Source organism: Mytilus galloprovincialis, chromosome 4, assembly GCF_965363235.1.
Source record: "Mytilus galloprovincialis chromosome 4, xbMytGall1.hap1.1, whole genome shotgun sequence".
In the NCBI taxonomy this organism is placed as follows: domain Eukaryota; kingdom Metazoa; phylum Mollusca; class Bivalvia; order Mytilida; family Mytilidae; genus Mytilus; species Mytilus galloprovincialis.
This window is the reverse complement of record NC_134841.1, coordinates 45227262-45361080: the sequence shown is the minus strand read 5'-3', so window position 1 is coordinate 45361080 and position 133819 is coordinate 45227262. Positions and strand designations below refer to the sequence as shown.

Here is a 133819-nt window from a genome sequence, read left to right as displayed (position 1 = left end):
CAGTACACAAAAATTGGCATCTATGGAAAAAAATGAATCCACAGTATGTAAGAGGGTTGGAATGTTGAAAATATGAGCCACATGGATCTCACTTAAAACAAAACTCAACTCAGATATTTCAATAAAGAAGCAGTTCCAAACTCCACTCGTGATTCCACCAGGTACAGATGGATCAACTGACCAGGATGAATCGGATACAAAGGGTTTCATCCAGGAATATCTGAATCTGCATAAAACCAAATATGGTAGACTGGGTCCTTGTGAAGTATTGTGGTGCATACACAATAATCTATATTTCTTCCCAAACCACCAAATCTCTTTACACCTAAAATGTAATATTTCATAGTGATCCTGATTTTTTTTTTTCAATTGTATGTTTGGAATAAACACCAAACAAAGTATAATTTCTATATTTTATTTTATCACATTAATAAATTACATACATTTAAAAGCAGTACACACAAAAGCTCAAGTGCCAAAAATGGAAACCGGTATCAAGTGAAATACTACACAACTCTGTATCAAAATAAGAAGATGTGGTATGATTGTGAATGAGACAGCTAAAAACAAAAGTTAAAATTAAGTAGATGTAAGCAATTATAGGTAACTGTACAGCCTTCGACAATGAGAAACACCCCTACCTTCTGTAGAGCCCTTATTACTCAGCTGTATCTCAGTCCGCTGAAGTATTGCAGTTCTGCCAACTTTTCATGAAGCAAATGCATGAGATTTGGTCAAAATTGAAAAGATCAAAGGAAAATGCCGCCAAAAAAGCATGAACATGCGTGAGACTTTGCAGCCCTAGTATTATAGATTGTATTTCCTAAAACGCTCAATGACCAACAAGGATAAGGAACAGCCATGTTGAACTAATTGAGATTTTTGAATAAATGAAATGTTTTAATGTTAGATTAATGTAGGTTATATCTGTAGTTACAGAGAAAAGGAATAAAGATTCACTTATTGGATATAGAATTCGTATTCTTTGTACAGGGTCTGCCTATAGTATCCCTTGAACTTTTTGAAGATTTGGTGAAATAATTTCAGAGAAGATTGATTTTTTACAAATTAGAATCGAGATCGACCTCTTGCAGCCATGTTTATTTAAAATATTGGGATGAACAAAATGCTTTCTTGTGAAAATCGTTCCATACATTGTTAGTGGCAAGTTTGGTATAGAACATCCATGTTTCAAAGAAAGATAAAATTATAATTTCCCATGGGTTTCAATGCAAACATATACTGCATCTTTAACCCATTTTAGGTGTTTGATTAACTCTCCAGACACCACTGTCCTATACATGTCTGTTTTTAAAAACCTTAATTTGACCTTGACCTTCAGTGTGTGACCTACAAGTCAGTAGAATTCTTCCTTCCATTGTGTTTGACAGTGAAATTTGAAACATATATACAAGCCTTTGAAGCATTTAATTTAGCATCTGGAACCACTTTTCAGCATACATTTCAATATACTGGTTTTAGTAATAGTTACCCTGACCTTCGACCTCATAATCAGAGTGATCTGTGACCATGAATGTACAAGTCAAAATAACTGTTCAGGTATTGCTTTTCAGAACAGGCAGTGAAACTAACCAGAAGATCACAACCAGGTTGTGTTTTCTGCCAATGAACATTTTATTAAGATAGGCCAAATAATAATTTTGTATTGAAAGAAAAAAATGCTAATGCAGACAAATGACTCTTACAAAAACATCACAGCATTATTGCTTGCACTGCAAAGTTAATTGTTACTACACATTAAGCTGATTCCTAAACCCTATATAAAATCATCTTGATTGTGATACATGTATTGCATATGGTTAGGTTCATACAATGCTAATGTAGAAATTCTTTAAAACTTCAGAACCAATTTAAATTTTGCAGCTGAATGTAAACAAACTATAGAGCCATATAGATGAAGAGAGATTAAAACCAATGAAACACAAGTCAATGAGGTCACCAAAAAAAATCTGACTTTGTATCAAATTGCAACAGTTGAATAACCTCATGAATAACATTTAGACATTATCTTAGATCAACATTTCAAAAAATCATTGCTTATAGACTATATCCCATAGAAACTTGTTATGTGACGTTTTATTACATGTATTTTACTGAATATAACATGTCTTAATTCAAACGGATGTCTGACTCTCAAATTTCTCATGAAAATAGAAGATTTACTATAAGAAAATAATATGAAAGCTTAGTTTGGACATGCAATAAAAAAAAACTCTAACTTTTGGAATGACTCTTCACAAAAATATGTATAGAAACCCTTGGACCCACATTCATAACTTGGGATACAATTTACAAACTAGATACCCTAAGGAACATTCAGTTAAAGTTTGGAAGTATTTGGCCCAGTAGTTTCAGAGGAGAAGATTTTTGTAAAAGATTACTAAGATTTACGAAAAATGGTTAAAAATTGACTATAAAGGGCAATAACTCCTAAAGGGGTCAACTGACCATTTCCGTCATGTTGACTTATTTGTAAATCTTACTTTGTTGAACATTATTCCTGTTTACAGTTTATCTCTATCTATAATAATATTCAAGATAATAACCAAAAACAGCAAAATTTCCTTAAAATTACCAATTCAGGGGCAGCAACCCAACAACAGGTTGTCTGATTCATCTGAAAATTTCAGGGCAGATAGATCTTGACCTGATAAACAATATTACCCCATGTCAGATTTGCTCTAAATGCTTTGGTTTTTGAGTTATAAGCCAAAAACTGCATTTGACCCCTATGTTCTATTTTTAGCAATGGCGACCATGTTTGTTGATAGATCATAACTTGGGATACAATTTACAAACTAGATACCCTAAGGAACATTCAATTAAAGTTTGGAAGTATTTGGCCCAGTAGTTTCAGAGGAGAAGATTTTTGTAAAAGATTACTAAGATTTACGAAAAATGGTTAAAAATGGACTATAAAGGGCAATAACTCCTAAAGGGGTCAACTGACCATTTCCGTCATGTTGACTTATTTGTAAATCTTACTTTGCTGAACATTATTCCTGTTTACAGTTTATCTCTATCTATAATAATATTCAAGATAATAACCAAAAACAGCAAAATTTCCTTAAAATTACCAATTCAGGGGCAGCAACCCAACAACGGGTTGTCTGATTCATCTGAAAATTTCAGGGCAGATAGATCTTGACCTGATAAACAATATTCATGTCAGATTTGCTCTAAATGCTTTGGTTTTTGAGTTATAAGACAAAAACTGCATTTGACCCCTATGTTCTATTTTTAGCAATGGCGACCATGTTTGTTGATAGATCAAAACTTCGGATACAATTTATAAATTAGATACCCTAAGGAACATTCAGTTAAAGTTTGAAAGTATTTGGCCCAGTAGTTTCAGAGGAGAAGATTCTTGAAATAGTTTACGACGACAGATGACGACAGACGACGACGGACGCCAAGTGATGGCATAAGCTCACTTGTCCCTTCGGGACAGGTGAGCTAAAAAGATGTGGTATGAGCGCCAATGAGACCACTCTTCATCCAAGAGCATCACAATTTGTAAAAGTAAACCATTATAGGTAAAAATACTGCCTTCAACATGAAGCCTTGGTTTTTGTTTTATTGCACTTCAATTGTTATTATAAATAAAAATAAATACAACTTCATGTATGCTAACATTTGTTTTAATTTAAAATTTGAAAACTTGATCACTACTGAAATCCATTTTTAATAAATGCTTGACATAAAAATAACACTTGTAAATGGCCTTCATTTGAACATTTCATTGAAGTCTGGTTAATGCAATTCAATGGTTCTCAAGAAAATTTTTAAGTCCAGCACATCAAGCACATCAAGCACATCAGAAATTAGAATAGGCCAAGGTGTTCATATTTGCTAAATAATCAACACCAAAGTCACAGCTCTTGGAGAGGATTGACTGATTGGTGTTAAATGCCACTTTCCTGAAATTGTAGTTAGTTTTTTGGTGATGGGAGACAAAGAGAACTACAGACCTTCAGTAGTAAAACTGACAATCCTAGACAGTTAAAATTGTATCAAGCCCACCTACCACATGCAGGATTCAAACTAACAACCTCTTGGAGAGTACATTGTAGGGCACATGTATGTCAAGATTGCTTTCATTCTGTTTGGGGGAGATCAATAAGTAAAATGTTAACAGACAGATGATAAGTCAAAGATAGCAGAAAAAAGCCTGATGAGCTAAAAACTAAACAGGTTTTTCCTTCTTGACTATTAAGACTTGCTTATTAAAAACGAAATCACCATACTGGCCAACGAATGCTTAACAAATGTATGAAATATGAAGTAAATATTACTGGTATTGACAAATGTTTAAATGAATGTTTCAATAAAATACTGTGGATTCATTTATTTGGTGGATACTAATTTTTGCAGAGTGAATACAGCTGGCATTTTTATTGATATTTATTTCATGGTTTTGTCAAATATTGCATATAAATCAAGAAAATCGGTAATCCATTGAATGTTTAAATATCTTCAAAATCTTCAAAAATTGGTATCCCACGAATAATAGTGAATCCACAGTACTGACAAATATCGGGTTGTGGGCCAAATATTTAAATGCATTGCATCCTAAGAAAAGCCACAGGGCTTACAAAACACTAAAGATAAAATTAAATGTCAGCGTAAAGCATCCTTATAATTATCAATTAACTATGCATCTAAGACAAGATAAAATTTATTTTTAAGTAGCAGCCAAAGCTGTTTTAATGTTAGCTACAGCTGTCTGTAGATTTTCTGATGGTATCACAAGTACAGTTCTTAAAGCCTCCATCTGATCTTCAGCATCCCACTTCCCATCCACCACTGTATCCCGCTCTGATGCAACAGAGTAAGTGAAGGAAAATTCACACTCCTGTAAAACATAATAAAACTTATTACAAGAAAAGCTTGTAAACAAAATACTAAGAAATATGTTGTATACAATTGTCTAACTGAATGGAAATTTAATAATGTATACAAAAATTATCTATTCTTAAAAAACTGTTAATTTATTTTGGATAATTTAAGAATTGACATAGGTTCAACTTCAAGGTTTGGGTGCCCAATAACATATGTAATCTGCCCCATTGTGTATGTACCTGTTACAAGTCAGGAATCTGTTATTTAGTGGATGTTGTTTATTGCTGTATAGGATAATTGGTTTCTGTTGATTAGTTTTTTTCACAAGTCAGTTCTTTGTTATTCTCGATTTGTGCTGCATTTTGTTATTTCAGAGCCTTTTATGGCTTGCTCTGTGGTAGTTTTGCTCACTGTTAAATGCTGTATGGCGACATATAGTTTCTACCTTTTACGACATTTGCTGGATTTGTATATCATGTATATGATCTTAAAAGCTTGTTTCTAAATCCAAACATTTTTTATTGCTTGCAAGTTGTATACAAGGCTTTGAAAATTATTTTTAGCCAGCTGACATTTTATATATTATCCCGATTTTAATCCCTTAAGACTAAATAAACAAAAGGCAATTACGGTAATAAGTTGGCCATCCTAATAATTGAAAAAAAACCCAATATTTTAAATAAACTTTCTTTAAAACAAATTGAAGTTCTGGCATAAACTGTTAAATTGAAAGTGCATCATTTGAAGTGAGCAATATCAGCATACTCATTACTGCCTTAAGACTCTTTATTTGTGCAAAATAAAGTTGTCAAAAACTTGTTGTTTTTAAAAAGCATATTTCCTAATACCAGTTGTTATCTTGACAATGTTAAAATATGGATTAGACGTATACATAAACTCAGTGTACGTTTGCAAAGCATGAGTGAGTGTAAGTAGCTCTTTCTACGTTATTTCTTTTAGAACATATTCAAAATAAAGGTGAGATAAAGGTATCAATGACAATTTAAGCACTTTGAAGAAATTAGGATGCAAAATTAAATTTCTAACCTGCAAAATAGTTTACCTGTCATCTGAGAAGTAAATTTCAGCTGTTCCTCAACTAATTACCCTTTATTAAAATGAGAAGGTGGGGGTTGTTTTGATTGTACTTAATGATCATGTCACTTTTATGACCAGAAATGTGTGGCTGTTTAAAAAGACAAACGATTCGGTCAGAAAGAATGCAAATTATGTTAAAATGACTGTTTCTGAAGAAAGCCTTGAATACTTAATAGAAGATGACAGTTTCTTTCATGGAAGGCATGGTTGTATACAGTGTTGTTGAATCATAGAGCTTTTTTTTTTAGATGTAACATGAATTGGCTTAGTTATAGTTTACATTAAAGGTAAATAGGTTTTTGTTTTCCTGTATTTAAATTATATATGGTATGTTTGGGCATGGAACAACGCACCGTCTTCATGATCTATTTATGATGTTGCTTTGTGAATTTTTTTGATGAAGTTCATCCACTAACATTACAGTGAGGAAGCCACAACCAATATTCCGACATATACTGATATTCTTTGTCCTGATAACACAATGATTTTCTATACATTATAAGAAAATATCTCTTCCTGCAAGTTCCTGGCATAAAAATAAGTATACATGTTCTCAAATGCCAATCATGTAAGATAGTCAATGTTTACCTTGGATATTAACTCCTCCTCAGCATTTGTATAAAACAGTTGATCTGAACCCTTTGGTCTGCAACACTTTGATATTAATATGTAGTGTCCAAATTCATATTTCATTTTCTTTCTTGTACATTTCTCCATTTCTTTGCTAAAATAAAATTATTTTGTTATTAATCTAAATGTTCAACCAATTAGATATGTTTTATAGGAATGTATGGGGGCTTTGGCAAAACTATGAAATTAAATATTGACGAAAATACAAATTTTCTTTAATTCAGGAAAATATCCACAGTGCATAATAAATGTATCATGTAATTACTCTTGCCTGCATACTGCATAGATAGATATACCTGGTACAATACCATATAAATTACAGCCTATTGCATGAAATGTGTAGGGAAAGGCAAAATCCTTATTTAGCTTGCTTGTTAGCTGAACCGTGAAGTCATTATTAGTTAAGGTATACTACCCTCCTTTCGAAGTAGTCTAGTCTTACAGACAGATAATGGTTCAGCTAACAAGCAAGCTAACCAAGGATTCTATCTTTCCCTACACAGTGAATGCAATCAGATGCAATAGATGTAATAAGAGTCATGTACTAAAGATAAACAGGACAGACAAGTTATGGATGCTGCAAATGTTTTAACTTGCACATCTATACTTTTAAACGAGAAGACCTCATTTTGTGTGTCGCTTCTCTTCCTTCCACGATAAATTAATCATCATGCCTCTGTGTTCTATAGGTAACATGCATAGTCGCATTTGTCATCCATTCTTATGATTATTTAGATTGAGTTATTTTTGGAGAAAAACGACAAACAAGAGGCTGTCACAACGACAGCAAACCGGATTTATTAATATTTATTTGTGTCCTGGCAATATCACAAGAACCATTACTGATGAATGGTGAAAGTGAAAATCGTCAATATCAAATTTGACCTCCATTTTGTCATCTTAAAATCAACATCTTAAAATTTGAAAAGCTTAGATTGAATGGTTTATGAGTAAATGCAACAACGTGAATGGAAACGCTATTTCACAATCTTTCAAGAACCATAACTCCTGAACGGTAAAAGTCAAAATCGTCATTATTGAACTTGACCTCTAAATTGCCATCAGTAACAACATATAAAAATTTCAAAAGCTTCGGTTGAATGATTCATGAGAAAATGCACGGACACGACTGGAAACACCATTTTTCAATCTTTCAAGAACCATAACTCCTGAACGGTAAAAGTCAAAATCGTCATTATTGAACTTGACCTCCATTTTGTCATCAGTAACAACATATTAAAATTTGGGAAGCTTAGGTTGAACAGTTCATGCGTAAATGCACGGACACAACTGGAAACTCCATTTTTCAATCTTTCAAGAACCATAACTCCTGAACGGTAAAAGTCAAAATCGCCATTATTGATCTTGACCTCCATTTTGTCATCAGTAACAACATATTAAAATTTGGGAAGCTTAGGTAGAACAGTTCATGCGTAAATGCACGGACACCACTGGAAACTCCATTTTTCAATCTTTCAAGAACCATAACTCCTGAACGGTAAAAGTCAAAATCGCCATTATTGAACTTGACCTTCATTTAGTTGTCAGTAACAACATATTAAAATTTTAAAAGCTTTGGTTGAACGGTTCATGAGTTAATGCACGGACAACATTTAATTGCCGCCCGCCCGCCCGCCTGCCGTACATCCCCAAATCAATAACCGACATTTTTGTCACAAAAATCCGGTTAAAAAAGGAGTCTGGATATTGATTCCGTCATCACACTGACTTTTAGTCATAGATAAGACTTCCGGTTTGAAACATACACAAGTACAACCAATCGTATGATAGATAACAAAACTGAAAAAATAAATAAGCCAATCAGAGCGTACTCCATATCATGGTGTTTAGATCGCAAAAACCACAACTATTATACTTCCTTAGAGTGGACAATTATTTTTTCGTGTTTATCTACATGAAAACTACGATAATACAACTTTAATATATAAAGACTCTCTGTATTCTATCTACTGTTTTCTTTGAAATGTTTACTATTTAAGGGGTCATACCAGTTGCATATATTATATTAAAATAAGTAAAACATGTGGAACAAGAATGTGTCCATAGTACATGGATGCCACATCGGCACTATATTTACTAAGTTTCGAGTTGATTGGACTCCAACTTCATCAAAACCTATGTCGACCAAAACTTTAACGTGAAGCGGGACAGACGGACAAACGAGAAAGTGCAAGGATGCACAGACGAGAAAACGGACGGATGCACAGACTAGAAATCATTATGCCCATAAATGGGATATAAAAATTTATTGTTGAAAGTGAAAGTAATGATTTGGCAAAAATGAAAGTAGGGTAGAGATTAGAGGGAGGCAGGACCTTTTTCGGGACGTCTGGATCGGGTGTTTTTAAGCTCAGGATTTTGAGATTGATCCTTACAGGATCCAGGAATATATTTTTCGATTTCGGGATTTCCGCATATGAATTTCTTTAAATTCTGCAATTTGTGATTTCATGTTTTTAAGCCTGGGATCTCAGGATCAGGAGCCCTCCGACCACCCCATTAAATAAGCCTTAGTCGGTCTTAGTCATTTAAACAAGATTCATATCCTACCATTGGCATGTTAATAAGGCTCTCAAAAGAAAAAAAGCACTGATGGATTGTCCATGAGGCATATTTTAAAATTTTAATTTTAATTTGACTAAAATTACCAAAAGATGCATTGTAGCAAAGGAGAAGAATAATTGTGGTCTGAGGCCAGAAACACGAAAATAATTGAATTTAACAGAAAGGAAATAAACATCTGACTTTGGAAAACGGGAGAGGGCTTTTGATACCTTTTATGAAATTCTCCATACATAATATCTTTTACAAAAAATCATTCTACAACAGTTCACAAGCTGTATATGCCCGTGATTTCGCGGGTGTGTTCTAGTATATATATATATATTATTAATCGTATTATTTTAGCAATTTGTGATTCGTTAAGACTTGGTCACATGTTCATTTGTATTTACTCAGGCTGCACGCTAATTCTGCTATATTTAGCGTTTCGTAGGTCAGAAACAGCATATTGCACAGAGCATACAGCATGTTACTAAAAATACATTTAAAAAAACCCAATTATCGTCACATGTTCTTCTCGGCCAATCAAAACGACTTCCTGTCTAGACTGTTGCAGTAGTTGCAGACGATCATGGCGGAACAGATGGCTGAAGGTAGATTCGCGTCCCTGGGACAAGACGATAGGGATAATATAATGGAAAATATAGAAACAAAAAACACAAAAAGGCAGAACACCACAGCAGTTAAACTATTCAGGGAATATTTGACAGAGAAAAGTAAGCCGATAGAATTCGAACAGTACACTATAGAGCAAATGGACGATTCATTGGCATCGTTTTATTTGGAAATGAGAAACAAAGAGGGTAAACATTATAAAAAGACAACAATGCAAGCCTATAGACAAGGTCTAAACAGACACTTACAGAAATGTAGGGACATAGACATTTGCAATGAAGATATATTCAAAAAGTCCTGTAAATCCTTCAAGGGTATGACAAAGGAACTCAAGCGCCTTGGGCTAGCTGCTATAGAACATCACCCTTCCATAGAAGAGAGTGATATTGAGAAGATGTACTCATATTTTTGTAAAAATCTGGAGGATGCACAGCTTTTGCAGTATAAGGTAATTTTTATACCACATACATGTAAAATTATAAAATTGAGAATGGAAATGGGAATGTGTCAAAGAGACAACAACCCGACCAAATAAAAAACAACAGCAGAAGGTCACCAACAGGTCTTCAATGTATGACACATTTTTTTAATTCCATGCATAAAGCCTTATCAGTGTAAAAATAAACATATTGTGAATTTTAAAGGATGACTTCGCTACAAAGGAGGTTGTATAAAAAAAAAATCATACTATATATAGGTGTTCCATGCGTATATATGGACCTATTCATGTACATTTGTACATGCTTAATATTGCGCATGCATATTAATATTATAGACGAAAATTTTCACAATCATCTATAACAATCTATAATAAGAACAGCACGTCAATGTGACAATTAGATGTATAACAAAATTAAATACAAATATTATTCAATGTCAATAAAATATTTATCTTCTGTTCATAGTGAAAATGGCTAATTATTTGCATATAATATTGAAAATTGTGTTTGTTTTTAGTATCTATCTAATTGTGTGCATACTGTCCACTTCAATTAAAATTTCTTCTGTTTTAGGTATTTGTTGACATCATGCTGCACTTTGGTCGTAGAGGGAGGGAAAACCTGTCAAGTCTTACAAGAAAGCATTTTGCAGTTAAGCGTGGTGCAGATGACAAATTGTATGTCTACAAAGTAATTGATGAGCAAACAAAAAACCACCAGTCAGACAGTGAATTATCCTCAGATGGACGAATGTATAAAATTGCAGGTAACTGTTATCTATATATACATGTACATATTGACCTACAAAGTAACTACCCTTTAATTTTTTTTTTGCATTGATTTAATATATACTTATAAGAAGTTATGTTATGCATATTAAAGATGCAATCTACATAAAACTATTGCATTTTTAAAAATAAAAATAAAAACAAATGGACTGACCTACCTTTTTTATTAAGTTATCAGAACCACACTATTTATTGACCTGATTAAAACTCATACAAATATAAATCATTCATTTCATAATTAATAACCATTAGTGAGTAAAAAAATATCAACCAATATAGCTACATATCCCATATTTTTTTTTTATCAAGTATTTTGAACCACAGTGGCAGACATTTTTATAATATTATTTTGCCATTTTTTCATATTACAATCAAACATTAATAGGAAAATGTGATATTTATAGTTGGTAAATACGTTGTACAATGTATATGTCAAATATCAATGAATATATGCATGGGATAATATACGAAAAACAAAATAGAAATTATTGTATAAACTCTATGATCATATAAAGAAAAAAACTTATTTGACTGCAGAAGACTTTTATCTGGAGTATTTTTATTTAGAAATGTTTAACATGCTTTTTTTCAGATGGTGAAAGATGTCCAGTGAAGTCTTTTGTGAAGTATATCAGGAGGTTGAATCCTAAATGTGTAAAATTATTTCAACAAGCAAGATCATACCCTAAAGAAGGAGTGTATTATGACAATATACCTCTAGGTCATAATAGACTTGGCCAATTCATGAATGAAATTAGCAAAATGGCAAATCTTTCTCACATATATACCAATCATTCCTGCCGAGCAACAACTGTTCATCTTCTTGACGAAGCGGATATTCCAAGCAGACATATAATGACAGTTACGGCACACAAGTCAGAAACATCTCTAAAAACTTACTCTGGAAAAACTTGTGAAAAAAAGAAACGGCATATGTCGGAAATTTTAAGCTCAAAAACATGTGGAAAGAAATCATTTATATCTAATATAGATTTTCTTTGCTTGTCTCAAAGTACAATTACAGTTGAAGCCAATGAAGGGGTGGAAAATATTCCTGTTGAATTGAGTGATGCAAATTTTGATTTAGAGCTTTTATCAAACTCACAGAATGAAACTGTAATGAATGACATTTTGCCTAATAACCAATTGGATGAAATTCTTACAGAAATTGGTAATGGTCCCTCAAATACAAATATAATGAAACCCGAGACATTGAAGACAAATCAAAATTTTTTAAACCTACCACAACCAGATATGAAAATGCCATTTCTTAATAACTGTAACAATGTAACTGTTAATATAAATTACAATGTTCACCCATATGTGAACAACCCTGCAAAGGTATAGCTTCATATACAAAATGTTTTTGTTGTAAATTTCTTGTTACTTTATCTGTTAATTGTTATATATTGTTTCAATTAAACAAGCAAACATCTATATGTTGATTGTTGTGATTCTGTTATAACGTATGAACATTTGAAAATTTTACAGTAATAATGGTTTTGAAGACATGCAAAACAATATAATGTTCATGCAATAGTTCTTGATTAATAATATAACAATTGTAGCCTTTGTTTGAGGTCGATACGAGGTTATATCGACCAAGAGAAGCATATCGACCTTGGACTTCGTCCTCAGTCGATATGCTTCTCTTGGGTCGATATAACCTCGTATCGACCTCATACAAAGGCTATAATTGTATAATATATATGTCAATGTATACTTACAACAAGGATTCATACATGGGGACAGATATCTGTGGTGGTATGTTGATATATCTCTCGGATATCAGATATCCTACTTGTTGATCTGCATCAGTCAATATCTGTGATAACCTCTCTTTTTGTTGTTGTGAACATGCTTGACATTTCTCCATTAACATTGACCTAAACTGTTTAACACACTCGACATTCTGTAATGTAATTTGTATGAAAGGGTTTAACAATTGAAAATGTAACTGTTTCATACATTGTAGATGGTCAATTGCTGGAAGTTAAGTGACAAATATTTCATGCATACCATATTCTGGTTAAAAACAAATTTAACAATAAATGTTAATCATTTCGGCAGGTTCTTTAAAATAGAATAACCTGAAGGAAGGCCAAGAAATTTGGACTGCCTTTGGAAAAAGATAAAATGTACCTGGATTCAAAGAAACTAGTCCCACTTGAAAACATATTAATACATTACTTGAAAATTAAAATCCACTTTTATATCATTTTCTTTTGGCAAGATAAGTTACTGTTAAGTCTAGTTTTGTATATTCACAGATTTTTAATGATGTACTAATTTCATAATGTACAAATGCCATCTGACCTGTTTTTCAGTGATGTTGATTACTGTAATCAAACCAAGAACCGGGTCACCTTCTCCCATGTCATCATCTTCTTCGTCACTGTCTGGAATATCTATTTGCTAAAGGGGAGATAACAACTGATTTTACAACGATCAATATTCTTACAACGGAACAGATCAAATTAACATTTATCAATAGCTATTTTAAAGATTATCACTAAATTGTTTAACTAGAAACAGCTTTCTTTTCATACTGAAATTATCTAACAAATGATGTTTAAAAAGGAAAACAAATTTTGGTCATTTTTATTGAACTTTTTCTTAAATATTTCAAATGAATAAGGATTTAAAAGTAAGATAGATTTTCACGGTCACCATATTAATGGAGTTTTAACTATACATTAACATGATTAAATTGTGAATCCTGCATCTATATGAAAAGACAACAGTCTGTTCTCATTATGAAAGAATATCTCAATTATTGTCAGATTTGAAATAACATCGTGCATTAATGGTAGAATGTGTGACTTTTGCTTCACATCCAATGTTATATATATGTCATGTATGTTCAGAACGAATTTAATTTAGACCTTATTAAGGTGGTACCCAACACTTTAACTAAAATTAATTTGGCTCGTTTAATTTTCTTAAAATTTTGACAAAGTATTTACTTTGACCCTTTTACAAAAATATAAAAATTTCAAAAAAATTGAACCAACCGTTTTTATCAGAAAAAATACACTGGTTATATAGCAGTTTGACAAACTCTTATTTTGATCATGGAGAAGCTTAATATTCCCTTATGAACACAACGTCATTAAAATGTTCTGCTGATTTTACAGTTATCTCCCTGTAGTGTTAGGTACCACCTTAATATAACAACTAACCTTTATAACACTTCCTATATAGTTCTGTGATATGATTGTGTTGGCCATCTCAGATAAATCTATCTTGGCTTTTAAAAACAGCTGTAATGAAAAGAAAAGTAAACTCTCATTGTATATAGATATTAATTTATAATGGTAGCCTAGGTAGGTACCATAAATACATGTAGGTAATACTTATATTTTTCATTTTTTAAACTGAAAAAATATAATGACATGAAGAGACTCTTTGAACCTTTTTTTGCAGATATTTTATAGTAAGGGGCAAAAAACTTTACCTTTTAAAAGGGTTGATAAAGAGTTAACCATGCACAACTGATTAAGAATAAAGCACATCTATGTTTCATTCAAAATTTGTTTCAGTCAAGACTCAGTAAAGACCAGTATGTGTAATTGTTTGGATGACTTACCTGCTGTAGCAATGCTCTAGCTCCATGAAAATCACTGTCTTCAATTGTTCTAGCTTCAAATTCTACTTGAATTTCCTGCAAGATTAAAGTTGTTAATATACATTCTAATACAAAATCAAAGTGCTTGTAAGCACAGAAGAGTAAAGATTGCTTCAATTTATCAGTGGGATATAAAATTAAATATCAATGAATTGGTTGTAGTTGATCTAGACAAAAAGAAGATATTTAACTCGAAATTTTAAAGACGACCTAATTTATGACATCATTTATATTTTTAAAACAGATATTAGATTCCTGTACCTTGCAAAAGTTATGTAAATTTCTTGAAAAGTGTAACATCATTTTGTGCCTTGACTATCTCAGCATATATAACATGGAAAAATTTCTGGAAATGTTCATGGATAGGATGTATAGAATGTTATGATCAATGCACTATATTTCGTGTATCAAAAAGGTAGTGATAAGCCTTGGAAGATTTAGATATCAAGTCATCCAAAACGGATTTGTTTACCTAAAAAAACATGTAGGGCTAGACATACATGATATATAGAACTATATTAGTGTATAAAGTTGACACTGTTTACCCAGGATTTTTATGAAAAAGGAGAACTTTCTCAATTCACAATATTGAAATAAGCCAAAACATTTTTGAACAATTGGCATCTTTATTCATAAATGCCATTTCAAGTAAATAATATAAATAAAAAATAACCAGATGCTCCGCAGGGCGCAGCTTTATATGACCGCAGAGGTCAAACACAGCATAGGTTTCTGACACAGAATGAATGTGGCCAAATGAACTTAAAATTATTTTTTTTACCAATTATGGTCCAATATCCAAAATTTAAATATGGTCACAGATTGATTCAGCATATATATTGAAGAATCCCAAGAATTCAAAAGTTGATGAAATCAAACCAAGTTTAATTTTGGACCCTTTTAACCTCAATGTGGACTAATTTGAAAATGGGACCCAAAATTAAAAATCTAAATACATGGCTAGAATCGGCATATCAAAGAACCTCAATAATTCCTTTTTTTTATGAAATCAAACAAAGTTTAATTTTGGACCCTTTGGACTTCATGTGGACCAATTTAAAAAGAGGACCAAATTCCAAAAACTTAGTACAGTTTGATTCAGCATATTTAAGAACCCCAAGAATTCAAGAATACAACCCCATTGAAATTTGTCAAGAAATAAGCAATTTATACAAAGAAAATTATTGTATTTGGCCCCTTATTCCTTTACAGTTTGGGACATAATCCCCAAAATCAATCCCAACCTTCCTTTTTTGAAATGGAACCTTGTGGTACAATTCTAGAAAGATCCATACACCACACACAAGTTATTGACTTGAAACTAGAAAAATATTTATTTTGACCCTTTTGGGCCCCTTGTTCCTAAACTATTAAGACCAAAACCCCCAAAATCAATCCCAACCTTCCTTTAGTGGTTATGAAGCTTATGTTAAATTTTATTGATTTCTATTTACTTTTACTAAAGTAATTATCCGGAAATCATCCGTCTTCAGTCGACGACAATGTGATACCAATATACAACCAAAATTTTATAATATTTGCGATCGTATACAAATAATTAAACACTAGAGAAGTATTTCTCATTTCTGTGATAGAGTCGACCCGTTGTGGAACTCTTCTGAATTTTTCGGGGTTGATTTGTCAACATTCAATTGTTTCACCTTACACATGTTACAGAAGTTCAGGAAACTTTGTTAAAACAATGACATAACATTTTACCTGTTACTTTTTCTTTGAGTACATTTCATGAATAAAGTACTACTGTACATTCATTATTATTCATTGGATACCAATTTTCATGGATTTCCCGCATTTGTCCTTGGTATTGGTGAACCACACAATTAAATATTCAACGAATGACAAGTTTTCTAAAGGCTTATATGAAGACTTTGTCAAAACCCTGAGCTTAAATGTTTACAAACATGCAAGTTTTCCTTCATCCACGAAAATTGGTAGATCTATGAAAATAAATGTAACTAGAGTATATCATCTATATGACATAATTTTTAGACAATTCAAATTCTTGCACACTAGAATTTAGAAAGGTATCTTTTCATCGATTTTAAACAGGGAAGGGGATGGGTTATTTGCATTAATTGCAACATGGCTGATGCATATGTTACCATTCTATATCAAGTTACTATTTTTTTTATTTTTTTTAAATGTACCCAATTAAATTATTGATAATTTTTATAAAAAAAAACCGTTATAAAAATCGGGAACGTTACGGTATTTCCGTTTCCTTTATTAACATGTTTGAGGTAAGAAAATAATACATACAGACTTCGTCCACATTCACAGGTTATGCCTGCCTCATATTAATTTTTATAAAAAAAAAAACCGTTATAAATAATACAGAAGTCAACATTATTGAAACAGCTGCGGATACGAAATCTGCTATAAAGATAAGAGTAGCCTAATGAGAATAGACCAGTTTCACATAAGCTACTAATCAACGCTGATCTCGAAATCTTCTGCGCGTTTGAGTTTAAATCTCGGGATAATTAACGATATCATACGTGACAGGGGGCTACTGATATTTAGCAACACAATAATAAATCAACCACTTATAATTACTGCGTTATGTACATTGCTGTATGTCAGTTTGATTTTTCGTGAAAAGAGAAAATATTTTGATAAAGAGAAAACAGCCTAAACATCAGAAATTCATTTAATTTCAGTTCTGTTCCAGTTTTTCTTAAATATTTTTTACATCTTCTTCACATGCATGTAAAGGGTTTTTACGGTCTACATATAGGTTTAGTATCATAGACTCGAACTTTTAATTTTCTTTAAAAAAAATACAGGTTACTGTTATGGTGACTTTTGCATGAAATTTTATGGGTACAAGGACATGATACCGGCACTACTAAATAATCGAAATTTCAAATAATGGTAGTACAATGTAGGGGAGTATAATATATAATGTTCAACGAAAATTGATAGAATTTTTCCTTACATACTCTTGTCAAAGATGTAGTACATAATTATTGTGATATGCTAACAATATGAAAAACACAATGATAGGTCACCGAGTGTTTTCAAGCTATACGCTGTGAAAATATGAAGCATTTTGTATGGATTAAACAGAGGCATTTTTAAGGTAAAAGTATCATTATATGAATATTTGAAGGTAAAACAAATGATAGAATTCCAAAGTAAAATGTGAGAAAATAGCTCTTATAAAATGCGTTCAGAAAACAACAGAAAAAATGGAGTCACCATGCGTTTTATCCTGTTTAGCGTACATGGCATATAACATTAATAGAACACTTTCCTATTGATTGTAATAGACACGTAGTAGACAGGGCCCTGGTACCGTGTTGAAGACCGTACATTGACCTATAGTTGTTAAACTTTTGATACATTGTGACATGGACTGATCGACAGTTGAATCATTGGCACTCATACCACATCTGCTTATTTGTATGTACATTTGTTCAAATATTTCTGTGTCAATGATGTTTTAGACGGCCATGATATAAATGAAGTGAGATATAAGGCAGTTTTAAAATACGTATCAGAAATAAAGGTTCATCTTCAATTTTCAAAGATCGGACTATAATACAATGCATTCAATATCATTTTAATTTCTAAGCTATGTTCATGATCGATTTCGTCTAAGCAGAGGTTCAGTGCCAGCGGGGCGAGTAATTTTCTACATATTGTCAACTTTATCATTTTTCGTGCCATTAAAAGTAGTTGAATATCCTGTATTTACAACAAGCGATGTATGCCTTAAATTAAGATCAAATGCTGAATGACCCCCTCCTAAATCATTAAAATATTCCCAGTGGCATTAACCACACTGGCCATGATATCTCAGTGTTAATAAGGTACCAGGGTTAACATTTTAAACATCTGTACTAGGGGATGACCATTTGATTTTCAGGAGGGGGGGGGGGGGGGGTAGAAAAATAATATTCTTAGACTAATTTCCTAATAAATAATTATGACCTAGGCTGGATGGAAAAGAATGATCTGCAACACAAACTACAGGAAATAATTGTGTACAAAAGTTAAATGAATTATCAAACGGTCGCCCTTTTTCAGTAACTGTATATACAGAAAAGGGTACGTTTTATCAATTTTCACCTGGTGAGATTATACAAGGTGAAACGAGGATTCCACATGGCCAAGGTGTTAATTGCCTTCTTAATTTATGACCTTATACTATGTATATGAAGTGAGCCCCGCTTATTTATCTAATTTATTCTTCCCGTTAGATGAACGATCTCAGCGTGAATTCGTGACATTTAAAGGTACAATTAATATAAAGCCAGGCGGCATATCAGATCGTATATAATACTGCAATCAACAACACAGCAGTAGTCCGTTTTAAAATCTTTTATTGTGTCAATTGTTAATAATTAAAGTTGTCTGGTCAATATAAATTTTATATTTTGATTCAAATGATGCTCATGTTGTTAGAAATGACCCAAATGTAAACGCAAACACTCAATCAGATGCTTGTTTTTCCAAGTCTTAATGGTCACTGCTTACAACCGTTAGCCCCCAGTTGATAAACTCTCGAGAATTATCGCGTGATTTCATAGTTTTGCTAATTAGATTAGACATGCGCAGTTAAATGTGAAACTGGTGTATTAAAAGAGAGCAACCAAAAACGTGGGAAAAGGGGGATAACTCTTTTTCAAGAGAACGTCCTTTCACTCAGTATGTTCACATTGTTTATTTGGTTGACAGGGTTATTTTCTTACTTCATTAACTTCACCATCACTACTGTCATCATCATCATCCATGTCACTTGACCCTTCTTCATCATCGGCGGCGACATCGTCGGCCTGCATTTTTTCTTCAAGTTGCACAACACGTTTCTTCTTCGAAGCCATTTTTTAAAGTCTTTAAGAATCTTGTGTAAAACGAAACTAATTAAATCGTTAAAATTATTGATAAAATCTTTTATTATTGATTGAATTTGACTAAATTTATAGAGTTAAAGAAAATTCTACAATTTAAAAAAAAATCAATTCCATCTTTTATGTTAAAATTTAAAAGTAAAGTTCATTCGTTTTCATTGAAAAGTTTAAAAAGTGATTACCTCCCTTGATTTTATGGTAACGGGAATGAAAAATAGATTTTTTCCATGCGAAATATAGTTTGCGATCACATTAAGCACAGAAGCTGTCATAGAAGTATATATGAGATCTAGCAATATATTGTTTTCTATTTTTACTGTACGCAAAGTACATCATACATGTAAAAAAAATTCTTACACAAAATACAAGATCCGAAATAATTTTGCCATCTATAGGGGGAAATTATATTGTGTGTGGTATACATGTATGTGAGCCAACATTTGTCCCTGTTAAAAAGATCTAGTTTAACTAATATCATAGGAAATATGTTCTGGGAGATGATTTCTATATAATTTGTTCCATATATAAATATAGGAAGACTTGTTATGAGTGCCAATGAGACAACTCTCCATCCAAGTAACCATTTATAAAATGAAACCTTTTAAGGTCAAGGTACAGGCCTTCAACACGGAGCTTTGGCTCACACCGAACAGCAAGCTATAAAGGGGCCCCTAAATTACTAGTCTAAAACCATTCAAACGGGAAAACCAAAGGTCTAATCTAAAAAAATGAGAAACAATTATGAACCACATACTGTAAACCAACTTATTTTCGCGGATACTTTATTTTGCGTTCTACCCTTTCTTGGTCACTTTGCGGCTATTTTATTTCGCGATTTTCTTATTTACTTGAAGGAAAGATCTAAGTTTTACATGTTCACGACGATTTATATTCGCGTTATTTTTCTACTTGCGATAGTCGCGAAAATAAGTTGGTTTACAGTAAACAGACGACAACGACTGAACATCAGTTTCCTGACTTACTAAAGGGGCAAACAATTGCAGCGGTATTAAATGTTTTAATGATACCAAACCGTCTCCCATCTCTATATCCTACCCTAGTCTATAATCGGTCATCTTCTTGGTTCATTCAGACTTTTATATTGTATTTATCACACAGGAAAACTGCATTGACGTCACTACGCTTATACCAGCGTTATAAACAAGTGCAGAATACATTTTTTCTACTCTTCCAAATTAAAACAAGCATTTCTAAATACATGAAATATATGTTGTCGGTGTTATTCTAAAGTATTGTACAAAAATGCCAATTTTCTAAAGGCTGTTTCAAACCTGACTTCCAAATGCTTCAAAACAATTCAGAACTTCAGAAAATCCCACTTCAAGCCTCCATTGCTTTGTGTACATTCAATTAAGTGTCCTTTAGCTTAGTCATTTATGCTAGTCATGTTAGTGGCAGACAAAACAGCACAAGCAAATATTATGAATAGTATTTTTAAGAATTTGAAAATGACAAGCACTTTATATTACATCTTGTGCGATTTCCCCCCCCCCCCCCAAAAAAAAAAACAACATCCAAAATGAAAGAAAAACATGAGAAAAAAACAATTTTCATGTCATATTTTTGTTCAGGAATATAGAGAAGGTTATAAAAAACAATAAACATATATATTTTTCAATAAAAAAAAAATTGGTTCAATATAAAGTGATCAATATTCTGCATGTTCTGATCATACATTTGTAGGTTAATATTCATATACAATTCCATTGATGTCAAATTTCATGGCTAATAATGAGGTTTCCGTTTGAATAAAATCCCAATTTATTGCAAACTATTTCAAAAGCAATATCACTCAAACAAACGATATTATTAACTTAGTCTGAAAAAATCACCTAATTGACAATAGAGCAATTTGATTGGGTATAACAATTCAATGAGTCATGTGGTTTTGAGTCGGCCAACTTTTGACGCCATTGGAATTTGAATGTATACAAACAGGGTCAGCAGCTTTAGTATGGAACAACATCGTACATTCAGTGACTGAGAAACAATTATGAGTACCCAACCTTGACAATACACGGTAATAAAAAAACAAAGCTAAGTCTACAGAAAAAAGAAAGAAAAATGTCCTGGGGAGAACGACTTAGCACCATTGCAGGATAAAATAAGTTCCACAAATTATATTTACAGTCATGCCTCCAATTATTAATGTGTCCTACACTCAGTACACACCGGAACAAATTTTTTGTTACACATAGTGAGATTCAAATATTTCAGTAAAAAACAGTTTTATGAATGCGATGCCCTTGTTGAACTGGGTTCGTTTTTGAAAAATGTGTCATTTATTATTTATAACTGTTAAACATAGAGATATTTGATTTGATTTTCAGTTAAAAAAATCACCAATTGGAAGATCATGTATCTATTCACAATTAAATAGAATAATTTTTGAATTTGTGCAACTTCCCTCAATTATCTATGTCACAATGCTTATGTTATATGTCACACTGTTTATGTTATATGTCACAGTAAGAACCTGTTGTTTGTTGACATTCAAGCGGATTCACACCAGAAGACAACCAACCCTCAGCTTCTGGACCAGATTATTCATTTGATAACAGGCAATGCAATAACATGCATATGTTTTTTAATTTAAAGAAAAACCAAAGTTGATACTAGATTTTCAAATTTTTTAATATTGTCTTACTGATATTATTTTCTATCTTGTTTTACAGGAATCTTGTAAGTTATCATGATGGATGAGTCAGACATGACATTAGATCAAAGGTAGGTAAAGAATAAATGTTTGGTTGTGTGTGTGTTTATGTATCAGAAATAGCAGTCATAATATTGCTTTATATCATATTTTTTTTATTGTTTGTACTTAAATAAGGTCTTTAGCTTCTTCGTTTGAATTGTTTTACATTTGTCATTTTGGGGTCTTTTAAAGCTTTCTGTGCAATATTGGTTTTGTTCATTGTTGAAGGCTGTACAGTGACCTATGGTTGCTAGCTTCAACAACATAAGGTGTGATTGGCAATCATACATGTACATTGTACCAGATTTTCTGCTTCTAATATTAATGGCAGTTCTCTCTTGTAATGCTATAGCTCTTTTCTGGGGCTAATTCAGGTAAAATTATTATGAATAAGATTATACTATGAAAAATTTCTTTTCACAACTTAAGCATATACATTTAGGTCAACTTCTGTTAATTTTTTCTCATTTGTCATTTAATTGGTAAATTTGGATAAAGGTGACAGAATAGTATTTGCAAATTTCTTTTACCGGTATAAAGCAAGGGCGAAAGATACCAAAGGGACAGTCAAACTCATAGATCGAAAAATAAACTGACAACGTCACAGCTAAATAGGACAAAACAGACAAACAGACAAACATAGTACACAAGACACAACATAGAAAACTAAAGACTTAGCAACACGAACTCAACCAAAAACTGGGGATGAAAATAAGAATTCTTTTCATTCCAATCTAGTTCAATTATCAAATTTCTTCAGTTAAGGTGGTACCATACACCATGTACACCTCGACTCAAATTAATTTGACTCGTTTAATTTTCATCAAATTTGGACAAAATATTTACTTTGACACTCTTGTCAAGAATATTAAAATTTCAAAAGAATTAAACCAACCATTTCATGAGGAAAATTTCATTGGATATAAGCAGTTGAAAACACTAATTTTGATCATCGGGAACCGTAATATTTCCTTAACAATGGAACATGATTAAAATGTTCAGCTGATTTTTACAGAGTTATCTCCCTGTAGTGTTAGGTACCACCTTAAGCATTACAACAGTGATGATTGGGAGACCTTCCTCATGTTGTTTTAATTAGGCTTTATGAATACTGTGGATTCATCTTTTTTCTTAGGTACTAATTTTATGGGTTGAGGAACAACAGTGTTTTCATAGATATTTGATATTGTGGTTTACCAAAGTCTGCAAACAAACCTATATAAAATCTGCAATTCCTAGAACATTTAAATTCGTGGTTCAACTGTACACAGGACATTGACGAAAATTGTATTCAATGAATTATAATGAATCCACAGTACATGAAACAGCTTTTTCACCTTTGGTCAAAATGTGGTGCTAGTGAAATAGTTATCTAGCATCAAACTGTAAGTGACTTTTAATGAGGTGTATACAAGGATAAAAGCAAATAAATATTAGATGCAACAGTGGCCTACTTTTGTACAGTAATAGTTTTTGTCCCTTGCATCAACTTATAAAGTTGAAAACATGGTAAATATCGATAGCCTTGACAAAATCAGATACACTTTACATTTGATTATTTGGAAAATTCTTTATACCTTATATCTTTTACCTTTTGATTTTTTTAAGGCCAAGACAAATGAGATTAGAGGCCATGTTGGAAGGAGAATCCCCAGCTGTACGGGGACAAGAACAGAGTAGAACTTTCAGGAGGAGGAGCGCTAATGTTAACATACAAAAATGTATCCTCTCTGTTTAAAAAATAACCACTATTATAGTTTATGTGTATTGGTAAAAACAACTATGTAACTGGATTAATCATGTTATGGGTTCCTTTCCAAAGAGTTGAAAAGTCGGTTAATTTGAATTTGTTTTGGGTGAATTCCTGTCTTGTTTAGTCCAGTACTACCATTATTCATATCAATAATTTATGTGAGAATGATTTCTGTCAACTGGAGTCATATATAGATAGAATTAGGTAGCAGTTATGTAACATGCTTTAAAGGTGTAATTTTATAATTGTGACTAAGATGGAGAGTTTTTTCATTGGCACTTATATCACATCTTCCTTTATCTATTTATGATAGTTAGCAAAACATTTAATGGTTGGAGCTCAAAATTAGGGTTAGTCAGGAAGCCCTTAAAACATACAAAATATATGTAAATGTTTTGGCTTGATTAATAAAGTTTTAGTCGATAAAAATCTCCACAATTTGTTTGTATGGAAATCTTGTATGACATATATAATGTGAGCAGCCAGTCTACACACAGTCTCTGTTTTATTTCACTGGGTTTTTATATCTTTTGATAATGTAATGGTAATGACATATTTGAAATCAGGGCTTTTTCATTAAAATGTATGTGGGAGGGTAGAAATGGAAATTTAAATATTGAATGTAGGTCAAAGGTCTATTTTCAGTATGCGTCTATTACCAATTTACCATTATGCAAAATTATCTAAAAAAGTGTTCTTGGTTGTAGGGATATTTTAAAAGTCCCTTCCTACCCTCCCACATAAACTTTAATGGAATACTACGCCCTCACCAATTTTCCATGTAACAAATTGTTTCTTCTAAGTATGTAGGTAACCTGGAAGAAGATTTTATGACAATTGGCTTCAGAATTTAGTATGTTCTTTTGAAAAAGAATTCCCATCTTTTCTAAAATTAAAAAATGTGAAGTATACCAATAAAAGTTTAGCAGGAGCTAGATTTTTAGCGGAAATTTTTTCCAAATGCCATCTGACAAAATTCCTGTAATTCTTGCTGGAGTAAACACAATATCTTCACAGAATTTTTTAACATCCTTGACAAATAGCAGCTTTACAAATGCTTGATGAAAGTATTGCCTCTCCTCTAGAAACTAGAAATGCAGCAACTTCTAGCTTTTCTAGAACACCTGTTCATGGCGTCCTGAGGTACACATCATGTAAGTACAAATAAGATATTTTTTAATACATGAAGCTATTTAATATATATTATGGAGGAGCAATTATAAAGACATGTTAAAAATAAATTGAAGTTGTATAAGAATCAAATTCAGAGAACCTGGTTATTTTTTTCCTCTCGTCCTCTTTTTGTTGGTCTATATGTCTTGACTGTTTTTGTGCATGTGTTCCATGTTGTGTTGAATACAACTTTGTACATGTACTTGCTTGGATTCAGAGGTATGTTATGAACTTGGTCCAGCATCACATTTTAAAGGCCATAAGCTGTTCCTCTGACACTATATGTCTTATACCTTTCTTCTTTAAGTAAGATTTTGTTGTTATTATGTATAGTTGGCTACATTGCTAATTTTATCTGACAACTTTTTGCTTAGAAGATTCCAGGAACTCCAACCATTAGTGACATATTGTAGCATTATGAATATACATTGTGTAGGCTAATCTGAGCATATTTTCTAAAAGCTAATTTACTTTAAAGAGTTGTGTATATTGAACTTTACACACTCAATGTCACATCTGATAGGTCAAAGTCCAATTCAGTAATTAAATATCAAAATGATTTTTAAGATATTTTAAAAAAATTCTGAAGCTATAAGAGGGGACTTATGTCCCAAACAGTTGACACTTCTTTTAGGTTTATATGAATTTGTTTCTTAGATGCTCCAAAAGCAATTGATGTGTCAACCATTTTGGGTCCAACACCAAGAAAAACTCCACAGAAACAAGATAACATCTCATTCCAGACCTCACTGTTGCAGCATCAACCACAGAATAATTCAGGGACGCAATATTTAGTAAGTTGGATTATTGAAGTATAGATATATAAAGAACTTAAAAATAGCTTCTCTGGGGAATTTTTATAGTGGATGCTGATGATTCACTCTTACATAGGTATTATGTAAAACAGTTGTAAGTCAGAATGTTAACACTTCTAGTCACCAGTCATTCCACTGTTTCACTAAGAATTACTCAATGCAGCCAATGGGAATTTTTAATTGTATCAACATGTGTGTGTGTTACTGTTCTATTTTACCCAATTTTAGATAAATGTAAAAAAAGATCTATTAAATCTGTAGCTGACATGAATCATTTCTTAAATAACCGCTAGAAAAAAATGTGATTGATTCTCTTAATTTTCAAACCAAACATTTGCCATTTTTTATTTAGATTATTTTTCTTGTAAGCTACTGTCAAATTCACTGTTGACATTTTGTATCCAAAGAACCGTCATGTTGACTTGCTGGAATCAGTAGAAATGTGAATAATGCATTAGAATAGAAAAAAAGGCAACACCTACCTCAAAACGTTATTTTAGTGCAATATAATCTGAGTAAAGAAGGTAAACACAACAGAAAAACCTTCAGCTTTGGCGTTTTCATTCATATAACGTCATGTTTTGAAATGTCATTAATGTGCAAAACATTAATGGAATTTCATGGAATTTTAATTCAGTTTGATTTTGTACATTTTTTTTTTTATCTCTGATGCATTAATTCTTTTTAGTTATGCCTTAGAATAAGAAAGAAGGCAATGTAAGGTGTTTCAATTGTTATTAATTATTTTAAACACAATGAAATCGACATAGTGTGTGCTCATAGGTTACAATACATGTGGATTTACGTGGGAGGTATATTTTAACAGCCATTGTTGTTGTGCTGGTAAATTCCTCCGTTGACTTCGGAGTACCCTGTTGTAACAGGTATAAGGTTACCAATTGAAAAGATTGGTGGTGGTGTTCGGAAAAAAAATTAAATATATCACTAAAAGTTCCTTTGTCTAAACTATTGTCTCACACAATATAAAGTTCACAGATTGTTATTATAATTTATTAAGGTTCACTGCCCTAAGATTGTGCAATTCATTAATTAAATTTCTGCTGATTTCTTCAATGTCTCTGATAATGTCACTTTGTATTTCTATATAACCCATTCTGGTTAACATTGAGCAGTCCAGAATACAGTGCATGAGAAGCTCTTCGTCGTTAAATATTTCTTCTGCTGTGTCAGTGCTGATTTTCCTAGCCAAAATCTGCTTTAATAGAGCTAAATGCTTTGAACGTGGTGACTCTAGTACTGTGCATTTAAGGATGAAATGGCATCTGTCCTCAGTGTGTGTTTTACAAAGAAGGCAGGTTTCAGACATGCATGTTGATTGAATCTTTTGCAATCAGCTTGGAGAGTATAGGTACCTGTGAGAAGGCGAGCTTTGATTGTGGCTTTTGAGATGTCCCTGATGTTGTTCTGAGTTGTTTTCCAGATATTGTGTGGATGTTTGGTAGCCAGTTCTTGTAGGTTCAGATATTTTAATGATTTTTTCTGTTCAATCTCATCTCTCTAGGACTCTTCCCAGTATTTGTTGATAGCTGAATCGATTTGCTTCTTCCATAGGGTTTTACTTAGTGGATTGTTCATAATTTCGAATGCTGTTGGAAGGCTATATTTCTGTAGGATGATCCTTATATGTGTAAACCAGCTGTTACTTGTTTCATCCTTCATTGCTAACTGCCGTCTGGCAATCTCATGTTCTATGAACTCTGGGTGTGAAGCAATGTTGAAAAAGGTGGTCAATGAGTTTCGCTCTATATGGACTGTAATTGGAGTTGTCCCTAGTAAAGCATACACTGCAACGTTAGCGCATCTGTCAGGGAGCCCTTGGATCTGTTTCAGTAGTTTCTGCTCGTAGATTTCCAAAGTGTTGAGTTCTTTCTGCTGTAATTTTACTACTTCAAGTCCATATGTTATTCTGGGCCTGCTAAATGTTGTAAATATTTTATTCTTTACTACAGGATTGATACCATTTTCCCTGTGTAAGCCAGCTCCTAGTAAGGCATACATTGTACGTCGTCCTTTCTCTATTTTGCTTTCGATATCATTTTTCTTGTTGGCATTTCTCACTATCCCAATATGAGTTGTTTCCTGGACTTCTACTATTGTTTCGTTTCCAATTTTCCATTCCTGTGGCTCCCTTCCTCTTTTGGTGTTAAAGATCACTGCATCGCTTTTGGAGGAGTTTATTGTGAATTTTGTGACATTTTTATGTACATTTTTATGTACATTTCTTAGTCTGTGCTAAGTATAGATATATCGAGAATTTTATCACGGTGTTGTTTACAAAGCTAAAGAAGCACTTCATATTAGAATTCACAATAATATGCTGTTTATAATTACAAGAATTGTATATACAGTTACTGTAATACATAATTTCTCCTTCTGCAGGAGGATATGACAGAAGATTTGACCACCACTAATGTAGGACTGTTAATAGAGGAAGGTCTTGGTATGTTAAGTTTGTCTTAGAAATTTACTATTTTGAGTTTACACTTAGTGAATACACATCTAACATATGTTTAAATCTGCTCATTTGTGAGGTGAACCATAAATTGACAAGTAACTTATGTAGAAAATGCTGAGCTAATTGTCAATAAACAACTACTTCATACTGGTTCAGTGGAAAATTAAGTAAAATTACAAAATATTTTTGCTTCCTAAAAGTTGATAAGCATAAATAAGAAAGTATGCATGATTTTTTTTTTTAAATTCATATTTAGGACACTATTATTAGTTAATAAAGAAAGTATTAGTAGCATCTTCCACATGCCAGGTTCGCTCTCACAACCTCAGTGTTTACAGGCTAGTGATACAGTAGATGCACAATTAGACTTTTCCATCCAGGCCATTATCATGATTATCAGTCTTTAAGATTTTGAGCAACTTAAAAAAATAAATTAAAATACATGTAAAGTGTAACTTGCCTAATCCAACACACTGGGGGACCAGAAAAAAATGTTGGAATATTCAGGTTTTTACTGCAAGGATAAACATATTTTGGGACCATGAAAATGTGTCGGTTAAAGCAGGATGTTGGAATACTCAGGTGTCGGATTAGGCAGGCTACACTGTACAAAATGTACTACAAATAACGTTATGGATATACTTATGCATATATTCTTTAATTGATACTTAGAATTGATTTATTTTTCAGGTTGTAAAGGTTTATTCCAGGATTTTATGCAAATAATGAAATCCTTTCCATCAGGAAATCAGTCTTTTAGTTTGTTACAAGGTTATGAGAAGACTTGCAGAGAACAGGTTACAATGTTAAAGAAAACTTTCCGTGGAGCTACAAGAGATTCAGTGTAAGGAGTTATTAGTTTTGGAAACATTAATATTCACTGAATAATGTAAGAGGCGTAGAAACCAATTAAACCTTGCCCTTACAGCTCTTCTATAAAAGGATGCACAGCAAACCTTTGATCAACTTGCTTGCTATGCTTGTTTGGTGTTTGTAAATAACAGGTAGGTAGTTTGTTTCAGTCTGTTTACTATACTGAAATTTGATAGGACAATAAACATTAACTTCATTTCATGTCAATTTTTATTGTCCAATCAAATCCAAGTATATATAAAATAGACTGAAACTTTGCCTGCCTATTGTTTGACTGTAAATGATACCCAAAGCGCAAGATTCGTGGAAACCATTGATACAGAAAACATGACTGGATTATAGATATTGAAATACAAGCACGAACTTGTTAGATTTATGACCGTTTATTGAAATTAAAAAGTCGACTAACATATGCATTTTGTTTATGCAAGCCCTTTGATTTTACCCATGGCTGTCTTTTTATGTTGACAAACAGCAAATGTCCCAATACACCCAAAAAGAGTCATTAAACAACAACTTTTTTTTATTATTAAGTTCATGTTTTACATGATAATTATATTTTCATCTTGCATATAAAGTACCAACCCTATTATTTTCAACACTCTGAGTTTTCATTTTATTCTGTACTCATAATAATTGTGTTGCATACCAATGCATTTGCTTCATTTTATGGGAATACAAACCATTGTTTAGAAACCCAAATACATTTGGTGTAGGTAGTCTAGCTAACTGAAGAGAGTATTTCTCACACTTTTTGTTGTTAAGTTTTTAAAGCCGGAATTAGATATATTTATAAGATTTGAAAAATTATGTAAGATTCCTCATACTTGTGTATATAAAAAAGAAGATGTCACGGGTATGACTGCCAATGAGACAACTATCCACAAAAGACCAAAATGACACAGACATTAACAACTACTAGAACACACCCGTGATATCGCGGGTCCGTGACTGAATTAAAGTATAACTATGCGCAAGCATTATTTTAGTATTAGTATTGTCATCTGATAAAGTCATACCGATTATAAGATACACAGTTTTCTCTGCTTTCAAATCTTTCTGTTTGAACCCGTCGAACTGGAACTTATCAATTATTGGTAATATTAATTATTTGAAAAACAAAAGGTCCTGGAATGGAGTATTTTGTAATCAACAGCATTGTCCTATATTAGTTATAAATAAAGTTGAATTCTTTGATTCGCTGTTTTACGTCATGCCCGCTAACAAATTGAAAACTGTACCTATACGCCTTATTTTAAGTCCAGATTTTTAGTATTCGTATTGTTATCTAAGAAAGTCTTACTGATTAAAATATTACAATAGGTAACAATTCGACAATTTAGTAGTGTCAGCCCTGTGATTATGACCCGTGTATATAGCATATTAATCCTGAATACACCGTTTGTTGGTGCGCCTGTTAGATGCGGAACGTACAGATAAGGTAATAGGTAACAGGTGAATATACTATTGGTATTGGTATCGGACTCGACCCGGAACTTCTTAATTATTGGCAATATTAATTACGTGGAAAACAAAAGGGCCTGGAGTGGTGTAATTTTTAATCTACACCTTTGTACTATATTAGTTATATATAAAGTTGAATTCTTTGATTAGTCGTTTTTACGTGATGACGGCTGACAAATTGGACCTCGTAATTTTAGTATTATAGATAGGTCACTGTACGGCCTTAACAATACATGATATAAGCTTATTATTACACTTGCATATATGAAGAACTCGTCACAAAACATGCAAAAGGGTTTCATATGAAATAAAATTTTAAAAATAAAATCCTCCCACCCGCCCCATTTTTTTCAAAAATTTGGATGAAAATCTACTAATTAATTTTAGTTGGCCTTATAGAAGAGCTGTAATAATGAGCTTGGCGTTGATTGGTGTTCATTGAATGTATGGGAGATTCAATAGAAAATAAGCTTTTTTAATTGCATTTTATATACATTTTTGTAGTATATAAGGAAGCTATGTGTCTATGCAACTATGTACCATTTATGTGTTAAACATAATTAAAAGGTTGATTTACAATAATTTTGATCAAATGAATCTGAGTTAAAACTCAAAAAGCATATTTTGTATTTTTATGCCCCACCTACGATAGTATACATGTACTATGAACTTATAACTGAATAAAAGTGGGAATTAAGATAGGAAAGTCACAATAAATCCTTTCTATTAGAATTTTAAAGAGCAAACCGCATTAACTGAAAGTTAACACTGATAACAGAAACATATTTTTTTTTCACAGCAATTCCAAATAAATTTTAGATTTTATATCATTACTTAAACTTATTACTTTTAGGTCACAACAGAAATATGCTTTGTTACACTTACTGAATGAAGAAAGAAACACATGGCAGCTAGTTATGTCGTTGTTCAAAGATCAGGTGGAAGCAGAACAAAAAGATGAAATGGGTGAAGATATGGCAGTTGATCAGGTAAATCATTGGTTCTAATAGATTAAGATATGGCAGTTGATCTGGTAAATCATTGGTTCTAATAGATCAAGATATGGCAGTTGATCAGGTAAATCATTGGTTCTAATAGATTAAGATATGGCAGTTGATCAGGTAAATCATTGGTTTTAATAGATCAAGATATGGCAGTTGATCAGGTAAATCATTGGTTCTAATAGATTAAGATATGGCAGTTAATCAGGTAAATCATTGGTTCTAATAGATTAAGATAGATATGACAATTGATCAGGCAAAGCATTGGTTCTTATGGATGAAGATATGGCAGTTGATCAGACAAATCATTGGGTATTATAGGTGAAGAAATCACAGTTTTTTATGTGTGACCTGTTAATTCAAACAATTATGTGTGTTTAAAAAGATTGTTCCATGTAATGACTATTTTAGTTTTTTTTGAAACTTTTATAATGTTTTAATTTTAAAATCATATTTCTACTAGTTAAAAAAAAACCTTCAGTTTGTATCTCATTAAAAAAAGCATTCTATACACACAACTGTCTTTTTGGACCTGTTATTATTATCCATCCACTATATTTTTTAATTAGGGGGAAAATTAGATAAGTATTGCTTTGTCATCTCATCCAAATTACATTGTGCAAAACCTTGGTTTTATTGTATTTTAAGGACATGTCATGAAAATTACTAGATTTCATGTCATGCAAATATACATTGTATATCAGTACAACTGAGTGTGTGGCTAAAGCTGTAGAATATCTGTTGTATTAAGATAAAAGTAATATTGTGATATTTATATTTGATATCAGACTAAATTGTCTTTGTTTCTATCTGTGTAAGTAATGTGTTAAGGCTTTAGCTGCAAATTTGAATGGTTATGTAATGGAATTTTTACTTGATAATGATTTAACAATAATGTTTAATCTCTATTTCCAGGAAACACCTTTAAGAAGGAGCGATAAAGAAGTTGCAGAAAGTTTGTTTGAAAAGCACTCTGATGTTAGACAATGCCAGGTCTGTTGATTTTTTTTTCATATTTTATTAATTATTTTGCATGATCATTTGGTAAATAAGTTTAAAGTCAAGTTTCACAGTCTTATACATTGCTATACTGTAGAAGTATATTATTTATGGGGTACTTATGATATAAAGCAAAAATGTCGGATCTGTTCATACTTTCAGTATTAACTGCACACATGGAATTATGAATTGACAGTGTTCAAAAAAACATAAACCAATCTTTTCCCCACAAAACACAAAAATAGTTATCAGACAAGTAATAAAAAGTAATTTTATATATGTATAATAGTGTATTTTCTGTTACAGTGTGTTGTAGACTGGTTAGAAAGTTGTGCACAGGAGAGTGTGGATAATTACACAGAAAATGTACATTTCTTTTCTGACAGAGCTGTAGCATGGTGAGTCAAGATTTTATAGACTTACAACTCTGTTGTCAAAAGGAAGATTACAGTTGAACATAATTATTATACCCCTACTTTAAAAAAAGTGGGGGTATACTGTTTTACCTCTGTCTGTCCATCCATCCGTCAGTCAATCCATCCATCCATCAGTCAGTCTGTCCGTCCCATGAAAATGTTGTTGATTTTTTTCTTAGGAACTACAATACAAGGATTTTCTGTTTACCAAACACTTATCATTTTACACATGATAGCCAAGTTGAAAATATTTGTTTTTCTTTTATAAAATATTCTATATTTAGATATACATGTAAAACAATCATGTGCTTTATTATATTTTTAGTTCCTGATTAAAGAATTATTATATTTTCAAGTTAGTAGATATAAGAAGATGTTGTATGAGTGCCAATGAGACAACTCTCCATCTAAGTCACAATTTGTAAAAGTACACCATTATAGGTCAAAGTACTATAAAGAGCCCCAAAAATGTCTAGTGGTAAACCATCCAAACAGGAAAACCAAGAGTCTAATCTATATAAAAAAAACCAAGAAACCCGAAACAGTTATGAACCACATAAACAAACGACAACCACTGAACAACAGGTTTACAAGTTTGTGAATTTCCTTCTCATTTTGAAAAGGGTCCTCATTTGTGGAATGTCATAAATAGTCCAACTATTGTATCACTAGCCTATCAACACTGAGGTGGTGCATTCAACTCCAATCTTATTTGACTAGGATTGTCACTTTTCCAGCTGGAGGTTGGTAATTCTCTAGGGACTGTCCCTCATTCTCTTCCAATAAAAACTGATTGCCACAAAAAAGCCAAGACTGTTGACCAATGGATCTTTTAAACACAAAAATTTAAATCTGGTTTGTGTATTTTATTTTATGTTTATTTTTCAGGGAAAATACTTTGAGTAAACTTAAAAGCAAAGAATCAGGACTATTTGGTAGTGAAAGGCCAATGGTAGATGAAATGGTATGTTCTATGTTTTACGATACTGTAAATTCATAAATTATTGCATGCATTTATTATTACGATTTTGCCATTTTAAATTAAAATGCGAATATAAAATTGTTGCAATATTGAGAAAAAATCCTGTTTAATTAAAAAAATGCAAGTTTTAATTATTGCAATAATAACCCTGTTGCATTTTTCGCAATAATAAAAACTTTACAACATTTTCTAAAATTGCTGTAGTCTTTGATTTTGCAGTTATAAGGATTATACCTGTTGGATTGTAAATGTATAAGATGAGATTCAGTTGCAGTATAAATAGTTATAGAGATAGCCGTATCAAGTTATACAGATTTTATATTTGGGGAATGCTAGGCATATATTTCACTAGATAAGCTAAGCTGGGTTGAATGTGTCTTTATATTCATCTGGCTGAACCAAATTGATGTCTCTTACTGTCACACAAAAGGTCAAGGTGACTTATTACCACAGTCAATCTTTTGGTTATATAGACTTAGCAATCAGAATGGATTAAGGGATAAGAGTATGCATGATTGCAAACTGTTTTTCAAATTCTATAGAAACATTACATTACAGGATCCTGATGCACCAATCAGACAGAACAAACTCCTGGATGATCTTGACAAAGATGATGAAAGACGATTACTGCAAACACTTTTCCTTTGCTTACGAGGTGGAAGGGTTGATTTGGTATGTTAATTATTGGCTTAAAAGTATATGTATCATTTGTATTAGAAGTTACATATGATAATGCTATTTATAAAAAAAAAAGACTTCAAAATGTTTTATTCTATGAGCTAAAGTTATAAAATATATTATAAATGTTTTTATGCATAACGATACGTCTAAGTTTAGAAGTGAACGTCCCGAAATTAGCCCATGCGCCAATACGACTTTTTTCTGTATTAGCCCTATTTTTTCAGTATTGCACAAGCTGATTAATCTGTATTAGGGCTGATTTGCTCATATCATTTAATAAGAGAAGTTATAAATACTTAGACATGTTAGATATAAAGGTTTTTGCTAAGATAACTCTCTTATAAATGATTTCATCTTAGGCTCAAGATATGTGTAGATCTCACGGTCAGTCTTGGAGAGCAGCAACTTTAGAAGGATGGAGACTACACCACGATCCAAATTTCTCCAGTGTATCAGAAGATGGCAGCTTATCTACAATTGAAGGCAATCCTTACAGAGATATTTGGAAAAGTGTTTGTTGGAACATGGCTAAAGAAGTTAGTTTTATAGAAACTTTGATTTGACTGCATTTGTTACGTATTAAAAAAAATAAAAGGAAAATAGATGGTATCATTTGATAATGATTATATACATTATTTGGACAAAAAATTTGTTAGCAGCTGTTCAAATTTTAAAGAGTGTATGTTGACCCTTTAGATCATTGGACTCAAATTAAAAAAATAGCTACTGATATATAGACTCATCAGACACTCTTTGAACAGTACTCTAATTTTGTTTGAATTTATTTATTGATTAGAAGGGAATTCTGGAATTGATTGTTGAAACATTCAACAATGAATCGTATTCTTTTTTATTGATTTAAAAGAAAAATTGCAACATTCAATTTCTATAAATTGTTAATTTAATAATTTTTGTGGATACCAATTTTACATGAATTGAGGAAAACTTGTACTTTAAAGATATTTCTTTAAAGTTTGCCTGAAAGCCTTTAGAATATGTGGGTGCTGTTGAACATTTAAATTTGCGGTTTAACTTACAAAATCCACAATAAATGGTATCCCAAGAACAATAATGAATTACAACAACATTGTATCTTTTTCTTTTTCAATCATTTTTATATAATATTTCAGCCAAAGTATGATATTCACGAGAAGGCGATGTACGGTGTACTTTCTGGTAATCTTAGAGCTATGTTACCGGCATGTAAATCATGGTCAGATCATCTATGGGCACATTTAAGGGCAGGCATAGATGTCTGGGTAGAGCAGGAAATAAGATTACATCAGACTATACCTAGAACTTTAGAGAATCTCCCACCAGAATATTGGGATCAGTTGTAAGTATTACATATCAACCCGCCTCTAACCTGGGACAATGGTATAACAGCACAACATATGAACAAACTATAAAATCAATTGTGTCCTTTGTGTTACACATTTATCACTTTTTTTTGGTAAGATATATCTGACACAGATAAAATTGTAAAGCATAATAATGAAAATAAGAATATGTTGTATAATTGCCTATTAGACAATTCTCAACCTGAGACCAAATGACAAAAGTACAGTAAAACAGATAGAACATTAATATAATGAAATATGTACTATATAGACAGCTCTCTCACAAGCAAAAAAAAACCCCAATTGTAAAATATAAGGATATACACTACCATGACCCATTGCTTAAACTTTAAATGTTTAAAGAATTTAAATATATATAGCATTTTAAGAGGAAATACCAATATTTCGTAATCGATGTGATTTGTAGTAAAAGTTCTTTATTTGTATAGCTATAGAAGATAAATTATATTTGTATGTGTGATTGTAAAAGCATGAATATTTTAATTTTCTTTAATGATTTTATATTCTTTTTTTGTCAGGACTGATAAAGAATCAATATTTCAGAAAATAGAATCTTATGAGGTATGTAGATTTATTTTTATTCTTCACTATAAAAATGTATTGTGTGGTTGTTTTGATAAATTACTGTGAACAAACTTATTTTCACTGATACTTTATTGATGATTTAGATAAAGAAAGCTCAAAGTTTCAAATTTTTGCTATTGATTGATATTTGCCCCATTTTTCGACTTGTGAAAGTCATGAAAATTAATCACTTAAGAAAATTAGTTGGTTTATAATTTACCCCATGAAGCAAGGGTCCGGAAACGGTCATATATGCCAGACATGACCGATTTGGAAACTCAAAAGTCCTAAATCATTTATTGGGATTTAGGTCAAATTTTATTTTTCAACAGAAATAATTTCGGTCATTTTGTTGAGATTGAGTTTCAAATCGCCATTTTAAAAATATTGTTGTTTTGTTATCGATTTTATGTAATTAAACTGCCACTCCAGTAAAGTGTTATAATCCTGAGGGCCCTCCTAATAGCTATATTAATGCCTCGGGGAGCTATTGGCTAATGATCGCCAATCTCTTTACCTGTGTTTTTAATTCATACCTGGCTATTTTAAATCACAAGCTCCGAGCTAATATTATAAAGAAATTAAAATTCAATACCAACTGTCTTCATTATTTAATTACTTTTCAGCTAAGACAATTGTCAATTATGATTTAAAATTAAATTAAAACTTGATTTAATTTACGTAGAAAAAAGATTTTTTTCACTACTAACACACATGCTTTGTTTACTATGATACGCATGCCTAAATTTCTCTTCCGCAGATTTGACACTAAATCGTAAATTTAAAATGATTTCTTGCTAAATAAAGCAAGTGCAACTATTTTCATTAATATTCTTACACTATTAAAGGTAAAATATTAAAAAAACGATGTGTTCCTGTGAATTTGATAAACAAAACTAATCCCGGGAATAAGTCTGTAATTGTTCGTTTTAGTATTGTTGCATTACATCCGGTTTAAATTTCGACTTCAGAATCGAAAGAAACGTAAGCAATGACTAAGAAAATTACGATTTTGAGTCATTAAAATCATTTTATTCTTAAACTGTTGCCTTCCCTTAATTGCTCTTGATCGATTTTAGGAAAATGGTAGGATAAATCATGAAGTAAACGCGATGCAACAGTTAAACAAGTTCGTTGATGCTACGAGTAGGAGCATACTCATGCAGTAATGAGATTTTGACAATCTGTTTTTGAAAAGGGGCACCAACTTTTAAGTTATATGAAAATGACTGAAATTAGGTGAAAAAATTTCCGGATCCTTGCCATGAAGTACCATATATAAAGGATTTCAGTATCTTAAATGACAGAACATCTTGCAGACAATAAATCACAGTACATATTGTTTTATCCTTCATTATAGGATGTGAGACAAGAATCACAAGAGTGGTACCACGTCATACAGAAACATATTATCTTGGGCAATATAGACAGTAAGTTAACATTATCTTGGGCAATATAGACAGTAAGTTAACATTATCTTAATCAACTGAAAAAAATGTGCATTTATTAGTGTGAATATGTGGAAAGAGACATTTTATGAAATTTCAATTTCTGTATATTACAAGCAAATATTGAAGTATTTGTTTTTAAATTTCTGGATGTTCATACTGTACAATATTTTTTTTTGCATAATTGGGAAAAAACAGTTTATACATTGGTTTTAATTTCTTAATTTGCATTTTCACCCTCACTTTTTTATTGGTCCTGAATATGCAAATTGCATGATATGCATGACATATTTTCAAGTGGATATCAAGCAACAATCTATTCATTAATCAATTTTTGAATACTATAAAATCAGAAATTATTGTGTGCATTTCTTATTGCAATTTCTTGTTGATGAACCAAAATTGAGCATACCATGTTAATATGTCCGATTTCAGAATGTGAGTTCGTATTATTAACGTTACTCACCCCGTCAGGTATTTGCAATAATTGATGAATTTACAGCATGCATGTGTAAGGAAATATTGCTATTTTTTAGTTTTGAAAAAAATGATAGAACTTTTCATATTTTAAAAATTTGCAGATGTTTCATCATAAAACATTCTATTAAAATGAAAAAAGTGTACATGAGTTTTCTGTAATCTTTCAGAAGTTTTAGAGGTAATGGCACAATGGATTCATACAGACAGGGGAAAGTTACATACTCATCTTATCAGGTTTATGGCTCACCTAGTATTGTTCTTTAGAGGTACCAGGCAAGGGTTTAGGGTATGTTACTATATATCAATTATTTTATGAAATGTTAAGAGCAGTGATTGAATTTACACTGTAAAATTGGATTAAAATGAAAAAAGAAGAAGCGAAAAACAACATGGTAATGTGGTCGGCCATTAGGACTAATCAAGATGAAAAGAATGAAGGCTAATTATCTCGATTACCTTCAGTAACCATGGTTATAAGTTAACTATTTTTGATTCATTGACTGGTGGTTAGGTATACATGTCCTTCTTGCAGGAGTTACTTAACCTTGACTTCTTTTCATGGATAACTGATCAACTTTAACTTTCGTGTTATCAATTACAATATATACATGTAGTAGGTGAACTTCATTTAGTCTATATAAAGTCTCTAAGATGTACATTTTTTTGTAACAGGGGTCAACTGACTCCAACCTCATTTTCATAGATCATTGATCAGCATTAAATTTTTTCATACTTTTAGTGATACCTTCATCATAAAGTTTGTCTACATATTACCCTATAGGGGGATATTTTCGTGAGGTGTAAATTTTCACTTATTTTCACAGATAGAACAAAATCGGAAAAATAAATTCTGCAAATTTAAAAGGGCCCATGCAAAGGTAGTGATAAAAGTTTTGAATCTGCCAAAATTATTCGTTTACCTTATTCAATGAAAATTGTAAAATTTTACACCCACGAAAATAACCCACTATTACTATATATGGTATTCACCTTGAATCACATTTCAGCATGTTCCTACTTTTTAATTTAACATTTATTACTTCAGGATGATTATGTAAATGTAATATTAGAAGCCTATGTAGATGACCTGATCCAGGAAAACAACAAATCATTAGTCCCACATTACATTGCAACATTACCACCACAGTTACAGATTTTGATGTGTGCTAGATTCTTTGAAGGTAACTTAGAAAAATAACTTGTTTATTGGTTGTTTAATATCTTATTTATTTCTTTAATTTTAATTATGTAAGAAATGTTAATTTTCAGACAAAAAATTCAGCAAATATTTAAAAAAAAAAATTTCATTACAAATTTTATTTATTACACTATAAGTTGTTACTTTATGATATGGTACAAAAATCAACCAAAAAAAAATCAATTCGTTTTGGCCCCAGATGACTTTTAAAATGTTTATAACATTGAAAAAGCTCCAATTTATCTCCTTTTAGTGAAAAAATGCCATATTTTTGCATTAAAAAATTGAAATATCTTTTTAACTCGTCTTTTTCAAATAAGCTGTACTAAAGCTGTACTTAAACTAAACTATTGTAAAATTTAAGCGATTTCTGTAATTACCTTTTTTCTATTAGTTCAACAGAGAAAAATTACTGAAACAAAAATGCATGCTTCTTTTGAAGACAGATTGTGAGCTTAGATGTACGGTGACCCCATATTTTTATTTTATTTTTCTATTAGGTATAGGATAAAGTTTATTTATAGATAAAAATAGCGAAAACCTATATTAGTAAAAAAAATCATTTATACCTGCTAGCCCCCTTAACAGCAATTCATAATATCTACTGACTGAATGAGACCATCAGATGTAGTGTATTACATGTATATCACTGGCAATAATAGAATCTCCTAGTAATTCAAGGTTTCAAAGAACAACCTTATAATTCTTAATGATGCTTTATCCTAGAACTGCTCTTTAGAAATACACTTAATACGTTTTGACAAACTAAATTATTCAAAACAACCAAGCAAATATTGTGTATAAGTGTGCCACCAGACCATTTACTTTACATATTTGTCACATCATTTTAACATTTTGAGAACAAAATTTAACTTGAACATTATTTAAATTTCATATAATTTTTCAGGTATTACAGAATTAGGAGAACGACAGCAGTGCATGGAGTTGGCTAGAGAAGCAGGACTAGATGTCCAATCCATTATAAAGACAGTTGTAGAAAACATACGTAGTCATCATATCATTGATTTCAGTCAAAACTTAGAGGCAAACATAGATACAAATATTACAGAGGTATGCATGTTTTTATATGTGTGTTCCTCTCATTTATGGTGGCCTGGACATGTTCAATGCATGTATTTACCAAAAACAATTTTTGGAATAACATCATCTGACAATGATCTTTGATCACTGCAATGTTAAATTATCTGAGAAGTCTTGAATACAAACATAAGATGTAGTATGATTGCCTATAAGATAACTCTCCACCAGAGACCAAATTACATAGAAATTAACAACTAAGTTACTTCAAGGTAAGGCCTTCAACAATAAGCAAATGTTTTCAGCTTCTATGTTTGTGTAACATATATATGTTATCATTGTATCACTCTTTATGAACTTTGACCTGAGAGATGACATAATATATGTTTTTTCTTCTTCAGGATGATAAGAAAAAAATAGAGTCTATTGATTGGCTTGTTTTTGACCCCAACCAAAGGTCAGAGGCATTAAAGCAAGCTAATGCCATCATGAGGGCATTCGTTGGTACGTATAATGTTTCCTTATATCTTCAAAAAAAGTAAATTTCATGTTTGAGTATTTGATTGCACTTGTATGTAAACTTATAGTAGTTTTTTGGTTTTGATTATATTTTAACATAGACCACTTTTAAGTGTGCGGACTTTCCCGTACATTTCCTATTTCACAATGCTTATGTTATTATGTCACAGTAGGAATCTATTGTTCTATGATTTGGAGTCATCTTGTGTTACTCATTCATAAAAAATGATATGAGACTGGCATATCGAGCAAAAAGCAAATAATCAATGTTTTGGGTTTTTTTTCTAAAACAAATGCTTCTCAGACACCATGTTATATTTTGTCTGGCTCATAAATCTATAATATTTGTGACAATTTATATTCACAATATTTTTCTAATCTCGAAAGTCGTGAAAATTATTTGGTTTATAGTCCTCGGTAAGATGTCATATATTTAATGAATTACTTTGTTTACAATTTATATTCACAATATTTTTCTAATCTCGAAAGTCGTGAAAATTATTTGGTTTATAGTACTCCGTAAGATGTCGTATATTTAATGAATTACTTTGTTTATTCTAGCCGTGAAGAAATTGACTGCAGCAAAGGAAATATTTTATAAGCTACCCCCAGATTCTATAGATGTTGTGTTTAAAGTCCAGTTAATGCAGGTAAACTATTTGAAAGATTGCAAAAAATCAAGCTTCTTCAAACACCTAAATGGTAAATTAACCTGGAAATTTTTTGAATGAAAGACATTTCTCAAAACATTAATTTGCTCATCAAAACATGGAAAATTTGAACATGTTATTGTTACTTTTTATGCTGTTTTACTTGCATCATAATTTATTTTCATATGGTGTATATGTACAGGGTGGTAACCTAATTCTTCAGTCAACTCACATTCTAAATTAAAGCCTAAGATACAAAATGTGTTTCATTAGAGATGCATTTCCTGATTTAGAACTGATTAAATTGAGAATTTTACAAGATGTATGTTATTTTAAAATTATAAGCCATGCAATTTTTGGCATTGTAAAAGAAATATAGAATTCTACCATCTATGATCAGTTTATTTACAATATGATATTAAAATAAAGTATTGAAATTGAAAACAAAACAAAAATTCCATTACACTTAGTTTGGTATGTTTTTCATGATACTTGTTTATCTTTTGTAGACAGGAGCAACAGATTTATCAGAAGAAGATGAAAATTCCATCAGAGAGTTTATTTGCCACAGAGCTTACTTGGTAGGTACATGTAGTAATGTGTAAGTTACTATGTCTGCAACGGATTAAAAATTGTGAACATTAAAAATATTGTTTCATTAACCTATTTTTTTTCAAATACCTCTTAACAGAACTGAAATTAATCTGTCTAAATAGAAATATAAGGTCTTGTTTAAAGCATTTTGTAGTAAAAAAAAATGTGAATATTTCGTATAGTTTTTGTAAGATTGAAATAAGACTGCAAGGAAGTACAATTATTTGAATTTATATTTTGTCCATCTGCATTTTTCTTGTTATGCACACGTTATATTGCATCACTCATAAGTATCATCAAGAGCAGAGGAAAATCTCCTTGTGATTTACTCTTAAAACTAAGCATGTCTTTATTGAATAAATCCCATTTTGATATGTGGATGAAAAAGGGTAAACCTTGGCTATATGTGAAGGTCTTGCATGTTTTGCTACAAGTATAGAGTTTATGCTGTCAGCCACTATTTATGGCTTTATTTCCCACCAGAGACGAAAAGATAGATAGGGAGATAGGGAGGGATGTAGTAAGCCACCATATTTTATATGTAAATATATGAAGTAATAGTTTATATTTTTTATAATTACAGGATGCAATGGATAGTTTTAATGATTGGTTCAACACTTACCATCATACACAGCCAACTAAACCTACATTATCACATGGTGCTACATTTACAGAGAAAGTTGCTCACGAGCATCGTATAAAACAGTATGAGGCAGAAATGGAGAGATGGCGACATAATTTAATTTCCCAAACTAAAGTAAATACATTTGGTTCAAATTTAAAACTACATGTTAATTTCGTCCAAGAATCAATAAATGTTTTTGTCTTTGCCTTAATTAAGTCGACATGCCGTTTCAGTTGGTGTCTTGTTGGTTTAGGCAATAGCCCTTCATTTGACAACTGTAAAATTATTTGAAATGAACAAAAAATCACAAAAATATTTAGGATTTGGTATGAATTTATATTTTACTGAGTTATGAAATATTTTAAGTAAAAGTAGTACCTGGACTTTAGGTTGTGGACCTTTCAGTTTGGAGAGTCAAAGGTCCTTAATTTGAACCCCTGTATTTGAAATGAAAAAAAAAATCACAAAAATATTTAGGATGTAGTATGAATTGTAAAATGTAATATCAAAATTACACAAAAGATAGCAATGAATATGAATATACATATTATTGTTAACCAACTTACTTTCATGACTTTCCAGAGTAGACAAATAACTTGAGTATGTAAAACTTTAACCTTTACTTTAAGTAAACTAGAAAATCAGGAAATTAAATATAATTCTATGAATTACATACATGAAGCTTTCTTAATAAAAAAAAAAAAAGCAACACACATGTAAGCTTCTCCCAAAATACATGATAGTAAGATCTATTCTTCATTTCAGACAACAAAAGGAAAGATGTACAATGTACTGTTATTTGCTGATGGCGGTTGGATGGTGGATCAGAAAGAGGTCAGAAATAGAAATGTGCACTTTTCATTCGTTTTTGATACGTTTTGTTTTTTTGATTTTGCCATGTGATTATGGACTTTCCGAATTGGTTTTCCTCTAAGTACAGTATTTTTGTGATTTTACTTTTTTCTTACATTATATATTTGTTGTAATGAACAAAGTAACAAGTTAAATTAAACTTTACACTTTGAAATAGTTCTGGGATAACTGGGACCTCATTGGCCAAGTGGTCTAAGTAGTTCATTAGCCAGTCAACACTGAGGTTGTGAGTTTGAACCTTGTGCGTGCAGATGCACTCAACTCCAATCTTAATTGACTAGTATTTTCAGTTTTCCTATTGAAGGTGGGTGGTTTTCTCCATACGCTCAGGCTTCTTCTATCAATAAAAACTGTCTGCCACGAGTTAGCCCAAAAGTGGCGCTTAAAATTGGCGTTAAAACACCAACAATTAATCTATCAATCCCAGGATAACTAGCAATTACTCTTAAAACATTGTACTATAAGAGAGAATTTTGGTCTTATGTTTTGAAACTTATAAAGACAAATCATAAAATAAAATAATTTCCAAAAGCAGCTTGTGTTTAATTGCCTTATCTGCTGTAAGTGCTTAACATTTCAATCATCAATGACTGTAATTAATTTTTGAAATATCCCACTTTTTATACCTGCTCATTTTCATTTTAAAAAAATAGTTCCTTTTTCAGCTTTCATTCAATAAGAGGATTTTTTTAAAGGGTATCTTTTTTTTCAGTAAAGAATCTATTCCAATAAATATGTGTTTTGAGAATCCAACAGAATTTCCTAAATTTTCTGATAATCTTACTTTTTTGATTCCCATATAACCATATTTTTTATTAGGTAAAATAATTCAATATAGTTCTAAATACCTGTATTTTTAAGGTGAGCAGAGTGTCTTTGAAATTTGTTTCTGTTGTATTTTTCAGGAAGAAGAGCCAGATGAGAGTCGCCAACAACAGATGAAACTGTTACGTCAGCTAGTTTTACCAGGACTTTGCTTCTTACTTCATAAAACATTACACACTAGTCAACAGTATGCAGAGTGTTTACAGCTAGCTGATGTTATAGCATCAGAACAACATCTACTTTATAAGGTAAATAAAACATTACACACTAGTCAACAGTATGCAGAGTGTTTACAGCTAGCTGATGTTATAGCATCAGAACAACATCTACTTTATAAGGTAAATAAAACATTACACACTAGTCAACAGTATGCAGAGTGTTTACAACTAGCTGATGTTATAGCATCAGAACAACATCTACTTTATAAGGTAAATAAAACATTACACACTAGTCAACAGTACGCAGAGTGTTTACAGCTAGCTGATGTTATAGCATCAGAACAACATCTACTTTATAAGGTAAATAAAACATTACACACTAGTCAACAGTATGCAGAGTGTTTACAGCTATCTGATGTTATAGCATCAGAACAACATCTACTTTATAAGGTAAATAAAACATTACACACTAGTCAACAGTATGCAGAGTGTTTACAGCTATCTGATGTTATAGCATCAGAACAACATCTACTTTATAAGGTAAATAAAACATTACATACTAGTCAAGTACGCAGAGTGTTTACAGCTAGCTGATGTTATAGCATCAGAACAACATCTACTTTATAAGGTAAATAAAACATTACACACTAGTCAACAGTACACAGAGTGTTTACAGCTAGCTGATGTTATAGCATCAGAACAACATCTACTTTATAAGGTAAATATAACATTACACACTAGTCAACAGTACGCAGAGTGTTTACAGCTAGCTGATGTTATAGCATCAGAACAACATCTACTTTATAAGGTAAATAAAACATTACACACTAGTCAACAGTATGCAGAGTGTTTACAGCTAGCTGATGTTATAGCATCAGAACAACATCTACTTTATAAGGTAAATAAAACATTACACACTAGTCAACAGTACACAGAGTGTTTACAGCTAGCTGATGTTATAGCATCAGAACAACATCTACTTTATAAGGTAAATATAACATTACACACTAGTCAACAGTACGCAGAGTGTTTACAACTAGCTGATGTTATAGCATCAGAACAACATCTACTTTATAAGGTAAATAAAACATTACACACTAGTCAACAGTACGCAGAGTGTTTACAGCTAGCTGATGTTATAGCATCAGAACAACATCTACTTTATAAGGTAAATAAAACATTACACACTAGTCAACAGTACGCAGAGTGTTTACAGCTAGCCGATGTTATAGCATCAGAACAACATCTACTTTATAAGGTAAATAAAACATTACACACTAGTCAACAGTACGCAGAGTGTTTACAGCTAGCTGATGTTATAGCATCAGAACAACATCTACTTTATAAGGTAAATAAAACATTACACACTAGTCAACAGTACGCAGAGTGTTTACAGCTAGCCGATGTTATAGCATCAGAACAACATCTACTTTATAAGGTAAATAAAACATTACACACTAGTCAACAGTACGCAGAGTGTTTACAGCTAGCCGATGTTATAGCATCAGAACAACATCTACTTTATAAGGTAAATAAAACATTACACACTAGTCAACAGTACGCAGAGTGTTTACAGCTAGCTGATGTTATAGCATCAGAACAACATCTACTTTATAAGGTAAATAAAACATTACACACTAGTCAACAGTATGCAGAGTGTTTACAGCTAGCTGATGTTATAGCATCAGAACAACATCTACTTTATAAGGTAAATAAAACATTACACACTAGTCAACAGTACGCAGAGTGTTTACAGCTAGCTGATGTTATAGCATCAGAACAACATCTACTTTATAAGGTAAATAAAACATTACACACTAGTCAACAGTACGCAGAGTGTTTACAGCTAGCTGATGTTATAGCATCAGAACAACATCTACTTTATAAGGTAAATATAACATTACACACTAGTCAACAGTATGCAGAGTGTTTACAGCTAGCTGATGTTATAGCATCAGAACAACATCTACTTTATAAGGTAAATATAACATTACACACTAGTCAACAGTATGCAGAGTGTTTACAGCTATCTGATGTTATAGCATCAGAACAACATCTACTTTATAAGGTAAATAAAACATTACACACTAGTCAACAGTATGCAGAGTGTTTACAGCTAGCTGATGTTATAGCATCAGAACAACATCTACTTTATAAGGTAAATAAAACATTACACACTAGTCAACAGTACGCAGAGTGTTTACAGCTAGCTGATGTTATAGCATCAGAACAACATCTACTTTATAAGGTAAATAAAACATTACACACTAGTCAACAGTACGCAGAGTGTTTACAGCTAGCTGATGTTATAGCATCAGAACAACATCTACTTTATAAGGTAAATAAAACATTACACACTAGTCAACAGTATGCAGAGTGTTTACAGCTAGCTGATGTTATAGCATCAGAACAACATCTACTTTATAAGGTAAATAAAACATTACACACTAGTCAACAGTATGCAGAGTGTTTACAGCTAGCCGATGTTATAGCATCAGAACAACATCTACTTTATAAGGTAAATATAACATTACACACTAGTCAACAGTATGCAGAGTGTTTACAGCTAGCCGATGTTATAGCATCAGAACAACATCTACTTTATAAGGTAAATATAACATTACACACTAGTCAACAGTACGCAGAGTGTTTACAGCTAGCTGATGTTATAGCATCAGAACAACATCTACTTTATAAGGTAAATAAAACATTACATACTAGTCAACAGTATGCAGAGTGTTTACAACTAGCTGATGTTATAGCATCAGAACAACATCTACTTTATAAGGTAAATAAAACATTACACACTAGTCAACAGTATGCCGAGTGTTTACAGCTAGCTGATGTTATAGCATCAGAACAACATCTACTTTATAAGGTAAATAAAACATTACACACTAGTCAACAGTACACAGAGTGTTTACAGCTAGCTGATGTTATAGCATCAGAACAACATCTACTTTATAAGGTAAATAAAACATTACACACTAGTCAACAGTACACAGAGTGTTTACAGCTAGCTGATGTTATAGCATCAGAACAACATCTACTTTATAAGGTAAATAAAACATTACACACTAGTCAACAGTACACAGAGTGTTTACAGCTAGCTGATGTTATAGCATCAGAACAACATCTACTTTATAAGGTAAATAAAACATTACACACTAGTCAACAGTACGCAGAGTGTTTACAGCTAGCTGATGTTATAGCATCAGAACAACATCTACTTTATAAGGTAAATAAAACATTACACACTAGTCAACAGTATGCAGAGTGTTTACAGCTAGCCGATGTTATAGCATCAGAACAACATCTACTTTATAAGGTAAATATAACATTACACACTAGTCAACAGTACGCAGAGTGTTTACAGCTAGCTGATGTTATAGCATCAGAACAACATCTACTTTATAAGGTAAATAAAACATTACACACTAGTCAACAGTATGCAGAGTGTTTACAGCTAGCTGATGTTATAGCATCAGAACAACATCTACTTTATAAGGTAAATATAACATTACACACTAGTCAACAGTACGCAGAGTGTTTACAGCTAGCTGATGTTATAGCATCAGAACAACATCTACTTTATAAGGTAAATAAAACATTACACACTAGTCAACAGTATGCAGAGTGTTTACAACTAGCTGATGTTATAGCATCAGAACAACATCTACTTTATAAGGTAAATATAACATTACACACTAGTCAACAGTACGCAGAGTGTTTACAACTAGCCGATGTTATAGCATCAGAACAACATCTACTTTATAAGGTAAATAAAACATTACACACTAGTCAACAGTACACAGAGTGTTTACAGCTAGCTGATGTTATAGCATCAGAACAACATCTACTTTATAAGGTAAATAAAACATTACACACTAGTCAACAGTATGCAGAGTGTTTACAGCTAGCTGATGTTATAGCATCAGAACAACATCTACTTTATAAGGTAAATATAACATTACACACTAGTCAACAGTATGCAGAGTGTTTACAGCTAGCTGATGTTATAGCATCAGAACAACATCTACTTTATAAGGTAAATAAAACATTACACACTAGTCAACAGTACGCAGAGTGTTTACAGCTAGCCGATGTTATAGCATCAGAACAACATCTACTTTATAAGGTAAATAAAACATTACACACTAGTCAACAGTACGCAGAGTGTTTACAGCTAGCTGATGTTATAGTATCAGAACAACATCTACTTTATAAGGTAAATAAAACATTACACACTAGTCAACAGTACACAGAGTGTTTACAGCTAGCTGATGTTATAGCATCAGAACAACATCTACTTTATAAGGTAAATATAACATTACACACTAGTCAACAGTATGCAGAGTGTTTACAGCTAGCTGATGTTATAGCATCAGAACAACATCTACTTTATAAGGTAAATATAACATTACACACTAGTCAACAGTACACAGAGTGTTTACAGCTAGCTGATGTTATAGCATCAGAACAACATCTACTTTATAAGGTAAATATAACATTACACACTAGTCAACAGTACACAGAGTGTTTACAGCTAGCTGATGTTATAGCATCAGAACAACATCTACTTTATAAGGTAAATAAAACATTACACACTAGTCAACAGTATGCAGAGTGTTTACAACTAGCTGATGTTATAGCATCAGAACAACATCTACTTTATAAGGTATCTGCTTACCCTTCCGGAGCACATGAGATCACCCCCAAATTGTTGTAGAGTTCGTGTTGCTTAGTCTTTGTGGTTTTCTATGTTGTGTCTTCTGTACCATTATTGGTCTGTTTGTCTTTTTATTTTTAGCCATGGCATTGTCAAGTTATTTTTAATCTATGAGTTTGAATGTTCCTCTAGTATCTTTCGTCCCTCTTGTATGATCATCCGGTCTTGAGAGGTGTCCGATGCTTCTTATAATTTAAAAAATATCCCCCCCCCAAAAAAAAAGCCTTAAGTTTATGAATCCTGTTTTGGTATAGCAATTTACTATACCCTATCCATTGGAATTAAGTTATGTAAAGTTAAGTTTCATGCTGTGACAGATGAGAAAGGAATTATAAAGTTCACCTGTATATATACAAATAGAAGTTTTAAACAGGCTGCATAATTTTCAAGTTAGACTTGTATTATGTACTATAATTCAAAACCTATAAATATTGATTTTTTTTGGTGGTTATTTTATTACAGAATCCTTCATTATTTCAGCTTTTTGTTGAGGATTTTTTGATGTATTAAATTGAAAAAAAAAGAATAATCAATCCCTTTCATAAACTTAATTATGCATTTTATTTTGTAGGTTTTCCGAAAAGATGAACTTCAGCAGCTTTTGAAAATGTTACGAGATTCAGCCTTAGCTGTACTGGATCAGAATAGAGACACTCTTGGATATGAACTAGATTAGTTGGTCATAACTTTCTTCGGAAGACATATAAAGTGCGTTTTGGTGGATGTTTATCACACTATCAAATTGAGATCATTCACAGTTTAAATGACAAAAGTACAGTCACATTGTGTATGAAAAAAAGAGAGAACAAATGACTTATAATAACAAACAAAAAATCAATAAAAATGAAGTTAATAATATATGTTTTGATTCTTGCCAAGAATAAATTTAATGACTGTAAAAAATTAGAATATCAGTGCCATTCATGAGATTATATTTTATATTTCCTACAAATCCAACTATATTAATTACAAAACTTAAGTAAACTGCAACTTTTATTGGTTGACATGTTTTGCTGATTAGATCTGTGTCTTCCCGACAAAGTATACAAAATTAAAACCCCTAAAGTACAGCAAAATGGTATCACAAATGAAAAATAAGTTATCACAGGCATTTATTTTACCCATGAGAAATTTCCCAAAAATTGAGACACATATGTTCTTGACAGCTGAAGAATTGAATGGAATTGATATTGCAGAAGGTAAACACCTTGTCAGTGTATTTCATACTTTATAACTCGACAGCTATTACACGGGTAGTAAGGTCGTCATATTGAGGAGCGTTTAGTACAGTGATTATGTCATAGTTTGGATAAGTTTGACATGATGGTGTTAAGTGTTTGACATGACAATCAATGCAAAAATGTAAACATTCAGATATTTTGTAAAAGGAACTTCTGATTAATAATTCAACCTGGGAAGTACCTTTGTATAAACTAAATATGTTAGTACATCACAAGTTGTATCATATAGTTAATGATTTAACACAGAACAAAGCTTGTGTATGTCAAAATTAAAAAGTTGCTAATTGGTTTAACCTGCATAAAAAAAGTTATTATCTTTCTGTCTGTTACATCACATCTTTGTGATATAATACTGCCGTCAATTATTCTGAAAAATACTTACTTTTGCACTCAATTCAAAATGACTGAAATATCTGTGTCATGGTTTGGTTCATTCGTGTCATGGTTTAGTTCATGTTCAACATGGTTCAGTTATGTAATTCTTGTCATGTATAATGAAGAGTTGCTATCAAAATTAACAACAATTGTTTCATTTGAAACACCAAAGGGCATAAGAACGCACATACAATGTAGTAATATGTTATAAGTAGATGCAATATGATTGCTAATGAGACAACTATCCACCTAAGATCAAATGATGTAGATGTTAGCAACTATATGTCATCAAGAGACCTTCAACATTCAACAATGAGCAAAACCATACTTCTTAGCAAGTTATAAAAGGCTGCGACAAAATTCAATGTATAGGAATTCCAATAAGAAAACCACCAGCCTAATTTCTGTTCAAAATAAATAGCAAAATATGATATACAGTTACAAACAATTTTCACGGCATTACAGACAATTAACTTGAGACAGTATATACAAAATATTGCTAAATACATGTTTGCGGGATCACCGACCTCTTCTTCCCCTTAACCATGGCAGGCATGTAAGATTTACCAGATCGGTTTTAAATAATAAAATCAAGTTGATTCAGTGGGACCTAGTTTCAAACCAATAACAAATTATAAAAAATCATGATTCCAAGATAGCTTCCTTTTAAATTTCAGGATGGAATTCTGCTGCCAATATTGTGAGCTGTACAATTTCGACATATTTTCAATTCTAGGACACACCATACTAAATCATTACATAAAAAGTAGAATATTTGAAAGAATTGAGTGATACAATACACGATGCATTTATACAATATTACTGCCATTTTATATAAAGTGCAAATCCAGTTTGTTCATTTTCACTGTTATATGCGAGTATGTCTATTGTAGAATAAAGGATGACTGGAAAAACTGTGTTTGTTTACTTTTTGAAAGTACGAAATAATTGATATAACTCAAAAAACCAAAGCATTTAGAGCAAATCTGACATGGGGGTAAAATTGTTCATCAGGTCAAGATCTATCTGCCCTGAAATTTTCAGATAAATTGGACAACCCGTTGTTGGGTTGCTGCCCCTGAATTGGTAATTTTAAGGAAATTTTACTGTTTTTGGTTATTATCTTGAATATTATTATAGATAGAGATAAACTGTAAACAGCAATAATGTTCAGCAAAGTAAGATTTACAAATAAGTCAACATGACCAAAATGGTCAGTTGACCCCTTAAGGAGTTATTGTCCTTTATAGTCAATTTTTAACCATTTTTCGTAAATCTTAGTAATCTTTTACAAAAATCTTCTCCTCTGAAACAACTAGGCCAAATTAATCCAAACTTGGCCACAATCATCTTTGGGGTATCTAGTTTAAAAAATGTGTCTGGTGACCCGGCCTTCAAACCAAGATGGCCACCATGGCTAAAAATAGAACATAGGGGTAAAATGCAGTTTTTGGCTTATAACTCAAAAACCAAAGCATTTAGAGCAAATCTGACATGGATAAAATTGTTAATCAGGTCAAGATCTATCTGCCCTGAAATTTCCAGATGAATTGGACAACCCTTTGTTGGGTTGCTGCCCCTGAATTGGTAATTTTAAGGAAATTTTGCTATTTTTGGTTATTATCTAGAATATTATTATAGATAGCAGTAAAACTGTAAACAGCAATAATGTTCAGCAAAGTAAGATTTACAAATAAGTCAACATGACCGAAATGGTCAATTGACCCCCTAAGGAGTTATTGTCCTTTACAGTCAATTTTTAACAATTTTACACTGAAACTACTGGGCCAAGTTCATTATAGATAGAGATAATTGTAAGCAGCAAGAATGTTCAGTAAAGTAAGATGTACAAACACATCACCATCATTAAAACACAATTTTATGATAAATCCATCTGCGTCCTTTGTTTAATATTCACATAGACCAAGGTGAGCGACACAGGCTCTTTAGAGCCTCTAGTTTTTCTTTTCGTCATAGTTCTGTACAGTTCGTAAGTAAAACATTGGGAACATAGTTATGAGAATTTCAAACATATATCAAGGTGACTGGATTGTTGCTCGAATTTTCTTTACCCTATAAGATGTATATAAAATGGCATTTCAAAAATTAATTATGCAGCCATCCAGACGTCAAATGTAAAACAATTGTTTGTGCGAGACAAAAATGTTACCACTCATCAATCGTGAAATGAAGATCTTTATGTGATTTTCATATATGCATCCATTAGAGCTATTTTCATAATGCTTGTAGTTAAAACGGTTTGGATGGCTTGTTTGCTTTTTTAGTATAACTGTGTGCTCTATCTCGATTACAATGCCTAGGCAAACATGAATACAAACCAAGCAAGCAAGTCTTAAGTATGTGCTGTATATTTAGACCGAAATTGTAAACTGCTTTTCCGGTAGCAATCATTTGATTTTTTTTTTGGGGGGGGGGGGGGGGGGATTTAGTTACCTGAAATGGCACATTAGTATATATAACAACAGATTTCATTTTGGAAAAAGAACTATATTATAATGTGTTATTGAAGAAAATAAGTATAGTCTAATTTTCAAAATTTTCCTATGGACAGGGGAGGACCCAAACCCTCCTAGCAGGTTTGGATCACTACGTGAAAAAAATAATTTTTTTTCATTGACCCTGGTAAAAATTACAAGTTACTTTGGCTCAATGTAAAAAAAATCCAAAGCCCCCCATCAGAAAATCAAACGGTTGCTATTTTAGCTGTCCAAGATATATGTATACAATGATGGCATGTCAAAGGAAAGGATATATTTAATCTAACATATAGATCTGGGTCTGAACAAATTATCAGAGAATATTATAGAATTGACAATATAAAAAAGAAGATCATGCAGTATGATTGCCAATAAGACAACTCTCCACAAGAAACCAAAATGACACAGAAATTAAAAACTATACGTGACCTACTGTCTTCAACAATGAGCAATAAATGCCATTTTTACGGCATTTATTGATATATTACCTCAGACTTTCACTCACAAAGAATGCAGATATAATCAATCCTTCTGACTTCATAAATTATGTTAAAGAGTCGGCTAAATGACAACTTTATATGATGAACATTAATTAAAATCCTTCTGTGAAAATGCATCCCATATATATATACAACAGTAATGAATCACTCTACAGTGAAAATGAAATGTTGATGTCATTATTCAACATTAAACATTAATTGCATCACAAAAACAACAAAGTGGAATTTGATTCAATATCAACAAGCTGAACAACAAACCCTGTTTTAAGTTATACTACATTATTAATCTTGTTAAAAGGTACATTTACTTTTAAAACTCCGGTAGTCTCGGTTCGTTAAGTATTCTTAATAATTATCTATGTGTATCAATTTTACACCTGGATGGCTGTATGGTCCGCATCAAATACATTTATCATGAACTTATAAAAACAGTACATATTGTATATTATTTCTTATTTTATTCAAAAATCGTGAATTTGTCGTCTGTTTATTTATCATACTACATAAGAAATTCATCACGGATACAGTGAAAATGGCATTTCAGGATTCGCACATTACATACACTGATTACAAAGATTTTTATTGATTCGTAATAATAATTGATATTCTTGAACGTCATGTCGGCTTAAATCCAAATCGTAATTGTGATCTTTCATATTTTAAATTCGAACTTTGAAAGTGTTTTTTTATTGTAATTTCACATATAGTTTTAAAACCAATAAGTTTTAAAACTGTTGCCCATGTCATGCGTAACGATTCGGTTTCATAAATAGTTGAAGACGTATGATGTCCTCTTTATATCTTTTGGTTAGTTTTGTAGCTGGGTTACTGTATCATGCACCTATAACCCCACAACTCCTTTTATTCCTCATAAACTGGTTCAAAAGTTTAAAATAAAGAAAAACAAACAAATGTATAGTTTTCTAGGAAAAAAATTAAAAACAAGAATTACTTTTTGACTAGCTGCCACTTTTTTGCAACTTTCAAGTAGAAGTCTTTAGCTATTTGACTAGTGATGCCGCGGAAAAAATATCTTATGTGAAACAGAATTTACGCTTTGTATTGATTTGTATAATTCAAGTATAAAGAAAGCTAGTTTAAAAGAGCAGTGACTTTTAAAATTATATTTTAGAAAACTTACGAAAAGTAACATGACATGTTTAATTTACGCCTTGAAAATTACACCCACTTAATTTGGTTTAATAGGTTTTTTTTCTTCTTGGGCAGTTAGTAAATAGTGTAACTTCGTTCAATAACAGGCGCTACCAAACAAATTTACAGTATTAAAGTGAAACACATATATATTTATTTCGATCTAAACCATGACAAACTTGACCAAAACTATGACGAATTTCTTGACTCTTAACCGAACCATGTCAATCACTTAACCAAACCATAGCAATTCCGATATCTTGCTTATTCTGCATTAATTTCGTGAAACAACAATTACAATGTAGATTGTTTGACCTCCAATACAGATTCAAACATCTTATTTGCTTTTCATCTGCTCGTGTGAATAAAACTGAGGCAATAGTTTAGGAAAGTAACATAAATTAACCATGTCAAACTTATCCAAACTATAACAAAATCACTGTACTAAACGCTCCTCGATATGACGACCTTACTATCCGTGTATTAAGTTTTGAAGTATTGGGTGTCATGCAAAACCTTTTCTGTTGCTGTTTTCAAATGGTTTAATTTCTGCAGTTATTGGATCTTTTAATTGCCAAAACACTTTATTATTTTAATACCCCAGGAACCGGCAATGAGAAAACTTTGAAACAGATTTCAAGCTAGACAAAGGACACAGTTTTGAGTGTACATGTCATGATGTCTTATGACAATGATTTACGGAAAGGACACATATTTTAGGCTGAACATAAATTTAACTCTTGCATACTGTGGATTCATTATTGGATTGATCCCAATTTGTCACGGTGGGCTTTAGGCATTGTATGCAGAGATTGCCAAAACCACCAAATCAAATATCAATGAAAATGCAAGTATTTCTCAATCCATGAAAATAAATGAATCCACAGTATATTCTGTCCTCAATATTTGTTGTGTGAGCTCTTTACAAATGGGAAAATTGCTGAATTTTTCTGTCTGTTCTATAACTTAAGTTTGCCTAAAACCAAATGTTATGAAACTTATACGCAATGCTTATTTCCACAAAATGAAGATCGAGTACTTATTTGGGTAGTGTCACTTTTGCTGTTCTCAAGTTATGTGTTGTAACAACGTTTTATTCAAGCGGGGGACATCATCTGTAAATCACTTTTTCAGTCAACATGACACTTTTGCACTAACAGCAGCAATTGCAGGTGGGACACAGGGTTCCATAAAAGTTAAACCTTTTACATTTTTTTTTATACGAAAGCAAACCTATAAATACTGACTCAATACTGACTGAAAACAAATGATTCAGTCCTATTAAAATATGAACAAGTGAAGTGAAACATTTGCAGCAAACATACACTTTAGAATAAAGGCTGCATGCTGTAAATTCAGTAATTAATATGTGCATTTGTTATAATTGTGATTTTGTCATTTTAGAATAAAATGCAATTTTGATTTTTGCGAAATTTAGAAAAATCTTGTTTAATTCAAATAAAATAATTCAAAATACGAGTTTAAATTTTTGCAATCACAACCCTGTCGCATTTTCGCAATAATAAAAACATCACAACAATTTCTGAACAGTACTTGTATGTATACCAGACATTTGTGATGCAATACAGAACAGTGTATGAAATCGTGAAGAAGACATATTTTTACAACAACAAATTTTGAGGATATGGATTTGATAAAGCCGAAGCTAGATTTGAGGCTAGACATAGATTGGATTTCCATCCAATAATAAAAAGGTAATTGCAACTTGAATTATGTTAGTCGTATACTTTCAGGCCTTTCAGGTCCACTTTCAGGTCTTTAGTGTAACCAAGATTGACTTATAAATTTCAATAAAATCGTCCTGAATATGAATGAAATATTTTCCATCAAACAACAATCAATTCAACAAGCATTCTGTGAATATTGCATAGAGAATAATACATGGCAAAATCTGTATCATATGTCGTATCATCCCGAGGGATGGTATTGATCGAGGGTGATACGGCATGTGATACGGATTTTGCCATGTATTATACGCTTTATCATATATTTCAACAGAAGAGTATTATATTATATGAACTGTTTTCTGATCCATAGCACTGGGTTACCTTCAGTTCTACTTTTGTCTTGTTTCAAAGGCCTTATAAAAAGAACTGCTCAATTACTTATCTGAAGCACCTGGGTTACCTTACAATTTGCGTGCTGTTGTTTTAAAAATATTTTGTTTATTACTGTATTTATTTGTGTGTTTTGTATTTTTTATAGTTGCATTTAGTGTGCCAAAAAATATGAAAACTTGACGTTCGTGACGTACGTCACATACCAAACAATGACGTCATTAAAAAAAAATTGACCTATTTTGAAAAAAAAATTTCTTAAGCAAAAACAAAGTAGGGGTGTGATAAAGGATATGCGATAAAGGGCAAGTTGCGCGATAATGATTAAACAGCAGGCTATTTATCAAATACACCTTATCGCTAATCCCGGCTGACCCGGCCGCTTGAACTTTTGACGTCAACAACAATCACTTTTCCATTGGGGCGTCAGATATTTTGTTTTATGACGTCAAAATTTTACGGGAACCTGAGTGATTTCCAGCAATGGCGGACAAATAGCGATAAGGTGTATATGCAAAACTACTGTATTTACTACTAAACATAATAAATGGCAATACATAGCAGTCCCCGAACGATAGGTCTGTAACTTGTCATGATAAAACCATATTCCAATTTTCAAATCAATATCTTCAAGCATGACGAAAAAAGAGAAAAACTGATTTTTCAACTGAATTTTCTAAATCCAAGGACCATAACTGTGCATTAAATCATCAGACCTGAACAAAATTCAAATTTGATCTGTAACTTGTCACGATAAGACTATATGCCAAATTTCCAAGCACGACGGGGGAAAAGAGTGGAAAACTGATTATATGTTCTAGGTTCAAGGACCATAACTCTGTACCAAATCATTAGACGAATTGTAACTTGTCATGACTAAACTAAATACCAAATTTAGATCCATATATATATTAACCACGACGAAAAAAAGTGCTGGAAACTAATTGTTTGAGTAAATTTTCCAAGTCAATGACCATAACTCTGCACAAAATCATTAGACCGTAACAAAATTTAAACTTGATCTTTAACTTGTCATGATAAAACAATACACCAAGCATCAAATCAATATCTTCAATCATGCAGTAAAAAAGCAGCGGAAAACTGATTTGCCAGACTGATGGATGGACAGACAGACGGAAGGACGGGGTGGAAGCCTAAAGTCCCCTCCAACTTTGTCGGTAAAGGACTGTTCCATTAAAATGGTGCTGAGTGAAGGCACTTTCAAAATGGAATGACCACCTTTTAGAGGCAAGTTGGAATTTCACTTGGATTTTTATTGTACCCATAGATGAGATATTGAAATGCTTTCACTGAATCAAATGAATGTTTCAATGGATAGCCCAAAACAGTATAAATAATACATTAATCAACCTTGGAGGAACTATAGTCAATAACACCTAATTGCCACAACTTACTAAAAAAAAATACTTAACCGATAAATGAAATTTATACTGCACTCGTTCTATTTGAGCAGTCAAAATGCGTTGACCGTATATTTCAATGTCATATACAGTCACTCGGCACAGCCTCGCATTTTCCCGTTTCTAAGCCTCATCCTTATATCGTTGATATGTCAAGTCAATGCACTATTATTGTCTATATGTATATATGCTTTGGTATCGGCTCAAGCCTCACTGAAGTATCATACAAATAACAATCAATCATGCCCACTCTTGTAATCTCAAACAAGAGTGCACACGCTAAACCATGAAAATGAGGCCAAGATCAGATGACACCTGCCAGCTAGACATAGTAGACCTATTGCATACAGCATAAGAAAAACAGACCAAAACACAAAAACTTAACTATAACCACTGAACCATGAAAATGAGGTCAAGGTCAAATGACACCAGCCAGTTGGACTTGTACACCTTACAGTCCTTCCATACACTGAATATACTAGACCTATTGCTTATAGTATCTTGAGATATGGAATTGACCACCAAAACTTAACCTTGTTCACTGATCCATGAAGTGAGGTCGAGGTCAAGTAAAAACTGTCTGACGGGCATGAGGACATTGCAAGGTACACACGTACACTAAATATAGTTATCCTATTGCTTATAATAAGAGATAATTTAACCTTACCAAAAATCTGAACTTTTTTTTTCAAGTAGTCTTTGAACCATGAAAATGAGGTCAAGGACATTGGACATGTGACTGACGGTAACTTCGTAACATGAGGATTCAATATAAAAGTATGAAGCATTTAGGTCTTCCACCTTCTAAAATATAAAGCTTTTAAGGAGTCAGCTAACGCCGCTACAGCAGGATCACTATCTCTATGTCGAACTTTCTGCTTCAAAAGTCGCAGGCTCGACAAAAATTATAGATTGCATTGAAGAAATGGTCTTTAAAAAATATAGAGTCATCAAACAATTAACATACAGCATAAAATTTACAGAACTCTTATCTGAAAATAACAGGGAAGAATAAATCTGTAATGTGCGCTTTATCATTAATGAAAGTCAATAACTAATATAGTTTACTCCTGCTGAATAATCAGGAAGAACATTTATTTTCATTATTTTATTTACAATATTTTACATCAACAATATATTTAGTATCCCATCAGAAACATAGATATACTGTGCCCAGATCACATCAACAGTATTTATGACTTAAAATGAGCCATAGGATTGTCACTTCGTAAGTTTTTCATTCTCCATGCTCCTATTTCCTCTTCTGTTGGAACAATAGCCTCATTCATGCTATTGTATGGACGTTTTCTCTCATCTAGTTTTAATAACTCCTCTGCTTTCTTTCGATGCTCATCCTCCTTTGTCAGTGCCTATAAAATAATGAAATTTAAGGTATAAATTATGATATAATCCTACATATACTAAAGGTTGATCAGTTAGATAATTTCCAATCATACCACATCTGCTCATCTGCCTTCATCTGATTCTCATAATATACGAACAAATATGTCATTGATCCTGTAAATTCTTTTATTTTCATATAGGTACCAATTTACTTGAGTTTAAGAAAAACTGGTTTTCGTGGATACTCGTTTTGTGGTTTTAGCCAAAGTCTAAATACAGCTAGGTCTATATATATATGTTCCGGACCATATGAGTATTTGGACCATAATGGTCATGACCATATGAGTATATACTCGTTTGGTTATAAACGGGCCGGACCATATGAGTATGTGGACCATATAGGTATATTTTTCAATAATATGCATGAGAACACTTTATAAAATAACAATGATTGCTACATGTAATTGTATTATTTACAATTCAATTAACATTAAATATTGATGCCAAAGTTAGTTTTCATCGCTAATTGTCATCTTGGCTGAGGGGGGCAAGAGGTTTAACTGTTATGCTGTTATGGGGTAATTTAATTCTTTGTTATCTGTTATTCTGAAAATATATTTACTGTTAGCTGTTATGGTCTTATTCCTTGTTATCTGTAATAGGACTATTATTTTTATTGTTATCTGTTATAGGACTATTATTTTTATTGTTATCTGTTATAGGACTATTATTTTTATTGTTATCTGTTATAGTGAGATTGTTTTGCTGTTAACTGTTATTGAAAATTGGAATGTAAGCATTTTGACAGCCAATCTTAAGTAGAAATTGAAGAAAATTGAACATTGTGATTTGGATGGAAAGTTGTGTCATTGGCACTCATACCACATCTTTTTATTATCACTATTGGGGTCTTTCCATTGGTGATATGGAGGTCACGTATTTGTAGAAGGATTCCCGGAGTAACAAACATCACATAAACATATTTAAAAACAATCGGGTCCAGGACCATTCTCGTATACATTATTGTTACTCTTTGTAATAAATTCCATTGTCTGTGAACATGTTTTTAGATGTAAAATTTTGTACAAATTATAGTTTGTTTTTTTTACTTTGTACACATTTTTCTTATAAATTATAATTTGTATTTTGACTTTGTACACAGTTTTTGTACAAATTATAATTTGTGAAAATGACCATTTGTATAAAAGTTGACTAAAAATCACTTTTAAAAATGTATAACTTTTACAATAACTTATCATATGGATTTTTTTTTTATAAAAAAAAGCCTTGATACACGTATATAATTTAAATTCAATGACCAAATTATGAATAAACTTTTTGTTGTACTGTTACACCACTGTCCGAGGTTAGGCACCAACTAACATGTTTAACACCGCCACATTATGTATGTGCCTGTCCCAAGTCATCAGGAGCCTGCAATTCAGTGGTTGTTTTCGTTTATTATTTTTTTTAGATAAATCAAGCTGTAAAATTTCTCGTTTTGATTGTTTTTCGTTTGTCATTTTAAGGCCTTTTATATCTGACTATGCAGTATTGGTTTGTTGCTCATAGTCGAAGGTGGTATGATGAGCTATAGTTGTTAATTTCTGTGTCTTTTTGTCTCTTTTGGAGAGTTGTCTTATTGGCAATCATACCACATCTTCTTTTATACTTATTTACAAAATACAAAAATAGTATATATGTATCATTTGTTTGAGCATGTGAGTGAAATGTTGCCTTTGAGAATTACACGACATCTTTTTCTTTAGCATTAACACTTAAAAGTGCTACTCCTCCTCTTTGTATATTCATGAAAGAGAACCCTGACTATCAATATTTCGATAGCTTTTTAACTGGTTCACATAATGAAAAGTGAAGCTTAGAAACTGTTGCTGCAAATAAAGATGTGTCTTTAACAGCTTCAAATATTTAATTTTTCGACAAAATATCCTTAAAATAAGTGAATATATATGTCTCTGTTAAGGCCTAGCAATCCATGCAACCAGTTATAATAAAATGTACTGACTGTACTGTATTGGTCCTTGTTGGACTGATTGTAAAATTTCATTTACTGTTATCTGTTATTGTCCCTTTTCAATTCCTTGTTATCTGTTTTAAGCCAAATCAATTTACTGTTTTGCTGTTATTGGAACCCCCCTTGCCTCCCCTCATTACTCAATGGAATTAACTGCTTCCAAATTTAGGGGGGGGGGCCTTTTGGAAAAAACAACAACATTTGGTTGATTATATAGGGAATCACTTTTAAAGCGTGACGGGAGCGGCCCCCTCTTAATCAGCCAGTAGGCCCCCACTCAGTATGAAAATTTCTAGATTCGCCACTGAAATGTGACCTCCTCCTCCCCCTCTCCCACGTTAGCTACACTAAATATTTTAGAGAAAAGTTGACACCTACAATTAGGCCACACCAATTTAATTTCTTGTTCTACGGATTTTTGGACTTCAAAATTTGGGGCGAGCGAGCGATTTGAAAATTTAAATAAAAAAATATTTAATTTGCAAATTTTTGAGGCGAAGCTTGAAAAGTAGAGGCGAGCGATTATAATTTTTTTTTGTAAACCTAAAATAGTAGGTTTTGACAATATTAAAGCTTGATTTATCACTTGTACTTTGACATTTCTTTAATTTGAAGTATTTTTTCCCTGTTCACCAAGAAATAATTAAATCTGGTCTATGTATGACATGCATGTGTGACTGACAATGAGACAATTCTCCATCCAAGTCATAATCAGTTTGGGGACAACCCCTTAATGTTATAAATATCCCTTTTACATGTTTTATGAGGGATCAATATAAGTTATAATATATTTGTTTGTACAAAAGGGCTCATATTTTCTCAAAGAACTATATATCTATCTGGTATTAAATGCTCAAAACATGTCCAAGAATTTTGTAATATTCCTGGACTTTAACCATGTTAACACATTTACTTAAACAGTTTAATATTATTCAAAATAAGTGGACCCCTCTTTTAGCAATGTTTAGAAAAAGTTGTTTAAAATATGATGTAACTCTCCTCTTTTTGAGTACAAAATTCTAAGTTTTCAAAGGTTTTGTATAGAAGAACTATACAAATCCTTGGTATTTCTATTTTCTTTTCTACATCAGTAAAATGACCCCTTGTCCATGTTGTCTGAGGGAGGGTTGTTCTCAACCTGATATAAATAACAAACACAGGTCAAAGTACGGCCTTTTACACAGGGCTTTGATACAGACCAAACAGCAAGCTATAAAGGACCCAAAATTATTAGCGTACACAATTCGAACAGGAAAACCAACGATCTAATTTATATATCCATGTATATATCCAAACGGGAAAATACCAATGAACAACATAATTACCAAACGATAACTGCTGAACGACAGGCCCCTCAATCAATCAGGACAGGTGCATAAACATGCAGAGGCTATGGATAGTTTTGTTTCGCCAGCATACAATATAATTGCAGTTGAAGGCAAATCCTTCAGAAGTTCTTTGTACTTTATTCTAACAACGTACATGTTTTGATATGGAATATAAGTAAGGGGAAAGTAACCAACTTTTTGTTCTTTACTCCGGTATTTCCACTGATATAGATTTATATCGGAGATACAAATCCTTGATCGGAGCACTCCCGCTTTGGATAAGTAGGTTTCATGCTGAAACAAATATTCTCACAGATATTTACAAAGTGTGCTGGGGTGCTTTTATGTTTAAAATCGTTATATATACAGGTTAGACTGTGATTTTAAAAACAAATGTTGATATCTTTTTATAATGTTTACAAAAAAACGGTGCGGGAAATGGACATGATTACATTTCCGGATGCGGGAAGCGGGAATATAAAAAAAATAAAAAAATTCTGTTTTGAAAAAAATAGGTGCGGGCGGGTCCGTCGAACAAGGAATCAAATTGGTGTGGCCTTATCTACAATATTGAACAGTAAACCTTAGTAGGTATGTAAATAGTTTTAACCACATGTCATGTTAGAATTTATTTATTTTTTGCTGGTACTATTCTTTTATAAATATTTTTTTAAAGATATTTTTATCCTAGTACGCATGCGCAGTAGTTAGTAAACACTAAACAATCTGATGGATAACCGGATACCACAAAAAGAAGAACGAAGTTTAAGTATATTTAGGGTATTTAACCTGTATTTAATAAGCAGACTTTTCACATCCCTTCTGTTTATGGCTAGATTAATGTCTTTTATTGTTACCTTCGATTCACCATATAAAATATTCATTTCAAGTCCAAATTTCTCATGCCAATAAAAGTTGACAAATTCAAATGAGTCGAGTAGACCGGCAAATGCTAGGATTAAAGTTAACCAATTAATATAAGAAAACAGCAGTGGCGGATCCAGAGGGGGCGTAGAGGGCGTACGCCCCCCCTTTTGCTTGGACTTTTTTTTTTTTTTTTTTTTTGTAAATTGATTTATCAGACTATACGACGTGAACTTTGCCATTTCCCGTGTTTTTAATTTTTATGTGACAATTCTTCATTTATAAAGATATTTTTGGCTGGTATATACTGAACTGAAAGTCATGTGATTCACTATGGTGGAGTTGACCAGTGCGTCGACAAAACGTCACTCAGTCATTTTGAAATTCAAATTACTGTCACAAATTGCTTAGGCTGAGCATTGGCGGATCCAGGGGGGGTTCCGGGGGTGCGCACCCCCCCTTTATTTTTGCCGATCAATGCATTTGTATCGGGACATATGTTTTGCACCCCCCTGCACCCCCCCTTTGCCCTGGGTTAGCACCCCCCCCCCCCTTTCGAAAATTCCTGCATCCGCCCCTGGGCTGAGCATGACAATCTTAACACCTTCAAGGTGACACAGGATTGAGCAAGAAAGTATTGACTTCTATATCATTATTCCACCAAACAGTTATACCAGTGGTGGATCCAGCCATTTTAAAAAAGGGGGGTTCCCAACCCAGGTCAAATGGGGGGTTTCAACTATATGTCCCCATTCAAATGCATTGATCGGCCAAAAAAAGGGGGGGGGTCCAACCCCTGGATCCGCCACTGTATACTCTATATTAGTACACTCTCATGAAAAAAAAGTTCCTCCGCAATATTATTTACGAAAACATGTTTAACTCGTAGCGCCCTATGATCGGTATCCTATTTCAAAATAACAGTTGAATAATGATCCCCAGTCAGTATAAGCTCTAGATAGATTTTAAGTCTAAAGTACGAACCATTTGATATGAGAGATAAAAAATTGAGTCTGATTTTTGCATTAAACAAAAATTCTGGCCGTATCTGGATTGAAAACAATAATCTTGTCCATTTTTTTGCTACTAGAAACAAAAATCCAACAGCCTTATTAAGCATTAAATAAACATGATGAATAAAATCAGGCGTATTTTTTTTGGCCGGGGTTTGCATGTCTGACCGGTATGTCTGTTTTGCCGAACTGATATATGTTGAATACTTTTTTCAAGACCAGACTGCAACCTGCCTGCTGGAAGTAGCCTTTAAGTCTCCATTTTTCGACCGTCATTCATAAATTTGTTGTCATTTCAGACTCATTCGTAGCCTTTGGTTGATTTGGAATCCCTCACTTCCCCGCTTAATTTTGTTGGGTGAAACATATCAACCAAACATTTGAATAAATATTGCTTGTTTGTCTTATTTAGCTCGTGTCCTTCATATTGTAAATTTCATCGAATACCCGACTTATATCTTGTTAACAACATGTAATATGTGAGGTTATGATAACTAGAGGTTATGATAACTAAACTTCACAACAAACCAGCGAGAATTGTCCATGTCTTTTTTTACTGAAAAGTCCTACATCAAATTTATCAGTACATAGCTTTAAATCCGTACTATCATTTTATGAAAGACAATTAATTAATAGGGAGAATATGATGAGCTATAGTTGTTAATTTCTGTGTCTTTTTGTCTCTTTTGGAGAGTTGTCTTATTGGCAATCATACCACATCTTCTTTTATACTTATTTACAAAATACAAAAATAGTATATATGTATCATTTGTTTGAGCATGTGAGTGAAATGTTGCCTTTGAGAATTACACGACATCTTTTTCTTTAGCATTAACACTTAAAAGTGCTACTCCTCCTCTTTGTATATTCATGAAAGAGAACCCTGACTATCAATATTTCGATAGCTTTTTAACTGGTTCACATAATGAAAAGTGAAGCTTAGAAACTGTTGCTGCAAATAAAGATGTGTCTTTAACAGCTTCAAATATTTAATTTTTCGACAAAATATCCTTAAAATAAGTGAATATATATGTCTCTGTTAAGGCCTAGCAATCCATGCAACCAGTTATAATAAAATGTACTGACTGTACTGTATTGGTCCTTGTTGGACTGATTGTAAAATTTCATTTACTGTTATCTGTTATTGTCCCTTTTCAATTCCTTGTTATCTGTTTTAAGCCAAATCAATTTACTGTTTTGCTGTTATTGGAACCCCCCTTGCCTCCCCTCATTACTCAATGGAATTAACTGCTTCCAAATTTAGGGGGGGGGCCTTTTGGAAAAAACAACAACATTTGGTTGATTATATAGGGAATCACTTTTAAAGCGTGACGGGAGCGGCCCCCTCTTAATCAGCCAGTAGGCCCCCACTCAGTATGAAAATTTCTAGATTCGCCACTGAAATGTGACCTCCTCCTCCCCCTCTCCCACGTTAGCTACACTAAATATTTTAGAGAAAAGTTGACACCTACAATTAGGCCACACCAATTTAATTTCTTGTTCTACGGATTTTTGGACTTCAAAATTTGGGGCGAGCGAGCGATTTGAAAATTTAAATAAAAAAATATTTAATTTGCAAATTTTTGAGGCGAAGCTTGAAAAGTAGAGGCGAGCGATTATAATTTTTTTTTGTAAACCTAAAATAGTAGGTTTTGACAATATTAAAGCTTGATTTATCACTTGTACTTTGACATTTCTTTAATTTGAAGTATTTTTTCCCTGTTCACCAAGAAATAATTAAATCTGGTCTATGTATGACATGCATGTGTGACTGACAATGAGACAATTCTCCATCCAAGTCATAATCAGTTTGGGGACAACCCCTTAATGTTATAAATATCCCTTTTACATGTTTTATGAGGGATCAATATAAGTTATAATATATTTGTTTGTACAAAAGGGCTCATATTTTCTCAAAGAACTATATATCTATCTGGTATTAAATGCTCAAAACATGTCCAAGAATTTTGTAATATTCCTGGACTTTAACCATGTTAACACATTTACTTAAACAGTTTAATATTATTCAAAATAAGTGGACCCCTCTTTTAGCAATGTTTAGAAAAAGTTGTTTAAAATATGATGTAACTCTCCTCTTTTTGAGTACAAAATTCTAAGTTTTCAAAGGTTTTGTATAGAAGAACTATACAAATCCTTGGTATTTCTATTTTCTTTTCTACATCAGTAAAATGACCCCTTGTCCATGTTGTCTGAGGGAGGGTTGTTCTCAACCTGATATAAATAACAAACACAGGTCAAAGTACGGCCTTTTACACAGGGCTTTGATACAGACCAAACAGCAAGCTATAAAGGACCCAAAATTATTAGCGTACACAATTCGAACAGGAAAACCAACGATCTAATTTATATATCCATGTATATATCCAAACGGGAAAATACCAATGAACAACATAATTACCAAACGATAACTGCTGAACGACAGGCCCCTCAATCAATCAGGACAGGTGCATAAACATGCAGAGGCTATGGATAGTTTTGTTTCGCCAGCATACAATATAATTGCAGTTGAAGGCAAATCCTTCAGAAGTTCTTTGTACTTTATTCTAACAACGTACATGTTTTGATATGGAATATAAGTAAGGGGAAAGTAACCAACTTTTTGTTCTTTACTCCGGTATTTCCACTGATATAGATTTATATCGGAGATACAAATCCTTGATCGGAGCACTCCCGCTTTGGATAAGTAGGTTTCATGCTGAAACAAATATTCTCACAGATATTTACAAAGTGTGCTGGGGTGCTTTTATGTTTAAAATCGTTATATATACAGGTTAGACTGTGATTTTAAAAACAAATGTTGATATCTTTTTATAATGTTTACAAAAAAACGGTGCGGGAAATGGACATGATTACATTTCCGGATGCGGGAAGCGGGAATATAAAAAAAATAAAAAAATTCTGTTTTGAAAAAAATAGGTGCGGGCGGGTCCGTCGAACAAGGAATCAAATTGGTGTGGCCTTATCTACAATATTGAACAGTAAACCTTAGTAGGTATGTAAATAGTTTTAACCACATGTCATGTTAGAATTTATTTATTTTTTGCTGGTACTATTCTTTTATAAATATTTTTTTAAAGATATTTTTATCCTAGTACGCATGCGCAGTAGTTAGTAAACACTAAACAATCTGATGGATAACCGGATACCACAAAAAGAAGAACGAAGTTTAAGTATATTTAGGGTATTTAACCTGTATTTAATAAGCAGACTTTTCACATCCCTTCTGTTTATGGCTAGATTAATGTCTTTTATTGTTACCTTCGATTCACCATATAAAATATTCATTTCAAGTCCAAATTTCTCATGCCAATAAAAGTTGACAAATTCAAATGAGTCGAGTAGACCGGCAAATGCTAGGATTAAAGTTAACCAATTAATATAAGAAAACAGCAGTGGCGGATCCAGAGGGGGCGTAGAGGGCGTACGCCCCCCCTTTTGCTTGGACTTTTTTTTTTTTTTTTTTTTTGTAAATTGATTTATCAGACTATACGACGTGAACTTTGCCATTTCCCGTGTTTTTAATTTTTATGTGACAATTCTTCATTTATAAAGATATTTTTGGCTGGTATATACTGAACTGAAAGTCATGTGATTCACTATGGTGGAGTTGACCAGTGCGTCGACAAAACGTCACTCAGTCATTTTGAAATTCAAATTACTGTCACAAATTGCTTAGGCTGAGCATTGGCGGATCCAGGGGGGGTTCCGGGGGTGCGCACCCCCCCTTTATTTTTGCCGATCAATGCATTTGTATCGGGACATATGTTTTGCACCCCCCTGCACCCCCCCTTTGCCCTGGGTTAGCACCCCCCCCCCTTTCGAAAATTCCTGCATCCGCCCCTGGGCTGAGCATGACAATCTTAACACCTTCAAGGTGACACAGGATTGAGCAAGAAAGTATTGACTTCTATATCATTATTCCACCAAACAGTTATACCAGTGGTGGATCCAGCCATTTTAAAAAAGGGGGGTTCCCAACCCAGGTCAAATGGGGGGTTTCAACTATATGTCCCCATTCAAATGCATTGATCGGCCAAAAAAAGGGGGGGGGGTCCAACCCCTGGATCCGCCACTGTATACTCTATATTAGTACACTCTCATGAAAAAAAAGTTCCTCCGCAATATTATTTACGAAAACATGTTTAACTCGTAGCGCCCTATGATCGGTATCCTATTTCAAAATAACAGTTGAATAATGATCCCCAGTCAGTATAAGCTCTAGATAGATTTTAAGTCTAAAGTACGAACCATTTGATATGAGAGATAAAAAATTGAGTCTGATTTTTGCATTAAACAAAAATTCTGGCCGTATCTGGATTGAAAACAATAATCTTGTCCATTTTTTTGCTACTAGAAACAAAAATCCAACAGCCTTATTAAGCATTAAATAAACATGATGAATAAAATCAGGCGTATTTTTTTTTGGCCGGGGTTTGCATGTCTGACCGGTATGTCTGTTTTGCCGAACTGATATATGTTGAATACTTTTTTCAAGACCAGACTGCAACCTGCCTGCTGGAAGTAGCCTTTAAGTCTCCATTTTTCGACCGTCATTCATAAATTTGTTGTCATTTCAGACTCATTCGTAGCCTTTGGTTGATTTGGAATCCCTCACTTCCCCGCTTAATTTTGTTGGGTGAAACATATCAACCAAACATTTGAATAAATATTGCTTGTTTGTCTTATTTAGCTCGTGTCCTTCATATTGTAAATTTCATCGAATACCCGACTTATATCTTGTTAACAACATGTAATATGTGAGGTTATGATAACTAGAGGTTATGATAACTAAACTTCACAACAAACCAGCGAGAATTGTCCATGTCTTTTTTTACTGAAAAGTCCTACATCAAATTTATCAGTACATAGCTTTAAATCCGTACTATCATTTTATGAAAGACAATTAATTAATAGGGAGAATACAGCATCAAAAAAGTCAAACCCTTACACTTTTCAGGAACTATACAAAATATACATGTCTCACGCCAGAAATCGTTTTAAAAGTGCATATTACACTTATCTCATATTTTTTAGCCAAAAAAGGTCCCAAAATTGCACTTTTTTATATATTAATAAATGAATGAAATGAATGAAAAGATCTGAAATGTATGAGGCATGTATATGTATCATATGACAAAGCTGAATTAAATTTTATTTAAAATTTTTGGGGAGAGGGGTGGTCTAATATGCGCACCAAACCATGGCAGTATAATCAGTTGTTGATTATGGCTATTATCTGACAGAAGCAGAAGAAGCAATAGGAATGAAGGTTCATCTTTCATCAATTATGAGATGACAAAAAGATAGTTAATCACTTAGGCATTTAAATTCAACCAATAGATTTTTTTTCAATAAAAGTGAACATAATTTAGTTCTGGTCAGTTACACCTGGAGTGTCAGTTACACCTGGAGCATGTAGCTTGATCAATTGATTTCTAAATAAAAGATTTGCATTTTTTTAGTTCTAGAAAAAAAACCAATGCTGCATTTAATCATGCGTTGTTGTTCCTAAAATGCTTCAAGTATTTACAAAAGTAACTGATATGTAGTTGAAAATGCTCATAGGTAAATTTCATACCATAAATTTTAATAGGAAAAGGAGTCCCTGTATAACTTTTCTAAACACTGGTACACTTAAACAGAGAAAAACCCCAATTTTTTTTTATCACGTCAAAATTTTGACGTGACATATAATGGTATACAAATGTCTGGCTTCCCTCTCTGTCTGTCCAATACTGTATGACTTTTTTGTCTGTCCAGCATCCACATGTCGCACTGTAACTTGAGAACCGCTTGTCCAAATTCATGAAACTGAAGATAGTTGTTTCTTATGATAGTCAAACAATTTGTATACTTTTTGGTGAAAATAGGATTTAAACTTTATGAGTAACGGGTCTCTATAACTAAAACAGTGGTGTGTTTTTTTCACATGTTGCGCTGTATCTCAAAAATGATATCTGATTATTGCTTTAACTTCACACACTTCTTAATTATTGTTATCCAAAGATCTGTATACTTTTTGGTGATGATTTAAAATTTAATTTTAGAGTAATTGAGTTTTTTGTATAAAAGGGGGGGGGGGGGGAGGTTCACATGTCACTTTGTATCTCATAAATGATTTATAATTATTGCTTAAAACTTAACACACTTCTTAGTTGTATCAATCTAAAGATCTGTATATTTTTTGGTGATTCAAAATTTTACTTAGAGTTATTGAGTTTTTTGTAAAAAAAAAAGGGGGACTTTCACGTTTTATCATATCTTAAAAACCATTAATGACTATTGCTTAAAACTTTACACACTTCTTAGTTATATTAATCTAAAGATCTTTATATTTTTTGGTGATGATTCAAAATTTTATTTTAGAGTAATGGAGTTTCTTTTTTTCACATGTCATGCTGTATCTCAGAAAATATTTCTGCTTATTGCATAAAACTTCTTACACAAGAGGAAAGGCATATCATGCACTCATGGCACAGCTATTTATTCTGACTTGAGCCCAACTTGTTACATCTAAACAAAAGGTAGGGTACATTGTAAATAGGTAGGGATTTTATTTTTATTTTACATTGAGTCTATGGGAGCTAATTATTCTGACTTAATGAAAAATCCCCCCATTAAATCTTTAGGGTAGGCTCTTATTAAGACTAAAATGTAAAATAGGTAGGGTAACTGGAACCACACAGATTTTAATTTGTCTTTAGTAATATGTTTCATTCTTGAACATCATTCTGACTTAATTTTCAACTTCACTGACTTTCATGATAATTTTCATCTCACTTCAGTTTTTGAATTCTATGTAGTTTATGAGACTTGCTGTTCCCTTATATAAGAGGGTAGAAATGTTCTTTAACTCAGTTGTCAAGCATTCATTTTATGCTAATACATACTAATGAGTAAGTGTCAAGTTGGTTAAAATTTGATCGTGATTTGTCGAAATATCCTAATCACAAATCATCAGAGATCTCAAATAACTAGGGCTACTGTTATTTTCTATAATGGTGGCCAATCAACTTTTTTGAAGAGAGTTATACCCCTTGAAAATTACAAATTTATGGAAAATGGCTGCATTAGCTCTCTTACAGCAATTTTTTTGGACAGATTGTTTTATATGACAGCAAACAAATTTTGGTATAACATTGTAGTCGTCTGTGTTTTCCAAAGACACTTAGTTTCCAGACAATAACTTAAGTTTAAGTGAATGATTTTATGGGTTATGGTCACAACAATTTAGGAATTCAGGGCCTAAAAAGGGGTCCAAATAAGCATTTTTCCAGTTTCCAGACAATAAATTGTGTGCAAGTGTACAGATCTTTCTGAAATTGAACCACAAGGTTCCATACCAAAAATGGAAGGTTGGGATAAGTTTTTGGTCTTATGGCCCAAACTGTTTAGGAATTATAGGGGCCAAAAACAATACTTTTCTAATATTTTGTATACATTTCTTGGTTCTTGACTAATTTCAATGGGGTTTTATTCTTGAATTCTTGGGGTTCTTTAATATGCTGAATCTAATTGTATATTAAGTTTTTGGAATTTGGGCCCTGTTTTAAATGGGTCCACATGAGGTTCAAAGGGTCCAAAATTAAACTATGCTTGATTTCATCAAAAATTAGATTATTTGAGTCAAAGCTTTTTCTTAGATTTTTAATTTTGGGTCCCGTTTTCAATTTGGTCTACATTAAGGTCTTAAGGGTCCAAAAGTAAACTTCGTTTGATTTCATTAAAAGTTGAATTCTAGGGGTTCTTTGATATGCTGAATCTAAACATGTTTTTACAATTTTTATTATGGACCCGGTTTTCAAATTGGTCCTAAATTAAACTTTGATTTCAACAAAAATGAAATTATTTCAGTTCTTTGATATGCTGAGTCAAAGCTTTTACTTAGATTTTTAATTTTGGGTCCCTTTTTCAATTTGATCTACATTAAGGTCTGAAGTGTCCAAAACTAAACTTAGTTTGATTTTAACAAAAAATGATTTCTTGGGGTTCTTTGATATGCTGAATCTAAACATGACTTATATTTTTGACTATTGGCCCAGTTTTCAGGTTGGTCCAAATCGGGATCCAAAATTGAACTTTGTATTATTTCAACAAAAACTGAATATAGGCGGAGTCTTACAATGTATTTAGTTTTTGATATTTGGGCCCCTTTATTAAATTGGTCCTCATTGAGGTCAAAAGGGTCAAAAATTTCAACTTTGTTTGATTTATTAAAAATTGAATTATTGGTGTTCTTTGATATGCTGAATCTAACTGCATTTAGATTTTTAATCTGGGGCCCAGGGTCCTTTTTCTACTTGATCTACTTTAAGGTCCAAAGGGTCCAAAGGGTCCAAAATTTAATTTAGAGTAATTCTTTAAAAAAATGATTATTTTGGGTTCTTTGATATGCTAAATCTCACCATGTATTTTAATTTTAGATTTTTGTTTTTTGTTTTTTGGGCCCCATTATCAAATTGGTCCACAACATTAAACCTTGTTGGATTTCATCAAAAAAATAATTCTTTGATATACTGAAACTTACCATATATATATTTAGTTTTGGGTATTGGACCATATTAAATAGGTTAATTTAATTTTTTTAGGTTCAATTGGAACACATTCATTTTGTGTCAAAACCTATGTTGTGTAAAATATTTAATCACAATCCAAATTCAGAGCTGTATCACGCTTGAATGTTGTCCATACTTGTCCCAACTGTTCATTTAGGACAATTTTTACACAATTTCTTTATCATGTGTTCTAACTTTAAAAAATCTTCTCCTCTAAAACTACTGAACCAATTCCAACCAAATTGAAGAAAGTATGACAAAAAACTACATTGTTCAAACACTTCTTAATGTATATTAAAAAAAAGAGATATGATGAAATTGGACACTTACACTCTTAAACGGAAGATAAATGCCAAAAAATCAAGGTGAGCGATTCAGGCTCTTGAGAGCCTCTGTTTTTTTTTGACAAGCTCTATAATTGGGGCCGATAAATATAGAACAAAGGACTTTTTGTTTTTGATACTGACTCTATCACCGTAAAATATAAGGTGAGCCCAAAGGGCGAGTCTGATATTTTCTGTGATAGTCAGTATCAAAAACAAAAAGTCCTTTATTCTGTTTATCGGTAATTTAAAAAAAAAAAAAAATCACTACAAAAATAGAGAAAATAACAAACGAACTACTTTTTCGCGTCGAATAACGGCGAATCACACTTGACGTCACAGGCTGCATTACGTCATTTGAAATTTTGTCACAGTGCAGTAAACATGGCGTTCTCTTGCACAAAGTATTGAAAAGGAATTATTGCATGCGTCTGCTTTTGACATGACTCTAAACAATGCCAAATTTAATGGTAGCATACCGGTAAGTCAAATTTCTTTATTTTCACAAAGCATAGTCAGAAATTAGAATGATACAATATCAATCTGACAGCATATCATCATTTTTAAGTTCAACGACAAGTTATAATCATATTTTACTTAGTGTAGTGGATAAAATTACATTAAATTTATCTGTCATTATTCTCTCAGTGTTTATCATGAAAACGATCACATTGCCATGATTTCAAATAATTTTAAGAAAGCACTGTAAGCAGACATTTCAGGACCCACTGTAAATTATCTGAACAAGCTCATTTCTTGTCGACTTCATAATTATTTCAAACATTTTATTAGACGTCTCTCAACTTTTGTAATTCTTGCTTTTTTCAAAGTCATGTTCATTTATTTTTAACACGGACCAGAAATATAAAACTTGGAGTTTAAAGGCACTGCGGTTACCTTTAATTTTAGATGCGAATTAAGGGGAATGCGACCGGTGAGTCACCCCTTATAAAGGCTACAATTATGGTCAATTCAGACTTTTATAGTTTGGTGCCCACGGGTACCCCCTTTTAAAAATTTATCCTAGATCTGCATTTAAATAATATTTTCACTTTTTTGTTCTCTGCTCTATGAATATCTGTCTTTATCATGTTATATTGACAATGAAACCACATCTTTTAAAAAGATTGTCCCACAAAAATGTTGAAAATGCGTAAATTTCTTTTTTTGTCTAGCTTCTCTCATGCGATAGCGGTACCTTTTTGGTCACTATTTATGTGTTGCGTCTAAATATGAATCGTAACACTTTATAGTGACTGAACAGGTAAAACACATACTTCTCACGAAACAGAAAAGGAAAACTACGCTTGGAACAGTAAAAACTCAGATTGGAACATCATGGATGATATGTTAGTTGTACGTCCCTGGTGCAAGGAAAGCTTCATAATTATTATATTTATAGTGTAGATAACGCATTTTTTTTTAAAGTCTATCCGGTTTTTCATACATTTTCTTTTCACCTTTTCACAACAATCGTTCAAAAAGGCTAATCTAACTCTTTGTGAAAGTTTTAAACAATGACTAGTGTTTCATTCGCCAAAAAAACTTGTGCGTTTCTGTGAAAAAAATCACTCGCAATTTTGTGAATGAATGGGGAAAGTAGATCCTTACGCGTTGCATTTGCGCATGTCATTTGCGTACTGACCTAATAATTTTAATATCAAGGCCCGTCCACTAATACTGACATTATCAGCAAGTACACATCAAAGGAAACATGTACAACTTACCGATAAACAATTTTTAAAAGTGTTGTGTCCCTTGGAAATATTGAATTTGTGGAAAATGGCCTCGTTAGTGCTCTCATGGATACAATATTTGCCAGATTTTTATAAAATTTATACTTTGTAATTATCAGCAATATCAAACTATTTCTAAAATGGTGGTTGATCAACTTTTTAGCTCACCTGGCCTGAAGGGCCAAGTGAGCTTTTCTCATCACTTTGCGTCCAGTGTCCTCCGTCGTCGTCGTCCATCGTCGTTGATCGGACAACCCGTTGTTAGGTTGCTGCACCTGAATTGGTCATTTTAAGGAAATTATACCATTTTTTGGCTATTATCTTGAATATTATTATAGATAGAGTTAAACTGTAAACAGCAATAATGTTCAGCAAAGTAAGATCTACAAATATGTTAATACGACTAAAATGGTCAGTTGACCCCTTAAGGAGTTATTGCCATTTATAGTTATTTTTTACCAATTTTTCCTATTTTTTTCTAATCTTTTACAAAAATCTTCTCTAAAAATACTGGTCCAAATTTAACCATAATTGGCCATAATCATCATTGAGGTATCTAGTTTAAAAATGTATGCGGTGACCCTGCCAACCAACGAAGATGGCTGCCATGTCTAAAAATAGAACATAGGGGCAAAATGTAGATTTTGGCTTATAACTCTGAAACCAAAGCATTAAGGGCAATTCAGATATGGGGTAAAATTGTTTTGCAAGTCATGATCTATCTGCCCTGAAATTTTCAGATGAATTCGACAACTGTTTTTTTTTCTTCTGAAATTTTGCTGCTTTTGGTTATCTTGAATATTATTATAGATAGAGATAAACTGTAAACAGCAATAATTTTCAGCAAAGTAAGATCCACAAATAAGTTAACATGACCAAAAAGGTCAGTTGACCCCTTAAGGATGTACACTTCTGAGGATCCAAATTTTTCCTGTGTTAAACTTTTTAAATGGTCATTATATTTTGGAAGATAAGTGTTTTCTGAAGTGAATTCATAAAAAAAAATAATCATAGGCTTGTGCACTTTTTATACGCCCGTCAAAATTTTGACGGGACGTATTATGGTATACAAATGTCCTGTGTCCGTCCGTCCGTCCGTCTGTCTGTCCGTCCGTCCGTCCGTCTGTCCGTCCGTCCGTCCGTCTGTCTGTCCAGCATAAACATGTCGCACCGTAACTTGAGAACGACTTGTCTAAATTTCATGAAACTTAATATAGTTGTTCTTTATGATGGTCAAATGATCTGTATACTTTTTGGTGAAAATAAGATTTAAACTTTTTGAGTTACAGCAATTTGTAACTAAAACAGGGGTGTGTTTTTTTTCACATGTCGCACCGTATCTCAAAAACGATTCTTGATTATTGCTTAAAACTTTACACACTTCTTTGTTATATGAATCTTAATATCTGTATACTTTTTGGTGATGATTCAAAATTTCATTTTTGAGTTATTGAGTATTTTGTAAAAAAGGAGGAGGGTTTTTTACATGTCGCGCCGTATCTCAAAAACGATTTATGATTATGGCTTAAAACTTTACACACTTCTTTGTTATATTAATCTAAAGATCTGTATACTTTTTGGTGATGATTCAAAATTTTATTTTTGAGTTATTGAGTATTTTGTAAAAAAGGGGGATGGGGTTTTTACATGTCGTGCCGTATCTCAAAAATGATTTATGATTATTGCTTAAAACTTTACACACTTCTTTTTTATATTAATCTAAAGATCTGTATACTTTTTGGTGATGACTCAAAATTTTATTTTTGAGTTATTGAGTATTTTGTAAAAAAGGGGAGGGTTTTTTTTTACATGTCGTGCATATCTCAAAAACAATTTATGATTATTGCTTGAAACTGTACACACTTCTTTGTTATATTAATCTAAAGATCTGTATACTTTTTGGTTTGATTCAAAATTTTATTTTAGTGATATTTGTAAAAAAAAAAAACAGGGTGGGGGGGTTTCACATGTCCCGCCGTGTCTCAAAAGCAATAAATGGTAATTGCTTAAAACGTTCTCAGAAACTATTGATGATTATTGCATAAAACTTCCACACAAGACATCGGGCGTATCATGCGCTCATGGCGCAGCTGTTTATTAAGAAACTATGGCCATCTGAAAAGGGAAATTTACAGAGTATGAGAAAAATGCTAATTTCCAACAAAAACAGCAATATATGGATTTTTTCAAAATCTATCTAATAAAAACTCATTTTGGATGTTTCATCTTTTTAATACCTTGTATCATAGACAAGAAATCATAAAACACATAATATATATGAATTTTCCAAAACTGTCTAATAAATACTTATTTTGGGTGTTTCATCTTTTTAATAATCTGTCTCAAAGACAAAAAAATCATAAAACACACAGTATAAAAACATACAAAAATATTTTCAACCAAAACAGGCCTAAATTAAAACATTTACATAAAAAATGGCACACTTCCTCTGTTAAACTTTTATCCACACTTAATATGCAGTTAAGCATAGACAAACTTAACATTTTAAGCCAAAAAACATTAGGGGTTAGTGCACTTTAAAAAAAGTTCTTAGTTATTTACTACCCCATCCCGCCCCAAAAATCACATTTCTAACAAAAAAGCAATATATGGATTTAGAAAAAAGAAAATATAATAATAACCAAATTTGGGTGTTTTATCTTTTTAATACCTTGTTTCATGATCAAAAATCATATAACACACAGTATAATCTTTTTACAAAAAATCTTTTATATCATTTTTCACCTAAACAAGCCTAGATTCCAACATTTACACAAAAAATGGAACCCTTCCTCTGTTCAACATTTTTTTCACAATAAACATGCAGTTGAAAGCATTATAACCCTTAACATTTTTAACAATTTTAAACAATTAGATATGGGTTAGTGTGCATTTTAAAAAGTTTCATGATATTTACTATCCTGCCCCAAAAATCTCATGCTGTGCAAATACAGCACGTCGACTAATTATGTGTTATTAGATTAGTCTATAATTTTCAGAATAGATAGATATTTTATTCTGAAACTCCCCCATTAAAGGTATTTGTCCATCTGTCACATTTATTTAGGTTTAAAGCCTAAAAATAGCCAAAGTTTTAAATTCAAGGGAAATAATGCCAAATAGACAAAGATTTTTTTCAAAATATTAATACCTTGTTCCCGTTTACAGAAAGCCCAAACAAAAATAAAATGCAATAAAGTTCACCGTTAAAAAAAGACGCAAAACAACAATAAAATGCAGCACGGTCATTTTATTTAAAATAGTTTATTTATATCTACAATCAAAGATTTTTCAAGAAAACAAACCAAGACGTTAACCTTTGACCTACAAGTTTATACAAGAATTATGACACACCCTCTGTTGATTTATATACATGTCAAGTATAAACACTGAAAGAATAAGGGGATACAAGATCTTTACCATACATAGGACATGGGTTTCTGAACTGTAAATTAATTTAGTTAGTTTTTGACCTTTGACCTATAAAGTTGAATTAAATTATGGAACACTCTTACAGACAGATGGACAGATTTTTTTTAAAGCTGCCCTTTATAGTCAATTTTTAATAATTTTGTAAGTTTTTAACAAAATATTTTCCTCTTTAACTAATGGGCCAAGTTCTTTATCAATCGAATGGGGTCCAAACCACCACTGCGCAGACTCCACAGCTCAACAGTTAAGTAGACCTTTATGTTAGTGGACCCTTTTTCCAAAATTGTCATATTAATGTGGAACTAATGTGCACTTTGTTTTTTTCTTGCAGATACAGACCCACAGGCACAGACAAGAGGGGAAGGGTCCAGACCGCTACTGCACAGACTCCACAGCTCAACAGTTAAGTAGACCTTTATGTTAGTGGACCCTTTTTCCAAAATTGTCGTATTAATGTGGAACTAATGTGCACTTTGTTTTTTTCTTGCAGATACAGACCCACAGGCACAGACAAGAGGGGAGGGGTACAGACCGCCACTGCGCAGACTCCACAGCTCAACAGTTAAGTAGACCTTTAATGTTAGTGGCCCCTTTTTCCAAAATTGTCGTATTAATGTGGAACTAATGTGCACTTTGTTTTTTTCTTGCAGATACAGACCCACAGGCACAGACAAGAGGGGAGGGGTCCAGACCGCCACTGCGCAGACTCCACAGCTCAACAGTTAAGTAGACCTTTAATGTTAGTGGCCCCTTTTTCCAAAATTGTCGTATTAATGTGGAACTAATGTGCACTTTGTTTTTTTCTTGCAGATACAGACCCACAGGCACAGACAAGAGGGGAGGGGTCCAGACCGCCACTGCGCAGACTCCACAGCTCAACAGTTAAGTAGACCTTGAATGTTAGTGGCCCCTTTTTCCAAAATTGTCGTATTAATGTGGAACTAATGTGCACTTTGTTTTTTTCTTGCAGATACAGACCCACAGGCACAGACAAGAGGGGAGGGGTCCAGACCGCCACTGCGCAGACTCCACAGCTCAACAGTTAAGTAGACCTTGAATGTTAGTGGCCCCTTTTTCCAAAATTGTCGTATTAATGTGGAACTAATGTGCACTTTGTTTTTTTCTTGCAGATACAGACCCACAGGCACAGACAAGAGGGGAGGGGTCCAGACCGCCACTGCGCAGACTCCACAGCTCAACAGTTAAGTAGACCTTTAATGTTAGTGGCCCCTTTTTCCAAAATTGTCGTATTAATGTGGAACTAATGTGCACTTTGTTTTTTTCTTGCAGATACAAACCCACAGGCACAGACAAGAGGGGAGGGGTCCAGACCGCCACTGCCCAGACTCCACAGCTCAACAGTTAAGTAGACCTTTAATGTTAGTGGCCCCTTTTTCCAAAATTGTCGTATTAATTTGGAACTAATGTGCACTTTGTTTTTTTCTTGCAGATACAGACCCACAGGCACAGACAAGAGGGGAGGGGTCCAGACCGCCACTGCGCAGACTCCACAGCTCAACAGTTAAGTAGACCTTTAATGTTAGTGGCCCCTTTTTCCAAAATTGTCGTATTAATGTGGAACTAATGTGCACTTTGTTTTTTTCTTGCAGATACAGACCCACAGGCACAGACAAGAGGGGAGGGGTCCAGACCGCCACTGCGCAGACTCCACAGCTCAACAGTTAAGTAGACCTTTAATGTTAGTGGCCCCTTTTTCCAAAATTGTCGTATTAATGTGGAACTAATGTGCACTTTGTTTTTTTCTTGCAGATACAGACCCACAGGCACAGAGAAGAGGGGAGGGGTCCAGACCGCCACTGCGCAGACTCCACAGCTCAACAGTTAAGTAGACCTTTATGTTAGTGGCCCCTTTTTCCAAAATTGTCGTATTAATGTGGAACTAATGTGCACTTCGTTTTTTTCTTGCAGATACAGACCCACAGGCACAGACAAGAGGGGAGGGGTCCAGACCGCCACTGCGCAGACTCCACAGCTCAACAGTTAAGTAGACCTTTAATGTTAGTGGCCCCTTTTTCCAAAATTGTCGTATTAATGTGGAACTAATGTGCACTTTGTTTTTTTCTTGCAGATACAAACCCACAGGCACAGACAAGAGGGGAGGGGTCCAGACCGCCACTGCCCAGACTCCACAGCTCAACAGTTAAGTAGACCTTTAATGTTAGTGGCCCCTTTTTCCAAAATTGTCGTATTAATGTGGAACTAATGTGCACTTTGTTTTTTTCTTGCAGATACAGACCCACAGGCACAGACAAGAGGGGAGGGGTCCAGACCGCCACTGCGCAGACTCCACAGCTCAACAGTTAAGTAGACCTTTAATGTTAGTGGCCCCTTTTTCCAAAATTGTCGTATTAATGTGGAACTAATGTGCACTTTGTTTTTTTCTTGCAGATACAGACCCACAGGCACAGACAAGAGGGGAGGGGTCCAGACCGCCACTGCGCAGACTCCACAGCTCAACAGTTAAGTAGACCTTTAATGTTAGTGGCCCCTTTTTCCAAAATTGTCGTATTAATGTGGAACTAATGTGCACTTTGTTTTTTTCTTGCAGATACAGACCCACAGGCACAGACAAGAGGGGAGGGGTCCAGACCGCCACTGCGCAGACTCCACAGCTCAACAGTTAAGTAGACCTTTAATGTTAGTGGCCCCTTTTTCCAAAATTGTCGTATTAATGTGGAACTAATGTGCACTTTGTTTTTTTCTTGCAGATACAGACCCACAGGCACAGACAAGAGGGGAGGGGTCCAGACCGCCACTGCGCAGACTCCACAGCTCAACAGTTAAGTAGACCTTTAATGTTAGTGGCCCCTTTTTCCAAAATTGTCGTATTAATGTGGAACTAATGTGCACTTTGTTTTTTTCTTGCAGATACAGACCCACAGGCACAGACAAGAGGGGAGGGGTCCAGACCGCCACTGCCCAGACTCCACAGCTCAACAGTTAAGTAGACCTTTAATGTTAGTGGCCCCTTTTTCCAAAATTGTCGTATTAATGTGGAACTAATGTGCACTTTGTTTTTTTCTTGCAGATACAGACCCACAGGCACAGACAAGAGGGGAGGGGTCCAGACCGCCACTGCGCAGACTCCACAGCTCAACAGTTAAGTAGACCTTTAATGTTAGTGGCCCCTTTTTCCAAAATTGTCGTATTAATGTGGAACTAATGTGCACTTTGTTTTTTTCTTGCAGATACAGACCCACAGGCACAGACAAGAGGGGAGGGGTCCAGACCGCCACTGCGCAGACTCCACAGCTCAACAGTTAAGTAGACCTTTAATGTTAGTGGCCCCTTTTTCCAAAATTGTCGTATTAATGTGGAACTAATGTGCACTTTGTTTTTTTCTTGCAGATACAGACCCACAGGCACAGACAAGAGGGGAGGGGTCCAGACCGCCACTGCCCAGACTCCATAGCTCAACAGTTAAGTAGACCTTTAATGTTAGTGGCCCCTTTTTCCAAAATTGTCGTATTAATGTGGAACTAATGTGCACTTTGTTTTTTTCTTGCAGATACAGACCCACAGGCACAGACAAGAGGGGAGGGGTCCAGACCGCCACTGCGCAGACTCCACAGCTCAACAGTTAAGTAGACCTTTAATGTTAGTGGCCCCTTTTTCCAAAATTGTCGTATTAATGTGGAACTAATGTGCACTTTGTTTTTTTCTTGCAGATACAGACCCACAGGCACAGACAAGAGGGGAGGGGTCCAGACCGCCACTGCGCAGACTCCACAGCTCAACAGTTAAGTAGACCTTTAATGTTAGTGGCCCCTTTTTCCAAAATTGTCGTATTAATGTGGAACTAATGTGCACTTTGTTTTTTTCTTGCAGATACAGACCCACAGGCACAGACAAGAGGGGAGGGGTCCAGACCGCCACTGCGCAGACTCCACAGCTCAACAGTTAAGTAGACCTTTAATGTTAGTGGCCCCTTTTTCCAAAATTGTCGTATTAATGTGGAACTAATGTGCACTTTGTTTTTTTCTTGCAGATACAGACCCACAGGCACAGACAAGAGGGGAGGGGTCCAGACCGCCACTGCGCAGACTCCACAGCTCAACAGTTAAGTAGACCTTTAATGTTAGTGGCCCCTTTTTCCAAAATTGTCGTATTAATGTGGAACTAATGTGCACTTTGTTTTTTTCTTGCAGATACAGACCCACAGGCACAGACAAGAGGGGAGGGGTCCAGACCGCCACTGCGCAGACTCCACAGCTCAACAGTTAAGTAGACCTTGAATGTTAGTGGCCCCTTTTTCCAAAATTGTCGTATTAATGTGGAACTAATGTGCACTTTGTTTTTTTCTTGCAGATACAGACCCACAGGCACAGACAAGAGGGGAGGGGTCCAGACCGCCACTGCGCAGACTCCACAGCTCAACAGTTAAGTAGACCTTTAATGTTAGTGGCCCCTTTTTCCAAAATTGTCGTATTAATGTGGAACTAATGTGCACTTTGTTTTTTTCTTGCAGATACAGACCCACAGGCACAGACAAGAGGGGAGGGGTCCAGACCGCCACTGCGCAGACTCCACAGCTCAACAGTTAAGTAGACCTTTAATGTTAGTGGCCCCTTTTTCCAAAATTGTCGTATTAATGTGGAACTAATGTGCACTTTGTTTTTTTCTTGCAGATACAGACCCACAGGCACAGACAAGAGGGGAGGGGTCCAGACCGCCACTGCCCAGACTCCATAGCTCAACAGTTAAGTAGACCTTTAATGTTAGTGGCCCCTTTTTCCAAAATTGTCGTATTAATGTGGAACTAATGTGCACTTTGTTTTTTTCTTGCAGATACAGACCCACAGGCACAGACAAGAGGGGAGGGGTCCAGACCGCCACTGCGCAGACTCCACAGCTCAACAGTTAAGTAGACCTTTAATGTTAGTGGCCCCTTTTTCCAAAATTGTCGTATTAATGTGGAACTAATGTGCACTTTGTTTTTTTCTTGCAGATACAGACCCACAGGCACAGACAAGAGGGGAGGGGTCCAGACCGCCACTGCGCAGACTCCACAGCTCAACAGTTAAGTAGACCTTTAATGTTAGTGGCCCCTTTTTCCAAAATTGTCGTATTAATGTGGAACTAATGTGCACTTTGTTTTTTTCTTGCAGATACAGACCCACAGGCACAGACAAGAGGGGAGGGGTCCAGACCGCCACTGCGCAGACTCCACAGCTCAACAGTTAAGTAGACCTTTAATGTTAGTGGCCCCTTTTTCCAAAATTGTCGTATTAATGTGGAACTAATGTGCACTTTGTTTTTTTCTTGCAGATACAGACCCACAGGCACAGACAAGAGGGGAGGGGTCCAGACCGCCACTGCGCAGACTCCACAGCTCAACAGTTAAGTAGACCTTTAATGTTAGTGGCCCCTTTTTCCAAAATTGTCGTATTAATGTGGAACTAATGTGCACTTTGTTTTTTTCTTGCAGATACAGACCCACAGGCACAGACAAGAGGGGAGGGGTCCAGACCGCCACTGCGCAGACTCCACAGCTCAACAGTTAAGTAGACCTTGAATGTTAGTGGCCCCTTTTTCCAAAATTGTCGTATTAATGTGGAACTAATGTGCACTTTGTTTTTTTCTTGCAGATACAGACCCACAGGCACAGACAAGAGGGGAGGGGTCCAGACCGCCACTGCGCAGACTCCACAGCTCAACAGTTAAGTAGACCTTTAATGTTAGTGGCCCCTTTTTCCAAAATTGTCGTATTAATGTGGAACTAATGTGCACTTTGTTTTTTTCTTGCAGATACAGACCCACAGGCACAGACAAGAGGGGAGGGGTCCAGACCGCCACTGCGCAGACTCCACAGCTCAACAGTTAAGTAGACCTTTAATGTTAGTGGCCCCTTTTTCCAAAATTGTCGTATTAATGTGGAACTAATGTGCACTTTGTTTTTTTCTTGCAGATACAGACCCACAGGCACAGACAAGAGGGGAGGGGTCCAGACCGCCACTGCGCAGACTCCACAGCTCAACAGTTAAGTAGACCTTTAATGTTAGTGGCCCCTTTTTCCAAAATTGTCGTATTAATGTGGAACTAATGTGCACTTTGTTTTTTTCTTGCAGATACAGACCCACAGGCACAGACAAGAGGGGAGGGGTCCAGACCGCCACTGCGCAGACTCCACAGCTCAACAGTTAAGTAGACCTTTAATGTTAGTGGCCCCTTTTTCCAAAATTGTCGTATTAATGTGGAACTAATGTGCACTTTGTTTTTTTCTTGCAGATACAGACCCACAGGCACAGACAAGAGGGGAGGGGTCCAGACCGCCACTGCGCAGACTCCACAGCTCAACAGTTAAGTAGACCTTTATGTTAGTGGCCCCTTTTTCCAAAATTGTCGTATTAATGTGGAACTAATGTGCACTTTGTTTTTTTCTTGCAGATACAGACCCACAGGCACAGACAAGAGGGGAGGGGTCCAGACCGCCACTGCGCAGACTCCACAGCTCAACAGTTAAGTAGACCTTTAATGTTAGTGGCCCCTTTTTCCAAAATTGTCGTATTAATGTGGAACTAATGTGCACTTTGTTTTTTTCTTGCAGATACAAACCCACAGGCACAGACAAGAGGGGAGGGGTCCAGACCGCCACTGCCCAGACTCCACAGCTCAACAGTTAAGTAGACCTTTAATGTTAGTGGCCCCTTTTTCCAAAATTGTCGTATTAATGTGGAACTAATGTGCACTTTGTTTTTTTCTTGCAGATACAGACCCACAGGCACAGACAAGAGGGGAGGGGTCCAGACCGCCACTGCGCAGACTCCACAGCTCAACAGTTAAGTAGACCTTTAATGTTAGTGGCCCCTTTTTCCAAAATTGTCGTATTAATGTGGAACTAATGTGCACTTTGTTTTTTTCTTGCAGATACAGACCCACAGGCACAGACAAGAGGGGAGGGGTCCAGACCGCCACTGCGCAGACTCCACAGCTCAACAGTTAAGTAGACCTTTAATGTTAGTGGCCCCTTTTTCCAAAATTGTCGTATTAATGTGGAACTAATGTGCACTTTGTTTTTTTCTTGCAGATACAGACCCACAGGCACAGACAAGAGGGGAGGGGTCCAGACCGCCACTGCCCAGACTCCACAGCTCAACAGTTAAGTAGACCTTTAATGTTAGTGGCCCCTTTTTCCAAAATTGTCGTATTAATGTGGAACTAATGTGCACTTTGTTTTTTTCTTGCAGATACAGACCCACAGGCACAGACAAGAGGGGAGGGGTCCAGACCGCCACTGCGCAGACTCCACAGCTCAACAGTTAAGTAGACCTTTAATGTTAGTGGCCCCTTTTTCCAAAATTGTCGTATTAATGTGGAACTAATGTGCACTTTGTTTTTTTCTTGCAGATACAGACCCACAGGCACAGACAAGAGGGGAGGGGTCCAGACCGCCACTGCCCAGACTCCACAGCTCAACAGTTAAGTAGACCTTTAATGTTAGTGGCCCCTTTTTCCAAAATTGTCGTATTAATGTGGAACTAATGTGCACTTTGTTTTTTTCTTGCAGATACAGACCCACAGGCACAGACAAGAGGGGAGGGGTCCAGACCGCCACTGCGCAGACTCCACAGCTCAACAGTTAAGTAGACCTTTAATGTTAGTGGCCCCTTTTTCCAAAATTGTCGTATTAATGTGGAACTAATGTGCACTTTGTTTTTTTCTTGCAGATACAGACCCACAGGCACAGACAAGAGGGGAGGGGTCCAGACCGCCACTGCGCAGACTCCACAGCTCAACAGTTAAGTAGACCTTTAATGTTAGTGGCCCCTTTTTCCAAAATTGTCGTATTAATGTGGAACTAATGTGCACTTTGTTTTTTTCTTGCAGATACAGACCCACAGGCACAGACAAGAGGGGAGGGGTCCAGACCGCCACTGTGCAGACTCCACAGCTCAACAGTTAAGTAGACCTTTAATGTTAGTGGCCCCTTTTTCCAAAATTGTCGTATTAATGTGGAACTAATGTGCACTTTGTTTTTTTCTTGCAGATACAGACCCACAGGCACAGACAAGAGGGGAGGGGTCCAGACCGCCACTGCCCAGACTCCACAGCTCAACAGTTAAGTAGACCTTTAATGTTAGTGGCCCCTTTTTCCAAAATTGTCGTATTAATGTGGAACTAATGTGCACTTTGTTTTTTTCTTGCAGATACAGACCCACAGGCACAGACAAGAGGGGAGGGGTCCAGACCGCCACTGCGCAGACTCCACAGCTCAACAGTTAAGTAGACCTTTAATGTTAGTGGCCCCTTTTTCCAAAATTGTCGTATTAATGTGGAACTAATGTGCACTTTGTTTTTTTCTTGCAGATACAGACCCACAGGCACAGACAAGAGGGGAGGGGTCCAGACCGCCACTGCGCAGACTCCACAGCTCAACAGTTAAGTAGACCTTTATGTTAGTGGCCCCTTTTTCCAAAATTGTCGTATTAATGTGGAACTAATGTGCACTTTGTTTTTTTCTTGCAGATACAGAGCCCCCTTTACTCTGGGTTGGGAACCCCCCCTTTTTAAAATGGCTGGATCCGCCACTGGAATGCTTCTTTTTGTAACTTCATAGGGTTGTAAAAACGTTGACCGTGCACACATTTTTAGAATGAATAGCTTCTGTGCTTCATACAAAATGTACTTCGGTCAACGCTTTTACCCCCAATGAAGTTACAACAAGAAGCATTCAATTCTTAAATACAATGATTGTTTGTGCATCTCTGAGACTTATATTTGGCTGTTGTGTGGCTTCATTTCTGACCAGACACTGATAACAATTAGATTATCCTTTAATTTAAGTTCAAATATTATGTAGTATTTGTACAAACTACATGTACTCAATGACTTGCATTCATTTAATTTGTAATATTTATGAGGCAGCATTCAACAAAAAGTATATCTTTTTGACCTTGATTCTATGTCTCACTGAGTGTGTACATCTATGAATCCTGTCAGATTGTGGTATTAAAAAAAAATTGGTATAGAAGATAATTACCCATAGTGATCACAATATTCCATGTTTGAAAATCATAACTTTAAGAGATTTAAAATAGACAAGCTTTCAAAAAGCTGAAAAATGGTAACAGTGTACTATATGACATGAATTAAACAACTGTAGTACTTTAAAAATTTCAAGTTACTACAAATCTAGTACTGTAAAATACATGTACTGCCCAGTACCTAAATATTACAATAATTTTAAAGTTACAAAATAGCACTGAATATTAAAAGTAGATACATATTTTTGGTACAGAAATAGTTACCTTAATAATCAGGCTATGCAAAAGTAGCTGTGTGCATTTTTTTGTTTATAAATAGAATATAACAGATATAAATAGCAGATTGAAAATTTTTAGAAATTTAAAAATAAGGAGATGTTGTAGGATTGCCAATAAGAAAACGATCATGATTAGTCATGTTCAAAATAAAGGGGATATAAGCACTTATATGCTACTTTTATGATGACCTTCAACAAATAACATAACAATACTGGTTTATAGTCAGCTGTTAATTAAATCTGACAAAATGTGCAACAGTTCAATCCTAAGAAAACCAGTACATGTACTAATCATTTTGAAAGAGGTTATAAAAAAAATCATTTTTTTTTCTCTGTCCACAGTATTCAATAGAGTATCTGGTTTAAAAAAATGTGAACCAAGATCTTGGCCGACATGGCTAAAAATAGTACATAGGGTAAAATGCAGTTTTCGGCTCATATCTCAGAAACCAAAGCATTTAGAGCGAATCTAACCATGATAAATTTGTTCGTTAGATCTATCTGCTGTGAAATTTTCAGACCAATTAGGAAACCTGTTGTTTGGTTGCTGCCCCTGAATTGGCAATTTTAAGAAAATTTTGCAGCTTTTGGTTATTACCTTGAATATTATATAGATAGAGATCAACTGTAAATAGCAATAATATGGCATGTACTAAAAGGTGGAGTGGAGTGGAGTGGAGTGGAGTATTGGAGTGGAGTGGTGGAGTGTTGGAGTGGAGTCATGGAGTGAAATTAACTTAACATATACAAAAGTCAATATCAATTTAAAAATCATTTATAAAACAATATTTAAATTGCAGCACACAATGATTTTATATTATTTCATTTGACATATTTGATAATTTATCAAAGTTGGACAATGTTTGGGTTAGCATTTTATGACAGCATAGATGGAGGGGGGATAGTGTTGTCAATTGTGTAATTTATTTTACTATCCTAAATTATAGTGTATTTCTAATAAGAAGGGGAAGCAAAGGTCCAGTAACCTATGCAGTTAAAATTAATTTTGGACGAGCTCACAAAAAAATTATTAAAATATATATAGCGCTTATGTTAATTTTCAAATGTTGTAGGCTTAGTCCCTAGTTAAAAAAATGTATGTCTTTAACTGGCAAAATATGTTAGAATCTAACAGAGGCTAAACAATCATCTTGTGATAAAAAAAAATATATATTGATATTTTAGTAACCTGTACAAAAAAGTCAATATTGTAATATTTGGATGTTTTGTAAATATTGACTTCTACTTAATTTAGCTTTATAACTGTTTATTTGTGTACCGAGATAATTAATGATGCAAGGCTAATTTGACAAATGGCTAGTTTAATTATCTGCAGTTAAAGTTGAATTGCCAGATGTGATTAAGACCAGATCTGAAATGGTGTCTTTGGGGTGTAGGATAATAAAATTAGTTATGCCTATTTTGTTTGTCTAGAGAAAGAGTAATTAAACTCTATGATAAAGGTCAGTTGGTCAAGCAACTGGGAGATTGTGTATCAGCTGTGCATGCATGATCCTGGAAGGATGTGATTTCTTGAAGTCTTGAATCAGTTAGATTCTGGAGGACTTGTATTTAAAGTTTATATGTTTAAACTTTGTAGCTAACTTTGTCAATGTGTCTGAAGTAAAGTACATTTGTTAATAATTACATTAGATGTATGTTTCATTATAATATTTTATTCTGATTGGCTAACTGCACATCACGTGTTATTCCGTAAGCAGTTGCATTGCTCAATACAACTTTTCACTCATGATAACACGTGCTCCAACAATAAAGTGCACAGGTGAATTAACATGATTAAATAATAAAATATATAAAATTCGTGTTTTCATGATCATAGCTAAAAAATGTAATTATAAGTATTGAATGCTTCTTTTTGTAACTTTATTCCGCGCTTCATACAAAATGTACTTCGGTCAACGCTTTTACACCCCAATAAATTTACAAAAAGAAACATTCAATTCTTAAATAAACTTGCATATATAGATATAGGAAGATGTGGTGTGAGTGCCAATGAGACAACTCTCCATACAAATAACAATTTAAAAAGTAAACCATTATAGGTTAAAGTACGGCCTTCAACACGGAGCCTTAGCTCACACCGAACAACAAGCTATAAAGGGCCCCAAAATTACTAGTGTAAAACCATTCAAACGGGAAAACCAACGGTCTAATCTATATAAACAAAACGAGAAACGAGAAACACGTATATATTACATAAACAAACGACAACTACTGTACATCAGATTCCTGACTTAGGACAGGTGCAAACATTTGCAGCGGGATTAAACGTTTTAATGGATCCAAACCTTCTCCCTTTTTCTGAAACAATAGCATAACATCACAACAAAGAAAAACATACGATAAAATATCAATTGGCAGACTTAACTCAATCAAAAAAATATAGTATATATTGTATTATTTAGTTACCCAGGGAATTCATCACAGGATATATTGTTGTGGTATAGGTGGCTATATCCGTCCGTCTGTATTGGTGTTGACCTCCCCTCAGTCACGTTACAATATGATCAAAATGTTAAATTGACCCCTTCAGGAGTTATTGCCCTTTATAGTCAATTTTAACAATTTTCATAAATTTTGTATACTTAACTCAGTCTACTGGGCCAAGTTTATTATAGAAGGAGATAATTGTAAGAAGCAAGAATGTTCATTAAAGTAAGATCTACATACAATAAAATTGAGAATGGAAATGGGGAATGTGCCAAAGAGACAACAACCCGACCATAGAAAAAAACAACAGCAGAAGGTCACCAACAGGTCTTCAATGTAGCGAAAAATTCCCGCACCCTGAGGCGTCCTTCAGCTGGCCCCTAAACAAATATATACTAGCTAGTTCAGTGATAATGAACGCCATACTAATTTCCAAATTGTACACAAGAAACTAAAATTAAAATAATACAAGACTAACAAAGGCCAGAGGCTCCTGACTTGGGACAGGCGCAAAAATGCGGCGGTGTTAAACATGTTTGTGAGATCTCAACCCTCCCCCTATACCTCTAGCCAATGTAGAAAAGTAAACGCATAACAATACGCACATTAAAATTCAGTTCAAGAGAAGTCCGAGTCTGATGTCAGAAGATGTAACCAAAGAAAATAAACAAAATGACAATAATACATAAATAACAACTGTTACAGTCTACTAGCAGTTAACTGACATGCCAGCTCCAGACTTCAATTAAACTGACTGAAAGATTATGATTTCATCATATGAACATCAGGCACAATCCTTCCCATTAGGGGTTTAGTATCATACCATCATAACATATATGAGAAGAACATAACCCGTGTCATGCCAACAACTGGTTTTTGAATAAATGTGTTTAATTTCAATGCAAAGACCCTATAAGTGAATCAATATTAACGCCAAAATATGCAATCTTTAATGACCTGACAACAGTATCGTAACTATATCCCTTCTTAATAAGTCTATTCGAAGGTTTTGTTAGTTTTTGAGGTGAATACTGACACCTTTGTGCTTTATAAAGAATATTTCCATAAAAAATTGGATGTGAAATACCTGAACATATAAGAAGTCTGCATGTTGAACTATATTTACGAATGACATGTCCTTATACCGATGATAAAATTTAGTAAATGTTTTGACTAGTTTGTGATATCAAAAACCCTGGTGTAATAATTTTTCAGTAATACATAAATTTCTCTCGTTAAAATCTAAAACATTGTTACATACATGAGCGAATCGTACAAGTTGAGATATATAAACACTGCAAGATGGTGATAAGGGAACAAAACACATCACCATCACCAAAACACAATTATATTGTCATGGGTCCATCCATGTCCTTTATTTATGATATGCACATAGACTAAATCCTGGTGAGCAACACAGGCTCTTTAGACAGCAACCATTTGGTTTTCTGAGGGGCTATGAATTTTTTTTACTGGACTAACTTTTTTTGTGCCTTAAGCGAAAAACAATCTTATTAATTTTCTTTTTGACAAGTGGAAAACAATTTTTTTCTTACAATTTTTTTCTTTCAATTTTAGCATTACATATAGTGGCAGCTAAAAACCCCCAAATCCCACTGATTGTATGGTGTACAATACTGTCTGGGCAGGGTTCATTGGTCTATATAATTAGTGTCATATTTTGGTCTGTTTATTGTATACTTATTTTTACACAAGCTATAATCTGAATTAAAAAATCAGCTGTTTTTGGTGTAAGCTATGATTGTAAGGGGCTAACACATTTTAGAAGGGGGCTTGAAAATGATGATATGTGTTTTTATAGGCACTAAGTATACTTATATATATACAGGTATATGTAGTACACATACAATGTACATGAAGACAGTTTGTTTTCATAAGTAATTTATAATAAATTATAAATATACTTAACCCATCAACACCAACACAAGTGAATAAACTAGGATCCTTTATAAAAAATTCAATGGAACTGAGGACAGAGGAACCTTTAATATTTACTTGAATCTGCATATATATATTGAGTTACTTATAGTTATTGTCTTAATTTGTTTTTGTTGTGTTATATGTCACAAACTGTATAGTTTATATGACAATAAAACTTTGAATTGAATTTATAAAACATGTAACGTGGTCACGATTTCCAATGAGACAACTATCCACTATAGTCTAAATGACTGAAAACTGCCAACTATAAATGATCATATGTACAGCTTTCAACAATGAGCAAAACTGAAACAGCATAGTGAGCTATAAAATGTCCTGAAACAGGGTTATAATTATTATTATTGGCAATTGATAAAAACCTGGGTTTTATGAGTATTGCAATGCCCATCCCAGTGGGAAATACTAGTAAAAAATCTGGGTCTGGGTTTTACTAAAAATCACCGTAAAGTCACCAATTGATCATGTCGGAGCTCGAGCTTAAAATATAATACGTACAGTTTTCTTCTAATTATAAGTTTGGTAAATCATTGGTGATTAAATTGATGTAATCTTTTTTGCTTGAACCTTGACTACAGAAACAAACATTACATGTGGATTTTATTATATTACAGGAACTGTAGGAAGTTTTCCAAGAGTCTGATTGCTAAGTATGCATTACAGGATTTTATCATTGGAGCAACATCTTAGGAGGATAAACTTGTGCAAGCAGCAAACGTATGAAGGAATCCTTGAAATATACAAATAGCAATTATATGCAGAAGAGGACTCTTAAACATTATAAACTATGGTGTACCATTTGGTTCAAAAGGTATTTTTGTCGGTTAACCGCTATTTATCTACCGGTTAACCGCTATTTTTATCGATTAGCCGCTATTTATATGTCGGTTAATCACTAATTTTATCGGTTAAACGCTATTTATACCGATTAATCGCTATTAATATGTCGGTTAACCGCTATTTTTATCGGTTAACCGCTATTTTATCGGTTAACCGCTATTTCTTAGTGTTAATAACTTCTAATTTATCGTCTATGCACAAAACAAATAATTATTAAAAATAAGTAAGTGATTGATGGAGGAGGTTTATCGCTTAACCTGTTAACACAGTAATTTTAATTGCTTACTCCTCCCATTTTGGTCAATTAAAATTACTTGAAGAACGCCCACATGTTCCGAGCGTTGAGCACGTGGCAATATTATAGCACATAACACTATATCGCACGTCAGTAATCTTTATTTTATTTATGACAAAACGGATTGTTTTGCATGAATTAATCACCAAAAAATGGATTCATTTACTTATCAGCTTCCCCTCTTCTCCCACCCTACCTCCTTTTTATATTTAAGCCGACATAACCACACGGTAGACGCTTTCCTGGTGGTAGAATTTCTCCTCTTCATTCCTTAATATCATAATATCTAGATCGATTTGTGAATTATTGTTGGTTGGTTCATTCTCTTTATAAAAAAAATAGGAAAACATATATATTTATATATTCATATTAAGCGCTAGTTGTTTTTGGCTTTTTAACCATCTTTAAACGCTTCCAAAGGATACGTAAGACGCAGAAATTAACAACTATAGGACACCTTCAACAATGAGTAAAACCCATACTGCATAGTCAGCTATATAAGGCCTCGAAATGACAAACGTAAAACAATTCAAACGAAAAAACTAACGACTAACTTTGATGTACAAAATAAAAACCAAAACTGTAACACAGCAACAAAAAGTAAATAAAAAAACATTGGATGACAATAAAGTAGAATGTGCCATGGGAGTTAACAAAACATTTAATGGCACAAGTAACACGATACCGAATTGCATATCTCCCGATTTTTTAAATATTTTGTACACTTTTTGACTTTAATCCGAAATAAATCGGAATACGAAATACAAAATAGAGGTCACAATTTTTGTTTTTTTGTAATTTTCATTGGAAACTTAAATTTTATGCCAGGTTCACACTGCCGATCAGATCAATTCGATGATCCCTATTGTCCCTATTCCACCACCAAGCGAAACCAAAATCTTGATGGGGCCTGTTTACGACAGACTGTACACGACTTTAACTCGACCATCCACGACTCCAACCCGACCACTAATTGATTAAATATTCGATAATTCCGACCAATTTACGATCCACACGATCTTTACTCGACTTGTTAGACCAAATTAATTATACTCGATCACAGCCTGATCTCTACCAAACCAGATCGACCGAATCGTATAGATAGTCGGGAATTAGTCGAGTATATACAATTTTTATATAAAAACATCATATTTTATTATGCGACGCCGCAGTGTAGGGGTCATTAAGACTAATACCGAGTTCACACTATAAAATTTATACCTCGGGTTGCTTTGCTACAACTAAAAGTGAAGAAATGGGGTATAAGTGTTGCCTTTGTCCGTCCGTAAGTACATTGTGTATGTACGCTCTCTTCAAGCTTCGTCACAACCTTTGACCGGTCTCTCTGTGCTCTATAAATCCAACTGCTTTATTTCCATATAGATATTCTAATGGTTTTACTCGGACCTTCTGTGCACTACTGAATTTAACCAAACAAACGAAGAATGTGTCCATGGGATATAGATAATGCCCCAGCTTGCATATAACGTTATAAAGGTTCATTCCCCAAGAACGACAAAAGTGACGCCTTCCAAATTCGATCTTGATCTGTGTATATACATTATATGATAATAAGTGTTGTGTGTAAGTTTCATAAAATTTTATTGAGGCTAAACAAAATTAGAGAACGGAAACTAATTGTGAGGACATACGTAGAAAACGAACAAGAAGGCGTAGACAGCAACGGATGCCGAGACGTCTAGGTTAGGCAGTGTGTAACACGGCGACCACTGTGTGAGTAGCATCAGAGACTTGCAGGAGTTCGACAAAGAGGACCCCAATGGTTGAAAAACTTCTTCAGAGTCTAAGCTGATATGTTTTGGGAGTTTAACTGGTCTTTAAATTTCTTGAAAATGACACCTTAAAATGAGATTTGTCACTGGATTAGTACTTATGTTAGATAGCAATATACATAAATTTGACCATCCCCTTTTCCTTGCTTTTTTACAAATGAAGCTTGCTGTTTGTGTCATATATATATGCATACATGTATGTGTGTATCCATGGCAATTACCTATTGGCTAAGAACTATTGTAGAAAGGTGGTAAAGCTGTCATATATTTCCCAAAAATTGACCAGAAGAAGACTTGTAATCCCCTGGAGTGAAACCTTTTCTGAAACTGTTTACGTATAACTATCAAGAGATCAAATCAAAACCAGTTGTCTTTCGTCTTATTTTCTATAAAATTGCGTCATAAAGTTCGTTTGTACGGTAACAGATAGTTGTTCATTTCTGTATTATTTGGTGTCCTGTGGAGAGTTACCTCATTGGCAATCATACCTGATCTTATTTTTATACTACACAACAGTCAAACAGAAAATAGTTCATAAAACAGGTAAACCCCACTTTGGAGGCTATATTAATTAGTCATTAGCATTCTAATAATGATTTTTTATTGCACAAAATTATTACTTTCATATCTGAAAAAACCCAAGGGACCAAAATGCATAATCTATCGAACACCTGCACGAGATAGTCCCAGGTTTTGTAAGGTTTCGTGTTGCTAATTAGTTTTAAGCTTTCTATTTTGTGTTATGTGGACTGCTGCATGTTTTTCTTCTCGTCGTTTTTCGTTTTTCTTAATGGCTGTGTAGGTATTTTCGAAATTTCAGTTTGATTGTTCCTTTGGTATCTTTTGACTCTCTGTTAAAATTTTACCCCTCCTTGCAAATGTACAGACCAGTACTGTACATGGAGGATTTTTGGTACAATTAAAAATAAATAGTGACAATATACTATTGCGAAAGCAAAGTTATGAGAGATATTCAGATTTGCAAACATTTTTACTGAATCGTGTAGCAATCATGTGTACTTGTATATGGCCGAGTAAAGATCGAAGAGATGTCGAATATGGTCGCGTAGAGATCGGGTATTGGTCGATTTGGTCTGGGGTCAAAATAATATAGAGGTCGCGGTGATCTAAGCTATCGGGCATCGGTTGAGTTCATCTGGACCATTGATCAAACAGGTTGGCGTTGATCGGGAAATGATCTGATACTAATCAAGCAAAGGTCGAGATGATCGAGTAAAGATCGGTAAAATATTTGTATTCCACCCAAACTCGATCTTTACACGATCATTTCCCGATCAATTCGACCGTTACTCGACGAATAGTCGATCTCTTCTTGTGTATAATTATCATTTTATTCTGGTATCACCTAAGTTGAACAAAGGTATACAGAAAAACATATTAAATAACATTACATTGCATTGTACATTTGGAAAGGAAGCATTAAATATGAGTGACTGGCTTCTCGATCCTTACTCGAATGTTTTTAACATGTCAAAAATTATCGGGTAGAATTTCAGATTGATGACGACCAAGATAGACAACCTGGAGCATTCTTGTCGATTGAGTCAGACCAGTATCCCGATTACTTAATTTGTCAGGATCGGGATTGATCGAGTTGATCTGATCGGTAGTGTGAACCTAGCTTTAGTTACCCGCACAAGATCAGCCAGATTCACACAGCCGATTAGATCAACTCTATGAACCCGATTGCTCAAATTCCCACGATCAAGCGGGACCACATTCTTGACCAGGCTTGTTTACGACTTCTATCCGACCGCAATCCTACTGTACAAGGATTTAACTCGACAATTCACGACTTCTTAATGACTACATCATGACTCCAACCCAAGCACCACTAGAATAAACATTCGACTATAAGACGAATTCACAATCTCTACAAGATCTCTACAAGATCTTTACTCGACTAGCTAGAACAAGTCAACAAAGCTCGAACTCAGCCCGATCTCGACCAGAATTAATAGACTTGATCGTAAAGGGGTCGTAGGGATAGCCGGGAATTGGTCGAGTAAGTGCAATTTCATTAGAAAAAAAGTCGGATTGTCTTATGCCCCGCCGAAACAAATGAGACATTTAGTGTTACACTTGTCAATCCATTCGTCCGTACGTCTGTTCATTCCACATATTAGTTTCCGTTCTCTAACTTTGGTTTGCCTCTATTAACCTAATGTTATGAAACTCATACACACTACTTATTACTAGTATCCTAATCAAATATCACAGATTAAATATCGTTATATGCGAACGGGGGCTAAAGCGTTCGGATAAAGTGCACCACGGACTCTGGTACACTGTACTGCAACTACAAAGGATTATTCTCAGTCACACTATTAGCCCTCGTTGACGCATATTACAAGTTTATATGGTACAGAGATGGAAGTGCGTCTGACTCTTCAAGCATTCTGAATAGAGGACTTTGATTGAGGAACTAGAAACACCCACTGCCCGGCGATATGGAGAACACTCATACCGGTACCTCATGATTGAATATGATGCATTACCATTGAGATCTGGATGAAGCCGTACTCCAGAGATATCAAAACCGAGACTATCTTATGCACTATTTCAAAATGCCAGCAGGTTCAGTTGAGTGGCAAGAGAGTATGATTTTGTTCATCAGTGCTATTGTAAATTAAGCTACTTGTAGTTTTATCGTTAAACCACGGATGTAGTTATTTTAATATGGCACATTGTCAAGATTGATTTTAAAATAAAGGTAATTATGCCTTGTTTTGTTTAAAACTGTAATAAAGCTTTGGTAGATGTTTTGCCTTTTTTTACGTTTCAAAAATGATTCGAAACGTTTGTATTTACTTATTTATTAGATTTACTGCTCTTTTCTTGAAAATGACATGCACCACTAAATGAGACTCGTCACCAGATTGGTACGTATGCAATATGACAGGTGCAATGTGTATTTGGTGGGTTTCGTGTTGCTAAGATTTTAGTTATAATGAGTTGTGGACTGCTGTTTGTCTTGTCGTCGTTTTTAGCTTTTTTCCATGGCTGAATCGGTTTGTTCTTGACCTCTGGGTGTGATTGTTTGTTTGGTATATTTGCCTCTGTTAAAGTACAGCTAAGTACGGTACACGTGGAAATTTTTGCGGATTTCATTTTCGTACATTTCAAAATAACAAGGACAATATATTCTTGCGGGAAAAGTTATGAGAGTTGATTAGATCTACACATCGAAAAGTGGTTGCGTTTGGTCGAATAGAGATTGGGTATTGGTCGAGTTGGTCTGGGATAAAAAAAAATAATAGTAGTCGCAGTGATCGATGACGTTGGTTGAGAAACGATCGCATTTTAGTCGAACAAAGGTCATGATGATCGAGTACTGATTGTTCAAATATTTGTATTCAGACCAAACTCGATCCCTTAACGATCACATCGATCGCTACTCGGCGAAACTCCGATCTTTTCTCGAGTGACTGGCTTCTCGATGCTTACTCGAATGTTTTTGAAACGTCAAAAACTCTCTGAAAGAAAGTCAGATCGATGACGAGTAAGGTAGATCACCCCGAACATTCTTGTCGAACTAGCCAGACCAGTCTCCCGATCACTTAATCTGTCTTGATCGGAATTGATATAGTTGGTCTGATGGGCAGTGTCAACCTAGCTTTAGCTTCAAAAATACTAGACTTCTTTGTTACTTAATTAAATTCTCATCAATAAAATGACCTTTAGCTGTCATATATCACCTTTTCAAAACCAAATTCAACTAAATTGTTGAATTAAACAGCTTTGCATAAAGTTTAACCTATAGAAACCATATATATACCGAATTTTTCGTGTATAATTTGTTATGCCAATTCATAGACAATGTTTAAATCTTTAAGAGACAGATGCCGAATCACTATAACGACCGAAAAAAAATCCCTAGGACAGTGTGAAAACCTTAACACATTAGCACATTTACCCTAAAGTTTTAATGCAAATTAATTGACTACATTTGAGGCTAAATTATATCATCTTATAATTATTTTGCATTAATTTTTTATCCCTCATTTTTTTGCGAAGCAACATCAAAAGAGCTCAACATATATATGCATAAAACGATGCATCCAATGTCGTCTGATAGGACCCGACACTGTTTTAGTATGTCGGCAGCTATAGCTTGGGTTTGTCCTCTAGCTTAGACTTGATTATAATTAAATATAAAAAAAAAATCATTTACCAGTACATGTTAAATCAGTCATAAATCTATAAATGATTCATCAATATCATGACAGATATGCCATCATTAGGGGTACAACTATCAATTGTTTGTTTTAAAAGTCTTGATCTATAGTTCGCATTTCCCCTAGACTTTTGTGATTGCTCTACATAACTAATGGTTTAACATTTAACACTTGTCCTCGTCAGACTGAAATAAATTTATGCGAATATTTCATGATACTTTATATTTTTCTATTAAAAAATAATGAATATATTCTTTCTTGTTTAAGTTTCTGTGCTGCAATATTTCAGTAGAATCAATAAATAATAATAATACATATATATATATATGTTTTGTAATTATACTAGTTTCGTCGTTTTTTACGTTATCATAACCACTTATACTAATCTAAAATTTGTTAGATTTGTATTAATTTTAATGGTCATCTGTTGTTTCTGTATCAGTCGCTTCATCTTTAATAAACCCTTGGAATACATGCTGTGATGGACAGCTATTGTGATTCAGATTGATAACATTTGTTTCTTTTAAATGTATTTCAAGGTCAAGAATGCCATATGTTGTAAATCTTAAACCTTTAGTTACAATAACACCTATGCATAGTTTGACCAGACGATGCTGATCTGATGCTCCATTATATATTATAAATCCATAACCCTGAATTTTCCGTGACGTTTCGTTTTCAGCAGAAACTATCTTATTCATTATTTCAAACATATAAAAATTTGCCACAGATTTCAGGTTAAAAGACTGCCGTCAATTATCGGACCTAGTACATTTATTGTGGTTTTTTATTTTTATTTTTTAATATATATTTTTTCCAATAAATTCAAACAAAAAGTAATCTATAATGAGTTTCAGTCAACAGATGTATTTTATTACATTGACCGTTTGAACATCGACTTTGAATAAGTCAGTTTGGATTTTATAATTTTATATGGAGCCCAGGGCCGTAACTACATGGTCTGATGTTGGAAATAAATTTTAAAAAGTTGAAACAAAAGCTTTTCTTCAGATCATATTGTTTTCACGGCGAGTGTCTTGCAAAAATCAGCTGATTTCTCTTCACTTTTTGATGTTGCCCCTGTATATTTTTCGTGATCCATCTTTATAATCAGTGTTAAAGGTCTATTATTGTAGTTATGTGTCTTATCTGTACCCGGGTTTGATTTTTGTTCATTTATTGTCCTACTTTTTGACTAATACTAAGTGTTGATTTTCTTTTGCAAATCTAGTAATTTTTTTTAACTTGGGAGTTTTCTTATACCGAAGGACCTTTTGTCTAATTAAAAAAAACTACATGAAATTGTTAGCATATTATCGAAATTAGAGCTACGATGACGGGTGAACGGTTGTGTGGTTTGACAATGCTGCATGTCCACCGATGTCCAGATCGATATTGTGCGAGAAAATATTTTAAGAAAATACGATGCTACTGAACACAGAAAAATGTATCCTTTCTTCATGGGAGAATGGACTCAATATTAAAGAATAAAAACTGGCCCTTTTTTTTTTTTTTAGATAAAACTAGATAGCTGACATGCGTTAAATTAACACGAGGCCACCAATCTCCCGGTATTAAGTCAATTAAAAAAACAACATCATTGTATTGCCATATGACCTTTAACATTGAAGGACTAAACTTGCATTAAGTCGTGCGAATATCAATCTTTTTATGCCATATATAGATCTTATTTGAGTTGTTGGGTTACTGCGTGTTGATGTTTAAATCCAAAATCATTATTATTTACTTCTTAAATAAGAAAAGTCAAACAAACTTTAGTTAATCGCATGAATTCACCGTTACAACGTACGGCCATGGTTACAAGTAGAATATAAAATGAATGAAGTGGTTATCGCGCATTAAATTACATACAATCAATATTTCAAAAATATAGTCTCATCATTTTATGCCATTTATATCAATACAATATGCATTAAAATCTTTTATCTTGAATAATGCAGATAGGTGAAATTAAACAAATATCTGGAATTAAGAATTGATACTAGTACTCTAAATCCGAACAGTATTAGTACAGAAGCGTATTAGCGCCACACATTTTTATTTTTTGTTTTTCTTCCTATCTTATCGTTATAACACAAACCTTTGCGAAATAACACAAACATGTGTGTTCTAACACAAAGTGATCTTTGCGATATAACACAAATCTTTGCGAAATAACGCAAACCTTTGCAATACAACGCAAACCTTTGCGTTATAACGCAAATATCTTGATTGCAATCATTCATTAAGTTTTGTATAAATGTCCGTCTGTCATTCATTTCGGTTGTAATTTACTAGTTACTGTAGATAAAAAAAAAGATACATACAAGGCCAAATCATTATAATAAATATGCATAGGAATAATGGAATACTTGAAGTACAATTATACATAAATTAAGACTGATTTGTGCATCAGAAAAGTATATAATTTAACAAGAAAATAGATATAGTATAGTATATAGGAAAGATCAAGAATAATGTCATACAATTGTGAAACTTCATAGTCAAATACACTAAATGATATTTTTGCTTTAATTGCCTCAATTTTTTTGGTATGCTAGTAGTAACATGGATATCGTTTTGGGGGACCTTTATATAGTTTGCTGTTCGGTGTGAGCCAATGCTCCGTGTTGAAGACCGTACTTTGTCCTATGATGGTTTACTTTAACGAATAGTGACTTAGATGGAGAGTTTTCTCATTGGCACTCATACCACATCTTCTTATATTTTCTGCTCATTATTATTCAATGATATGTTCTAATTATTCAAGCATTTTACTTTGCAATGACTACAAAGGTGATACATTTTAATATATTCAGGCTCCTGCATTAATAACTGCTGTTTCTTTTAAATCTTTAATAAGATTATATTAAAAACAAATGTTTGCGTTATTTCGCAAAGGTTTGCGTTAAACGCAAAGATATGAAAAATAATTAAAAAAAAAATGTGTGGCGCTAACACGCTTCCGTATATTAGTTTAAGTATAAGTTAAAATAATTGATAGGTAATGGATTTCCTTTTTGAGATATTTTTTTTCGCGGGAATTGGCTGACTTGGACTTTTACCTTATTTAGCATAGGCAATATTTGGCTCTCAATCGTGAGAGAAGAAATCTAGAATCAGCTTGAATTTGGTTAATGACCTTTTATGAGATATTGATTGATTGATTGTTGGTTGCTAGGCGTTCAATGGCAAATATTTCATGCATATTCAGGACGAGAAAAAATTAAAAATAAATGCATAGGTAGGTTCTGTAATAGAGCATCCGGGATTAAGGTCAGATAAATTAAGACAACCAAGGAAATGAGGGTATATTGGATAGGGACAGACATTCAGCCATTTTCAAAGAGCGTGGCACTCTCTATACACATGACATCGGATTGGATGTCTCCATTCTGACCAGATGTTGCTGCACATTTGTACATCCCGCATAGCCAAACGGATGACCCTATTTGACGAGGGTTTTAATACCGGTCCCCAGTTACCCTTGTGGATATGATAAATTGAAGTCTTATATGCAATGAAAAGAGGGTAATACATGTATGGGGGAAACATGTTACCCTGTTTTGTTAAAAAAAAAACCCACAAGGAGTCCGAAAAGTTGACACAAATTCCTAAACCTGAGATGAATACATGCTTACATGTATTCCTCTGTTTCTAATTTCCGTCCCATATTCCTTTTTTGCTTTTAAAAAAACACCCATTTTCAAGTTGGTTACTTACTAGTAATCCTCATTCCTTATTCGTTACATTACACGCTTATATTGTAATTTCACCTCTAAGAATCCATAGCTAACACCTGGGGTTTAAGTCATAAAACTTTGCTCAGTGTTCGGAGCACACAAATTATGCTCGAAACATGAAATCTAGCATTTTGATTGGTTGATTTTGGAGTATGAGTACAACAAATTTATTCGAAAGTTTTATGACTTCAAGGCCAGAGACAGAGTATACCACACTCATTACAAGCGAATAAGGAATGAAAGGTAACAGTGTATCAGTCGAGCGCCGAAACCAGTGTGTACACACTAATAGGGTTACTTCACATAAAAGAACCAATAGCTAACACCAGAGACAAGAATAGAATCGGAATTAAATGGAACGTAAAACACACGTATTACAAACGAATAAGGAACGAATAAGTAACTGAGTATCAGTCGAGCGCTCAAACTGGTTCATACGACTTAATGGGGTGATTTCACCCCGAAGAACTCATAGCTACATGTAACACCACAGACAAGAAAGAAATTATAAAGATTTGTTTAAAAGGTACAATGTATTACACACGCATTACAAGCGAATAAGAAACTAATAGGTAAAAGGGTATCAGTTGAGCGCTGACACGGGTACATACGCGCTAATAATGTTATTTTACTTCTAAGTACCCATAAGTTACACTAAAGACAAGAAATTTGTTTACAACAATTTATTTGAAAAGTGCAAAGTATAACACACGTATTACAAGTGAATAGTAGACGACGAAAAAGTAACCGGGTATCAGTCGAGCGCTGAAACATGTATGTATACACGCTAATAGGGTTATTTCACCTTTTAGAACTCATAGCTAACACCAGAGACATGAACAAAAATGAAAAGATAAAATTGAGAATGCATGAGAATGCATATGTCAGGCAAAAAGACAACAACCCGACCAAAGGGCAGATAACATCCGAAGGCCACCAATGGGTTTTCAACGCAGCGAGAAAATCCCGCACCCGGAGGTGGTCATCAGCTGGCCCCTAAATAAAATTGTGTACTAGTTCAGTGAAAATGGACGGTCACACATAACTCTAAAAGTAAACATATACAAGTACTAAAATAAAACTAGATACCCTGAGGACCATTTAGTTAAAGTTTGAAGGTATTTGGCCCTTTAGTTTCAGAGGAGAAGATTTTTTTAATAGTTAACCACGACAGACGACGGACGACGACGGACGCAAAGTAAAGGCATAATCTGAGATGGGGGCCCTTCGGGCCCCGTTGAGCTTAAAATACACAGACTGACAAAATCAAGCTCATGACTTGAGACAGGCGCAAAAATACGGAGTTGTCAAACAAGAATTTATTTAAAAGATACAACGTATAACAAGCGAATAAGGAATGAATAAGAAACAGGGCAAAGTCGAGCGCTGAAGACGTGCCTTTACTCTAAGATCGATTATGAATAATAAGAATTCACGAACCTTAAGAAATCTGACATACCAATAATTGGCATTTCTGACGCGAAATTTTCAATTGGCATTTATCCATTTCAGATCCGTTCACCATCCGTTTTATCCGTTATATACGTCCGGTAGGAGTCCGTTTCTCATTCGTTTTACATCCGTTTTATCCGTTTAACGCCCGGTAGAAGTCCGTTGGTGAATTTATCTTCCAGACCTCCAACGGACGTATAACGGACACGTAACGGATACAAAAATGAAACGAAACGGACAAGTACCGTACAAAACGGACGGCTAACGGACGTTCAACGGACATTTTATCCGTTGGACGTCCGTTCAAAGTTTTGAACATGCTCAACATTTTCCACCGGACAGAACGGACGTCAACGGATAAAACGTACGCTTAACGGACATGCAACGGATATGGACGGACGTCTAACGGATAAGAACGGACGTCTAACGGACATGAACGGATTGAAAAAAAGTTATCCGTTAGGCGTCCGTTCGAGCTATCCGGTAAGATGTGACCGAGGCTTTAGTTTTTCTCGTTTAAACTTTTTTACATATGTCATTTCGGGGGCTTTTATAGCTGACTATGCGGTATGGCTTTGCTCATTGTTCAAGACCGTACAGTGACCTATAGTTGTTAATTTCTGTGTCATTTGGGCTCTTGTGGAGAGTTGTCTCATTGGCAATTATACCACATCTTCTTTTTTATACATATGCGCTAATAGGGTTATTTCACCTCCAAGAACCTATTGCTACATGTAACACAAGTGACAAGAAAAAAAGTAACCGTTTTTTAAAAGGTGCAACGTTTAACACATGTTACAAGCGAATAAGTAACAGGGAATCAGTCAAGCGCTGAAACGGGTACCTTCGCGCTTAAAGTAATTTCACCTATTATATACAAACCAAGAAATTTTACCAGTTATATTAAGAAAGTAAAGCACGTAAATTGTAGACAGATAAGGAGTAACAAATAAGGACTAATGAATAAATAAGGAATAAGGAATAAGTAACGAATAGGTAACAAATAAGGAATAAAGAATAAGTGACGAATAGGTATCGAATAAAGAATAAGTTACGAATAAGGAATAAGGAATAGTAACCAACTTGACGACCCTCATTTTGAGTACTATTTTACTTCAAATTCAGCATTTAACATTACATACGTAATTTTTGGAGAGCAATATTAAAAACGTCTAGTGTTTCTTTGTTTAGATTGTAATGGAGCTGATTTGAATCAATATTTTTTTTAGTTTTTTTGTCGAGCCTGCGACTTTTGTCGCAGAAAGCTCGACATAGGGATAGTGATCCGGCGGCGGCGGTGTTAGCTCAATTCTTAAAAGCTTTATATTTTAGAAGGTTGGAGACCTGGATGCTTCATACTTTGTATATGGATGCCTCATGTTACGAAGTTTCCGTCAGTCACATGTCCAATGTCCTTCACCTCATTTTCATGGTTCAGTGACTACTTGAAAAAAAAGTTAAGATTTTTTGTAATGTTAAATTCTCTCTTATTATAAGTAATAGGATAATTATATTTAGTATGTGCGTACCTTGCAAGGTCCTCTTGCCCGTCAGACAGTTTTCACTTGACCTCGACCTCATTTCATGGATCAGTGAACAAGGTTAAGTTTTGGTGGTCAAGTCCATATCTGAGATACTATAAGCAATAGGTCTAGTATATTCGGTGTATGGAAGCACTGTAAGGTGTACATGTCCAACTGGCAGGTGTCATCTGACCTTGACCTCATTTTCATGGTTCGGTGGTTATAGTTAAGTTTTTGTGTTTTGGTCTGTTTTTCTTATACTGTATGCAATAGGTCTTCTATATTTTGTGTATGGAATGGTTGTAAGGTGTACATGTCTAGCTGGCAGGTGTCATATGACCTTGACCTCATTTTCATGGTTCAGTGGTCAAAGTTAAGTTTTTGAGTTTTGGCCTTTTTTTCTAATTCTATATGCAATAGGTCAACTATATTTGGTGTATGGAAATATTTCATGATCTACATGTCAGTCGCGCAGGTTTTATTTGACCTTGACCTCATTTTTACAGTTCATTGCTCAGTGTTAAGCTTTTGTGTTTTGGTCTTTTTTTCTTAAACTATAAGCAATAAGTCAATTTTATTTGTTGTATGGAAGAATTGTTAGCTGTACATGCCTACCTGGCATTGTTCATCTGACCTTGACCTCATTTTCATGGTTCAAAGGTCAATGTTTAGTTTTCTTGGTTTATGTTAAGTTTATGTGACAGTTGTAATAAAGCTTTATTATTAGGACTATCAACATAACATCAATGATTAGTAAAGAAGGCGAGACATTTCAGTGTGTGCACTCTTGTTTTTTATATCAATTATACATAAATTACGTTACTTGAAATCTAATATCCTATTGCATACGCCGGCATATAGAGAGAAAATACACACAATAATCTGGGTCCAAAGCAACTTTGCCGTCATAAAAAGGAAAATTAACAACAAAGAACAAAAAATCGTCTCTTTTTTGAATAGTAAGAGTTTTTCGTGTGAAACTGGAATATAATAATTCAAATCTAGCAAAATACAATCATTTCTGTATATTAAAGATTTATTTTCAGCAAGTTCCTATGCGTAAATTTCCGCAGAAAATGCGATTTTTTTTTTAGTTAAAGCAAAAATATCATCAAGATAACGGTAAGTGTTTTTTAAATTTACTCCAGACGGATCTTTTCTGAGATTGGCAATTAACACTCTTATCACAGTTTCAGAAAAAGGCTTTTGTATGAGTTACAGAAAAATAAATCTACAATCGTGAATTTAACATAACATCAAAATAAAACCTTATAACATGACCGATTAATTACCGAACCACACTGTGATATGATTGGTCTTCCAGGTGAAATAACATTCAAGTTCATTTGATCCAGCCTGTGGTCACTGTTGTATTTGTGTTAACTTCTGCATTTCGAGACGGGAGCTTTTTGGAGGAATATAAACTCTACCTTTATTTTAATAGCTAGAAATGATCAATTTGACAAAGATAATTGATTGTGTCATTGATAAGTAATATTCCAAGATAGGATTGACTTGAAGTTACACCATGACCTTCCCTTTCTGTATTTTGATTCTAATGCAGATGATTTAAGTCCAAAGTGTTCAGTTTCAATAAGAAAACCCTGAGTATATTAGATATTGTTTTTATTTCATGATTTTTTTTTTTTCGAATATAAAAACTGACAAATTCATGTTGACATTGCACAAAATAAAATGATAAATTATAAAAATATCTTGCAATTTAACTTAATCCTTAATGTACAAATAGTCCCCGAACATCCTATTTCCATTACTGATTTCCCCGGTTGTAAGTACTGATGCTCCCAAATTTTGAAGCAGTATGCAGTATATCCTTAAAAATTAAAGATATAACCAGGAATATTTGCAGTCCATATAATATCTATATTTATCATATATTTAGTACAAAATACAGCTATTTTGTATATCTAATAAAGGTTGTTTTTCCAGTCTGTATCACCTACCCTGTATCGCATACCCCGTATCGCATAGCTAAACCCGTATCGCATGGTAAAACCCGTATCGCATACCTTTTTTTTTTTTTTTTTTTACATAAAGTTTTTTGTTTTTTTTTTGCTTAAGAAAAAATTTCCTCAAAATAGGTCATTTTTTTTTAATGACGTCATTGTTTGGTATGTAACGTCACGAACGTCAAGTTTTCATATTGTATGTGACGTCACGAACATCAAGTTTGCATATTTTTTGGCACACTAAATGCAACTATAAAAAATACAAAACACTCAAATAAATACAATAATAAACAAAATATTTTTAAAACAGCAGCAGGCAAATGGTAAGGTAACCCAGGTGCTTTGTATAAGCAGTTATTTTAAGGCTTTGAACCAAGACAAAAGCAGAACTGAAGGTAACCCAGTGCTAATCTATCGGGATCAGAAAACAGTTCATATAATATAATACTCTTCTGTTGAAATATATGATAAAGCGTATAATACATGGCAAAATCCGTATCACATGCCGTATCACCCTCGACCAATATCATCCCTCGGGCCTAAAGGCCCTTGGGCTGATATTGATGTCTCGGGATGATACGACATATGATACGGATTTTGCCATGTATTATTCTCTATATAATAGTACGAATGAGGGTTTGGTGAAGAGGGGAAGAGAAAGAAGATGTTGGGTCAATTAAGAATTCAATATATACGATTGTCCCATTTCAGTGTCAAATGTTACAACCGAATGTTTATATGACTTAGCAATTGGAATGTCCTGGCTTTATAAAATAAAGTTTAGATCTGGAAAGTAAAATTAGTAACTATACTTTGTTTTCCGTCTTATCTAAATTGTAAAATAAATTGCCATTCCCTTAACCATTCGTCCAACTTATTATTTCGTGGTCAATACCTGGTTCGATTGGCAGTGTATTAAGACCGAGATGCTGGTCCAAACATCATCAGAAAAAATATCTACTAATAAAACGAGTTAATCAAATATATCATTAGTTTATATGAAATATTCTAGTCTTAGTTTTTACTGATTCTTGAAGGACTTCAGCGGGAAAATGACCAAATACAGATTGTTTATTATCCAACGTTATCAAATAACTTAGACAAAAAACAAAAAATAGAAGTAGCTAATTTTTTTTAGACTGAGTAATTATAATTAAACTGCTTAAAAAAACACCAGGTATATACATTTCTATGAGTTGACGAACAGTTTGCCATTTTAGGCAGAATTTTGACAATATTTATAACACGTTTGTTTCTCGTTATTAAATACAGTTAAACTTTCTTATTAAAACACTCTCTCCATTGCTCTATACCATCACGACTTGTTACATATATCGGACATAAATCAGAACGTGGATGCTATATCCACCTTTTTTTTTTTTTTTTTTTTTTTAAAGATTTCAATAACAATTGCAATAAAACAATTATAGAGAAGATACATTCTTCAAGTGATTTATTAAAAACTGTTGAATTAAAGCATTGATAGAGTTTTTGAATATCATCAACAACGTAATTCAATAATATAGAAAACGTATGTCTGTGGGCGAAATATGGTAGAGGACACTTTTTCCTTTTCTTTTTTAAAAATAAGACAAAATTAATATATGTGCATGTTAGAAGATTACGTTTCTCGTCTTCATTATACATGGTATCATCAATCGAATTATCATTTATACAGATTTGTACATTTATATTGTAGGAGTGGAGTATATACAAGTACCTCTATTTAAATTTAAAACATCGTCATAATTACTTAATATTGGTCCATGAAATCCAATACATTTTGTCGTATTAAAAGTGTAAAATAAAATAAATAAAACAAAAATTGTTGCATACAATAAAGTGTAATGTGCTACATAGAATTGCTACGTGTTCAACACTAAAATTTTGTGTGTTCGTTTGCCGATTAACAATTCTATAACTTGGGTGGGAGTGATTGGCCAACAATAGATATATGGGAGGCGTAAACAATCCACACTACTGTTTTAACAGGTTGAGCGATACAATTTGTCCATCAATCACTTACTCATTTAAAATAATAAGTTATTATGTGTATACACTATAAATTAGTAAGAATTGATTATGCTATAAAAATAGCGGTTAACCGATAAAAATAGCGATTAACCGATAAAACAGCGGTTAACCGATAAAACTAGCGGTTAATCGACATAAAAGTAGCGGTTAACCGATAAAATTAGCGGTTAACCGACATAATAGTAGCGGTTAACCGATAAAAATAGCGATTAACCGATAATAGTACCGGTTAATCGATAAAAATACCTTTTGAACCAAATGGTACACCATAATAAACAGACATGAAGTAATAGTAGTGGTGTATTCAAGAAGTGTATAAACCACCTGGAATAGACTATTGTGTATATTTATTCAACCACAAGTACTTTCAGAATATTATGTACAATTCAAATTCAAATTATTGTGTCAACTGAGACAAGTTATGTTAAAAAAATGAAAAAGCATGTTGTTTTAAAATGAAATTTGTATATACATGTATAAAAAAACGAAATAACAAAATTTTGTAGCTTATTGCATATTGTGCAGCCAAAATTTGAAATCCTTTATAATGGTATTATGCTTGTTGTTTTGTCAACATTTTCCCTAAATCTTAAGATCAGTGTTAAAATGAGAAAAACTATTTTTGCATATATGAAAGAAGAAGTAAATGGTTGTAAATTACAGAGAGACTTTCAATCTGGTACATTTGTATATCATCTTTATTTCACAGAACTTTCTATTTTAGTGTATTAGTACAATGAGATATGAGGTATACACCAATCAGACAACAATAAAACAATAAAAACACATGAAAGGCATTTAGGCGCTAACATGCAGTCCTCAACAAAAGACAGGTGTATAAAAGATATGCCATGATCTATTTAATTGATCAGAGGCTATAAACAATTACAATATGAATCAAGAATAGCCATCAACTGAACACTGAATTCTTTGAATATTTTTTTTAATTAAGATGAAATTTTGGACAATCAATGAAAAAGTTTCTGACTTTAAACGGGACATGAATATGTGGCGAGGTAAACTACTGTAGTTCTTTTCTCCAAAATCTTCTTTAAAAATTAAGAATTAGCATCTTTTGCAAGTAGGTATTTTTCATAATGTGATTGGTTTGTGTTTAAATTGATGACCACACAATATAACTTGTACATACATAATAAAAATCAATTCAGATGAAATATACATCATTGCAAACATCTTCTATAGTCAGTCCATATATCATTTACAAAAAAGGATTGAGACTTGAACTCAATCCAAAAAGTTCAAGGAGTGAACTGAGGTGCCCTGGATATTATTCATAACCTGTGATGGATTTTCTTGCCTTCTTTATTTTAAGACCAAAAAATTTTGGATAGTAAGTAATATAACGTATATAGGAAAAAAAAATTCTGAGACAAGTGCCTGTGTTTAAAACACAATCTATTATTAAGTTAATATTAAGCTTCTCAATGATCAAAATTGGTGTTTTCCAAGTTTTTTGAAATATTCATATTTTTGTCGAATGGTCAAAGTAAATATTTTGTCAAAATTGTATGAAATTTTAACAAGCGAAATTAGTTTTAGTCAAGGTACCACCTGAAATTTAAAGGTTTCATGTTTGCTACTAAGGCCCCACCAATTTAATTTGAGCGATTTGAAAATTTTAATAAAAAAATATTTAATTTGCAAATTTTTTAGGCGAAGCTTAAAAAGTAAAGGCAAGCGATTATAAATTTTTTTGTAAACATAAAATAGTAGATTTTGACTATATTAAAACTTGATTTATCACTTGTACCTTGACATTTCTTTAATTTAAGAAGTATTTTTTCCCTGTTCAACAAGAAATAATTGAATAATTAAATCTGGTCTATGTATGTGTGATTGACAATGAGACAATTCTCCATCCAAGTCATAATCAGGTTCAGAACAACCCCTTAATGTTATGAATATCCCTTTTATGAGGGGTCAATATAAGTTATAATATATTTTTTTTGTAAAAACACTTTTAGCACAAAAGGGCTAATATTTTCCCAAAGAACTATTATATCTATATGGTATTAAATGGTCAAAACTTGTCCAAGAATTTTGTAATATTCCTGGACTTTAACCATTTACTTTAACAGTTTAATATTATTCAAAATAAGTGGACCCCTCTCTTAGAAAAGTTGTTTAAAATATAATGTATTTCTCCTCTTTTTGAGTAAAAAATTCGGAAGTTTTCAAGGGTTTTGTATAGTAGCACAGATATTTACAGTGATGTGGGATGCTTATAGGTTTTAAATCGTTATATAAAGGTTATATACTATGATTTTAAAAACAAATGTTGAGATCTTTTTATAATATTTACAAAATAAACGGTGCGGGAAATGGACATGATTACATTTGCGGATGCGGGACGCGGGAATATGATAAAAATAAAAAAATTCTGTTTTGAAAAAAAAAGGTGCGGGCGGGTCTGTCGAACAAGGAATTAAATTGGTGGGCCTAAAGTTCATCTTTATATTTTCTTCTGTGACTTTAAAAGTAAATCAGATGTTTATATAGACTGTTCAGAATATTTTTAGTCCTTTTCCACTCCTTTCTTTGAATTCAATCTTTCAATTTTTTCCTAATGACCATGTACTGAATCATCAAGTGAAGTATTCTTTTTATAATGATAAGAGTGATGTTTACTTGGAAAAGGGAGATAACCTCACATTCATTTGGAATGGCAATTTTATCATGTATGTAAAATTTCAAATTTTTTAGCTTTATAGCTTCTACCCTTGTCTGACACTCAATAAATGATAAATGTGATGTCGTTAACACCTTGAAAATCAAAATTAGAATATATCAAGATGGCTTTCTATTTCATTCAAAAAATTTAAATAAAAAACAAGTCTTTTCTGCATACACCAATATCTGTCTAATTTAAAAGAAAAAGTGGAGCTCAAATATTTAATATAATCTTATTTATATATTTTTTAACATTACTTAATTACTATGAATACTCAATAGTTAACAAATAAGGTATATTATTCAATATATTATTTTATTTCTGTTACATGCAAACCCCATATATATTGCTTCTTTGTTCAATAAAAACATTCAAAGATAATTCTGAAACACAAATAATCATATTTTAAATCCTGCTATTTTTTTCCAATTGTCGTAATTTCACAATTGTTTTTAATGCTGTTATTTTTTTAAAAATTTACTGTATATTAACAAAAAAATAATAACTAGGGGCATTATGTTTTTCTGTCTGTTTGTTCATTTGTCCATTCGTTCATTCGTATGTCCATCTGCTGTCCCCTTCCAGGTTAAGGTTTTTGGTTAAAATTTTTGGACAGTAGTTTTTGATGACGTTGAAGTCCAATCGTTCTTATTTTGATATCAAATAAGCGTTTTGACCCCAATTTTACGGTCCACTGAACAAAGAAAATTATAGTGCAAGTTATCTATTGAAAATCCCCCCCCCCCTTTATAAGCTATAAAGGCGACATTTTCTTTTCTCCATTTTTACAACAGCAAATTAAGGGATATCCCTCATTTAGGGGGGGTTCCCAAGCTGTTATTTAGTTGTAAATCAAGCCATTACCTTTCTCGATTGAATTATTACATACTTTTCATGTCAGGGGGCTGTTTACAGACATGAAGGCTTTTCCTCATTTTTGAAGGCTGTATGGTTTCCTAAAATTGCTTACATCCATGTACTTAATTTGATCTTTGTTGAATATTTATTATAATATAAATAAATTCCATGTTAATTTTACATGTACAACATTGAATAAACAATACTGCTATTGCTTAATGTTTGGCTCAGGTTAGCTGTTAAAAAACACAATTTACTATAGAACCCTATGGAGAAAAACAGAACTCCTTTTGTCAGAAAACACTGTCGTCCACACTTGTATTGAAAAAAAACAAAAATCATACAGAAATGCACCTTATGTTTTCCTCCCCATGCTATTAAGAATCAAATATGTGGAACATAATTTATCATAATCAAATAAATGCAATTAATGTCTCCTCCATGACAGTCTTGAAATAAACTAAATATTGAATAAACAATACTGCCATTGCTTATTGTTTGGCTCAGGTTAGCTGTCAAACAACATAGTTTACTATAGAACCCTATGGAGAAAAACAGAACTCCCTTTGTCAGAAAACACTGACATCCAAACCTACTTTCCACACTAATCTGTGTCCACACAGGCATTGAAAAAAAAACAAAAATCATGCAGAAATGAACCTTATTTTTTCCTCTGCATGCTATTCAAAATCAAAGATTTGGAACATAATTTATCATTATCAAATAAATGCAATTAATGTCTCCTCCGTGACAGTCTTTAAATAAACTAAATATTGAATATACAATACTGCTTATGGTTAATGTTTGGCTTAGGTGTTAAGAAACAGTTTAATATAGAACTCTTTTCGTGAAAACAGAACTTTTTTTGTCAGAAAACACGGTCAAACATACTATCCACATTGATCTGTGTCCACACTTGTATTGAAAAAAACAAAAATCATGCAGAAATGAACTATTTTATATAGATTAGACCGTTGGTTTTCCAGTTGGAATGGTTTTACATTATTAATTTTTGGGTCCTTTCATAGTTTGCTTCTCGGTGTGAGCCTAGGCTCCTTGTTGAAGGCTGTCTATTGACCTTAAATGGTTAACTTTTATAAATTGTGACTTGGACGGAGAGTTGTGTCATTGGCACTCTTACCACATCTTCCTATATCTTTTTATGCTTTCCATGCTATTCAAAATCAAAGATGTGGTACATAATTTATCATAATGAATTGATTGATTGGTTGATATTTGCTATATGTCCAGTGGCAAATATTTCATGCATGTTCTGGACGAGAACAAATTAACAATACATACAATAGGTAGATCTTGTCATAACAGAGGCCATTCAGGATTATGGTCTGGGAAATTTGGACTGCCACTGGAAAATGAGGGTATACTGGATAGGGACAGAAATTTTGCCTTGCAAAAGGCCGACTACGGACCCCTCAAAGAGTTTTTACAAGGGTTCTTAACGTGCAAAGAGTGTGGCACTCTCTTAACACGGGGCATCGGATTTAACGTCCCCATTATAACCGGACGTGACTGCGAACTTGATACATCCCACACAGCCAAACGGACACCCCACTTCCGCAAGCGTTTTACTGCTTGTCGGGAGAGGCCAAGTGACCATATTTCGTATCCTTAGTCACCCTTGGGGGTTATCATAATCAAAAAAATGCAATTAATGTCTCCTCCATAACAGTCTTGAAAATAAACTAAATATTGAATAAACAATACTGCTTATAGTTAATGTTTGGCTCGGGTTGGCTGTCAAGCAACAAAGTTCAATATAGAATCTTATGGGAAAAACAGAACTATTTTTATCAGATTACACTGACGAACATCAAAACATACCATGCACACTGATCTGTGTCCACACTTGTATTGAAAAAAAAAAGTTTTTTCAACACAAGTGTGGACACAGATTTAAACTCTTATATTTTCTCGAGGAAGAATTTCAGAAAAAGACCAAATGTTATTTTTGTAATAAAGAAATAGAAATTGTCAAAGACAACTAGTATCTTGGTGTATATTTTGCTGGAAATGGATTTATCATAATCATTTGGTAATCAAATAAATGCAATTAATGTCTCCATGATAATCTTGAAAAATAACTAAATATTGAATAAACAATACTGCTTATAGTAAATGTTTGGCTCAGGTTAGCTGTCAAGCAACACAGTTAAATAAAGAACCCTATGGGAAAAACAGAACTCCTTTTGTCAGATTACACTGACGAACATCAAAACATCCTATCCACACTGATATGTGTCCACACTTGTATTGAAAAAACAAAAATCATGCAAAAATGAACCTTATGTTTTCCTCCGCATGCTATTCAAAATCAAAGATGTGGAACATAATTTATCATAATCAAATAAATGCAATTATGTCTCCTCTATGACAATCTTGAAATAAACTAAATATTGAATAAACAATACTGCTTATGGTTAATGTTTGGCTTAGGTTAGCTGTTAAGAAACACCGTTTAATATAGAACCCTTTGGGCAAAAACAGAACTCCTTTGGTCAGAAAACACGGTCAAACATACTTCCCACATTGATATGTGTCCACACTTGTATTGAAAAAAACAAAAATCATGCAGAAATGAACTTTTTTTTTATATAAATCAGACAGTTGGTTTTCTAGTTTGAATGGTTTTACACTAGTAATTTTTGGGGCCCTTTATAGTTTGCTGTTCGGTGTGAGCCTAGGCTCCTTGTTGAAGGTCGTACCTAAACCTTTAATTGTTTACTTTTATAAATTGAGACTTGGATGGAGAGTTGTCTCATTGGCAATCTTACCACATTTTCCTATTTCTTCTTGTGTCTTCCTCTCCATGCTATTCAAAATCAAAGATGAGGTACATAATTTATCATAATCGATTGATTGATTGATTGTTGCTTATCGTCCAGTGGCAAATATTTCATAGGTAGGTCTTGTCATAATAGAGGCCATTAGGGATTATGGTTGGGGAAACTTGGACTGCCACTGGAAAGTGAGGGTATACTGGATAGGGACAGAAATTTTGCCTTGCAACAGGCCGACTACGGACCCCTCAAAGAGTTAGTTTTTGCAAGGGTTCTTAACGTACAAAGAGCTTGGCACTCTTTTAACACGAGGCATTGGATTTAACGTCCCCATTATGACCGGACGTGACTGCGAACTTGATACATCCCACACAGCCAAACGGACGCCCAACTTCGGCAAACGTTTTAATGGTTGTCGGGAGAGACCAAGTGACCATATTTCGTTTCCCCAGTCACCCTAGGGGGTTATCATAATCAAATAAATGCAATTAATGTCTCCTCCATAACAGTCTTCAAAATAAACTAAATTTAAATATTGAATAAACAATACTGCTTATAGTAAATGTTTGGCTCAGGTTAGCTGTCAAGCAATACAGTTAAATAAAGAACCCTATGGGAAAACAGAACTCCTTTTGTCGGATTACACTGACGAACATCAAAACATACTATCCACACTGATCTGTGTCCACACTTGTATTAAAAAACAAATATCATGCAGAAATCATAGGCGGATCCAGGGGGGGGGGGGGGCTTTGGTGGGGAAAATTTGGTTGATTATATAGGGAATCATTGAAGCATGACTGGAGCGGGCTACCTCTTAGGTAAGTCAGCGGGCCCCCCTTAGGAAAAGTTCTGGATCCGCCACTGGAAATGAACCTTATGTTTTCCTCCGCATGCTATTCAAAATCAAAGATGTGGAACATAATTTATCATAATCAAATAAATGCAATTATGTCTCCTCTATGACAATCTTGAAATAAACTAAATATTGAATAAACAATACTGCTTATGGTTAATGTTTGGCTTAGGTTAGCTGTTAAGAAACACCGTTTAATATAGAACCCTTTGAGCAAAAACAAAATTCCTTTGGGCAGAAAACACGGTCAAACATACTTCCCACATTGATCTCTGTCCACACTTGTATTGAAAAAAACAAAAATCATGCAGAAATGAACTTTTTTATATTGATTAGACCGTTGGTTTTCCAGTTTGAATGGATTTACACTAGTAATTTTTGGGTCCCTTTATAGTTTGCTGTTCGGTGTGAGCCTAGGCTCCTTGTTGAAGGTCGTACCTAAACCTTTAATTGTTTACTTTTATAAATTGAGACTTGGATGGAGAGTTGTCTCATTGGCAATCTTACCACATTTTCCTATATCTACTTGTGTCTTCCTCTCCATGCTATTCAAAATCAAAGATGAGGTACATAATTTATCATAATCAATTGATTGATTGATTGTTGCTTATCGTCCAGTGGCAAATATTTCATAGGTAGGTCTTGTCATAAAAGAGGCCATTAGGGATTATGGTCGGGGAAATTTGGACTGCCACTGGAAAATGAGGGTATACTGGATAGGGACAGAAATTTTGCCTTGCAACAGGCCGACTATGGACCCCTCAAAGAGTTAGTTTTTGCAAGGGTTCTTAACGTACAAAGAGCTTGCAATCTTTTAACACGAGGCATTGGATTTAACGTCCCCATTATGACCGGACGTGACTGCGAACTTGATACATCCCACACAGCCAAACGGACGCCCAACTTCGGCAAACGTTTTAATGGTTGTCGGGAGAGACCAAGTGACCATATTTCGTTTCCCCAGTCACCCTAGGGGGTTATCATAATCAAATAAATGCAATTAATGTCTCCTCCATAACAGTCTTCAAAATAAACTAAATTTAAATATTGAATAAACAATACTGCTTATAGTAAATGTTTGGCTCAGGTTAGCTGTCAAGCAATACAGTTAAATAAAGAACCCTATGGGAAAACAGAACTCCTTTTGTCGGATTACACTGACGAACATCAAAACATACTATCCACACTGATCTGTGTCCACACTTGTATTAAAAAACAAATATCATGCAGAAATCATAGGCGGATCCAGGGGGGGGGGGGGGGCTTTGGTGGGGAAAATTTGGTTGATTATATAGGGAATCATTGAAGCATGACTGGAGCGGGCTACCTCTTAGGTAAGTCAGCGGGCCCCCCTTAGGAAAAGTTCTGGATCCGCCACTGGAAATGAACCTTATGTTTTCCTCCGCATGCTATTCAAAATCAAAGATGTGGAACATAATTTATCATAATCAAATAAATGCAATTATGTCTCCTCTATGACAATCTTGAAATAAACTAAATATTGAATAAACAATACTGCTTATGGTTAATGTTTGGCTTAGGTTAGCTGTTAAGAAACACCGTTTAATATAGAACCCTTTGAGCAAAAACAAAATTCCTTTGGGCAGAAAACACGGTCAAACATACTTCCCACATTGATCTCTGTCCACACTTGTATTGAAAAAAACAAAAATCATGCAGAAATGAACTTTTTTATATTGATTAGACCGTTGGTTTTCCAGTTTGAATGGATTTACACTAGTAATTTTTGGGTCCCTTTATAGTTTGCTGTTCGGTGTGAGCCTAGGCTCCTTGTTGAAGGTCGTACCTAAACCTTTAATTGTTTACTTTTATAAATTGAGACTTGGATGGAGAGTTGTCTCATTGGCAATCTTACCACATTTTCCTATATCTACTTGTGTCTTCCTCTCCATGCTATTCAAAATCAAAGATGAGGTACATAATTTATCATAATCAATTGATTGATTGATTGTTGCTTATCGTCCAGTGGCAAATATTTCATAGGTAGGTCTTGTCATAAAAGAGGCCATTAGGGATTATGGTCGGGGAAATTTGGACTGCCACTGGAAAATGAGGGTATACTGGATAGGGACAGAAATTTTGCCTTGCAACAGGCCGACTATGGACCCCTCAAAGAGTTAGTTTTTGCAAGGGTTCTTAACGTACAAAGAGCTTGGCACTCTTTTAACACGAGGCATTGGATTTAACGTCCCCATTATGACCGGACGTGACTGCGAACTTGATACATCCCACACAGCCAAACGGACGCCCAACTTCGGCAAACGTTTTAATGGTTGTCGGGAGAGACCAAGTGACCATATTTTGTTTCCCCAGTCACCCTAGGGGGTTATCATAATCAAATAAATGCAATTAATGTCTCCTCCATAACAGTCTTCAAAATAAACTAAATATTGAATAAACAATACTGCTTAAAGTAAATGTTTGGCTCAGGTTAGCTGTCAAGCAATACAGTTAAATAAAGAACCCTATGGGAAAACAGAACTCCTTTTGTCGGATTACACTGACGAACATCAAAACATACTATCCACACTGATCTGTGTCCACACTTGTATTAAAAAACAAAAATCATGCAGAAATCATAGGCGGATCCAGGGGGGGGGGGGGGCTTTCGTGGGGAAAATTTAGTTGATTATATAGGGAATCATAGAAGCATGACTGGAGCGCCCCCCCCCCTTTAGGTAAGGGAGCGGGCCCTCCCTTTAGGTAAGTCAGCTCCCCCCCCCCCTTTAGGAAAAGTTCTGGATCCGCCACTGGAAATGAACCTTATGTTTTCCTCCGCATGCTATTCAAAATCAAAGATGTGGAACATAATTTATCATAATCAAATAAATGCAATTATGTCTCCTCTATGACAATCTTGAAATAAACTAAATATTGAATAAACAATACTGCTTATGGTTAATGTTTGGCTTAGGTTAGCTGTTAAGAAACACAGTTTAATATAGAACCCTTTGGGCAAGAACAAAATTCCTTTGGTCAGAAAACACGGTCAAACATACTTACCACATTGATCTGTGTCCACAATTGTATTGAAAAAAACAAAAATCATGCAGAAATGAACTTTTTTTATATTGATTAGACCGTTGGTTTTCCAGTTTGAATGGTTTTACACTAGTAATTTTTGGGGCCCTTTATAGTTTGCTGTTCGGTGTGAGCCTAGGCTCCTTGTTGAAGGTCGTACCTTGACCTTTAATTGTTTACTTTTATAAATTGTGACTTGGATGGAGAGATGTCTCATTGGCACTCTTACCACATCTTCCTATATCTACTTGTGTTTTCCTCTCCATGCTATTCAAAATCAAAGATGTGGTACATAATTTATCATAATCAATTGATTGATTGATTAATAGTTACTTAATGTCCAGTGGAAAATATTTCATGCATGTTCAGGACGAGAACAAATTAACAATAGATACAATAGGTATATATGTCTTGTCATAATAGAGGCCATTCGGGATTATGGTCGGGGAAATCTGGACTTCCACTGGAAAAAGAGGGTATATAGGATAGAACAGAAACTTTGCCTTGCAACAGGCCGCCTACGGACCTCTCAAAGAGATTTTGCAAGGGTTTTTAACGTGCAAAGAGCGTGACACTCTCTTAACACGAGGCATCGGATTTAACGTCCCAAATCTGACCGGACGTGACTGCGAACTTGATACATCCCACACAGCCAAACGGACGCCCCACTTCGGCAAGCGTTTTACTGCCGGTCGGGAGAAGACCAAGTGACCAAATTTCGTTTCCCTAGTCGCCCTTGGGGATTATATTAATCTAATAAATGCAGTAAATAATTTCTCCTCAATGACACTCTTGAAAAGAAACTAAATATTGAATAAACAATACTGCTAATGATTAATGTTTAGCTCAGGTTAGCTGTCAAGCAATACAGTTTTATATTTAACCCTATGGGGAAAACAGAACTCCTTTTGTCATTAAACACTGTCAAACATCCAAACATACTATCCACACTGATCTGTGTCCACACTTGTATTGAAAAAACGGATGAAAATTCTTATATTTTCTCGAGGTAGACTTTCAGAAAAATAATAATTTTGTAATAGAGAAATAGAAATTGTCAGAGATAACAAGTATCTTGTTGTATTTTTTGCTACAATTGGGTAGTTTTAACAAAAAAATATTTAAGAGACCAGGGAACAAATAGAGTGTATAGTTTATTTTAAAAAAATGTTGACTGTCAATTAGATATGTTTTATAAAGCCATTTTACCAGCTAGTGTTACTTTCCAATTCGGAATAGTGGGCTTTCGGAGTAATGGACTGTCGGAATAGTGGGCTGTCGGAGTAATGGACTGTCGGAATAGTGGGCTGTCGGAGTAATGGACTGTCGGAATAGTGGGCTGTCGGAGTAATGGACTGTCGGACTAGTGGGCTGTCGGAGTAATGGGCTGTTGGAAAAGTGGGCTGTCGGAGTAATTGGCTGCATGTCGGAATAATGGTTGTCAGACTAATGGGATGTCACTGCCCATGCAGCATATGGGGTTATATAATGACCAGTGTAAAACAATTCAAAAGAGAAAGACTACGACTTGATATATAAATGAAACAAACAAAAATGTAATAGGAACTTAGCAATAAAAGAAAACCATTGTCTGAACCACATCCGCGTTTCGCCATCGGAAGTTAGCGTGTCATATCCGATGATCGGACTTAAAAAGCAAACAACCATCGCACTTCCAGGGCGGATCAAGCCATTTTTAAAAGAGGAATCCTAACACATGATAAAGGGGGAGGGGTGTTCCAATCACATGTCCCCATTCAAATGCATTGATCGTCCAAAAAAGGGGGTTCCAACCTCTTGACCCCCTCCTGGATCATCCAATGACTTTAGTGTCCCGACACCATCGCACTTTAGCGTAGCCGTAGACCATCTTACTAAGCGAAGCCATCGCACTTTAGAGTACTTTCGCACTTTAGAGTCCTACATATATTTTTTTTCAAAAGGATGAAAATGTCTCATCTGTCCTAAAGACCTCCGTATCTAATATGGTTCTATTTTTATATTGTATATGATGATGTATATTAGATTATGACACTATAATAAACTATCGATTTACTAACGTACCTTTCTATAAATATATATATAATATGGCGCAACACATCCAACGACTGAATACAAATATATACAGGTATGAAAATATATTACAGGTAAGCAGGGATTTTTTGGCGGTAACTAGAAAGCATGCAGGTAAAAAGGTGTGCTTGATTTTGAATTAGTCATGCATCTAGCATCAGTGTGATATGATGATGAATAAAAATATAACATATGAAAAATACGTGTAAATCATAGAAAAACATGAATTACATATATGACCAATTTACTATTTTCTTTATATTAAACGTCCATAGAGACGTTGTTCTTCAGAAGTGATTTTTTTTTTTGCACGGCGGGCTTTGGGCAGAATTGGCTTCCTTTTTTCAAGTCAGTCTGGTATTTTAAAAGCTCCTCATTCTCTTCTTCTCTGGTTATCAGAGCTTTTTTTTAATAAATTTTAGGTTTCGAGCTTCACTTAAGACACACACACAGGAGACATAACGTCCAGTGCTAAATATTTCACGCATTATTTGAATTAAGAATGAATACTGTAGATAGGTTATCGATTTTATTGGTTCGGTGTATTTTGGATCTAGTATCGTAACGGGAATGATGGATTGGACCTAATATTTTAAGTTTATTAACGGGACTAACACTAGTTGGAGTTTTAATCTAACAAAAATTAAGAGCTCGTAAAGACCGATTTTTTTATATGATTGACTTCAGTAAGAACTTCTTCAATCTCCATTATTTTTTTTTTATGTAATAGGGCCGTTTTAAATAAAAGTCGTTGAAATTTTAAAAACATGTTGCCTTCCGAAATACAATGGCACCATGAAAGAGTGAAATGCTACAAATAGCTGAGCTTGACTGCTTACATTAACATCCAGCATAGCCGAACGGACGCCTCAACACAATTTCTTAATTTGTTCACGTATATTCTTCATTCTTTACATGAATTTCTATTTTTTTTAATTTGTGAAATGTAGGCTAGTTAATTTGTTTGAGTCACGTATGGTGAGATTGCGTCTGTATAATTATTATCGATGCCAGTCAATTAGAAGTTCCGTTTCTAAAGAAAAACTACAAGTTAGAACACCCTCTTTTTTAGAAGTGACTGACTGACTCCATCCGGCTTGAAAACTATAATATAAGATTATTGATTACGCTTTTCTTGTTTTCTCAAGAGGTTTGTCCACTCCAATCAATTTCATGCTAGACATCATGTGGCAAAATTTACAGCTGTTTTACTATCAAGCTGCCCCCCCCCCCCCCCAAAAAAAATAGCCTTGTATGACGTCATAAGTACTCACTCCTCACCCTCCTGGATTTTCAGTAAAAAAATGAAATCCAGCCCCTCTTTCCAGATGTTCAAAATGCATAACCAATGTCCTTCAGTTAGGGACTTATCATTATTTACCTGGGATGGGGGCTGGTCATTTTGAAATCAAATATATAAAATTTTCTTGATCCCCCATAAAATTTATCTATTTTTATTTGATCCCCCCTGTAAAAACATTGGAAAAATGTGACCCCACCCCCCCTAACATTGTCTAATAAACATGCCAAAATTTTTCACAGAAATATTGTAAACATGAAATATTCTCAGTGGATTCAGTCCAAAACGATATTTGAGGGGAAATTGCCTTGACATACATGTAGGACTCTTCCACGAATATTAGTGGGTAGGGCAAGCCAGTGCTTTTGGGAGGCTAAATTTTCTGATTTTTTTTCTAATTTCCTTTATCTATTGGGCTATTAAAGAAAACGTTTTTAAACAGTAAAAGCACATTATTTACTTAGAGGGATCTATTTCTTGTCATATATCATTTCATTTATAAATGTGTGATAGTAACCCCAAATTTTGATTTATTAGCCTAACTTTGAGGGAATGAGAGCTAGGTATAGATGCCCAAAGGAATCTGATATAAATGATAACAAAAGGGTACATTAGTGTGTTCCGCATCTCAGAATCATCTATTGTATCAATATTCAACTGTTTGTATACAGAATATTTGACCATTTATTGGAGAATTTATTGCTCTACATTATATTCTTTCATGATGCAGTGTGATTTGAATTTTTGGACAAAATTTTACACAAATCGCTGTAGATTTCATTTTAATTTATACTTATAATAATTTCTTTCAAACTTTTAGGCTAATTATAACATAAATTGGCAGTAATGCTTGTTATTAATGTAGTGAATGCAGTGATATTATTCGGGTTATGAAGCACCTATGCATTCTGAATGGCATAAAATGACACAAAATGACAGCTTAATTACTACATCACCAAAGTTATGGGATATATCTGACTTATAGATACATTGTGTATGTATGGGGGTCAAATATATTTCCATTTGACTGTTGTAATGTTCTTCTTGACATTTTGTCTCTTGAAGTATTTAAACTACTCATTTCCATGTGCAAAAAAATTGATCCCCCCACTTTGAGTTTATAAAAAAATTTGAACCCCCTTTTCCACAAACTAATTTTTTTTTATCCCTCCTGTATTTTGACCAGCCCACCCTCCCAGATAAAAAATGATAAGTCCCTTCACCCATTCAGGTCTTATTCTAACAACTTTTAGGGAAACACTTGAACTGTACCAGATAAAAAAAAAAAAGTGAAGTTGATCACTCGCATGTTAAAACCGGCCACACTAATCTTTATGTGCCTGTCCAAAGTCAAGAGCCTATCTTAATCTTTGATATTAACCTGTTCTTGTCCTGAATAATACATATTAAAAATTGTGTCGCTGGACGTAATAAAATAGCCATCCATCATCATCATCTGACATCATCCCTTGTAAAAAAAAAGAGAAAGAAACGACGTGGTCTCAACTTATTACGATAGGCTATTAGTTAACAACCACTGTTAACAACAATGGGTTAATTTTAAGTCAGACTCACTCAAGGTCATAATATCAGAATCTGGCAGAAATGTGACATACCCTTTTCAGCTTGCGGCATGCACTTATCCACTCGACATCATATGTTTCAGGTAAGACTTCTCTCCTTCCGACTGTCTCTGTCGCTTTACGGTCAGTGCCACTAAAGTTTCCGTCGGCAAGTCGCTTGAAATCATATGCCTTTTACGTGTGTTTGGCATGCGAGTTTTTTTTTTTTTTTAGTAAAAAAGGGAGATAACTCGCACAAAGGGGCGGATTTAGTATAGGTCACGTGATTAAGCTAATGAATAAAGTACCCGCAATTTTGCCGTCTGTGAAGTCATTGGTTCATATTAGTCGTATTTCTTTTACGTAAATTGTTTTGCTATAATAATGGTTTCTTATTTTTCATGTTGGGTCCCATGGGCGGATCCAGGGGGTGCCTGGACCACCCCTTTTGTGGGGAAAATTTGGTTGATTATATAGGGAATCACTGAATCATGACCCCCTCCCTAAATGAAAAGTTTTTGATCCGCCACTGGACCGTACTTTTATCATCTGACTAGTCTATACGGTATTGTTTTTTCTCATTGTTGAAGTCCGACCGTACAGTTTCCTATACTTGCTTTTTGTAAAAATGCCTACCCACTGTCTCAACCTCTTAGTATTGTTTGGGCAAACCAAAATATTTTTAAGTGTGGCCTAACGGGTCTTTGTTCTGCATGTGTATTTTGGATCTATATGTATCCGGGACCTAATTCATTTTTCCCGTTTACATTATTATAGGGAACTAGCTACTACATATTTCACCATATTTATAAGCTCACTACTGTCTGTATACTAGTAACGAAGTCCGTTTAATGTTCACATGTTTAATCAAATTTTTATATTTATACATTTTCAGCAAAATATTATAAAATCAAGTGAGAAAAAAAGTAAATAAATAAATAAAGTTTGCCACATCTCTGGAGTAGCAACTCTCAAATACTTTTTTATTTAACAAATAATACCTGTATGACTATTTCAATAGTTTATTTTACAATGTTATGTAAAATACTGTATATGTTGTATCAATTATATATATGCCCCCATGGGGACCTAATTTGGAAAATAAAATTTATCTTATCTTATCTTATCTTATAAAAGTACATGTATAACGTGACTGTACCCAAATTTGTACCCATTTTGACATTTTTTTTATGATCACGATAAAAATTTCCATTTTGTGTTTATTTTGTAGCCGTATCCTTCTTTATTATATAAGTATGTACACCAATTTGATTTTTAATCCATATGGAATCATAGAAAAAATGGTCTGAACTGACCTCTAAACCATCAACGAATCTGTAATGAGGAGTTTCCAAATTGCATCTATGCTTATATTCGCATAATTTACTGGATCCGCCCCTGTACCGTTACGTTATATAATATATGGAAAGGTTCGCAGGCAGTTATAAATTCCAATACAAAACGTTGCTTAATTCCAACTCTATGTAAGGGACGACATCAAAAGTTCAATGAAGGATAAAAAAGTATTGGCCATCAAATCTTTGAAGTAGTCTGAGACTACTATAACTATAACTGTGTTATAGTAGTCTCAGATGTAGTAAGTTGACCACGCCGAATAATTACAGCGCCCCCTTGCGGTCATTGTCCTCCAGGTTAATGGAGTGATCGGAGTGATCGTAATATAACGACCGGTTATTCGGGTTAACATCAATATTAAATTTTTGAAGTGTATAATATTCACACATATATATGTATATCGTATGTAGCATGTGTAGTTTCCATTTCAGTGGCGGATCCAGAACTTTTCCTAAGGGGGCCCACTGACTGACCTAAAAGGGGGGGGGGGGGGGGCGCTCCAGTCATGCTTCAATGATTCCCTATATTATCAACCAAATTTTTCCCACGAAAGGGGGGGGGGGCCCGGGCCCCCAGGCCCCCCCCCCCTGGATCCGTCTATGCATTTCTCGTTTCAGCATTTTTCAAATATTGGCTATACCATTCATGTAACTATTTATGTGAATTGTAACACTTCTAATTGACTGGATAGGTTAAACCAATGCCTTTCTAGCCTATTTGTATAAATAGCTTCACTGGAAAAGGACTGATTCTGATTGAAGGATTTATTTTTACAACTGCAATATATATATGCCATTATACACAATTTTTACCATAGTATAATGCTAGCCTATAAATTAACTAAGTTTCATATCTAAGCTAGTCCAGTTAGATATTGACTGAATTATGATATTCAGTGAAGACAGATCATTGCAAATTGTTTAAATTAGCAACAATTAAAATATATGTATGCATGTTTGGCATATATATACATCTTTGTAAAGCAAATTGTTACATACATCCCCCTAAGCATTTTAAAAAACAAACAGTCCAGAACTTTGGCAAACACCATGTAGACAGACAGATGCAAACACAATGGCTATATAAACTCTGCTGTGTCACTATCTATTGAGTATGCATATTGGCGGATCCAAAGGGGGGGGGGGGGGGGTCTGGGGGGTTGGAACTCCCCCTTTTTTTTGGTCGATCAATGAATTTAAATGGGAACATATAGTTGGAACACCCCCTTTTGTCCTGGGTTGGGACCCCCCCCTTGTTAAATGGCTGGATCCGCCACTGTGCAAATTGCCAACTATATCAGATTTTAAGACAGTTTCATTTTCTCTCCATCAATTTCTAACCAAGAGTTCCAAATGGTGAAGTTGAAATCATCCCTCTTTAATTGTACGGAACCCATCACAAGTTGTTTGACCGTTATGGAATAACCGCTTCACAGATGATATCGAATACATTTCTTACATCGTAACTACAATCTCTTTCCTTTTTCATGAATGTGACTTACCAAATAAGACTATTTACCGGGTTTGTAATAACATAAGCAACACAACGGGTGCCACATGTGGAGCAGAATCTGCTTACCCTTCCGGAGCATGTGAGATCACCCCCAGTTTTAGTGGGGTTCTTGTTGCTCAGACTTTCTTTAGTTTTCTATGCTGTTTCTTGTGTACTATTATTTGTCTGTTTGTCTATTTCATGCCATGTTGTTGTCAGTTTATTTTCGATTTATGAGTTTGACTGTTCCTCTGGTATCTTTCATGTCTATTGAAGTTACTAACTTAGTGCAGGATAAAAAATAATAGTTTTACAATTTAAAATTTGAACACAACATACGGCTGGTTAGAATGCAAACCATTCAGCTTGCTTAATATACAATCATGAAGTGACACCAAAAATGCAGACATTTTAGACTGGAGGCAAACCATACACAATTACACTAGCTCATTGGTTTGACAATACTAAAATGTATGTAAAACTATTAATTCAATAGATCGTAGATGGGTATACAAGCAATCAAATGTTGTATATATCCAAGCAAAAACCAGGTGCTCCACAGCTTTATACAACCTCAGAGGTCGAACCCTGAACAGTTTGGGCAAGTATGGACACATTCACACCTGATACAGCTCTGAATTTAGATTGTGATCAAATTCTTGACATAATATGAGTTTCTGACACAAAACAAATGTCAAGATCTTCAGACCTATTATGCAATATTTTCAAAAATTTGGGATTTGAGAAATTTTGGGGAAAAAATTGAAAACCCCCCTTTTTTTTGCAATTAGTCCAAAACCTGACATTTCTTTATACACAGTTTACAAGAAGTGTAAGGGAGGTAAATCCGAACATACCCAACATTGTATGTGAACTGTTTTTGAATTACCTCCCTTACACTGCTTTTAAATTGTCTTACTTGTCCATTGACCAGACAAACCTAGTTTTTTTCCCTTTTTTGCCCCTAAATCCAAAACATTTTGAGCCATAACGCCCCAAAGTCATAACTAACCATTCCTTCATGATATGGAAACTTGTGGTATAATTTCAGAGAAATTCATACACTTAAACACAAGTTATTGTATGATAACTTCTAAAATGCTTAATTTGGGCCCCCTTTTTGGCCCCTAATTCCTAAACTATTGGGACCATAACCCCCAAAATCAATCCAAACCTTCTGGAATATGACAGTTCTTGTCCATTCGTTTTTGATGCATTTTGTTATTTGATTTTGCCATGTGATTATGGACTTTCCGAATTGATTTTCCTCTGAGTTCAGTATTTTTGTGATTTTACTTTTTAGTGGTATTGAACCTTATGGTAAAAGTTTATAGAGATCCATTCACTAAATCTAAAGTTATTGTCCGGAAAAACCGATTTTCCTCCCTTTTTTTGTCCCTAATTCGCCTTTTTTAGCCCCTAATTCCAAAAAAATTTGAGCCATAATAACCCAAAGTTATAAGTAACCATCCTTTCATGATATGGAAACTTGTGGTATAATTTCAGAGAGAATTATACACTTAAACACAAGTTATTGTTTGAAAACTACAAAAATGCTTATTTTAAGCCCATTTTTGGCCCCTAATTCCCAAACTATTGGGACCATAACCCCCAAAATCAATCCCAACCTTCCTTAAGTAGTATTGAACCTTCTGGTAAAAATTTATAGAGATCAATTCACTACATCCCAAGTTATTGTCCGGAAACTAAATGCATCTTCGGACAACGCAGACGACTACATGATACCATTGTCATGCCTACTCTTGTAATCTCAAACAAGCGTGCACAAGCTGAAATGTCTTGCCTTCTTTACTTATCACTGATATTATGTTGATAGTCCTAAATATAAAGCTTTATTACAACTGTCACATAAACTTAACATTAACCAAAAAAAATAAACATTGGCCAATAAAGCATGAAAAATAGGACAAGGTGAGATGAGCCATGCCAGGCAAGCATGTACAGCTAAATATCTTTTCATACAACAAATACAGTTGATCTATTGCTTATAGTTTAAGAAAAACAGACCAAAACACAAAACCTTAACACTGAGCAATGAAGCATGAAAATGAGGTTAAGGTCAAATAAAACCTGCGCAACTGATATGTAGATAATAAAATATTTCCATACATCAAATATAGTTGACCTATTGCATATAGTATTAGAAAAAAAGACAAAAACTCAAAAACTTATCTTTGACCACTGAACCATGCAAATGAGGTCAAGGTCAGATGACACCTGCCAGTTAGACATGTACACCTTACAATCATTCAATACACCAATTATAGTAGACCTATTGCATACAGTATAAGAAAAACAGACCAAAACACAAAAACTTAACTATAACCACTGAACCATGAAAATGAGGTCAAGGTCAGATGACACCTGCCAGTTGGACATGTACACCTTACAGTGCTTCTATACACCAAATATACTAGACCTATTGCTTATAGTATCTGATATATGGACTTGACCACCAAAACTTTACCTTGTTCACTGATCCAGGAAATGAGGTCGAGGTCAAGTGAAAGCTGTCTGACGGGGATGAGGACCTTGCAAGGTATGCACATACCAAATACAGTTATCCTATTACTTATAATAAGAGAGAATTTAACATTACAAAAAATCTTTTTTTTCAAGTAGTCACTGAACCATGAAAATGAGGTCAAGGACATTGGACATGTGACTGACGGAATCTTGGTAACATGAGGCATCCATATACAAAGTATGAAACATCCAGGTCTTTCACCTTCTAAAATATAAAGCTTTTAAGAAGTGAGCTAACACCGCTGTAGCCACCGCCGCCGCCGGATCACTATCCCTATGTCGAGCTTTCTGCAACAAAAGTTGCAGGCTCGACAAAAATTATAGATTTTCTTGAAATTGTCTTAAAACTAGAGGCTCTAAAGAGCCTGTGTCGCTCACCTTGGTCTATGTGAATACTAAACAAAGGACACAGATGGATTCAAGACAAAATTGTGGTTTGGTGATGGTGATGTGTTTGTAGATCTTACTTTACTGAACATTCTTGCTGCTTACAATTATCTCTATCTATAATGAACTTGACCCAGTAGTTACAGTGGAAAATGTTAGTAAAATTTTACAAATTTTGTGAAAATTGTTAAAAAAAAATGACTATATTAAGGGCAATAACTCCTTAGGGGTCAATTGACCATTTTGGTCATGTTGACTTCTTTTTAGGTCTTACTTTGCTGTACATTATTGCTGTTTACAGTTTATCTCTATCTATAATAATATTCAAGATAATAACCAAAAACAGCAAAATTTCCTTAAAATTACCAATTCAGGGGCAACAACCCAACAACAGGTTGTCTGATTCATTTGAAAATTTCAGGGCAGATAGATCTTGACCTGATAAATTTTTTTACCCGTGTCAGATTTGCTCTAAATGCTTTGGTTTTTGAGTTAGAAGCCAAAAACTGCATTTTACCCCTATGTTCTATTTTTAGGCGTGGCGGCCATCTTGGTTAGTTGGCCGGGTCACCGGACACATTTTTTTAACTAGATACCCCAATGATGATTGTGGCCAAGTCTGGATTAATTTGGCCCAGTAGTTTCAGAGGAGAAGATTTTTGTAAAAGATTACTAAGATTTACGAAAAATGGTTAAAAATTGACTATAAAGGGCAATAACTCCTAAATTGGTCAACTGACCATTTTGGTCATGTTGACTTATTTGTAAATCTTACTTTGCTGAACATTATTGCTGTTTACAGTTTATCTCTATCTATAATAATATTCAAGATAATAACCAAAAACAGTAAAATTTCCTTAAAATTACCAATTCAGGGACAGCAACCCAACAACAGGTTGTCCGATTCATCTGAAAATTTCAGGGCAGATAGATTTTGACCTGATGAACAATTTTACCCACGTCAGATTTGCTCTAAATGCTTTGGTTTTTGAGTTATAAGCCAAAAACTGCATTTTACCCCCATGTTCTATTTTTAGCCATGGCGGCCATCTTGGTTGGATGACCGGGTCACCGGACACATTTTTAAAACTAAATACCCCAATGATGATTGTGGCCATGTTTGGTTTAATTTGGCCCAGTAGTTTCAGAGGAGAAGATCTTTCTAAAAGATGACGAAGATTTACGAAAAATGGTTAAAAATTGACTATAAAGGGCAATAACTCCTAAAGGGGTCAATTGACCATTTCGGTCATGTTGACTTATTTGTAAATCTTACTATGCTGAACATTATTGCTGTTTACAGTTTATCTTTATCTATAATAATATTCAAGATAATAACCAACCAGATGCTCCGCAGGGCGTAGCTTTATACGACCGCAGAGGTTGAACCCTGAACGGTTAGGGCAAGTATGGACACAACATTCAAGCTGGATTCAGCTCTAAATTTGGATTGTGATTAAATA

General features: G+C 33.8%; 4 protein-coding genes across 8 annotated transcripts; 2 read left to right on the top strand and 2 right to left on the bottom strand.

Moving 5' to 3' along the window:
* Window positions 1–4683: 4683 nt before the first annotated feature.
* LOC143072247 (protein BCCIP homolog) lies at window positions 4684–19520 on the bottom strand. Its single transcript, XM_076247103.1, has 7 exons — window positions 19364–19520; window positions 14607–14681; window positions 14200–14280; window positions 13334–13432; window positions 12745–12929; window positions 6550–6685; window positions 4684–4876 (listed from the first exon to the last, which is right to left on the bottom strand). The coding sequence occupies exons 1-7, from the start codon at window positions 19493–19495 to the stop codon at window positions 4706–4708; spliced, it is 879 nt and encodes a 292-aa protein (XP_076103218.1). The 5' UTR covers window positions 19496–19520; the 3' UTR covers window positions 4684–4705.
* Window positions 9607–11751, top strand: LOC143072248 (uncharacterized). The gene is made up of 3 exons (XM_076247104.1): window positions 9607–10237; window positions 10803–10981; window positions 11610–11751. Exons 1-3 carry the CDS (start codon window positions 9746–9748, stop codon window positions 11614–11616), a joined length of 678 nt encoding a protein of 225 aa, XP_076103219.1. The 5' UTR covers window positions 9607–9745; the 3' UTR covers window positions 11617–11751.
* A 175-nt stretch (window positions 19521–19695) lies between the features above and the next one.
* LOC143072243 (nuclear pore complex protein Nup107-like) lies at window positions 19696–50792 on the top strand. The gene is made up of 26 exons (XM_076247099.1): window positions 19696–19798; window positions 22219–22270; window positions 23850–23962; window positions 25041–25148; window positions 25825–25961; window positions 28383–28443; window positions 29149–29302; window positions 31649–31784; window positions 32712–32789; window positions 33102–33193; window positions 34100–34175; window positions 34752–34865; window positions 35234–35410; window positions 36005–36210; window positions 36754–36796; window positions 38160–38229; window positions 38895–39013; window positions 39773–39908; window positions 40833–40996; window positions 41365–41467; window positions 42044–42132; window positions 42642–42713; window positions 43310–43483; window positions 44117–44185; window positions 45130–45297; window positions 50508–50792. Exons 2-26 carry the CDS (start codon window positions 22236–22238, stop codon window positions 50610–50612), a joined length of 2799 nt encoding a protein of 932 aa, XP_076103214.1. The 5' UTR covers window positions 19696–19798; window positions 22219–22235; the 3' UTR covers window positions 50613–50792.
* Window positions 50793–60261: 9469 nt separating this feature from the next.
* On the bottom strand, window positions 60262–126792 carry LOC143072242 (pre-mRNA-splicing factor SLU7-like). 5 transcript variants are annotated; one of them, XM_076247098.1, is made up of 2 exons: window positions 64766–64837; window positions 60262–60571 (listed from the first exon to the last, which is right to left on the bottom strand). In XM_076247098.1, exons 1-2 carry the CDS (start codon window positions 64790–64792, stop codon window positions 60395–60397), a joined length of 204 nt encoding a protein of 67 aa, XP_076103213.1. In that variant the 5' UTR covers window positions 64793–64837; the 3' UTR covers window positions 60262–60394. The 5 variants fall into 5 exon arrangements, 1 of the variants encoding a protein (XP_076103213.1); XR_012977089.1 differs by lacking the exon at window positions 64766–64837 and adding an exon at window positions 89122–89156 and having other exon boundaries at window positions 60435–60571; XR_012977088.1 differs by lacking the exon at window positions 64766–64837 and adding an exon at window positions 126630–126792 and having other exon boundaries at window positions 60437–60571.
* Between the last annotated feature and the right edge of the window lie 7027 nt (window positions 126793–133819).

Bases quoted from the DNA above. Each gene is read 5' to 3' on its own strand.
- LOC143072248 (XM_076247104.1), top strand. From the start codon at position 9,746: ATGGCGGAACAGATGGCTGAAGGTAGATTCGCGTCCCTGGGACAAGAC. The intron at 10,238-10,802 runs GTAATTTTTATA...CTTCTGTTTTAG, and splicing joins CACAGCTTTTGCAGTATAAG to GTATTTGTTGACATCATGCT.
- LOC143072247 (XM_076247103.1), bottom strand. From the start codon at position 19,495: ATGGCTTCGAAGAAGAAACGTGTTGTGCAACTTGAAGAAAAAATGCAG. The intron at 14,682-19,363 runs GTAAGAAAATAA...TTAATCTTGCAG, and splicing joins GTGATGGTGAAGTTAATGAA to GAAATTCAAGTAGAATTTGA. The intron at 6,686-12,744 runs GTAAGTATACAT...ATTTTATTTTAG, and splicing joins CCCATGTATGAATCCTTGTT to CAAAGAAATGGAGAAATGTA.
- LOC143072243 (XM_076247099.1), top strand. From the start codon at position 22,236: ATGATGGATGAGTCAGACATGACATTAGATCAAAG. The intron at 34,866-35,233 runs GTATGTTAATTA...ATTTCATCTTAG, and splicing joins GAGGTGGAAGGGTTGATTTG to GCTCAAGATATGTGTAGATC. The intron at 42,714-43,309 runs GTAGGTACATGT...TTATAATTACAG, and splicing joins TTTGCCACAGAGCTTACTTG to GATGCAATGGATAGTTTTAA.
- LOC143072242 (XM_076247098.1), bottom strand. From the start codon at position 64,792: ATGAATATTTTATATGGTGAATCGAAG. The intron at 60,572-64,765 runs GTAACAATAAAA...ATTATTTTATAG, and splicing joins TTTTATATGGTGAATCGAAG to GCACTGACAAAGGAGGATGA.